General features: G+C 33.2%; 4 protein-coding genes across 6 annotated transcripts in view; 3 read left to right on the forward strand and 1 right to left on the reverse strand.

The window, feature by feature from the left end:
• LOC141290946 (pleckstrin homology domain-containing family G member 5-like) overlaps positions 1–17,375 on the forward strand; it is a 170,865-nt gene extending 153,490 nt beyond the window's left edge. For 2 of the 3 annotated variants that reach the window (XM_073823096.1, XM_073823098.1), the window contains 13 exons: positions 642–845; positions 4,540–4,710; positions 4,853–4,948; positions 5,074–5,274; positions 6,758–6,868; positions 7,006–7,155; positions 7,245–7,382; positions 10,600–10,719; positions 11,084–11,216; positions 11,348–11,463; positions 11,574–11,722; positions 13,446–14,369; positions 16,014–17,375. In XM_073823096.1, the coding sequence (XP_073679197.1) occupies positions 642–845; positions 4,540–4,710; positions 4,853–4,948; positions 5,074–5,274; positions 6,758–6,868; positions 7,006–7,155; positions 7,245–7,382; positions 10,600–10,719; positions 11,084–11,216; positions 11,348–11,463; positions 11,574–11,722; positions 13,446–14,369; positions 16,014–16,023 (2,523 nt within the window). In that variant the 3' untranslated portion in view covers positions 16,024–17,375. Of the gene's footprint in view, positions 1–641; positions 846–4,539; positions 4,711–4,852; positions 4,949–5,073; positions 5,275–6,757; positions 6,869–7,005; positions 7,156–7,244; positions 7,383–10,599; positions 10,720–11,083; positions 11,217–11,347; positions 11,464–11,573; positions 11,723–13,445; positions 14,374–16,013 lie in introns of those variants that run through there. The other variant, XM_073823097.1, reaches the window with a different exon arrangement.
• A 13,736-nt stretch (positions 17,376–31,111) lies between these two features.
• On the forward strand, positions 31,112–71,046 carry LOC141291082 (ankyrin repeat domain-containing protein SOWAHC). The gene is made up of 12 exons (XM_073823252.1): positions 31,112–31,334; positions 40,560–40,621; positions 41,322–41,561; positions 45,307–45,405; positions 50,085–50,141; positions 50,696–50,797; positions 50,972–50,983; positions 52,179–52,181; positions 64,107–64,193; positions 67,326–67,398; positions 67,712–67,801; positions 68,062–71,046. The coding sequence occupies exons 1-12, from the start codon at positions 31,211–31,213 to the stop codon at positions 68,244–68,246; spliced, it is 1,134 nt and encodes a 377-aa protein (XP_073679353.1). The 5' UTR covers positions 31,112–31,210; the 3' UTR covers positions 68,247–71,046.
• Positions 71,047–79,440: 8,394 nt separating this feature from the next.
• On the forward strand, positions 79,441–80,812 carry irx7 (iroquois homeobox 7). The gene is made up of 2 exons (XM_073823825.1): positions 79,441–79,766; positions 79,898–80,812. The coding sequence occupies exons 1-2, from the start codon at positions 79,560–79,562 to the stop codon at positions 80,624–80,626; spliced, it is 936 nt and encodes a 311-aa protein (XP_073679926.1). The 5' UTR covers positions 79,441–79,559; the 3' UTR covers positions 80,627–80,812.
• Positions 80,813–85,834: 5,022 nt separating this feature from the next.
• cd40 (CD40 molecule, TNF receptor superfamily member 5) lies at positions 85,835–93,914 on the reverse strand. Its single transcript, XM_073823694.1, has 9 exons — positions 93,777–93,914; positions 91,452–91,533; positions 91,039–91,161; positions 89,583–89,729; positions 89,305–89,395; positions 87,715–87,773; positions 87,231–87,326; positions 86,917–86,936; positions 85,835–86,806 (listed from the first exon to the last, which is right to left on the reverse strand). Exons 1-9 carry the CDS (start codon positions 93,804–93,806, stop codon positions 86,576–86,578), a joined length of 879 nt encoding a protein of 292 aa, XP_073679795.1. The 5' UTR covers positions 93,807–93,914; the 3' UTR covers positions 85,835–86,575.
• Positions 93,915–144,179: the final 50,265 nt, after the last annotated feature.

The raw sequence follows: 144,179 nt of genomic DNA on the forward strand, positions 1-144,179 counted from the left end.
CTTTAAGTAAAGATCATGTTCATAAAGATATTTTGTACATTTCCTACCATAAATATATCAGAACTTAATTCTAATTAGTAATATGCATTGCTGAGAACTTTATTTGGACAATTTTAAAAGCGATTTTCTCAATGTTTAGATTTTTTTGCACCCTCTGATTCCAGATTTTTAAACAGTTGTATCTTGGCCAAATATTGTCCCATCCTTACAAACTATGCATCAATGGAAAGTCAGCTATTTATAAAAAATGGACCCTTATGACTGGTTTCCAGGGTCACATATTCACTATTCTATTCTAATTAAAAACATTGTGATTGTAAATCTGCGCCAACCCTTATTTCTAGTTTATTTTATTTTGTGCTTGTGGTTTGTTATCTTTAGATGAATGCTGGTACATTTACTTTATTTGCTTTCACCCCACATGTCTCTTTCAATCTGTTCCTAAATCTCGTGTTTACCTCTCTCACACTCCCTCATTCTCTAGTGTAGTGTTACTGATAACGGTCTCTCTCGTATCTCTCGGCCTATTGTCCTTGACATACTTGTTGATACCTTTCTCACAAACCTCTATCTTTCTACATGTGTAAACGTTGTGATTCCCACCTAAGATCTTACAATCCTCCATCTCTTTCTTATCACAGGGTCAGGCCCGTCGGCGGAAGAACATGACGGAGTTTCTGGGTGATGCCAACATCCCATCCCCAGACAGTCTGGCCATGTTAGGCGGGTCTTTACCGAGCGTGGCTCCAGGAGGTTCACTGCCCGGAGTGGCAGCCGGACCAGATAACTGGAAGAACCGTGCCACCAGTCGGATCAGTGTGTTCTTCGGCGCTGGATCTGGAAAGGTAAACCTTATCTCACTCATCTCGAAAACCTCAGGAAGTTCATGAAAGCAGGAAGTGTTGATGGGATTTCCAGTAAAAAGATCTCATGTAAACATGATTTAAAAAAACAAAACTCAAACTGGAGGCTGATGAAATAGCTACAGTGCCTTGCGAAATTATTCATACCCCTTCATTTTTTTCACATTTTGTTATGTTGCTGCCTTATGTTAAACTACTTTAAATTACTTTTTTCCCCACATCAATCTACACTCCCTACTCCATAATGGCAAAGCAAAAATTAGGTTTTTAACATTTGTGCAAATTTATTAAAAACAAAAAACTGAAAAGATCCCATTGCATAAGTACTCATACCCTTTTCTGGGACACTCGAAAATTTAGCTCATGGGCATTCATATTGCTTCTAGATGTTACTACACTTCGAGTGGAGTTAAACTGTGGCAAATTCACTTGAATGAGTATGACTTAGAAAGGCACGCACCTCTCAGAAAAGGTCTAACAGCTGAAAATGCATATCAGAGCAAAAACCAAGTCCTGAGGTCAAGATAACTGCCTGTAGAGCACAGTGACAGACTTGCGTTAAGGCAATGATCTAGGGAAGAGTTAAAAAAAAATCTGCTGCATTGAAGGTTCACAGAAGCATGTAGCCTCCATTATCCATAACATAAGATTGGAACAAACAGGACTCTAGAAAATGTCTGCCAGCCCCCATCCAAGCTGACAGAGCTTGAGAGGTGAAAAGGTGAGGCAAAGAATGGCAGATAATTGCCAAATGCAGATGTGCAAAGCTTGTCACATCATACCCAAAAAGACTTGAGGCTGTAAAAGTGCTTCAACTATGTACTGAGTTAAGGGTATGAATACTTATGCAATGCACTTATTTCAGTGTTTTATTTTTAATAAATTTGTAAAATTTGCAAATCTGGATTTAGCGTTGTCATTATTATGGTGTATGGAGTGTGAATTTTACAAATTTATTAATTTGTAACATTATTCGGAATGATTCGAGAATGAAGTCGGAATGATTCAAGAAAAAAGTGGGAATGTTTCGACAATAAGGTCGTAACGTTTCGAGAATGAAGTCGGAATGATTCGAGAATAAAGTTGGAATGTTTCGAGAATAAAGTTGGAATCTTTTGAGAATAAAGTCGGAATGTTTCGAGAATGAAGTCGGAATGATTCAAGAATGAAGACGGAATGTTTCGAGAATAAAGATACTCTCAAAATATTAGAATTTTAGTCTCGTAATTGCTACAAATAAATTCTCGTAATTTTGACTTTATTTTCTAAATATTTTGACTTTATTCTCAAAACTTTTTGACTTAATTCTCTTAATATTTCAGTTTTATTCCTTTAATATTTGGATTTTATTCTCGAAATATTACGATTTAAATCTCATAATCTTCGATTTTTTTTATTCTGTAACGTGGCACTAAAACGCTGTTGCAATAACCTGTCAAAAGTAGCTCTAAACAAATATTTTGGTGGATTTTGATGTGAGAGGACAACAGAAGATGGGCTTCTTCACTGGAGGAAGCGTTATTATAAATTACGGACTCATATTTTGGCTGGAATTGACTAGCTGGAATGAGGAAGAAGACAAGGAAGAAACAAACACATATACATCTTGGATGACCCAAACAGGATATGTTGGTGCAATATCCAGTAAAAAGATCTCATGTAAATATGATTCACTGAAACTCAAACTGGAGCCTGAAGAAATATCTTTGTTTATAGTAGGTTGCAACATATTTGCAACAATTTTTTTTTTTTTAATAAACCAATAATTGTATATTACAGTTTACAAAAATGTACTCTCCCTCAGGCGATCCAAGATGTATATGAGTTTCTTCATCAAAACACATTTGGAGAAAGTTAGCATTACATCACTTGCTCACCAATGGATCTGAATGGGTGTAGTCAGAATAGCTGAAAAAACATCACAATAATCCATAAGTAATCCACACGACTACAGTCCATCAATTAACATCTTGTAAAGTGTAAAGCTACGTGTTTGTAAGAAACAAATACACCAAGATGTTTTTAACTTCAAATTGTGGCTTCCAGCTGAAATACAAGTCCTCATCTACATCTTATATGGCCTAGGGGTGAGTAAATGTTCATCAAATTTAAATTTTTGGTGAACTATTCCCTTGATAGACAAAACTATATAACAAACTAAATCCAATGATCCTTTAAAAAAAAAAAAAAAAAAAAAAAAAAAAAAACTCCCCCCTCTGAGAAGTTTCGGTCTGCATTTCCACCAGATGCATGGCTAATAAAGACGGTAGCTGTCACTCACCTGTCATTTCACACTTCCATCTCTTTCACAACCAGCCATGAAACCCCCAAAGAAGACAGACAGGGGGTGTTCTTGCGTCCCACTGGGACTCTTTTTTTAAAAAAGAAGGGTTAACCAGGGCCAACCCACCATCTCCAGTGGCCACCACTGGCAGCCTATAGTCCATCTGTGTCTGGCCTCTATTGTTTGGAAGCACTCAATGCTAAATACTCGTTGTCATAAGTACACCGGCCATCCCATTACAGGACAATAGCCCCAGTGGCACACGGGCTGTCAGAGAGGGTCACTGACATGAATGGATGGGCTTTAATTGTGAAGTTAAAGAGATGGTGGTGTTTAGGGAAAGGGGTGTTTGTAAGGTGTCATAAACCCTGTCGGGGGTGCTTTGTTGGAACAGACAGGCAGCGCCTCTGTTGTCTGACAGTTTTTGGTGGTCTGCTGATGTGAATTGTGCTTTGATTGCAAACTTTGTTAATGCTAGGGACTCTTTATAGTTGTTCTGTTGATTTTAAAAGGGTTCTATCATTAACAAAACAAACCATTATAGCATTGTGGGGATATTTAGCATGGCAATACTATGATTTTTGAACATGTACCATTGTAATACCTTGGTGTTCTTTGAAATATGTCACCCTGGACCACTAAACCAGTCTTAAGTAGCACAGGTATATTTGTAGCAATAGCCAAAAATATATTGTATGGGTCAAAATGATTTTTCTTTTATGCCAAAAATCATTAGAATATTAAGTAAAGATCCTGTTCCATGAAGATATTTTGTATATTTCCTACCATAAATATATCAAAACTTAATTTTATTAGTAATATGCTAAAAATAATTTTTTAATCAATATTTAGATTTTTTTTTTTGCACCCTCAGATTTCAGATTTTCAAACAGCTGTAAAACAAACCAATGGAAAGCTTATTTATTTGGCTTTCAGATGATATATTAAATCTCAATTTGACCCTTATGACTGGTTTTGTGGTCCAGGGTACACTACCATTAAATTTTAAGGTTGGTAAGATTTTAAAATGTTTTTGAAAGTCTCTTACACTCACCAAGGTTCAATTGTTTGATCAAAAATATAGAAAATAAACAGTAATATTGTAAAATATTATTTCAATTTACAATAACTGTTTTCTATTTGAATATATTTTGAAATGTAATTTATTCCAGTGATGCAAAGCTGAATTTTCAGCATCATAACTCCAGTCTTCAATGTCACATGATCCTTCAGAAATCATTCTAATATGCTGATTTGATATTTTTTGCGGAAACTGATACATTTTTAGAATTCCTTGATGAATTGAAAGTTTAAAAGACCACCATTTATTTGAAATGGCAAAGTCGATGTGGATACAGGATCTAAATTTTCCGTTTTCTTTGTGTACGTTAGGAGGTGGACCGTGTGGAGCTGCTTCATACGAAGTTGCAGGCATACACACAGTTCGGTCTGCCCAAGGTTCCTCCTCAGCTCGCCTTTTACCAGGATTCCTGGGAGGAGGAAGAGGAGGAGCCGATCCTGACGCTCGAGGACAGCTGGAGAGAACTACTGGATGACCCTGAGGTACTGACACAATGTGACTGATCTTCTGTAATGGGACATAATCCCATGGGATGATGCATAACCATCTATTTCCATCTATTGATCATACAATTACCATCAGTTGTCCCATTAACCAATTGCATTTTTCTCTGCCTGTTTTCAGAGTCTAAGTAGACGTCAGTTTCAGCAGCAAGAGGCGATATGGGAACTGATCCAAACCGAGGCTACATACATAAAGAAACTCAGGGTCATCACTGATGTAAGTTGTGGCAGCCATTTTAATTTCTCTTTGTCAGTGTATTTCTGTCTTTCAGAAGATTTGAAGTTGCCTTTCTAGATAAGTGTCCTCAATGAAACTGGATGCTGATTGTGTTGTTTGTGCAGCTGTTCCTGTGCGGCCTGCTGAATCTACAGGACAACGGTCTCCTGGTTGAGGTGGAGCCCGCGCGACTCTTCAGCGACATCCACGACATCGTACATCTGCACTGTACGCTGTGGGTTCAAGCCATGTTTCCGGTGCTGGAGAAAGCGCGAAGCACACGGAGCTTGATCGACCCAGTGGACTTGCAGGAGGGGTTCAGTACGGTGGGTTACACACCAGTAAATCTTACGCTATGCATCGTATAAATATTTTTTTACTCTGTTTTGTCTCGCCTTCCATTACAAATATTTGATATTTAAATCTACCAATGGGACAAGAAAAATAAACTTACATTAACGGAAAAAAGTTTATTTTTCTTACCCCACTGGCAGATGTTTATTCTCGCATTTTAGCATTAAAGTCACAATTTTGTTACATTTTCAGAAATGTTTTTTTTTTTTTTTTTTGGGTAGCAAAATGTCAAGTAGGGGTGTGCGATATTGACACAACACTGCAAAAAATGCTTTTCTTACTTAGACTTTTTGTCTTGTTTCTGGCCAAAATATCCAAAAAATGATTAATTTAAGGATTTTCTAGACGAGTAAAAATTTACCTTCTTTTCCAGAAAAAACAAGTCAAAATTAAATTAGAACAAGCAAAATAATCTGCCAGTGGGGTAAGCAAAAAAAAACTTATTGCAAACAGAAAACAAGATTTTTTTTCTTACCCCAAGTATCAAAATTGAGTGACTTTATGCTTAAAACAAGAAAAAATCTAACAGTGGAGTAAGACAAGAACGTTTTGGGGTTTTTTTTACCTATTGTCGGACATTTTTATTTTTTGAGCATAAAGTCACTTTTTCAAAAAACAAGACTTAATGTTATTTTTAGTGCTGGTTAACGAATAATCACAATAAATCGTGATTAATCACAATTAATTGCATCCCAAATAAAACTTTTTTTATATAATATATGTGTACACTACAAAAATGCTTTTCTTACTTAGATTTTTGTCTTGTTTCCAACCAAAATGTCTAACAATTCTTAAATCAAAAATTCTTATATTGTCTTGTTTTCAGAAAAAAAAAGTTAAGTGAGTTTTTGCTTGAAATTTGCTAAATAATCTGCCAGTGGGGTAAGAAAAATTATCGGGTTTTCTGCTTGAAATAAGATTATTTTGCTTGTTTTAAGCAAAAAATTAATTTTGACTTCTAGAAAATAGACAATAATTTTTACTCGTCTAGAAATTCTTTTTGAGTAAAAAAAAGCATTTTTTGTGTGTGTGTGTGTGTGTGTGTGTGTGTGTGTGTGTGTGTGTGTGTGTGTGTGTGTGTGTGTGTGTGTGTGTGTGTGTGTATTTATATATACATACTAATTATACATAGTACACAAAAACTTTTATTTAGGATGCGATTAATCGTGATTAATCGTTGCCCAGCTCTAGTTATTTTGCTTCTCAGTTGATGGATATGTTAGATACCTATGAAAACAAGACAGTTTGATGTATTATAGATAGATGGATAGATAGATTCATATATATTACAATGAAAAATGTCACAAACATCTGAGGTTTGGTCAAACATCTGTACATCACCAAATGCTATCACTCACTTTGGATAGACATATAGTTTAGATAAGTAAGGTGGATTAGATACAGGCTGTTTGTCTTCTGGTCGAGTTGTTAAAAGTGTCTTGTTTGTGTGGATAGTTTGCATCCAGGTTCCAGCCGTACATCCGGTACTGTATGGAGGAGGAGAGCTGTATGGAATACATGCGCTCGCTGCTGAGAGACAACGAGCTCTTCAAGATCTACATCACGGTGAGGAGTTTGAGACCAAACGAACAGACAGTATAGTAAACTGATGTAGTACAAATGAGTATAAAATAAAGCAACTGAAATGTAAAAATGCATATAATTGAAATAGTTTATAATCGTTCAATCTTTTATCACAACAGTGGGCAGAAACGAATAAACAGTGTAACCGTCTGAAGCTAGCGGACATGCTAGCCAAACCGCACCAGAGACTCACCAAGTACCCTCTGCTCCTGAAAACCATTCTGAAGAAAACTGATGACCAAACCTCCAAAGATGCTCTCAACAACATGGTTAGACATTCAGTTTTCATCTCACAAACAGAACCCATTGAGCAGTTTTTAGGCTATCAAATAGGCTAAATGTTTGTTCATGTCTTTAGGTGGCGTGTGTGGAGGGCTTTATTAACAGTGTGGACTCTCAGATGCGCCAGAGACAGGAGCAGCAGAAACTGGCCGCCATTTCGGCTCGAGTCGAGTCGTATGAGGCTGTGGAGGGAGCCAGCGAGGAGGTGGAGAGGGTAAGAACTGTGTCCAGTACAAAAAATATTTAATTTTTATTGCAACCTTCAGATTCCAAATTTTCAAATAGTTGTATCTCAGCCAAATATTGTCCTATCCTAACAAAACCATACAGTGCCCTCCACTAATATTGGCACCCTTGATAAATATGAGCAAAGGTGACTGTGAAAATAAATCTGCATTGTTTATTCTTTAGACCTTTCAAAAATATCACAAATTTCTAACCTTTCATTGAAGTAAAACAATGGAAACTGGGGGGGAAGTCTCATTATGAAGTAAATGCTTTTCTCTAGTTCAGGTTGGCCACAATTATTGGCACCCAATTATTTCAATGTTCTTTTCCTAAAATAACAGCTCTGAGTTTTCTCTAACAATGTCTAATGAGTTTGGAGAACACCTGACCAGAGATCAGAGACCATTCCTTCATACAGAATCTCTCTAGGTCCTTCAGATTCCCAGCTTCATGTTGGTGCTTCTTCTCTTTAGTTTCTACAGGGTTCAGGTCATGGTCATGGCACAAGCTTCATTCTTTGCTTAGTGACACATTTTTGTGTTGATTTTGATGTTTGTTTTGGATCATTGTCCTGATGGAAGATCCAACCACTGCCCATATAAGATTTCTAACAGAGGCAGTCGGGTTTAGATTTTTTTATCCATTTGTTTTTGACAGAATCCATAATGCCATGTGTCTGAGCAAGACGTCCAGGACCTCCGACAGAAAAACATTAACCTCTGACCACATTAAAGACCCAGCAGTATTTTTAACCGTGGGCATGGGGTACTTTTTTATCCCTGTTTGCACCAAACCCATCTGGTGGCTTTGTGGCCAAAAAGCTATTTTTTAGTTTCATTTGACCATAGAAGCCAGTCCTGTTTGAAGTCCAAGTCGTGTCTGACAACTGAATGTGCTGGAGTTTGTTTTTGGTTGAGCGAGGAAGATTTTTCTTGAGGACACATGTCCTCTTCCAGGCAGATTTGTGACATCTTTAGTTGATTGGAACTTCTTAATTATTGCTCCAATGGTGGAAATGGGAATTTTACATTTTTTAGCTCTTTTCTTACAGACACTTACAACAAACTTGTTCTGCACATCAGAACTACATTTTTTGGTCTTTGGTGATGGATGATAAAGGGAATTTGGCCTTTGTGTTCCTCATATTTATAATCCTGTGGAACAGAAAGTCATGTCTGGACAATTTTATACTCCTAGCCACCCTGGTGTGCTAAACAATTGTAATATTAATGAGAATATACTTTAGAGATCTTTTACTTAGACAAATTTCTAGGGGTGCCAATAATTGTGGCCAACATGAACTTCAATGAAAGGTTAGAATTTTGTGATTTTTTATTTTATTTTTTTTTAAATGAAAGATCTAAAGGATAAACAATGCAGATTTATTTTCACAGCCACCTTTGCTTTTATTTACCAAGGGTGCCAATATTTGTGGAGGGCACTGTGCATCAATGGAAAACAATGCATTTCTATGTAGTATTGTACTGCACATGATGTGTGACCCTGGACATTTCAAAAATTAGCCCAAAACTGGTTTTGTGGTCCAGGGTCACACATCATGTGCAGTACAATACTACAGTCGTGGCCAAAAGTTTTGAGAATGACACAAATATTAGTTTTCACAAAGTTTGCTGCTAAACTGCTTTTAGATCTTTGTTTCAGTTGTTTCTGTGATGTACTGAAATATAATTACAAGCACTTAATATGTTTCAAAGGCTTTTATCGACAATTACATGACATTTATGCAAAGAGTCAGTATTTGCAGCGTTGGCCCTTCTTTTTCAGGACCTCTGCAATTGGACTGGGCATGCTCTCAATCAACTTCTAGGCCAAATCCTGACTGATAGCAACCCATTCTTTCATAATCACTTCTTGGAGTTTGTCAGAATTAGTGGGTTTTTGTTTGTCCACCCGCCTCTTGAGGATTGACCACAAGTTCTCAATGGGATTAAGATCCATGGACCCAAAATTTCAATGTTTTGGTCCCCGAGCCACTTAGTTATCACTTTTGCCTTATGGCACGGTGCTCCATCGTGCTGGAAAATGCATTGTTCTTCACCAAACTGTTGTTGGATTGTTGGAAGAAGTTGCTGTTGGAGGGTGTTTTGGTACCATTCTCTGTGTTTTTGGGCAAAATTGTGAGTGAGCCCACTCCCTTGGATGAGAAGCAACCCCACACATGAATGGTCTCAGGATGCTTTACTGTTGGCATGACACAGGACTGATGGTAGCGCTCACCTTTTCTTCTCAGGACAAGCCTTTTTCCAGATGCCCCAAACAATCGGAAAGAGGCTTCATCGGAGAATATGACTTTGCCCCAGTCCTCAGCAGTCCATTCGCCATACTTTTTGCAGATCAATCTGTCCCTGATGTTTTTTTTTTGGAGAGAAGTGGCTTCTTTACTGCCCTTCTTGACACCAGGCCATCTTCCAAAAGTCTTGGCCTCACTGTGCATGCAGATGCGCTCACACCTGCCTGCTGCCATTCCTGAGCAAGCTCTGCACTGGTGGCACTCCGATCCCGCAGCTGAATCCTCTTTAGGAGACGATCCTGGGTCTTGCTGGACTTTCTTGGACGCCCTGAAGCCTTCTTAACAAGAATTGAACCTCTTTCCTTGAAGTTCTTGATGATCCTATAAATTGTTGATTTAGGTGCAATCTTCGAAGCCACAATATTCTTGCATGTGAAGCCATTTTTATGCAACGCAATGATGGCTGCACGCGTTTCTTTGGAAGAACGATGATTTCAAGCATCACACTCCTTTTAACATGTCGAGTCTGCCATTCTAACCCAATCAGCCTGACATAATGATCTTCAGCCTTGTGCTTGTCAACATTCTCACCTGAGTTAACAAGACGATTACTGAAATGATCTCAGCAGGTCCTTTAATGACAGCAGTGAAATGCAGTGGAAAGTTTTTTTGGGGGATTAAGTTAATTCTCATGGCAAAGAAGGACTATGCCATTCATCTGATCACTCTTCATAACATTCTGGACTATATGCAAATTGCTATTATAAAAACTTAAGCAGCAACTTTTCCAATTTCCAATATTTATGTAATTCTCAAAACTTTTGGCCACGACTGTACATAGAAATGCATTGTTTAGTTGTAATATCTTAGCAGGCTATGATTTATGTGGCAGACAGTTTATGTATGTTTAGCTCTTATTTTTTCCTCATTTCTTCTTTCTGTATGTCTACAGGCTCTAAAGGAATTCAACCGAATTGACCTGATGGCACCGATGATTGACACTTCACCTGAAGCGACCAGGCAACTACATTTGGAGGGGGCGCTCCGCATGAAAGAGGGCAAAGACAGCAGGGTTAGTTCAGATTAAATCATTTTCATCAATAGCTGTTTAAAATGATTAATTGTAGCTGCTGCCCTTAAAGGGATAGCCACACAAAAATGAATTCCAAACCTGTAAGATGAAGATATTTTGAAGAATGTTAGTAGCTAAACCATCTCTGTTCACATTGACTTCCATTATATAAAGGAAAAATGCATTTAAAGTCAATGGGAGTTATCAACATTCTTCATAATATCTTCTTTTGTGTTCATGAGGTTAAGTAAATAATGACAGGATTGTTATATTTTGGTGAACTATCCCTTTAAGTTTCCTGAACGTTTTTATACAGTTTGTGAGTGAGTGTATGTTTTATATGTTTCTTTCTTATCTTGTGTAGATGGATGTTTACTGCTTCCTTTTTACTGATCTGCTGCTGATCACTAAACCAGCGAAGCGTTTAGAGAAGGTGAAAGTGATCCGACAGCCTCTCCTTCTGCATAACGTTGTGTGCAGAGAACTCAAAGACACAGGTAAGCACTAAACACATTTAGCTACGATATATATTTAATATGAGAAAACAGGCAGCTAAAGATCTGAAGAGATCATACTGTGAAATTTTAGATTTAAAAATAATAGTTCTGATTTTCTTTTCCTGTCTTAGGCTCATTTGTCCTCATCTACCTCAATGAGTTCAAGAGCGCTGTGGCTGCCTACTCTTTTCAGGCCAACAGCGCCACCCAGGGGCGAAGTTGGACTGATGCAATTTGCAATGTACAGGTAAAACTGTACTGGTGCATTACCAATAATGATCTTTGTCTGATTTAGTTTGTTCTCTGATCCTTGCTAGAGATGTTTGCTGATTTATCTAACTTGTACCTGCATTTTAGAATCAACTGCAGCGGTTGCGGTCAGAGGAAGCTCGCCGACAGAAGGCTTGTCTGAAGAAAAGACTACAGGAAGATCAGGCGGAAGATGAGGACAGCTGTAACTCTACAGCTAATTCACCTCAATTTAGACACAAAGATCAGAGCAATAGGTATTGTGTGTTATTTTATACTGATAAATACATGATTTTTATTTTTCAATTATTTTCATGTTTAATTACATTTACTATTAAATTTTAAATAATATATACATTTAATTTTTTTATTTTCTTTAGATGTATTTTTTTAAATATATATTTAATATTATATTATTTATTCATATTTTATTCAGGGTTTCCGCGGGGCATTAAAAAGCATTAAAAGTCATTAAATTGATTTTGCGAAAATTAAGGCCTTAAATGGCATTAAAAAGCATTAAATTGTTTTATACAGGCATTAAAACTTTAGATAGTGTTGAAGAAACAAATATTTCCAATTAATCTTGAATGTAGCCTGTATAGTTAATAACTTTGATTCACTGTCGCGAAGTATGATAAACACAGAAGCAGTTTGGTTATTGCTTCTGGCCGGTCCAAAATTGTGTGACACAGACTTTTTAAGAACGGCCAGTTTTAAGAGTTCAAAGTTTCTGAAATTTTTCTGTTCAGAATTGATATTTGAAATTTTGAACTCTGCAAATAAACGCTGACATTTTAAGCTGTCTCCTGATCCATTTCTAATTATGTTCAGCAGAGTAATGTATGTTCATTGTTGCCTCATTGTAAGACCGCATGAAAAAAATGCATTATAATATTCACGCATTCATACACAGCCGTGTTAAGTTATTGGTTGCGTATGGCATTAAAAATGTTAGAAATGGCATTAAAAAGGGCATTAAAAGGCATTAAATAAGATTTGAAAATCCTGCAGAAACCCTGTTATTCATATTTTATATTTAATTCATTTTATTATTTGAATGTAATCAATAAAATTACTATATAAGATGAATAACTGCTGTATTATGGTCTAATATTTATATAATGCATAAATATATTATATTATTATAAATAATAAATATATTTTGTCCTGTTTTCTGTAAACCGGCTTTGAAACAAAGAATAATAATAATAGAAAAATAATAGAAAACATTTTAATAGAAAACAAATACATTTAATATTTTTAAAAATTGCAAATTATTATATTTTTAAAAATATATTTATTTCTATTTTCTGTAAACCTTAAAATAACATAATACATTTCATATAAAAATATTGAATATTGTTATTATTTTATTATATGATGTTATGAATTATTTTTAATGTATTTGTTTTCTATTGTCTGTAAACCTGATTTGGAACACACTAATAAAATTTTTTTTATAAATAATATTGAAAATTATTATTATATTATATTATGAATTTTAAAAATGTATTTTTTTCTATTCTCTCTAAACCTGCTTTGGAACAAGCTAATAGAAAAACTATAGATTTAACATAAAAATTTTATATTTATTTTAAAAATATTTTTCTATTTCTTCTAAACCTGATTTGGAACAAACTAATAGAAAAATATATTATATTAATAATTATAATTATATTATATGAATTAAAAAAATATTATATATATATATATATATATATATATATATATAGTCCAGTTTTCTGTAACCCTGCTTTGAAACAAACTAATAGAAAAATTATATTAATTATAACAATTTATTTATATTTATATAAAAATATATTATATTTACTTTTTTTCATTCTGTTTACTTTTTCTAATAAATCTCTTTTTTAATTTTAATTTTATTACATTTTAATGTCACACTGGCTATTAGTTGACCTGTTGGACATTTTGTTTTACAATAAATGAACTCACATTATCATTTCCCTGTCTTAGCCAATCAGATGGCTCCACAGAAACCCTGTCGGTGATGGATATGGACGAGTCTGGATCATCTTTGGATCCTTCTACTCTTCATTCTGACTTAGTTGGACATTCAGACCACGATGCCGGTCTGTCCCAACACTTTGACTCTGCCGTCCCACAGCGGGCCACAGACTTCGAGCCCCATCCGGACAGTCAGGAGGGCTCAGACCTGGACCCACAGTGCCGTTCGATGTCCATGGACAGTGCCTACGGGACCCTCTCACCAGAGTCCATGGTGGAAACCCAGAGTCGAGTGTCCCCGGTAGAGGAAGACGACTCCGAGGACGACAAAGAGACGACGGGTGATGAGGAAGAAAACGCAGAAGAGGAAGACAATGAGGAAGAAAGCTCATTCGGATCTCAGAACTCAGTGGCGCAATCTCTAAAGCCCAGGCGCCGGCCGCCCGTCCAATGTCGGCTGCCGTTTTTAGAGAAACTCGCCGTCAAATCCCGTTCTGAGGACAACTTGTTATCCACAGTTCACGATGAAAAGAGTACCCACGGTGTTGCTAGAGCAGCAACAGAGTGCAAAAGAGGTCGGCACACGTGGGAACAGAGGGTTAAATATTTAGAAGGGCCGCTCAGCAGGAGCCTGACGGAGCTCAACCCTGCTGAATCGGACGAGTGTCTCCCGACGGACGCAGAGTTGGACGAAAACCTCACTCACAGCTTGCCCTCTGGCATGCTTTTGGACACACTGAGACGGGCCAAAATTGCACATGAGGCTGGTAGCAACCAGATTCTCTGCAGCGCGTCAGACGGGGAGCTGTCGCCCCCTAGTGGCCTGGAGGGAATGGGCCGCTGTAAGAGAGTCCAGCAGCACAAAAAACTCACACTGGCCCAGCTCTACAGGATACGCACCACACTGGTGCTCAACTCAACGCTCACAGCATCGTAAGTATTTGAATTTGTGAGCACATATGTGTTTGGATATTGTTTTTTCAGTCTTGAGCTTTGAGTGCTTTTACTAAAATTCTAAAGAAATTATAAACCACATAATGCAGAACAGTTTAATTTGTGATTTGGTTATGATATTTCGGTTGATGTTTTATTGTATGGAGTAACTAAGATATGATCAATTTTACAAAATAGATGGATCCAAAGCAATATAATATAATATAATATAATTTTCAATTTTTTTTTATAAATAAACCTTTTTTTTTTAAATAAATTTACCTTATTTTTTTAAGTTTAATTAATTTTCACACTTAAATTTTATTTTAATACTGACATTGTCAACCTCAGTATTCAATTTTACATTTATTTTAAAATTATTTTTATAATACAATATAATATAATATTGTTTATTGTAATAAATAAAAAATTTTAATTGATTTTTTATTTATTTTTCATCTAAATAAAAATTTACATTTTATTAACATTGTAAAATTCTATATAAAAAATATAGAAATGGTAAAAAATGTATATTATGTAAAAATATTACACCATATAAGAATACATTAAATTTACTTTATTTTTATTTAATATTTTATTGTAATATTGACAATCAGTCGACCTAAGTATTAAATTTTACAACATGGATTACCCCAGAAAATAGAAAAAAAAAATTGTAATTTTTTTATTTAATATAATATAATATAATCATTTTGTTTATTGTAATGAAATAATTTTTTTCAATTGAATGAAATTCTTTTTTTAATTTATCTAAATAAAAAAATTACATCTTTATTTTAGAACAATATAAAATTCTATATAATAAAATATAGAAACTGTAACATTTTGTATTATAAAAAAATTACACCATATAAGAAAGTAAAAAACACAAAACAATAAAATAAATGTACTTTATTTTTATTTAATTAAGTTTCACATTTATATTTTATTGTAATATTGATAATCAAGCAACCTCAGTATTTAGTTTTACAATATAGATTGTTCTAGATTTACAGAATATACAAAAAATAAAAATGTAGTTTGTAAAATTATAATATATAATGTTGTTTATTTGAATAAAATATTTAAAAAAAATGGTATTTATTTAAATAAAATCCTACATTTTTATTTTTTGTAATATTGTAAAATTCTATTTATAATAGAATTAAATGTAAATTAAATAATAAATTAAATTCACTTCATTTTAATATTGTAATAAAATATTCATTTTTTGTCAGTATTCAGTTTTACAGTATAGATTGATCCAGGTTTACAGAAAGTAGTAAAAAAAAAAAAAATTTGTAAAAATATAATTGGTTATTGTAATGAATACATTTTTCAAATGAATTAATTTTTTAAATTTATTTAAATAGAATGAAACATTTTATTTTATTGCAAATTTCAGTTTTTATAATAAAATAAAATATATAAATTGCACAATATATGTACTAAATGATTGTACTAAAGATTTATAAATCTTTTTACTATTTTATATTAATAATAGGCTGTAGTGTTTTTTATATTTACCAATTTTATTTTGTTTTAATTTACAAAAAAAGAGAAAATGTTGGTCTTGTATTGACACACAACATTTGTGTTATACAAAAGTACATTTTCTGACTGCCATTTTTTTTCCCTCCTCAGAGAAGTGTAGCATCTTACTGACACGGATGTTTTGGGGGGCGACGTTGTGAGACTGAATTCTGCGGGACACAAATGCACTCTACCCAATGAGCTCTCCGGCTGCCCTCTCGCTCCCTCATCCAGTCGGATGGATTCTTTCCTGTCGTTTTTCTGCGGGAGGGGCCTTCCGCAGACTCATTAACTCCTTGCACTTTGTAAAACACCACTAACTTCTAAAGAGGTCAAAGCTTTCGGTGAAACTGCGCCATTACCAGAACGAGAACTCGAGACAAAATGATCAAAGAAAAACTGCGACCGGAGCCCTTACCGTGGGACGTTTGAGGTTTCAACAGGTCACATGACGAATATGAGAATAAAACGCCACATCTTGGATTCCTTAATCAACCTGTTTGCTTTCTAAGAGTATTTCTGTTTTGAAAAAGAGGATGCAAGTGATTGATGTTAACTGCACTACTGTATGTGACTGTGTGTGTGTTTATGAATGAGATCTGTGTATGACTGAGTGAGTTATAAATCTCCAACTAAACCAAATCACTGTTTGACTTTAGATAACTTGAGTAGCCACTACGGCATGTTACGCATTACTTTAGGACCAGTGTTATGTTCATATGACAGGAGTGTTTCTGTCATGCAACTGCTTCTTTGGGTTGACGTGGCTCATTTAAGTTATACATGAGCACATCGAACCCTTTACTGTATATTGTGTTGCGTGGGTCAAGTTAGATTCATAAATGTATAAATAATATCTGAAATGCTCCAGCAGAGGTGTAATTAAAGGCAAACAGACTGAAAAAAAAAATCTGTATTTTGATTTATAACATTCTAAGGATTCAGGAAGCGTCGCCTGACACTAGATGAGCACTTATTAGAGATCATCCGACACTGAATAGGGTGTTTGGTTTAAGTGGAAGCTCATGTTAGTTTTCAAACATTAACATATGTATTGATGATTTATTGTCTTTTGTAATCTTATGATTTCACCGATACTGCTGTTACCCGAAAGGATGAACTGAAACTGCCTGGTGCTTTACTAAACCAAGTCCTTCTGAACTCCCTTTATGAAAGAAAGAAACAAAAAAACACCCCACCCAAAGTAAAAATGGTGTATTATATGTTTACTTATTAGGCTTTTTGTGTTTGTGTCATATTTATTGAGCGTGCATTGTTTTATATATATAAAATATGGTCTATAATAGTATCATTTCACTTCACGGTTGTACTTTTTGAGTTTTGTCGTCTTCATTTGTTCTTTGTCATTTGTTGAATTAATTCTGAAATCTGCTAAGAACCAAAATAACCTTGTTTTCCCATGTGAGGGAGTGTTCCTTAAATGTCTTTCGAAATAAAAGACATCTTTCAGTATTTCCAGAGTTTGATGTGACTTATTAGAGACCTCTGGGGTGTGTGTGTGTGTATCAGGGCATTTCCTCTGAGGAGGCAAGAAAAGGTTAGCACTTACGTCATGGTTTGGTCAGTTATCCGGATGTGCGGCCATGTTGGAGATACTCGGATGTAAACAACAGCATGGATTGCATGGTAATGCACTACTGAATACATTGTTCTGCCAATTTTATGCTGTCTAAGCTACAAAAGAAATGTGTTGAAGTAGCTAAATCAAATAGAGAAGAACTTAGCAGGAAAGGGCGCAATATTTTGACAAACTACAAGCAGAGTTCAGTTTGGCCAACCACAAATACCTTTTGATCCTCAGTTTTTTGCACTCTTCTCCTTGATTTGTTATAACTGTTGGTAGTCTATAGTACTCCAAATGTTTTCAATGTCCGACTGATTAGTACAGCCCAAAACATGACAATATTTGACCATTTTCAGCAGCAATAATCAGCAAAATATGTGACTTTCGTCCGGTTCAGTGGCTTTGTTTACGTGCAGTTCCATTATGGCCGCTTGATAACTCGTCGTAAAAACCCTCTGTTGGATGAGAAAAAAGTATATGTGACAAAATATAACGTGTATAATTGTGTATAATTAAAACGTGTTTTTCTAAAGAAACATTGTGCAACAGCGACAACAGCAGCAGGTAAAGTTATTACAGTGGGAGTCAGCTTTTCTCTCGCTTCCCCTGAGCCGTTAAAAAACGTACGAGTCATGTGAGAGGAGGCAATGCCTCCATCGCAATATGACTGGATATGACTGATTATGATAGGCTTTGATTGGCTGATGCGATAAATCCCGCCTCTTCTGTTCGTGAGCTTTCCGCATTGGTGATTCAGTCTGAATGAACAAATGGCGTCAATGGAAAGACTAATTTTAAAAAGTAAGTAAACAACCCACACACTTAGATATAACCACTTTGTTATGTCAAAACAAGATTGGAAATAGACGGAAAAATGATCTGTGGGAGTTTTTAGAGAGTAATCAGCTTGGGGAAATTTAAGGTAAATCTTCGTGTCTGTGACCAATATTTATTTACCGAGCTTTGACTGATGACTTGGGAAAATAGTTAAAAGTTAAGTATTAAAAAGAAAAGCTGAACATACACTACTAAGAGTTTTTGACAGTATTTTGATGTTTTTTAAAAGAAGTGTCTTCTGCTCACCAAGCCTGCGTTTATTTGATCCAAAATACAGCAAAGGCAGTAACATTGTGAAATATTTTGTACTATTTAAAGCAACACTAAAGAGTTTTTTTTTTTTTACCTTAAAATAATGTTTCCGAACTCGTGTCAGTGGTTCATCAACTCATAACAGGGTGAAACTGCACTTTCGTATTCGCTTTGCGACCCTCTATTGGCCAGAACAGCACTATGTAAGTTTGGGTCATCGGGTCGTGGTTTTGTAGTTCAAATGAGACTACAAATGCGACTTGCTTTACGGAAAAAAAATCTAACTATGTCATTATTATGTTTTATTTCGTTTTCATACTTTCATAAAGCCATGCAACATACTCTACCTTGTCACTGGACATCGTTATTTCCAAAGCCGGTCCTGGATAGCCTCCAAACAAATAACGTGCATGTATAGGGTTCAATTATTTACGACAGCGGTAATGGACAATTCTGCTTCCAACCTGTAGAGGGAGCGAAGTTCTTTAGTGTTGCTTTAAAATAGGGCTGTCGCGATAAGCGAAATATCGCATAACAGCAGAGGAATGCAACAACCATATTTGTGTGTTTTCTTTTTTCCATAAGGTTTTGCCCTTCTCGCTTTACACTTAATGCATGTGTATTGAATATTAAATTAGCCTACTATATAAGTTAGTAATGATAACATAATGTGTACCATGCTGATTTGTACAGAGGCTTAGTAGATTCGCACTTAACAAGCCTAAACAGACAGCTAATGAGAGAGAGATCGACTGAGCCTGTGCGATTACCTGCGTCTGTCTTTCGGGCCAGTTAGATGTATGTGAAACTAGCTTGTCATGTCCAAGGAAAGCGAAATCTCTGTCTTAGCATCGACGCTCTGCTGGTCAGCTGAGCCTTTAAAAGTGGCGATCAAAGTTAAAATTATTTAAACAGCGGTGTTTCATTACGTCTCTCTGTGAATAAATAAGCGTTTTTGAATGTGTAGTTGAATGAACGGTTTAAAGAATCACTCAAAACAGTCCCTTGCCTCCATCTTGTGGCGTAACTATGAAATTGCACTACCTGACAGCTCACATAGAGCACGCAGCTAAAATATTAACCGAAAAAATCTCTTGTCCAGTCAGATTCGAAGATCCGCGCTAAGAGTAAAGTACGTCTGACATTCTTTAAAATTAGCATTTCTTTCTGGCTATGATGTATAGGTTTCTATGTGAGTACTGTTCACTTCACTTCATGTTGTAACGCGATTTGGTTTCGGTTTCATTGATTTCTGAGTATGACCTTGTAACACAGAGATGCTGTTCTTCTGAACTTTCTATTCATCAAAGAAACATGAGAAAGTACTTTGTACTAAATGTAAATGTACTTTGGATCAAATGAATGCAGGCTTGTTGAGCAGAAGAGATTTATTAAAAAAAAAAAACAATAAAAATCGTACTGTTCAAAACTTTTGACTGGTACACAAATAAAATATATTGTTTAAATTTGGAAAAAATATAAATTATGTTTTTAAGCATTTTACTTTCATCAAATAATTGTGTGTGTGTGTGTAGCCTATATAAGTAAATGCTTCTAAAACGTGTAGATATAGAAAGCCACATATAAACATGTTGTCATGTAATAATGAATAATAGAAACTATATATGTGACCCTGGACCACAAAACCAGTCTTAAGTCGCTGGGGTATATTTGTAGCAATAGCCAAAAATACATAGTATGGGTCAAAATTATTGATTTTTCTTTTATGCCAAAAATCATTAGGAAATTAAGTAAAGATCATGTTCCATGAAGATTTTTTGTAACATTCCTACTATAAATATATCAAAATGTAATTTTTGAATAGTAATATGCATTGTTAAGAACTTAATTTGGAGAACTTTAAAGGTGATTTTCTCAGTATTTAGATTTTTTTGCACCCTCAGATTCCAGATTTTCAAATTTTCAAATAAATTTATCTCAGCCAAATATTGTCTTATCCTAACAAACCATATATCAATAGAAAGCTTATTTATTGAGCTTTCATGATGTATACATCTCAGTTTTGTAAAATTTAACCTTATGACTGGTTTTGTGGTCCAGGGTCACATATGATCTAAAATAAATATTACACATCATAGAAGGAGAAGGGTCCGTGTATCATCTGATCATTCAGTTATTCCACTTAATCTGGCAAACGAAAAATAGGCAAAACAGGTTGATATTTCATTTTTGGGTTTTTCTGAATGAGCCAAAACATGACAGCTGATTTCTTTTTTCCGTTTTTCAGCTCGAAACCAAAAATACAATAAACAGGAAAACCAAAACTAAATAATACGGCTAAATTACGTTTTTCTTTATTTTCAGTTTTTGCTGTGTTTTACCGCTTTGCGCATGCGCAATGAATAGCGGCGTAAAAGCCTGTCATCATTTGTGGTACACTATAATGTAAAGATATGTAGAAGATACACGTCATGCCAGCCGCACTTTTTTGCGCGTCTAATCGTGAAGTTGAATCAAATGATTCGAGATCCGATTGGAGCGCTTCGAAACAGTGGATCACGCAGTGTTTACTGATTCGGAGTTTCCAAAAAGCTCCTTACTTTGCTCACCTTCTCTATAAAATGTATTCGTTGTTTTAAATTAATCATTACTATTAATAGGCCTAACCTAGGATGTTTTTATTAAATTGTGAGGACATAATACAGCTTCCGTCTTATTAAAAACATTTCATGACCTGACACCCATTATTTTTTTCTTACCTAAAAAGACGGGTATATAATGCGCGTTGTCAACTAATTACACTAACCAGTCTCTCCAGGATTTCATGATTTTTTTTTTTTTTTTTTTTTGCGCGTCTAATCGTGCTGGAGCGGTCAAAATGTATGTACAATATAATTTATTCAGAAATCAAATCGCACCCATAAATCGCCCCCATCCCCCCGGCAAATCGCACCTATATATACAATATTTATTTATTGCTATTTTCCATCATGTCAAAAAAAGAGTATGATTTTAATGTTTCTGAATAAATTATATTGTACATACATTTTGACCGCTCCCAGCACGATTAGACGCGCAAAAAAAAAAGTGCGGCTGGCATGACGTGTATTTTCTACATATCTTTACATTCTGTACCACAAATGATGACAGGCTTTTACGCCGCTATTCATTGCGCATGCGCAAAGCGGTAAAACACAGCAAAAACTGAAAATAAAGAAAAACGTAATTTAGCTGTATTATTTAGTTTTGGTTTTCCTGTTTATTGTATTTTTGGTTTCGAGCTGAAAAACGGAAAAAAGAAATCAGCTGTCATGTTTTGGCTCATTCAGAAAAACCCAAAAATGAAATATCAACCTGTTTTGCCTATTTTTCGTTTGCCAGATTAAGTGGAATAACTGAATGATCAGATGATACACGGACCGAGAAGTTCACCCCCTTGTCATCCAAGATATTCATGTCTTTCTTTCTTCAGTCGTAAAGAAATTATGTTTTTTGAGGAAGACATTTTAGGATTTTTCCTCATATAGTGAACTTCAAGGGTGCCCCGATTTTATACTTCCAAAATCCAGTTTAAATGCGGCTTCAAACGATCCCAAATGCGGTTTTAAACGATCCCAGCCAAAGAATAAGAGTCTTCCCTAGCGAAACGATCGGTTGTTTTCATAAAAAAAAAAAAAAATGTACATATTTGTCAAACGCTCGTCTATCTTGCTCTCCCTGAACTGTTTTTTTCGGGTTCAAGATATTTAGGGTATGTCGAAAAACTCCAATCTCACGTTCTCCCTCAACTTCAAAATCGACCTACATCACTATTTTACCTTTTTCGTTAGGGTGATTGATCTTTCTTGCATTTTTACTTTGCAAAGACTGGGTCGGTACCTCTGTAGTGATGTAGAATGATTTTTAAATGATTTTTGAAGTTGAGGGAGAAAATACGTTGAGAGTTTTCGACATACCCTAACTGTCTTAACCCATACACATAGTTCAGGGAGAGCTAGACAAGACGAGCGTTCGAGGTTAAAAAGTATTTAAATAGTTTTTTTTAAATGAAAATAACCGATCGTTTCGCTAGATAAGACCCTTCTTCCTCGGCTAGGATCGCTTGGGATCGTTTGAAGCCGCATTTAAACTGCATTTTGGAAGTTCAATCTCGGGGCACCATGTAAGTCCATTATATGGACAATTTCCTCAAAAATACAATTTCTTTGCGACTGAAGAAAGAAAGACACGAACATCTTGGATGACAAAGGGGTGAGTATATTACGTATATTTTTTTGCTCTGGAAGTGAACATATTTAATTTTTCACTTTATAATTTAAGTCTTTATATGTCTGGCATCTAAAAGATTGAAAACCCGTCCAGGTGCGCCCCCCCAAAAAAGTAATTCCTCACTATGAACACTAGAGGGAACTACTGCGTCAAAGTTATAGCATTACAGTGAAGCTGAGTCATAGAACCGGCTCTGCAATAGAAAGCTAATGTTATTTTAGTTTTTAAGGTATTATTTGTCACTCAATTTAACATTTATTATTTAGGGAGTTATAATATAATAACTTCCTAAACGTACATCGCTCTAAAAAAGGCACCTTCAAGAGTACTGAGTGCTGACTACTAGTAATCTCAGTGTTGCTGGGTATTTCTTTATCAGGTTTTTCCAGCAGCCAGTCAGTTGAACATTACAAAGTTTAATCTAAAAAGTCCTAAAATGAAGCTGTATAATCTAAACAATTGCTTCCACTGATATAAATTCAGTTACAACTACTAAATCTCGAGCAATGGCTATATGTAGACAGTATATGTAATCAAAGACAGGACGGCTTTGATTCATCATACTTTACATACAGCAGACGTCTACCACACTGAGGATGTTTTATAGAAACATAAACACAAGATGAGATGTTCAGCTGTGTATTTACATATGGCAGACATTAAACCGTACATGGCCTTCTCTTGCATTTACTCTCAAACTGTTTCATCAGATGAATTATGTATCTTATCAGTTTTTTCTTTTTTTTGACATTCATGCAATCAGATCTTTCTTTGCGCACGGCAGCGGTTGGCATTGTGGGATGTGTGCAGGCCAAGGTGTATTTACAGGTGATTATATCAGCTAATCGGTGGATTACAGCATGTTGACTCCACACAAGACCCTAATCCTCATGGAAAAGGCAGCGTTCCGGCCCATGGGATTTTCTCCATTAATCCCATCCTAGATTTGCCGGATCCAGCCCCGGCCTCCCCCCCGATTCCCACATCTGGCCTTCTGGGGCTTATCAATGTAATCCTCCATTTTAGAAGTAGTTTATTATGCTTCATCGCTGATACACTGGACTTTAATTATAAAAATGCAGCTTTTCACTGCGACCCAAAAGTAATTACACAACCTGAGTCGATTAGCTGCTCTGTTTGTGTGTGTGTGTGTGTGTGTATCTGTGTCTTCATACACACCTCATGGTACAGTATCCCATGATTCTCTGTGTTTTATATATATAATGTTACGAAAGATTTCAATTTAAATAAATGTTGTTCTTTTAGACTTTCTGTTCATCAAAGAATTGTGGAAAAAAGGTAAATCATGGTTTCCATTGTTAAATAAAAATGAAACAAAAATAAAACCGTGAAAAAAAATGTTTTCATTACTTGAAATAAAAAAAACGTATTTAAAAAAAAAAAATTTAACATTTTAACTAAAATAACAAACAAATTACTAGAACTTTAACCTAAATATATCAATTTTGGTTATATTATAAAAGTGACAGTGAAAGTTTATAAGAATGTTGCAAAATATTTAAATTGAATTCATTTTAAACAAACATTAACTGAAATAAAAATAACGTTTTAAAAAACACTTTTATTTCAGCTATTTATTTTAGCTATTCGCCAAGGCAAAATAAAATCTGTTAAAAGCAATAATAATATTAATAATTATTATACACAATAAAATGAAACAACACAAGAACAATTACTTATATATATTTCTATCAGGTAGTTTCAGAAATTTATTTGAGCTATTTGCCAAGGCAAAATAAAATTTCAATAATAAATAAATAAATCTGTAAATAATAATAAAAAAAATCATATAAGAAAAAAATAAAAATCAATAATGAGAAAACAACAAAAATTAGTCAAACTTTAACCTAAATATATACATTTTCATCATATTATACATTTTGAGAAGTCACTGTAAAGTTTCGTAATAATAATACTAAAGTACAATAAGTATTACCTAAAATAAAATGGTATAAAACTAAAAAAAAAATGTATAATTAAATGGAAAAGTATAAAAACACTTTTTTTTTTAATTTCAGCTATGGTTTTAAGCTATTTTATTTGAGCTATTTGCCATGGCAAAATAAAATAAAATCAAAATAAATAATAAAACTCTCTTAAAAAACAAAATAATATTAATAATTAATAATAAAAAAATAGTACAAAATAAAATCAATAATAAAATAAAACAACACAAGAACAATTACTAAAATTATATATATATATATAAATTTTGGTCATATTATAAATTTTGGTTATATTTTAGCTATTTCCCAGGGCTAAGATTTTATTATTTTTATTATTTTTTTTTAATTCATTTTAAACAAACATTAACTGAAATAAAAATAAAGTATTAAAAAAAACACTTTTTTTTATTTCAGCTATTTATTTTAAAATAAAATCTGTTAAAAACAATAATAATGTTAATAATTATTATATAAAATATATGCAAAATATTAATTTTTTGATCATAAACTATACTTAAAATGACCAAAATATATATATATGCCTTTAAAATGTGTAGTTCTGATGCAGAATGTCACATATTCATGATGGACTCCTTAAAAACGAATGTATTATTTATTTATTTAATGAATTAATTTTTGTCCCATTATTTTGGTCTATTTAATCAACACTGTTCTTTATGTCTGTCACCAAGTCCGACACAGACGATCATGAACTCCTGCTTCTCCTTGTGACAGATGTCATAAAGCATCCTGTAAAAATTGTCTGATTAACACAAAAGGGCACTTTGGCAAATCCAGATTACGAGAGCACTTTCCTTTATTAAACGCCGCCAATCCCAGCACTCTATGCAGCTCTGGGATTAAGATCAGGTAGACGCCATTGTCTGTCCGGACAATCCCTCTGTAAGCCTGCCGGTGTTTCTGCGCTCGTGACGGAGCGACATGGACGTGTGTTAGTGTGAACACCGTTCTCTTTAATCAACATCATCCTCTTTAGAGGCCCAGGTGATTGGATTTGGGTTGTGTTTGTATGAGAGAGAGAAGTGGGAAAGAGAGCTGAGGCTTGTTTATGAGGTTTTCCGCTGGGAGAAAAGGCATCGGCCATATGGAGAGACTCACCGTGAGAACAGCTGCCTCCCATCAGCCCATGTCACACGGCACCGTTACACACTGATTGACCTTTGTATTGTCAGGTTAACATGGAATATTGTGTACAGATTTAAAGAGGAGACAGAAAATCTGGTTTGAGGTTTGATATCTCATACATGAGACAGGTGTCCTGACAGGTTTTAATTACTGTTGTAGTTGTTGGTATTATTATTGCCACAAATACAATATATTCATATAATATATTAATAGATAAAATAGAAATATTAAACAATAATAAAAGCACCATAAATTATTAATTAAACAGTTAACATAATTTTTATGAATTCTTATTCTTACTCATATTCTTATGTATTACTTAATTTTTGTTATTTGTTACCACAAATAATATAATATAATATAATTTTTTAAAATTATTTTTTTGTTTATGAATTACTTCTATATTCCTAGTCTTATTCTTATTATTTTTAATTTGAATTGTTTTTATCAATTAATGGTTACAATCAAACAAATAAACACATCACCTAAAAGTGTATACTATAAAATAATAGTCCAGCCTCTGTTTTTTTTTATTTGTTTGTTTGTTTTCCTTTTGTATTATGATCATGTGAGTAATAATAATAATAATAATAATTATGTATTTATCCTTTCTTATATGTGGTGACAAATAATCACACAAAAAGAAAAATTTAATAAAAATACCCATAATAATATAAATAAAACATACCTATAATAATGAATTAATTATTAATTAACTAACTAATTAAAATACCCATAAAAAGAATATGAATAAAAATAACCATAGTAATAAATACTACTTCCAATAAATAAATAAATAAATAATGCTATTTTGAACAAAATACCCTTAATAAATAAATATATATCAATAATGATTTAAACAAAAATACCTTTAATAAATAAATATACCCTTAATTATTAAATAAATAAAACCATAATAATAATCTAAATAAAATTCCAATAACTAATAATATAAATCATATGAATAAATGTATGCATAATAATAATTTGAATAAAAATACCCATAATAATTCAAATAAAACATAGCTATAATAATTAATTAATTATTAATTAACTAACTAATTAAAATACCCATAAAAAGAATATGAATAAAAATAACCATAGTAATAAATACTACTTCCAATAAATAAATAAATAAATAATGCTATTTTGAACAAAATACCCTTAATAAATAAATATATATCAATAATAATTTAAACAAAAATACCTTTAATAAATAAATATACCCTTAATTATTAAATAAATAATACCATAATAATAATTTAAATAAAATTCCAATAACTAATAATATAAATCATATGAATAAATGTATGCATAATAATAATTTGAATAAAAATACCCATAATAAGAATATGGATAAAAATAACCATAGTAATAACTACAACTACTACTACTACTAATAATAATTATTTATTTATTTATTTGAATTAAAATACCTACAGTAATGTTTTAAATAAAAATACCCATAAATAAATAAATATAAATAATAAATGTTTAAATAAATACCCATAACAAACAAACAAATAACATAAACAAAACATAATAAGAATATGGATAAAAACCATAGTATTAAATACTGCTACTACTAATAATAATAAACAAATAATAATAATTTAAAAAATGCCCATAGCAATAATTTAAATAAAAATAAAATACCCATTATAATAATATAATAAAAATACCCATAAATAAATACATATAAATATTAATAATTTAAACAAAATATCCTTAATAAATAAATAAATACCCATAATAATTTGAACAAAAAATACTCTTAATAAATAAATAAATCCATAGTAATACTTTAAATAAAAAAAAATATATAAAATATACCCATAATAATAATTTAAACAAAAATACCCTTAATAAATATAAATAAATAAATACCCTTAATAGTATTATAAATAATATGAATAAATATACCCATAATAATCATTTTAATACAAATACCCAAAATAATAATAAAAAATACCCATAGTAATAATAATAATATGAATACAAATACCCATAAATAAACAAACAAATATCCATAATAATTTAAACAAAAATAAATAAATACTCATAATAATAATAATATGAATAATATGAGTAAAATACCCATAATTAACAAATAAATAAATTTGAATAAAATACCAATAAAGCAAAAAATGCTAATTTATTATTGTGGGTATTTTTATTAATTGACCACAAATAATAAAGGTAAATATATAATAAATATAATTAATAAAAAGCATCACAAATAATTCATAATAAGGTTCACATAATCCATATGCCATAAGGAACCAACCCTGAGTTTTCTGGTAGTGGTTTTTTTTTTTTTTTTTTTCCTGACTTGTGCTTGGTTTAATATCTAAGCTGTTTTTCTGTTCTGATTCTGTCCCATTAGACATAACATATGTCTGCGAGCTCATAATCATTACTTAGGTGTTTAGAAAAATGAAAGTGACCATACGGCACAGTTTATAAAAACAACTTTACGGAGATTACTGTTATTGTATCAGCCTTAAGGAGCTTATTGTCATTCCACTATTGTATTTTTGAGGGGGTTAATGCACATGAAAATGAAATGACAAGCGTATTACTTAATTAAATGGAAACCCATTTGGAAATGCCAGACGCTGCCAGCGAGAAGGGAGGTAGAGTTGTGATGTAAACGGGCTGCATTTACCATTTTTGCAATGAATCTGGTGTACTGTAGTTCAGATTTACCTTGAGATTACCAGATGCCAAATCCCTGAAGCCAAAGTAAAACATAACATCAAATATTCAATCATTTTGTATTCTAAATGCAAGTAAAGGAAGGACGCAGACATCTGATTTTATGCTTTGAGCAAATTATAAGTCACCAATCTATTTGTGTTTGATTACCAACCCAAATTTATATTTGGTTATTGCATCCATACAAACAGTAGCTAAATAAGACTGTAGTGCTGGTAAAGCATGTGACTTGCCATCATCAGCTGAATGAGTGTCCAGTAGAGAACGCTGACCTCACCAAATGTCCCGTCACTTCCAGTCATTAAACATTAACAGACAAGCTCACCTTGGGAATGCACCAGTTGAATTAACAATATGACCTATAGTTCATTGTACAGCTCTGTATAACAGTCTTCATGTCTTGGTTACAAAAAGCTATTGAACATTTCCAGCTTTATTGCCCATGATAAAAGAAAGGCCTTCTGTGACAACGTGCCCCAATGACAGCTCACAATGTTAAACTGTATGGGGTAAGTTGTCACAATGGAATCGTGCATTGGAAATTAAGTTACTAAAGCTAAAATTAAAAAGTAACAAACCACAATACCATGTATAGTATTTTACATTTATAATTTCATATATATATATATATATATATATATATAATATTTAGTTTGTATATTTTATATTTTTATGTCATATTTTTTCTATATTATGTAAATATTTTGTATTTTTATTTATATATATTTGTGTTTTTATTTTTCGTTTTATACACACACACACACACACACACACACACACACACACACACACACACACACACACACACACACACACACACACACACACACACACACACACACACAGTATTTGCTTTTAGAAATACATGAAAAAATTCATAAATAATTACTTTATTATTTAATTGTCATTATTAGGTACCTATAATATAACATAATATAATAAAAAACACCACAAATAATTATTAATAATATGGGTTGTAATATTCACATGCTAGAAGGAAGTGAATTACAAATTTCTAGTGTTTTTTATTAACTATTTTTACATTCTTATTTGTTTTTCTACTCATTCACACATGCGTAAATAAATACATATAAGCATAAATAAGCACTACAAAAAAGTATACTATATAATAATATTATTATTTATCTATGCTAGTTTTCTAATGTTTTTTATTATTATTGCTATAAATTTTAATTACTATTGGTATTTTATTTTATTTTATTATATTTATATTATATTTAAGTATTTAATAATAATAATAATAATAAATAACAAATCCCTAAATAATAATTAAAAAATACCTATAAATAGATAAATGAATACCCGTAATAATAATATGAAAAAATACCATTAATAAATGAATAAATCAACCCATAAAAATCATTTGAATGAAAATACCCATAATATTTAAATAAATAAATGCCCATAATAATAATATGATTAAAAATACCCATAGTAATAACAACAACAATAATAATTTATTATTGCGGGTATTTTTATTCATTTTATTTAGTTGTGTGATTATTTGTAAGCACAAATACGTACGTAAATAAATAAATAAGCACTACAAAAAAGTATAATATTATAATAATAATATAATATCCTTGTTTTTTATTTTATATTTATTATAAAATTATTATATTATTAAAAATACTTTATTACTTGTTTTTTATTTTATATTTATTATAAAAGTATTATATTATTAAAAATACTTTATTATTGTTATTAATTTTAATTTGTATGGGTGTTTTATTTTTTATTATATTTTAGTATTTTAATAAAAAAAAAAAAATCCCTATATAATAAATTAAATAACAAATAACCATAATAAATAAAATATAAATAATAAAATTAATAATAAATAAATAAATCTCTATAATTATAATAATATTATGATTAAAAATACCAATAGTAATAATAATAATTTATTATTGTGAGTATTTTTATTAATTATAATAATTATTTATTTTTGTGATTATTTGTCAGCACAAATAATAAAGATAAATATACTCATTCATAAATAAATAAGTAATAAATAAATAAATAAGCACTACCAAAAAGTATACTAAATAATAATAATAATAATAATAATAATAGTAATAATATAATATCCTAATCCATATGCTAGAAGGAAACAGTCCCTAGTTTTCTGGTGTGTTTTATTATTATTATTATTATTATTATTATTATTATTATTATTATTATATTTAATTTAATTTAATTTAATTTAATTTAATTTAATTTAATTTAATTTAATTTAATTTAAACATCTATCTTTTTCGTGTTTATGTAGTCTCCAAGATGGCAGATCTCTCATTATATGAAATGAAAACAAAGTTATTTATCCTTTATTAATTCTTTCTTTTATTCTTCAGAGCCCAAAGGGTTAACTGTAGGAGGTTCTGTTTGCAGATTTGGGTGGAGTGAACTTGTCCAGTCAGTGTACACTTTTCTTCTTCAGTAATTAGCTTGGCTTCCAGCGAAGCCATGCTTCAGCATCTTCGAGAAGAACCCATCACGACTGCATCACATCTGTTGTAAAATTACAATTTGTTTTCAGCTCCCAGTCAGAGATGGGCGAGATCAGTGAAGCGTCCTTACTGGATTACATCTGGTCCTCTGGAGGAAAAGTCAAAAATTCAGACCTGTCCAAAACATATAAGCATTTCATAAACCATAGCGATTTGCAACTACGTGGTGAGTAAATGAGAATATGACATTTTTCACATTCGCGTTCGCTTTACACCCTTGTCTGCAAACACGCGACGCAAAGAGTCACGAAGACACACATACACACACATACACACACACACACACACACACACACACACACACACACAAGACGCGTTTTGCGTGTAGAAACAGTAGCTTAACTAAATGAAACAGAAGGTGTGTGCTCTCGAGACTCGTTTCTATAAGTGATTTTAATAAAATCAATCTTTAATTTGAAACGCGAACGCCAGAGACGCAACGCAACTGACGCACGGGTTAAAAACCGCGCTTGAAAAGAGCTTTTCATTTTGTCGAGTTGGTATCAGTGGTAATGAGGTGCTGTAGTGCCACATCCTTAGCAGTTTTTCATTCTGAAATGAGAATTAAAAACTCGCTTCGCTTGAGAAATGGCTAATGATCCATTAGCTTTTGTATAAACCTCAAAAGTAACTGTGGCAAACATCTGTTTTAGATTTAAAAAGCTCTACCAACAGATAGAATTACAAACGGAATTCTGTCATTTCCTTTGCTCCCTCAAGAAGGGCCTCCACATTCCCAAACCATGACAGCTGAGTTATTGTTTACAATTGGGTTTAATATTATAGTATTACTCAAGAAATAGTAATACTGAATTATGTAACACAAAACTGATTACCATAATAACCAGAGTAAGCTGATATTCGATTACTATGCATCTGAATAACGCAGCTGGCATATACAGTTGAAATCAAAAGTTTACATACACCTTGAAGAATGTGCAAAATGTTAATTATTTTAACAAAATAAGATGGACCATACAAAATGCATGTTGTTTATTTAGTACTGATCTGATATTTCACATAAAAGACGTTTGCATAATAGTCGACATGAAAAAAATAGTAGTTTACGTACACTTGATTCAGCAAAATCCTTCAGCTCCCAGAAATTCTTTGGTTTTTCAGCATTTTTGTATCTTTCAGCTCTTTCTAACAATGACTGTATGATTTTGAGATCCATCTTTTCACACTGAGGACAACTGAGGGACTCATATGCAACTATTACAGAAGTTTCAAACACTCACTGATGCTCCAGAAGGAAACACGATGCAGTAGGAGCCGAGGGTGAAAACTTTTGAACAGAATGAGGATGTGCGCATTTTTCGTATTTTGCCTTAATATGATATTTTTTTCATTTAGTACAGCCCTTCAGAAGCTACAGAAGATACTTATATGTTTCCCAGAAGACAAAATTAGTCAAATTTACCCTGATCTTCACATTCAAAAAGTTTTTACCCCGGCTCTTAAAGGAGAAGTTCACTTTCAGGACAAAATTTTACAGATAATTTACTCACCCCCTTGTCATCCAAGATGTTCATGTCTTTCTTTCTTCAGTCGGATTTCTCTCAATATAGTGGACTTCTATGGTTCCAGTGAGTTTGAACTTCCAAAATGCAGTTTAAACGCAGCTTTAAAGGGCTCTAAACGGTACCAGCCGAGGAAGAAGGGTTTTATCTAGTAAAACAATGTTATTTTCTTTAAAAAATGTACAATTTATATATTTTATAACCACAAATGTGCATCTTGTCTAGCTCTGTGTGTGCTCTGTGTATTCTGGTTGTGTACAGTTAGGGTATGTCGAGAAACTCCCATCTCTTTTTGTCCTCTAACTTCAAAATTGTGGAGTACAGTGGAGTACATGCAAAGTTAGTTTTTCTAGATAAGACCCTTCTTCCTTGTTTGGGATCGTTTTGAGTCGTTTAAACTGCATTTTGGAAGTTCAAACTCGCAGGCACCATAGAAGTCCACTATATGCAGAAAAATCCTGAAATGTTTTCCTCAGAAAACTTAATTTCTTTACAACTGAGGAAAAATATGAACATTTTGGATGACAAGGGGGTGAGTAAATTATCTGTAAATTAATGTTCTGGAAGTGAACTTCTCCCTTAATGCATCGTGTTTCCCTCTGAAGCATCAGTGAGCGTTTGAACCTTCTGTAATAGTTGCATACGAGTCCCTCAGTTGTCCTCAGTGTGAAAAGATGGATCTCAAAATCATACAGTCATTGTTGGAAAGGGTTCAAATACACAAAAATGCTGAAAAACCAAAGAATTAGTGGGACTGAAGGATTTTTCTGAATAGCTAGCAGTTTAACTGTTCAGGACAAACAAGGGACTCATGAACAACTATCACTAAACAAAACAACACAGCTGTAGATCATTCAGGTAAAACAATACAGTATTTAGAATCAAGTGTATGTAAACTTTTGAACGGGGTCATTTTTATAAATTCAACTATTATTTTCTCTTGTGGACTATATGTAAACATCTTTTATGTGAAATATCTTATTCAGGTCAGTACTAAATAAAAAAGAACATGCATTTTGTATGATCCTCTTACTTTGGTGAAATAATTAACATTTTGCAGAGTCTGAGGTGTATGTACACTTTTGATTTCAACTGTACCTGTATCTGTGCATATCCAAATAAAGGTAAATCTGGTTGATATTAATGTTGAAAGTTGTGAAAAGTCATACTAATACATATTTGACTTTAATCAGAATATGAACACATTCTGTTTGATATTGGAATATTCCTGGTACATAAACCCATTCAATGCCTTGTTTTAAAAATGCTGAATTGTTTGTCTGTTTTTGCTTTTCTGATGGCTAGAATTGATCAGTTGTTGTTTTACAGTGATAAACTGACATATAAGATGATAAATTGTCCAATATTAGGTCATTTTTAGATTATTTACACCTGATTAACACTCAGTTTTGACAGCCTTGTCAATACATAATGCACAATTTTTTTTTTTTTTTTGTGTTTACAAGTTGCGGATATTGCCTAAATTTCCTTTTTTCAATAGCATCTGCCACTGAAAAACAGTTATTGTTTGAACATTAGTGTTTGGTGTATGAACATTAAATATTATTGTAAAATGGCATAGTGTATCGGCAAAGAAGGCTGCAGCAAAGTGGGCCAAATGAAAAACATGAGCCATGCTCATAAGCCACTTAAATTGTAATTAAATTTAGATGATGTTGCATTTAATCCTACATACATGTGTCAAACATCAATTTATGAAACAATTATCCGTAATGGCTTATAATGCCTCGTCCAGCTGTGCCTGTACAGTTGTGTACAGAGGTTTCGAAATCTGCCTTGATCTGGTACCATCTGACATGGCGAACCAATTATCATAATTATTCTTGATTACCACACCGGTCTGCATGACATGCTCTAATTCTGGAGTTATAATGATTCCAGTCCATTTTAGGATGCTGGTTTTGATGGAATCTCAGGCAGTTGCTATATTCTGCGTGGGAACACAGAGTCCTCATGTAGTTGGCAAGCGCAGGCTAATAAATTTGCTCAGAAATCTAGACTGTGTGCCTCTCGAGCTCCACGACAGGAATTCTGCGGGCTGCAACTGTTAAGTGTTGACTTCCCTTAAGGTTTCCTGTTGTTGTGGATGCTGTGTTGCAATGTCATCCCTGTCTTTTCCCCTGGCAGGAAAACGGAAAGGTTGTGTAGGGTACATTGTCTATTTAAAGATCCTAGTGCTGATATATTTTGGCTGTTGGCACAATCCAGTTTGTCTGGTTTTCATTTTAACCCTTTATGCATCACATTATGTAAATGTGATGTTTTTGAATGTTTATGCCATCCCCAGTCTACTTATAAGTTTGTTTGTTTGTGCTATCTGACTTTTGATAGCACTTTGACTTTTATATATATATATATATATATATATATATATATTTTTTTTTTTTACAAAGTAAAATATTTCATAAAACATTTTTATTTCTTAGGTAAAAGTCTTTTAATATTTTTATTTTTGTATGTTTTTTATTTTTATTTATTTAAATGACATTTTATTAATTCATGTTTATCAGCAATAAACTCATTAGTTCATAAAGTCATGAATTGTTAAAAAAATTCATACTTGTTATACATCAATATAATAACAGATATTAGTATGATTAGAAAAAAATCTCTCTCTCTCGCTATATATATATATATATATATATATATATATATATATATATATATATATATATATATATGTATGTGTATATATATGTGTATATATATATATATGTATATGTATGTGTATATATATATATATAAAATAAAACTAGACTAAATAAAATATATATTGTTAAATAAAATATTAGCTTTAAATTAGAAAGAAAACTGTAAACAAATGTAAAATATATATACATATATATGTAATATGAATAATAAAAAAATAAAATTAGACTAAAAAATATTTAAAATAAAATAATAATAAAATAAAATTAGACTAAAAAAAATATATATATATATAAATCGAATTAATCTATATATATATATATATATATATATATATATATGTATGTGTGTGTGTGTGTGTGTGTAAATAAAAATCGAATTAATCTAAGTAAAAATATATTTTTATATAAAATATTTTATTTAAATGAATAATTTTTTTTTGAAATAAATAATATATTTAGCAATAAAGTACTACTGTGATTAATAAAATATTATATTGGACTAAAATGTAAAAATAAGCAATTAATAAAAAATAAGATTAGACTAAAAAAAAGTTTAAATAAATAAAATAAAATTTGATTTAAATAAATAAACCAGTTCAGTACTACAGTGAGTAGGGTAAATTTAATAATCTAATTTAACAAATACAAAATGTTTTCCAAATATTTTATTTTATATTTATTAGGTAAAAGCTCAAGAATGGGAGGATTTTTTTTTTATTTTATTTAAATGACATATAGATATAGATATTTTTAAAATAAAATATTTGATAAAAAAATTAAACATTAGATTTATGTACATTAAAAAAATTTGATTTAAATAAATAAAGCAGTTCAGTTCTACAGTGAGTAGGGAAAATGTAGTAATATAATGTAACAAAAACAAAATGGCTTCCAAAATATTTTAAACATTTATATAAAAAAAATTATAACAAATATTTTTACAGTGTATATTTTTTCACAAGTCTTATGGTCCCATAGGTGAAAGTTATTCAATTTTGGGGGTCAGTGGTTTCTGAAAGATCAAAAAGCTCAGATTTGGACTATGCTATGCTCTAAATATGCACTGAGCCGTTATGAGATGTTTTTATTTATATATTTTTACCCATTTGAAAGATGAATACTTCAGAATATGCGTTGCTTACCATGTTGACCTTCAACAAAGTAGCTCAAAGTCTGGCATTGAATGTGTCCGTCGCCATGGCAACAAAACTATTTGACAGAAAATATAGCTAGGATCGAGTAAAACAGAAACCTTTATGTGATATAAAAAGTAAACAGGACCAGAACAGGAGTTAAAACTAGAGCAGTGGTTTCCAAACTGTGGGTTACGTATCACCACAGAGGAGAAATAAGTGGTGCGGGCAAAGAGAAAGTATGATGGTACGTTTATGCCATGTCAGAAATATGAACCGTATATGTTCTCAAATTCAGTTCATGGGGTCCATATCTTGTGTTTACATATTTCTAACATAACTCATACAACAGCGTTTCCTGAACTCCTGGTCCTCATGGTCTGCAGTGCATGTAAAAACAAACAATCACCACCTGTGTAGTCTGATTCATGAACAAATGACTCTTTTGAGTTGGTTCTTTTAATGACTCACTGAAGCAACTGGCAGTTACTCGTTTGAATCAGTCTGATGAATCTTTTACTGAATCAACTCTTTCGGAGCGGCTACTGAATCAACATGCGACTTACTTTTCTGAACTGCAAGTGCAAGTTCCATCTCAAAGCTCACTATGTCACTAGATTCTTAATGTTGATCAGTAGTAACATCATTAGTTCATAAGCTCATCAATTATTAAAAAAATGCATATTTGTTATACATCCATATGTTAGCCTGTAGGGTTGGGTATCATTTGAATTTTATCGATTCCGATTCTTTTCGATTCCCAGTTTCGATTCCAGTTTAGTAAAAAAACAACAAAAGTCAAACATTAATATATCAAACATGTTTATTTTCAGTGCTTGCTTGCAACATATTATTTTTTTACAGGGGTTCTCAACCTTTTTTTTATACCAGGAGCCCACTCCTTCTCGGGTAAATTTTGCAAGGCCCCCCTATGCCTGACATTTCCCCAAAAGGTGTTTATTTTTGAACCTTTTTATTAACCAAAACATTTGATTTGCCTTTTTATTTTTCTCCTGCATGTTATAAAAAATATTCAAACAAACTTTAAATCAAAGCTATACTTTTGAATTGAAAAACTTTTTAACATGTGTATACATATACAGACTCCTAAATTATTTATTTTAGACATTCTTTACAACTTCAGAGTACTCTTTCTTAAGTGACTGAATATCTACAGTTTCTATTTATTATAAAATAAACATATAAATGAAAAATACAGCAAATACATTCTAAATCTGTTTATGCTGGTGCTAATATGTGCATAAACACCACTGACCCTTACAAGATCCACCTCTATGGGTAAGCATTCATTATAAAACACTCAAAGGACATTCATTTTGAAAACTATGCAAATATTTAGAAATTTCACGCAAAAATACTATGGATCAGAGCCCCGAAATCATGAATAGTTTGTGAATCAACAGCGGACTTATGCGTGCCTTATGTACGATACAAGAATGAATACGTTAGGCAGGCGCGTGTTTGATATTATTACTCTGATCATCTTTTCCTTTACATTAACGGGAGGGTTTGTTTCATGCAGCCAAGAGATGAAGTAGATACCTGTCTTCCCGCGGGGGTTTAAGTTACTTTTATGTGCCCTTTTGTGGGATGAAATAACATATATTCCTTTTGGAGCGGGCGGGCGCGGGACTAAAACATCCGTCCCTTGCAGATCTCTAAGATGAAGTTTGCGTGCAGCGGTAGCTTTGTCTTCGGTTTTTACAAAGCGTAGCCACACTTTTGAGCACTTCGCGCGATCCATCTTTTAGACTGATGTTTACATTACCACACAAGGTCCTGGCAGATCACTAGATGAAAAATTGCACCCAGGAATCGATAAGAGGAATCGAAATTTTTATTTTATAACAAGTATCCGATTCTTTATCTTAAGTATCCGATTCTAGAATCGGAATCGATTCCCAACCCTATTAGCCCGTGAACAAATGACTCTTTTGAGTCGATTCTTTAATGACTCACTCAAGCGACTGGCAGTACTCGTTTGAATCAGTCTGACGAGTCTTTTACTGAATAAACTCTATCAGAGCAGCGACTGAATCAACACTACACTCACTTTCTGAACTGTAGGTTCCATCTCAAAGCTCGTTGCGTCACTTATATTCATAATGTTGATTAGCAGTTACATTGTTAGTTCATAAGCCCATCAGTCATTAAAAAATGCATATTTGACATGAAAAAATACTAGTTGTTTATACATCAATGAATTAGCACAACCAGTGTAGTCATGAACAAATGACTCTATGAGTCGATTCCTTTAATGATTTGTTCGCCCAAATGGCAGTCAACCCATTTGAGTCAGTCTGATGAATCTTGGTGAACAGTTGACTCTTTTGAGTCGATTCTTTAATGACTCACTCAAGCGACTGGCAGTACTCGTTTGAATCAGTCTGAGTCTTTTACTAAATGAACTCTGTCAGAGCGGCTACTGAATCAACATACGACTCACTTTCTGAACTGCAATGTTTATACATCAATATATTAGCACCACCAGTGTAGTCCGATTCATAAACAAATGACTCTTTTGAGTCAGTTCTTTAATGACTCACTCAAGTGACTGGCAGTACTCGTTTGAATCAATCTGATGATTCTTTTACTAAATGAACTCTGTCAAAGCGGCTACTGAATCAACATACAACTTGCTTTCTGAACTGCAAGTTCCATCTCAAAGCTCATTACGTCACTATATTCATAATGTTGATTAGCAGTTACATCGTTAGTTCATAAGTCCATCAATAATTAAAAAATGCATATTTGACATGAAAAAATACTAGTTGTTTATACATCAGTATATTAGCACCACCTGTGTAGTCCGATTCATGAACAAATGACTCTACAAATGACTCTATGAGTAATAATTTGTGAACTTAAATGGGAGTTTGAATTAGTCTGATGAATCTTTTACTGAATGAACTTTGTCTGAGCAGCTACTAATTCAATGAATTAACGTTTATTATATATCAATATATCAGCATCACCTGTGTAGTCCGAATCTCAAACAAATGACTCATGAGTCGGATCCTTTAATGACTCGTTCAAGCTACTGGCAGTTACTCTTTTGAATCAGTCTGATGAATCTTATTTTGAATGAACTCCATCAGAGGAGCTATGGAATGAAACTGAAGAAGGGAAAATATCTTCTTGGGATCTAAATAAAACTACAAGTCAGCACTGAGGGCATCTGAGTGATGATCCATTGGGAATGGTTGTTGAAAAGGCATCTGAGCACAGCAGTAATGAAGGATTTGCTTGTGCAGCTCTCCTCCCTCTCCGACATTTAATCATTTTCTATTCTTGTATGGTAATTCGAGCCAGTTTCTGGTTTTTCCTTGCTGTAGTCAGTCTGTGCTGAAGTGATGCAGTTGCATAACATCACAAACTCCCACAGGCCAGGAATCAGAGTCCATTGTGTGTGCCAAACATTAAAAGGCTAATCTTTCCACTCAATAACATGAAGACAAATCAATAAATAAACAAGTGTTCAAGGTTTTGTCTCAGTCACAAATCAGAAAATGTTTTTTAAAGAAACAGTTCACACAAAAATGAAAACAGTGATTGGGTACCGTCAGAATGAGAGTCCAAACTGTTGATAAAAACACCACAATAATCCACAAAACTCCTGTTTATAATGCTACATTTTTCCAAATCTGTTCAGATGAAGAAACAAACTCATCTACATCTTGGATGGCCTGAGACTAAATTTTCTGCAAAATTTCATTTTCAGCTGAGCTATTACTTTTAAAGGGATAGTTTATCCAAAAATGGTTAATTCTGTCATCTTTTACACACCCTCATGACCATCCAAACCTGTCTGACTTTAAAAAAGTGTACGCTACTGTTGTGTTCCACAGGGAAAAAAAGTCATACAGATTTTAATGCAAGCCTCTGATATGCTTTTGGTTTTCTTCTGATGTTGAGTAACAAATGAGAGAACAAATGCAAGGTCATATTATACAAGTAACCTTTTTCTTAAGATAAACTTGGAAAACATGCTGGAAAGAAATGTCACTCATGACACTTTAATCTTTTTTTTTTCTCTCTCCAGCCAAATACAGAGAAGAGTTCAAACTCATCATTGATCGAATTGCGGTGGTGAAATCGGAGAATGTGAGTAGATCTGCAATAATGATTTAACAACACAGTTTAAACGAATCACCTCTTTCCTCAGTCTGATTACATAATCAATAGAGCATTTTTGCATTTGTAATATGATCACATTTTATACCCTGCCCCTGAAGAATAGTCACACAGGTGTCTATTCCCACAGTGATTCATTATTTGCTCAGTAACTGGGATAGGCCTTACTTTCTCACATTAATGCAATACACCACACCCTTATGATCTTGGATCATTGTCTCACATGTGTACTCTCCCTCGGATGAGATCACTTTTAGTCTATTCTAAACTGAAAACCATTGTTTTCCAGTCATACACTACCATTCAGAAGTCTGAGGTCTGAAAGACTTGTAATGTTTTGAAAGGTGTTGCTTATACTCACAAAGAGGGCATTTATTTGCTAAAAAATACAGTTAAATATTGTGAAAAAGTATTGCAATTTCAAGTAACTGTTTTGTATTTGCTCATATTTTAAAATGTAATTTATTCCTGTGACGCAAAGCTGAATTTTCAGCATCATTACACTAGTCTTAAGTGTCACATGATTCTTCAGAAATCATTCTAATAGGCTGATTTCCTGCTTAAGAAAGATTTCTTATTATTGTCAATGTTGAAAACCGTTTTTCTGCTTAATAAGATTTTTGGTTTTTAAATAACAGTTTGATTGGTAATGGTTCCTTTGTCGTTTCAGGGAGAGAAATATCTTGTCCTCAAGAAGAAGTATAGACAGCAAATGCAAGAGCGAGAGTCTGGCGCTGGAAAGGGAGGACAACCAATCAAGCAGGTTTTTCCGAACTCACAAAATGAGCTCCAGGTCTCCAATCCAGTGCAGAACTGTAACCCAAAAGCTCCGGAACCAGCAATGGTGGCCTGGTGCTCAGGACCCATGATTACAGTCACAGAGGCAGCAGAACCGACCCAAACAGATAATGTGAGTGATTATTGATTATAATACTTTCGTACTCATAATAGCGTCAATGTTAATGGAATAGTTGACCCAAAAATGACAGGACCATCTGTGATGTAGATGAGTTTTTTTCTTCATCAGAACAGATTTGGAGAAATGTAGCACTGCATCACTTGCTCACCAATGGATCCTCTGCAGTAAATGGGTGCCGTCAGAATGAGAGTCCAAACAGCTGATAAAAACATCACAATAATCCACAAGTAATCCACATGACTACAGTCCACCAAGATATCGTTAAGATGTTTTTAACATCAAACTGTCAAATGTGAGTGAAAAACAAGTGGAAAAACATCTCTTCTGCTCTGAATCAGGAGAGAAATATGCACAGATCATGCATGTTTACAAGTGAAAACAGCTTAAAACAGTTTTTAACAAATCTATTGGTGGATTTTCATGAGAGGACAACAGAGAACGGACTTTTTCATTTAAAGTTCAACTCTTTCTTACAAACACAGCTTTTTTACTTCACAAGATGTTTATTGATGGACTGGAGTCGTGTGCGTTACTTGTGGATTATTGTGATGTTTTTATCAGCTGTTTGGACTCTCATTCTGACGGCACCTATTTAACTCTAGAGGATCCATTGGTGAGCTAGTTGATTTTTCATTTTTGGGTGAACTATTTCTTTAAAATGAGTTTATAAGTAAAACATCGCACTGCTTAGTGAGTGGTTTTGTCACATCCATTTTATCATAAATGACCCATCTTGACATTTTACACTACCAGTCAAAAGTTTTTCAATGTTTTTCAAAATCTCTTCTGCTCACCTGAATTTATTTGATCCAAAGTACAACAAAACCTGTAAAAATCTGAAATATTTTTACTATTTACAATAACTGTTTTCTATTTAAATATCTTTTAAAATGTAATTTATTCCTGTGGTTTCAAACCTGAATTTTTAGCATCATTACTCCAGTCTTCAGTGCGACATGATCCTTCAGAAACCATTCTAATTTGCTGATTTGCTGCTAAAAAACATGTTGAAAACAGTTGAGTACATTTTTTTCAGGTTTCTTTGATGAATAGAAAATTCAGAAGAACAGCATTTATCTGAAATCTAACAGATTTTTTTTACTTTATAAATGTCTTTATAATAACTTTTAATTTAAAGCATCCTTGCTAAGTAAATATAATAATTTCTATAAATTATTTCCCCCCAAAATTATACTGACTCGTAATTATACTCCTAGCTTTTAAATGTTTATTTCAGGTAAATACAAATAAATCTTTGGGTTTTTTTTTTATTCATCAAAGAATCCTAAAAAAAAAAAAAAACTCAACTGTTTTAAATATTGATAATAATAAAAAATAAAAATGTTTCTTGAACAGCAAATCAGCATATTAGGTTTCTGAAGGATCATGTGACACTGAAGACTGGAGTAATTATATATATGATATATATATATATATTTGAAGTTATAAATAGAAAGCAAGTTATTTTAAATGGTAAAAATATTTCACAGTTTTACTGCTTTTGATGTATTTGGATCAAATAAATGCAGACTTGGTGAGCAGAAGAGACTTCTTTAAAAAACACTAAAATCTTACTGTTCAAAAACTTTTGGATGGTAGTGTATGATTTTACTCAAGAAAAAACAAGACAAAGAGGAAACAAGAACTAAAGAGGAATCTGGCTGAGTAATTTGACCACAGTATTTCATCACTGTTCTGCAATGTTATGTTATTCCATTCAACACAATATTTAAAGCTCTTTTTGAATGTAAAATGGTATTATTGTCCAAGAATGTGTCATAGTTTCTGTTAGACTAGCATGTTCCCATCAACTAAAATAGTGTAAAACTCTTGTGAAATTCTGGTCTCTATTAATCATTTTCCTGGATATCAACCAGAGTCTGGTGTTTTTCCTCAGACTGTTTGCTAAAGCTTTTCTGCCTGAATTCAAGAAGCAGCTGGTGATAAGAGAAAGCTTGTCAAAAGCAGATAACATAGTGTTTCAGTTGCCTTATCTTTAGCTGGAGGACTTCAGCTGTTAAAAGCATTATTTTGAACCACATATTGAGACTTCCAGCAAAGGACAATATAGGGGGCATGTAAAATGTAATATTTGGAATGATTACTTGCTTTTTTGCTTGGTTTTAAGTAGTGGTGGGCCGTTATCGGCGTTAACGTGCTGCGTTAACGTGAAACTCTTATCGCGCGATAAAAAAAATATCGCCGTTAATCTATTCTCAAATTTGGGTTGGGAGCTGGGTCTAAACTACGCAAGCTATGATGACTTTCACCTTGATAGTTTAACGCGGATGTATACCGAAGACTGTAGAATATGGTCGCGCGTTTAAGTCTCCTCCGCCAAAACACAGACGGGATCACGTCGTCCTCCATTCATAAAAACCGAATCTACTATAGCGAAATGCCACGTAAATTCGTCGTTTTTTGGATTCATAAATCAAATGTTGGTCAGTCACTTAATTCAAATCGCGATATGGACTAGTGTATGTGAAAACTGAAATGCAAAAAGACCGTTTTAATATGAATCCGATATTTGCCTAGCTGTATGTATGCATTGCGGAGACGAGCTTTTACTACACGCATACTGAAACACACGTGACGCTCCCGGTAATTTTTGGCATTTTCATCTCACATGAACCGATAAACTCAATCTCCCAAACTGCTGTGAGTGTCACTTTTACCGTTTCATTTGAGAAAACTAGCATCATATCATACTGTATACACAGAAACTTCACGGCAACCTGTCAAAATAAAAGTACGGTGTAACATGTAATGGGCTGGGTAGGTGTTGACGTTAAAAAAAACACAATCTAATAGGGAGAAAAAATAATTTCATTGTTAGTTAGTTAGTAAACACAAGTACATCTAATTGAACATAATTTATTTTCATCAACAAATTATCATAGAACAGCTTTATGAGCTTTATGATCCATTCTCAAAGACTTTAAACCATTATTTGGGTAGCACACATATTCTGAATACCTTCATCAGAATTCAAATTAGCCATTTTAATCTAGATTAATCTAGATTAATTCCAAAATTTAATCTAGATTAATCTAGATTAAAAAAATTAATCTATGCCCACCCCTAGTTTTAAGATAATATTCACTTATCTTTGAAGCTTTGAAGCATCTCTGGATCATTTAAGCTTGTGAGGTTTGCTTCTTTGTATGGCAGCCTTGACAAAAACCTCAGTTACAAGATCTGTGCAGAATGTCATTGAATATATAGGTTAAAGTTTGCAACGTCTGTTGTTAATTAAAATTAAGCTGAAATAAAAAATACTGACTGAAATAAGTTTATGTTGAAGTACTAACTTTAATAAATAACCTAAATAATTAATAGAAACTTTGAATGTAAGACTAAAGTAATGCTTGTTGTTTTCACACACGGAGCACATCAGCGAGTTCAACACACAATAGTGTGAATTTCCTGTCAGCACTTATTTCATCCGCTTTGAAATTCTGTCTAGAAAACTGTTAAACAGACATAGCCTGTTTTATAAAAGCATGAAAGTAGCTGCATTTATTTCTGAGCAGTAAAAATTTCATCTTTCTATACTTTGGTTTTTCTGAACTCACTGTAAGAAGAAGTGAATGTCTTCCATATTTGTCTGCTGAGAATGTGTTTGGCCCATTAACCTGGTATTCGTCAGCATCAGCTGATTTGTGAACAGTGAAGTGATCCTTACGAAGTGATCTTAGTCAAGTGTGACTTCTGCTTTTCTTGTGATTCGCAGGCAGACAGCACCCTCTCACTGCCAGCAGCAGAGGAGAAACCAGAGGAGCTTTCAGCCTCGGATAGAGAAGATGAACTCGACAAGGATTCAGGGTCAAAGGTTAGAGTCAAGTAGCTTGAATAACCTTATCTGTTTTTTATTTTATTTTTTTATTTTACAGTTGTGGTCAAAAATGTACATCCACCTTTGAGAAATTTATAAAAATTACCCTGTTCAAAAGTTTACATCCCCTTGATTCTTAATACTGTGTTGTTACCTGAATGATCCACAGCTGTGTTTTTTTTGTTTAGTGATAGTTGTTCATGAGTCACTTGTTTGTTCTGAACAGTTAAACTGCCTGCTGTTCTTCAGAAAAATCCTTCAGAAATTCCCACAAATTCTTTGGTTTTCTAGTATTTTTGTATGAATGAATCCTTATCAACAATGACTGTATGATTCTGAGATCCATCTTTTCACACTGAGGGCAACCGAGGGACTCATATGCAACTATTACAGAAGGTTCAAACTTTTACTGATGCTTCAGAAGGAAAAGCCATGCATTAAGAAGTGTGAAAACTTTTGAAGATCAGGGTAAATTTGACTGATTTTATGTTTTGTAGCCTCTGAAGGGCAGCACTAAATGAAACAATATGATATTTAGGCAAAATAAGAAAAAATGTACACATCTCTATACTGTTCAGAAGTTTTCACCCCTGTCTCTTAGTGCATGATTTTTGCTTCTAACGCATCAGTGAGTGTTTGAATCTTCTGTAATAATTGCATATGAGTCCCTCAGTTGTCCTCAGTGTGAAAAGATGGATCTCAAAATCAAGCAGTCATATATATATATATGCTAAATTATAGTCAGGCTCTGTGTAGTCAACACAAGTCATGTGACAGCACTACCATAAACAGGAAATTACATCACAGGGAGGCCCACTGTCAACCCTCATGACTGTGTCAAGCCTTTTGCAACATTAAGATTTAACTTCAGCTTCTTAAATTGTAAAACCACAAAAACATAATATATTTGATTATTACACCACTTTAAAACTATTGAAAACCGTTATCTTTAGATAACACAGGAAACCATAGATTACATTACAAGATATTTACCAGATGCATTTGAAGCTTTTTTTTTTTTAAGGTTTCTTATTAAAATCATTTTATTATTTGTCATTTGTCATTGCTCTCATTTGTACATCCGTCGTAAGTAGCACAGGTATATTTGTAGCAATAGCCAACAATACATTGTATGGGTCAAAATGATCAATTTTTCTTTTATGCCAAAAATCATTAGGATGTTAAGTAAAAATCATGTTGCATGAAGATATTTTGCAAATTTTGTGCCATAAATATATCAAATGTAATTTTTTAATAGTAATATGCATGGCTAAGAAGTTCATTTGGACTACTTCATAGGCGTTTTTCCTCAATATTTTTTTATTTTTTTGCCCCCTCAGATTCCAGATGTTCAAACAGTTGTGTTTCCAACTAGGCCAAATATTGTCCTATTCTAACAAACCATATCAATGGAAAGCTTATTTATGTATCAATCTCAAGTTCAAAACTGACCCTTATGATTGGTTTTGTTGTCCAGGGTCACATTTATCATTCACCCAAAAGCTGATACAATAGTTCAAGAGCTCTCCAAACAATCTTCTGGTATGATAGCTGTAATACTAGGACTAACCAAAAGGTGGCGCCAGAATAAATAGCTGGATTTGTGAGAGGCCTTATTTCAGCCAAGGGTGACAGCATGAAAGACACATTCATTTACATTTGAATGAAGCTTTCTATTCTTGTGCAAAACAGCAACATGCTCCACCTCATTACAGAGAAAATGATCATCTGTGCCCTCCAAACATTTGTATGCAGATCAATCTGAGATGCGGCTTGTTAAAGGCCAATGGCATAATGTTGGAACATGAGATTTTATTTATTTAATTTTAATTGTATTATTTTATTTAAATTTAAATTTAATTTTATTTAAAAAAATATACATTTTGCTCTTACCGCTTTAAGTTTTTTTGTTAAAGCTTTCTCTTTCAACCACACCACTTGTTTAAGTGGAAGAGATTCACACTTGAAAGCTCTTCACGCTCGACAGCACTTTCCAAGAAGCGAGGCAAAACTGACTAGTCCTTCATAAGAATTATTCATATGATACATTGAACCTGAAATCATCTGCATAAAAGGTGGTCTTTTTAATATATTACAATGCAGCCCATCTCTTTCATTGACGTATTCATTACTGCATTCCGGTTTCACTACCGTTATTATTTGTAACCAGCCGGGCTGATTTTCACATGGGAAAAATAATCATTTTACATCCAATTATTCAGTCACTCACCCTCTCAGTTCCAAAAGGAAATCTGTCTGGCTTAGTTCCTATTTAAGCACAGGTAAACAAATATTCCACGCAGTCCTTAGGAAAAGAGACCTTGTTAGTGTAGCCAATATGAAAGAGTGCAAGTGTTTTCCCACTGTCCACAGTGTCCTGAAAACAATTAACCATCACGTGCACTGCGAAAATGACCCAACCGCTCCGTTTTCCCTCACATTAATCAGCCTGACTGACACTTTGGTACATAAAGAGAAATTGACCATCGCGTTGGCTCACAAAACTAGCGGCTTCTGGTAAAACGGCGTATGATAATAAAAACAAGAGACATAGTTAAAGCAATTTTGTCCTCACTGGAGCTAATTGTTCACCTCTAAAGGGTTTTAAGCTTTTTTAAAGGTTGTGTGACCTGTGAAGAGGGCAAATTGAAGGAATTATCTTTTTAGGGGCCAAGCCTGAAGGGCTGTAGTCCCTATTGCATCTGTATGTGTTCTTTCTTCTTATTCGTATTCTTTCGAAAATGGGGGTCTATGGCAGGCTTTTAAACGGAATAGGAAAATGATAAAAATTTGCACACTTGTAGTGCTGGCCTTGAATAGTGATCTGACCAGTTTTGGGGTCCCTAGGACCAACTATATAGCGCCACCAGCAGTTCAAATTTCATTATTTTTAAATCATTAACTTTTGAACTTAGTACACCTGATTCCTCTCTTCATGCTGATCACATTCAATATCTTAATATTAAGACTCCCATTACAGTGTTGGCCATTTTGAAAAGTACAATGTTAATTTTTTTCGCTACTCCTCCTTCAAAATTGGTCCAATTCTTCTGAAAATTGGCTTAGATTATCTTTGGACCAAGACACAGAAATGACTGAACAGAATTATTTGACCTACTGGTGAAAAAAAAAAAAAAAAAAAAAGTTATGATGTCTTGTAGTTAACGAGTTTGACCACGAAATTGTTTGAGAGGCTCTTTCTTGGCCGAACTTTAATCAATCGACACAAAACTTGGTACAATTAATCAACACCTTGTTCTGAGGGTCCAAATTGGGAACAGTGCCACTTATGGTTCATGAAATAACAATAATGCAAATTTTTGCTTATAACTTTGGAAAGCGTTATTTATATTATGTTGTTTTGATATATTTTAAGGGGAGACACTGCAGGCAAAACACTGTTTTTTTTTTCATGCGCCTATCTAGTTGAGTTTTTTTTTTTTTTTAAGTGTTTTTTAGGCTAGTGGAAAGAAAACATCCAAAAAAACACTGATAAGTGTTTCTTTTATAGCACTTTATCTATTTGTGTCAATAGATTTTAGTTACAATGCATGTTTTTAAAGGCTGTTTTCTCAAAATTAGTTTTTTCTTCTACACTGAGCCATAAATCTCCACTTAAGTAGCACTTACACACACCAAACTTAACATTTTTATTCCTGTCTATATCCTGAAGGTTTTTTAGAGATGGATTTGTTCATATATGATTTGCTTGATTTTATACAACATTTTATTCCCCCCAAAATGGTAAAGAACTTTCTGAATTATGGCATGAGGAAATGAGATACCAAAAATTCCCTCTGTAAAAACCTTAACACTAATCTGGACTGTGTAGCGCATATTTCATTGCATATTTAAACCTAACATTTTAGAAAACTTGTACTACAAAAAATGTTTGCAAAAGCAAGGGGATAACCGTTATTTCACCTGCAGTGTCTTGCCTTATTCCCTAATTTATGCCCATTCTGATGATGTCTCATTTGTCATTTTCTATCAGTGTGTCTGTCGGCCATTTTTAAGTAATTGAAAATCTGTTTTTTTGCTACTCCTCCCACAACTGTTGTCCAATTTTGTCCCAAATATGGTCATATGATCTTTGAAATGAGCCGCACAAAAATAACTCAACAGATTTTTGATATTCACTACCGTTCCTTAGAAATACCTCTCCAAATTAGATTGTGCCGGTGTTTGTTGATTTCTGTTAGGTAGCTTAGCATGCTAATCGTTCTAATGTGGCTCTTCAGCTATCAGGTTACCATAGTCTACTTTATTATTAAGTTAGCTTAGCATGCTGTGTTTCTGAGGTAAACATGCTTAAACGTTTTGTTTCTGGTATTCAGTGCAATTCTGTGTATTGATAAACAGTGGCTTTATAGGTATTTCCTGTATTTGCTGTGTGGGCTGCAGCTTTGCTGAGGTCGGTTTATGTGTATGTGTGTACTGATGACTTTGGTTTGTTGATATTGTTTATTCGCTACCAGAGTTTGTTCATTCGTTTGTTCTTACAACGCTGGGTTTCCCTCCACTCATACCGCAACTACAGAACAGGAAGAGGAACCTGCCAAACCCAAACGCCCACTTTACGTGTGGCTTTATTTACGTTACTAAGCTTCATGTGATACTGCCAGGTGGTTTTGTGAGTGATTTCATGAATCATATCATATCCTGTTCTTTCACAGAGTGAATCCGAGCAGGATGAGGAGTGCGGAGGCAGTTTGGGATCCACCGCTGTTGCTGTGAGTGTAATCACACATAACTCATGAAAACACATATTATAAGAAACATTTGTCATAGTATATTTACAGCAACATACCTTTTGTTACTGTTTCTACAGTAGAAACTGTGTTTTTAATCACAGCTGTCATCAGAAAAGTGATTAAACAACTGAGTCTTAGATTGTGAAGCAGATCTTGACAGATTTGACAGTAAAAACAGTTTTTGTGCCTTAAGACAGTATTAATTAGCACAACTGTTTTCAACATTGGTTTTAGTAAGAAATGTTTCTTGAGCTCAAATCAGCATATTACAATGATTTCTGAAGAATCATGTGACACTGAAGACTGGAGTAATGATGTTGAAAATGTAGCTTTGCGTCAAAAATAAATTGTATTTTAAAAATGCATCACAATAGAAAATTTTTATATTGTAAAATTATTTCTTAATATTACTGTTTTTACTGTAGTTTTCATCAAATAAATGCAGCCTTCGAGAGCAGAACTGACTTTCAAAAACATTACGTTTGATTTAAATGTAATATCACTAATATAAAGGACTTTTCTTTTTCTTATAGCTGGATCCTCTTGAGAAAGAGTGGATCTTCTCGGCAGCAAGTGGCAAACTTTCTCATCTCACTGTTCTCCTGAAACAAGACTCTTCCCTGGCCAATAAAAAGGTAGAAAGAGCTCATATATTATCAGTGTATGTTCACATTAACTGTCCTGTGTCGCATAATGTGCCGCTCTTCGCCTGAATGCATGAATGTGATTAGAATGTGTGCATCTCACATCATAAATTCAGTTTTAATAATTAATATTCTTGATCTTTTCACATGCTCGGAACAAACCAGGACTTCACCTCAGTAAGTCTGCAAAAACACTGAACATTTAGTACTGATTATAAGTTGGACACATGACTGAATTAATATTTCTTATATTAAAAGTATATCAAACTTCTAAAAGTCTTGAATGACAGAATTTCCACTTGCTCTAATTTTGTTATTGTATGTTTAGTGATGGATTTCTCTCTCTTTCTTTTTTGTGCTGAATTTCTCCTGGATTTGACTTTCAAAAGGGGGTGAGTTACATTTTAGTCTTTTTCATTTTCATTTCATTTAAAAAAACTTCCAAGTCAAGATTGCATTTTATTATGTTTGCTTGGCTTTAAAGCTGCATTCTCCCTCAAAACAACAAGAAAAGCTGAAAAACACCTTTTTTAAGCATCAATTTGTTTCAGGTAATTAGTAATGATCACTGAGTCTATTACAGCACGTGTAAATGTTTGCCAGCATGTTGAGAAGCTCGTCAGCGACGTACGCTGCGTTAACTAGAGTTCTGGACCGCCGATTCCCTGTGGCTCCTCGCAAGGTTACCGACTTTCCACCGTTTCCACTCTCGTACCCAGGTGCACCACAGACCAAAGAGCAAAGCTCAACCCCGATCATGCATTTCAAAGGCTGATTTTCAGAAGGATTATGAAAGATAGCTTTTTAGCTCCTTCACCCCCCCAAAACAAGCTCAAATCCTTTTATTTGTCCCCCCTGTGCGCTTAAGAGCTTTGAACCGGTGTTTGTGGTCCCTGCCTGGGCCGGAGTTCTCACACTGTCCTGTGCCGGACCACCTTCTAAGAACCTCTAAGCCCTTCGCCTTCCCCGCGCAGACAAGATACAACGGCGGCCATTGAAGTGCGGGAGAGATTAGGGTTCACCTCAAAGACTTCAACCACTTAAAGATAATCTGAAAGTAATAGAGCAGGCTGGGATTAATTGGAGAACAATCGCCACCGTGTCCCCAGGAAGGTGGTAAGTCTGACCCCCGTGTGGCTTTGATGCCCCCCTTTTCTGAACCGGGACGTCGTGCCAAAAAGCCACCTCTCTTTGGTTTGGTACAGTGCGATGGTGCTTGCGAGATGACGGTTTAAGAGGTCGTCCGATGACTTTCCCAAAACATTAGGATTTTCCTGATCCTTGTTCAATCAGGTTGCATTTATATTTCAAGTTTCTTAGTTTCTATAATTCTAAATTCTTAGTTTTATAGTTCACGATTGAACTTTCTTAGTTTGTCTAACTTGTGTATCAGTTTGTTGAGAAATCCTAAAATATAGGTAATTGTAAGAAATAATGAATTACTTTCATACACTAAAGAAAGATGTGTATATCTGAAGAAAATCACTATAATGGTGACTTCAAAACATAACTTTTACTACAAAATATAATCAAAACACTACATAGAGCTAATACATACATTATTTATAAATAACAAATGTGACCCTGGACCACAAAACCAATCTTAAGCAGCACGGGTATGTTTGTAGCCATAGCCAAAAATACATTGTATGGGTTAAAGATAATGATTTTTCTTTTATAATTATAGAATTGGGATATTAAGCCGAGACACTGCAGGTGAAGAAGGGAATAGGGTAAAAAAGTAACTAATAGTTATCATCTTACTTATTCAGTTTATTGATAACATTTGTTAATTGCAAACATTTTTTGTATTACAAGTTTTCTAAAATGTTTTTTAACATTTTTGCGATTTAATATGCAAATGAGGCTTTGTTTAATTAAATATGCGCTAAATTGCATACATTTCTAGTACAAAAATCTAAACACTGGATGAAGTTCAAAATGTAGAATTTTTTTTCTGACATATTAGACAGTGTTTTTGCAGAAGGAATTTTGGGTGTCTCATTTTGTCGCTCCATAATTTAGAAAACACTTTGAAAAACAGAAAACGATAGATTTTTTGCGGAATAAAATGTTGTATAAAATCAAGCAAATTATATATGAACAAATCCCTCTGTAAAAACCTACAGGATATGGTCAGGAATAAAAATGTAAAGTTTGGTGTGTGTAAGTGCTACTGAAGTGAAGTTTTATGGCCCAGTCTAGGAGAATTTATTTTTTTTAATTGAAATCTTTTGACACAAATAGATAAAGTGCTAAAAAGGAAACACTTAACAGTATCTTCTGGATGTTTTCTTTCCACTAGTGTAAAAAAAACACTTTAGGAAAAACCAAAAAGCCCAAAATCTCAAACTTGACAGTCTCTTCCAAGTAAAGATCATGTACCATGAAGATGTTTAGTAAATTTCCTACCTTAAATATATCAAAACTTAATTTTTGATTAGTAATATGCATTGCTAAGACAACTTTAAAGGCGATTTTCTCAGTATTTAGATTTTTTTTGTACCCTCGGAGATTCCAGATTTTCAAATAGATGCATTTTGGACAAATGTTTTCCTATCCTAACCACACATCAAGCTTATTTAAAGCTTACTCATTCAGCTTTCAGATGATGTATAAATCTTAATTTAAAAAGGGTCACAAATATTTCTGTCCTCATAACTCTCCGTGCTTTGACTAAAAATGCAGATTATTCAAGCGCATCAACGGTGATCATACCGATTCAACATTTTCTTAGTTGGACCCTCGTCACTAAACTTGACATTGCAAGTTCTCAAACTTAATGGACGAAAATTTTGACTTTTGTGTATTGTATGTAATGTCAGCTTTTTCAAGTAGTTTGTCTGACAAAACAAAAGTTGTATTTTTTTTCCAAGGATGCTCATTTTTTGCCATCCTGGATCTTTTCTGCCACTTCTATTGTTTAAGTCTTAAGTTTAAGTAGTTAAGCTTCGCCTTTAGCCTCTCAGTTGCTAAAGTTACACATCACCCCGAGCCCCGTAACCCGACACGACGCGCATTATCTCTGTTTTCCTTTCACACATTGGAAGAAGCTCCTTTGGGGGAAAATTCCAATTGAAGCTCTCACAGAGAAGCCCGTAAATAAACAGTCACGATCTCAGATGCAACGTAAACACTCCTTGCTTTGAGCCACTCGAGCAGGACCGCTCGCTTTCTGGCCGCAAACGAGATAAAGGCCCTGATGTACTTCAAGACAAATCAAAGAATCAAAGGATTAGTTCACTGCTGAATTAAAACTTTCTGATAATTTACTCACCCCTTGTCATTCAAATTGATCATGTCTTTCTTCAATTGAAAAGAAATTAAGGTTTTTGAGAAGAACATTCCAGGATTTTTCTCCATATAGTGGAGTTTAATGGGGATCAGCGGGTTGAAGGTCCGAATTGCAGTTTCGATGCAGCTTCAAATGGCTCTACACGATCCCAGCCCAAGAATAAGGGTCTTATCTAGCAAAACGATCTGTCATTTCTGAAAAAAAAAAAATTTATATACTTAACCACAAATGCTCATCTTGCAATGTGCATGCACGACTTCACGCGTTACATAATCACATTGTGTAGGTGACGCTTGTTTAGTTCTTTGGTAGGGCAAAAAACTTAATCTTATTTTCACCTACAACTTCAAAATTGCCTGACATGATTGTTTTAGGTTTTTGCCAATAGGCGATTGACTTTCTTTGCACATTTCCTTTGTAAACACTGGGTTGGTACTTTGTGCGTGATTAGCATTTCTGGTATAAAAATAAATACATTTTTATTTTTCTTAGAAAATGCAGATTATTTTGCTAGACAAGACCCTTATTCCTCGGATGGGATCATGTAGAGTCCTTTGAAGCTGCATTGAAACTGCAGTTTGGACCCATTGAAGTCCACTATATGGAGAAAAATCCTGTAATATTAGGAATTTGTTCCCTCATTTTATTAATTTGTTTGCTTGTTTTAGTAAGTTGTGGCCATGTTGATCTAATTCATTATCTTGATCTGAATTAATTAAAAATTAAAACTTGGGAATGAATTAGTTTAACATGGCCATTATTTACTAGCAGGGTTTTTGCGGCTCTTAAAAAGTCTTAATTCACCATTTCGCAAATTAAGGCCTAAAAGGTCTTAAATCAGAGCAGAAAACATCAAATTTATAGTCATGGTATGTTGCATGCACTGCAAAAAGTGAATATTTTGCTCAGTATTTTTGTTTTGTTTAATAAAGCAAAATTAAGTCAGTTCATGCTAAAAGCAAGAACAAATACAGTTGAAGTCAAAAGTTTGCAGAATCTGCAAAATGTTTGTTATTTGACCAAAATAAGAGGGATCATACCAAATGCATGTTAATTTTTTATTTAGTACTGACCTGAATAAGATATTTCACATAAAAGACATTTGCATATAATCCGCAAGAGAAAATAATAGTTGAATTAATAAAAATGACCCTGTTCAAATGTTAATACTCTGTTGTTACCTGAATGATCCACAGCTGTTTCTTTTTTTTTTTTTGTGATACTTGTTCATGAGTCCCTTGTTTGTCCTGAACAGTTAAACTGCCTGCTGCTGTCAAAAAAATCCTTCAGGTCCCACAAATTCTTTGGTTTTTCAGCATTTTTGTGTATTTGAACCCTGTCCAACAATGACTGATTTTGACATCCATCTTTTTACACTGAGGTCACCTGAGGAACTCAAATGCAACCATTACAGAAGGTTCAAATGCTCACTGATGCTCCAGAAGGAAACACGATGCATTAAGAGCTGGGGGTGAAAACTTTTGAACAGAATGAAGATGTGTACATTTTTCCTATTTTGCCTAAATATATGTATATTTGTTTCATTTAGTACTGCCCTTCAGAATCTTTAGAAGATACATACATGTTATCCTAAAGACAAAACTAGTCAAATTTACCCTTATTTTCAAATTCAAAAAGTTTTCACCCCCTGGCTCTTAATGCATTGCATTTCTTTCTGGAGCAGCAGTAAGCGTTTGAACCTTCTGTAATAGTTGTCCTCAGTGTGAAAAAAATGATCTCAAAATCATACAGTCATTGCTGGAAAGGGTTCAAATACACAGAAATGCTAAAAAAATAAAATAAAAAAAAGAATTTGTGGGGCCTGAAGGATTTTATTGAAGAACAGGGTCATTTTTATAAATTCAACTATTATTTTCTCTTGTGGACTATATGAAAACGTCTTTTATGTAAAAAATCTTATTCAGGTCAGTATTAAGCAAAAAAAGAACATGCATTTTGTATGATCCCTCTTATTTTGGTAAAATAATGAATATTTTGCAGAAGTGTGTAAACTTTTGACTTCAACTGTGTGTCAATAGGGAATGAAAACTTGTTTTTCTAGCTTCTCATATCATATCTTTCATAATATTAGTAATATGACCGCACCTAAATACTCTTTGATAACATTATTTTCAGGTCTCTTAAACTTCATTTTACCCCTAAGCGAAGAACGAATCAAACTTTGCCATACATCAGTGCCTTAGGTGTAAATGTAAATCCACCTGTTTGCTCATCTCTTTCTCTTTCTCTCCTTCTCCACCATGTCGTCCTCTCCCACTGTATCCCGGACTTCCTCCTTCCTCCGCCCAGTTTGTGAGTACATCATTTATCCATCGCTCTTCTTTAAAAGCCACAGTGAATATGTCTCTATTGTGCCCGATGGTAGTTGTCACAAAGGTGCTATTTGGTTAGTGAGAGTTGAGGGTTCCCCGCCAGGCCTAAACAGGAACCTGAGGAACAAGGGTAGGAGACGTCACATCCTGTTGGCCGTCGTCCGTCACACCGAGCCTCCATGAGACCTGTCGCACTGTCAGTCAAGCATGTGTGCCGGACCAATCCATCTCAAGGGTGCGACAGCCCAAACAATAGAGCGGCTGATAGGGAAACCAGACTCAATCTATCACAATATGTCCTGCGGGCAGGACTGGAAACACCTACAGGAGACAGGACCCTCCCTTAGTACAGGACGCATGCTTAAGAATACACAATAGTGGAGATTTGATGTGTACTGTGTACAGGTGAAATAGCACACAGACTGTAGTACATCGTTTTCACGTGACTTTAGTCAGTGGGTTGGGTCTAGTATTAAAAACTATTAAAAGTGTACTTTTTAATGACATTTTGTATAAAAATGTTTAAGTTTAAGCATCAAATCAGCATATTAAAATGATTTCTGGAGAATCACGTGACAGGGAAAACTAGAGTAATGATGCTGAATCATAGGAATAATATTTTGTGTTTTTAGTGTAGTTTTGTGTAGTGTCTTTAGGCAGTCTGAATTATTATTTGACAAATCGATGTTAAAAATTGAAATAATATGGAACATTTAAAATAATATTTGAAGAATTAATATGAAGTATTCTGCACAATTTCTAGGTAAAATGTTAAAAAGTAAAAAAAGGTAAAAAACTTAATAAAAGAAAGAATGCATGAAGTAAAATAAATAAATAGTAAAATAATATTATAATGTAAAATATTATTGGATGAATGAATATTTAGTTTTCTGCACAATTTCTAGGTAAAATGTAATAAATAAAAGTATTTAAAAATGAAGAAAAGAAAAGATTTAGTAAAATAAATAAATATGCAAATAAAGGTAAATAAATCAATATTAAAATTAAATAATATTCTAATGAACAATATTATTTGAAGTAATATTTAGTATTGTGCACAATGTCTAGATTAAATGAAATAAAATCATTTATAAAAAGAAAAAGGAATAAATAAGCTAAGTAAAATAAATAAATCTTAAAATAATACTTAAAATAATGTTAAATATTACAGTTACATTATATTATTATAAAAAATATTATTATATTCTGCACAATGTCTAGGTTAAATGTTATAAATAAAAGCATTTGAAAAAAAGAAATAAAAGAGAATATATAAAAAAGTTGAATAAAATCATGAAAATACAATTTAAAGAATGAATATTTAGTATTTTGCACAATTTCTAGGTTAAATGTAATAAATGAAGGCATTTTAAAAAAAGAATAAAAGAAAGAATGTATAAAGTAAAATAATTAAATATTAAAGTAAATAAATATTTAAATGAAATAATATTATGGTTAAAAATATTATTTGAAGAATGAACATTCCTAGGCCAAATGTAAAAAAAAATAAAAGCAAGTATCTTTATCTCTCTAGGCAGCCCGAATTAGGTTAAAAATTGAAATAATATCAGCTGGTATAGCTTTGAGAAGTGATTTTTTCTTTTTTTTTTAGATTGACCATGCTGCCCAAAAGTCTCACACTAGAAATCTGTTTTTTGGGGGGTTAGACAAGAAATTATCAGTAGTAGGATTAGTTTTAGAATTGTGAAATTTTCTTTTTTACATTTTTAAAAATGGCTTAAACACATAAAACTAAGATATAACATGAATGCAAGTGTAAAAATTTTATGTTGTGGCCAAAAAATGTTAAAGCAAAACCTCTCAACCATTTTTGTCCTGTGGAATATAAAGTAAGTACTAATGAACTCTAATAACAAAATATTAAAAATAAAATTAAATAAATAAATATTTAAATAAAACATTTGTAATTAAGAAATAATATTTAAATAAGTGCTTACGTTTCTGCACAATTTCTTTTTTGGTTAAATGTAATAAGAGTGAATGAATAAATAAAGTAAAAATAAATATTAAAGTAAAATAAATAAGTATAAAAAAGTACACAAATATTAAAATAAATCATTATAATGAAAAGATGATATTTTAAGAACAAATATTCAGTATTCTGCACAATTTCTAGGTTAAATGTAATAAAAACATTCAAAGATTAATAAATTAAAAAATTGATAAATTAATAAAGTTAAAATAAATAAGAAAATGCTATAATGTAAATTATTATTTAAAGAATTATTATATTTAGTGTTCTCTACAATTTCTAGGTTAAATGTAATAAATAAAAACATTTAAAAATGAGTAAAAGAGAATGCATAAATAAAGTAAAATAAATAAATATTTAAGTCAAATAATTAAGTATAACAAAGCAAACAAATATTAAAATAAAATATTACAATGAAAAAAGAATACTTGAAGAACAAATATTCAGTATTCTCCACAATTTGTAGGTTAAATGTAATAAATAAAAGCATTTGAATGAATATTTAGTATTCCGCACAGTTTTCCAAGGTGTATAAGACTTTCTTCTTGCAGAAGAATACAATTAGAGTTATATTAAACAATGTCCTGGCTCTTCTAAGCTTTATAATGGCAGTGAATGGGTGTTGAGATTTTGAAGTCCATAAAAAAAATCATTTAAACTTTGCTAACTGGCAATTATGGTCTATAAAGTTTTAAATATGGATATTTTTCTCACATAAATGCATCGATTGACTTCAGAAAGCCCCCGGAGCTGTGTGGAGCACTTTTTATGATGGATGGATGCACTTTATTGGACTTCAAAATCTCAACACCCATTCACTACCATTATAAAGCTTAGAAGGGCCAGGACGTTTTTTTTATATAAAATCTGATTGTATTCATCTGAAAGAAGAAAGTCATAAACACCTTGAGGGTGAGTAAATCAAGGGGTGATCTTCATTTTTAGGTGAACTATCCCTTTAAACAGAGTCAATTAAATATGCGTGGAGAGTGCAAAACATTATGCACAGTGCAACCATATGAAGTGGCTGGTGTTGATCCAGTGTCATCATGAAGAATCCACCGCAAATCATCCTCCTGATAAAGGAGGTGTGTCGCTCAGGCTGAGGTCAATAGTTTTCCCATCTCCCCCATTCTTTGTGTTTGAGAGCGCCGGGCGTTTAGAAGCTCCTGCGTCCGTGTGCATGTGTGCGTATCTAAGATTATGTGTGTGGTGCGCGGCCCCTTCTCCTCTTGACAGGCCTTGTCAACAGGCTGAAGCCTGGGTGGGTCCTCCATCAGAGGGTCATACCAACATCATCAATCTTGCACCCTGTGACAGGCCTGTGCTCCCCCCGCAGTGGGCACACTGGTTTGTTGTTTTGTAATTAGACCGCCATTAGATGGCAGGAAACCGTCCCCTCCACACCCTCTGTGCACAGCTGGGGCCCGCTGGCAGCCTATGGGAGCCGCGGACCGCACCACCGCGTGGCGTTAGGGGGGTGGGGATCTACCTAGTGAGAGAGAATGAACATGCGGAGTGTAAATGATGTATTACAAGATGAGTCAGATGGCTTGACGATTGTGTACTAACTCAGACAAGCTGGTCAAACAAGCAATATGAGGATTCGGATCGACCGTGGTGCCTAAAAGTCTCAGACCAGATCAGTTTTATGATCAAAGTTTTAGAATTGTGAAAATTTTAAACAATTAGATTTAAAAAAAAAAAAAATAGATTACATAAATTTTTTATTAAAACTATGAAATAACATGAATGCATGTGTAAGAATTATGTAGTGACCCAAAATGTTAAACCAAACCTCTCGGGGGAAAAAACGATGAATGAATAAAGTCTAATAATAAAATATAAAATTTTATCAATTTATTACATATTACATATTAAATTTAACCTAGAACCTAGAATATTACAAATTAAATAATATTATAATAAACAAAATTATAAGAATTAATATGTACTATTCTGTACAATTTCTAGGTAACATTAAATAAATAGTCAATAAAAATGTTATAATGAAGAAATAATATTTAAAGCAGTTCTTAAGATTCTGCACAAATTATGTATTTATTTTTTTATTTGTATTAATTAATTTATTTTTGTTAAATGTAATAATTGCTAAAAACATTTCAGAGTGAGTGAATGAAGTAAAAATAAATATTGAAGTAAAATAAATAAATATAATAAAGTAAACTAATAAACAAAAATAAAATATTAAAAAAAACAAATGTTTAGTATTCTGCACAATTTCTAGGTTAAATGTAATAAAAACATTCAAGGGTTAATAAATGAAAGAATGGATAAATTAATTAAGTAAAAAACAAATAAATATTAAAATAATATTATGTAAAATATTATTTGAAGAATAAATATTAAGTATATGTAATAAAAGCATTTGAAAAAGAAAAGAATGTATAAATAAGTAAAATAAATATTAAAATTATAAATAATATTATTAAAATTTAAATAATATTATAATGAAAAATATTTGAAGAATAATATTTAGTATTTTGCACAATTTATAGGTTGAATGGTAACACTTTACAATAAGGTTCATTAGTTAAACATTAGATAATGTATTAACTAACATGAACTAACCATGAGCAATACATTTGTTACTGTATTTACTAATCTTTGTTAACATTAGTTAACGGAAATACAGTTGTTCATTGTTTGTTCATGTTAGTTCACACTGCATTAACTAATGTTAACAAAATTTTAATAATGTATTAGTAAATGTTGAAATTAACATTTAACAAAGATTAATAAATGCTGTATAAGTGCAGTTCATTATTAGTTCATGTTAACTAATGTGGTTAACTAATGGTAACTAATGAACCTTATTGTAAAGTGTTACCGGTTAAATATAATAAATAAAAGCATTTTTTCAAAAACAAAAGAAAGAATATATGAAGTAAAATGAATAAATATTAAAATAATAATTATTTTATTAAAAATTAAATAATATTATAATAAACAAAATTATAAGAATGCATATTTAGTATTCTGTACAATTTCTAGGGTAAATGTAATAAATAAAAGCATTTTTAAAAAGAATAAAACAGATTATATGAACATATAATATTCAAATGAATTTATAAATAAATATTAAAATTGACTAATATTATCATTAAAAATATTATTTGAAGAATGAATATTAAAATTAAATAATATTTTAATAAATAAAATTATAAAAATAATGAATATTTAGTATTTTGCACAATTTCTAGATTTAATGTAATAAATTCCTTAAAAATAAAAGAAGGAATATACAAAAAAAAAATAAAAATAAATAAATGTTAAAATAAACTAATATTAAAATTAAATAATATTATAAGGAACCATATTATAGGTCAAATGCAATAAATAAAAGCATTCAAAAAGAGAACTTATAAATAAAGTCAAATAAATAAACATTATAATAAATTTTATGATAAATACTTATTAAAATTAAACTATATTATGATTAAAAATATTATTTAAAGAATGAATATTAAAATTAAACTATAATGAACAAAATCATAAGAATGAATGTTTAGTATTCTGCACAATTTCTAAATGTAAATCTAATAAATAAAACCATTTAAACGAATAAAATAAAGAATGTAAATAAAGTAATAAATATTATGATTAAAATATTATTATGATTAAAATATTATTTGAAGAATGAATATTAAAATTAAACTATATTATAATGAACAAAATCATAAGAAAGAATATTTAGTGTTCTGCACAATTTCTAGATTAAATGTAAAAAAAAAACATTTAAAAACAATAGGGCTGTCCCCTAATAGTCGAAGATTCGATGCATCGATATGCGGAGCCTGATTCGACCACCGATCTCACAGTCGAATCTTCGCGGGTGAAACGAGCATCATACCATTTTGCCAATATGGGGGTGCTCAATGTCTAATTGCACACAGAACTACTGGTTTTGTACGGTTATAATAAGTTATATACAGCCTTTGATTATGATAATGCAGTAAAAACAAAAGTGAAAAGAAAGAAGCGTTCAATAAATATTTTTAACGTGTTTGTGAATAAATCCAACCACCCCTGTGACTAATTTATTTTTCACTTTCCCTGATGCATGACGAGATGAGGACCATCTTGACGGCAGGGATGGCGGCGATCACACCGAACGCGTTTTTGCAGTTGGAGGCGCCTCTTTTGAATGGTTTTCTGTTGGCAGTGAGCGTTCTGCACGCCTCGCGTTTTGCAGGAGCGCTCTGAGCGCCTGAAGTTGAAAAAAAAAATCAACTCTGAGCGGAAAAACGCCCAACGTCATTCGCGTTCTTTTCCATTGTCCAATCGAATGAATGGAGAGGCGGGCCTTCTGTTGTGATGGCGAAAGTTTACCGTTTCTTAAAAAGTCCGGAGACTCCAAGAAATGGAGGAGAAACCTTTGGTGTCTATCGTGGGTAACCCGGAGCTGTATTATTTAGGGTTTCTGCTAATATGACAGTTTACTTAACAGCAAAAAACTAAGATTTTAGAGCGCTCGCGCTATAATCCTTTGAATTGATTGACAGGACAGCTGTTTTGGTCGTTGCTTAGCAACATAAAAAAACTGCAGCACATTGCTCTTTCTAGTCACCAAAAAAGGCAGTGCTGTGCGCCTCGCGTTTTTAGAACTAAAAGACGCGTTCTGTGTTTTTATTTAAACCTAAATAAGTTTGTCTGTCAGTTGGCAGGCAGTTTTGGTCGCTTATAAAATAAAATAAAAATAGTTTTACCCTCCTGCTGACTATAGTGTCGTGCCCCTCCCAACTCATTCACACACGCACATAAGCCTAGATGATTCGACTATCGGTCGACTATAGAAAGATTCGAAAATTCTGATTCGACTATGAAAATTCATAGTCGGGGACAGCCCTAAAAAACAATATAATAAAGAATGTAAATAAAAATAAAATAAATATTACAATTAAATAATATTATGATAAAATATTATTTGAAGAATTAATATTTAGTATTCTGCACAATTTTGGTCAAATGTAAAAAAAAAAGCAAGTAAATAAAATAAATAAATAAATAAATAAAAGAAAAAATGTATAAATAAATATGTAATAAAACCATTTAATAAGAATATAATAAAGACTGTAAAAAAAAGTAAAATAAATAAATATTAAAATTAAATAATATTATGATTTTTATGAAAATTTTTATTTAAAGAATGAATAGTATTCTGCACAATTTTGGTCAAATGTAAAAAAAAAAGCAAGTAAATAAAATAAATAAATAAATAAAAGAAAAAATGTATAAATAAAGTAACAAATATTAAAATAAATTAAAAAATGAAATAAATATGTAATAAAACCATTTAATAAGAATATAATAAAGATTGTAAAAAAGTAAAATAAATAAATATTAAAATTAAATAATATTATGATTAAAAATATTATTTGAAGAATGAATATTTAGTGTTCTGCACAATTTTTGGTCAAATGTAAAAAAATAATAAAGCAATTAAAAATAAAATAAAAATAAAAATAAAATAAATATATTGAAAACGTAATATTCTGGAGGAAATGTCAAAAGCATTTTTGACACTGATCATGTTATAAAGAGTTCATAGGTCATGCTTTGCACAGGAGGATGCAATTTAAATAAAATAATGTTATATTTTATGTTTATTTACATTTGCATATATATAGTATAGCAATGTTTCGATGTCTCTCACAGACAGCGCTCCACTGGGCTGCGAAACACGGTAAAGAAGACATGACCACGATGTTGGCAGAAGCAGGAGCTGACATCAATACAAAAGCAGTACGTACTTCATAAATCATGAAATACAAATGCATATATATATATATATACATATGTCTAAACTCAGATGCATTGATTATTCATTCTATTTGTGTGTCTCCTTTTCTCTCACAGCATGTAAGTACTGCTCACCTTACATTCACCCTTGCTGTGACAGCATGCCTGGGTTAATGTTTCTCACGTGTGTGCCAAAGCTGCCAGAAAGTGTCCGTTCTTAAAATGTCCGCTTCTGACATAACTCCTGCGAAAGGGTATGTGGGTGCCCAGCTGTGCAAATGAAGCCAGGCGCTGTTTGGGAATGTCTGTTCATAAATCAAACTCTGTCATGTTAACAGCTTCCCTTAAACAATGTCTTCATGTATTCCAACAGCAGGCTCAGAGCAAAGCAATTTCACTGAATTACCAGGCAATTATGATTCTGTCATTAGATTTTGTTGCTGTAACCTCAGTTAATTTGTGTCCCGTCTTTCTCTCCCCCTCTTCTCTTCTCTCTGTCACTCTCTGATTCTGTTGTGGTATGTTTTTATGATTGGGACATGGGCACTATAGGGGGTGAGTGTCGAAATTTCCTTCACCCTGGCCTTTTTGCTTTTTATTTGTGCTTTGTGGTGAGATTGATCACTAGAGATATTTAAAACAGAGTGCCTTTTTTGTTTGAGTGAACCTTACAAATAACATTTTCACCTCAAAATCAAAAGAAAATAAATACATTTATATTTAGCAGTGGAGAAATATATTTGTAAAATTATGTAAAATATTTGTGAATGCAAAATTTTGTTTTATTAATTGAATTTAATACAGTATATTTGTATATGTGCATGTGGGGTTCAGCGGAGGACTATTAATAATTGAATATTAAGTATTTAATTATTTCTTTTATTTAATTGAATTAAATATGTTTTGTATTTAATTGAATTAGTTCTATCTATCTATCTATCTATCTATATATATATATATATATATTAGGGGTGGGCATAGATTAATTTTTTTAATCTAGATTAATCTAGATTAAATCTTGGAATTAATATAGATTAATCTAGATTAAAATGGCTAATTAGAATTCTGCTGAAGGCATTCAGAATATGTGTGCTACCCAAATAATGACTTAAAGTCTTTGAGAATGGATCATAAAGCTCATAAAGCTGTTCTATGATAATTTGTTGATGAAAATAAATTATGTTCAATTAGATGTACTTGTGTTTACTAACTAACTAACAATGAAATTATTTTTTCTCCCTATTAGATTGTGTTTTTTTTTAACGTCAACACCTACCCAGCCCATTACACCGTACTTTTATTTTGACAGGTTGCCGTGAAGTTTCTGTGTCATACAGTATGATATGATGCTAGTTTTCTCAAATGAAACGGTATAAGTGACACTCACAGCAGTTTGGGAGATTGAGTTTATCTGTTCATGTGAGATGAAAATGCCAAAAATTACCGGGAGCGTCACGTGTGTTTCAGTATGCGTGTAGTAAAAGCTCGTCTCCGCAATGCATACATACAGCTAGGCAAACGGAACATATCGGATTCATATTAAAACGGTCTTTTTGCATTTCAGTTTTCACATACACTAGTCCATATCGCGATTTGAATTAAGTGACTGACCAACATTTGATTTATGAATCCAAAAAACGACGAATTTACGTGGCATTTCGCGCTATAGTAGATTCTGTTTTTATGAATGGAGGACGACGCGATCCCGTCTGTGTTTTGGCGGAGGAGACGTAAACGCGCGACCATATTCTACAGTCTTCGGTATACATCCGCGTTAAACTATCAAGGTGAAAGTCATCATAGCTTGCGTAATTTAGACCCAGCTCCCAACCCAAATTTGAGAATAGATTAACGGCGATATTTTTTTTATCGCGCGATAAGAGTTTCACGTTAACGCAGCACGTTAACGCCGATAACGGCCCACCACTAATATATATATATATATATATATTAGGGCTGTCAAAAATAATGCTTTACCGGAGTTAATTATTTTGTTGTTGGTAATTACGTCAATTTTTTTAACGCATTTCACGCATGCGCAGTGTGACGAATTATTTGTCAGGAAAGTGGTTGGGGAGCTAGAGGCGAGATGGAGCAAGGTGAGCCTTTGGACGGATTCAAATATAAAAAGAATGATGATGGTACAGTTAACAAGTACAAGCATGGGCGACAGCCCCTCTGCAACTGGAGTAGTTAGCCAAGCTTAGGCCCGGTTGGGTAGACGGTGCTATATACCCTCAAACGAAAGCAAAGCTATTGAAGATCTGGCAAACAATCCAGCGTGTTTTTGCAGCGTTGAGAAGATAGATAGATATAGATTAGATAGATAGATATAATTAATTCAATTAAATACAAAAAATATTTAATATTCAATAAAAAAAAAAAATAATAATAATATATATATATATATATATATATATTATTATTTTTTTTTTTTTTTATTGAATATTAAATATTTTTTGTATTTAATTGAATTAATTCATTCTATCTATCTAATCTATATCTATCTATCTATCTATCTATCTATCTATCTATATATATATATATATATATATATATATATATATATATAAAGATATATAGTCAATTAAATAATGTCACAGTGCTAAAAATTAAAAAATATATTTTCATATACGGTATACATTAGGATAAATGTTACTTTATGTAAATTATTTGTTATTGTAACAAATGTTTTGTATTTAATTGGATTTAAGATTTTTTAGTTTGAGTTTAATACAAAATATTCATGTGTGTGTGTGTATGTATATGTATGTATTATGATAATAGAAATTATTAAATAGGCTTGTCAAGGAAATAAAGTAAAAACACAATCTAAAATCTATTTTCATGTATTGTATATAATATATAATGTATATCATTTATATAATGGCAATTATTGTTTATTAAACTGAAGGAAATAACATCACAGTAAAAGATTTGTATACATAAAAACACATTTTTACTGTGTGTAAAATATTTGTCAGTGTAAAATATATTATAAATGTAATTAAATATTTATTGTGTATTAGGTTTTGTTTATTTATTTGTTTATTTTTATTCTTTTGATTTTGGGATGAAATATGATCCGAACATACTCTTGACACTTTTTATGAAATTCAGACTTTTTTCTCACAGGGATACACACCTTTACACATTGCAGCACTGCACGGCCATCGACATATATTTGACCTGCTGGTCAGGACATACGGTAATATTCATTCATACCTAACAATGACACATTTTATTATTTTATTTTATTTTATTTTATTTTATTTTATTTTATTTTATTTTATTTTATTTATTTTATTTTATTTTATTTTATTTTATTTTATTTTATTTTATTTTATTTTATTTTATTTTATTTTATTTTATTTTATTTTATAAAAGCATGCAACTCAGATTAACAGAGCAAAAATAAATTACATGTCTAGACATATTGTATCCAAAATGCCATTTATGCAAAAGTTCAATAAGACAAATATAAAAGATAGAATTTTGCTGAAATCTGAACATGTTCACAGGAGCGAAAGAGAATCTACGGGACTACAGTGGACGCTTAGCAAATCATTACCTCAATGTACGGGACACAAAATTAGAAGACCATGAACTATGTGAGTCAAACTCAATTCTTGTTGTATTTCGTACATAAATGCAATGCAGCTTGTGGGTTTTTGACGCGTGGCACATGTGGAAAGACCAGTACTGAGTGTGTTTTCCACATTAGCGCCGGCATGTGGTTTCCCTGAATCTCTAGGGTGCCTCGTGGATCAATTTTGGACTGTTTATCTTCACCCTATTTGTCCTTCCAGCATGTTATTCCATGCCCAGTGTGGTCTTCTTCTTAACACTGCTTTGATGTTTGTTCTCCAAGCTGAAGTCAGCGAGTGCCACAGTCTAACCCAGGCCGGGGAGCGCAGGAACAGGAAGATCACGTCATTATTTCACTCCAAGAAGAAGTGGGGTTCAGCGGAGGATCTGGCGCCCGTGCCGGAGGAGAGGACGGTTGCTCATCAGCTCATGCTGCCTGCATTTAGGCCCAGAAAGTTCTCACGGTAGACTGTGTGAAGTCCGAACATTTTCAGGCTTGCTTTAGTGCCACTTGAATAGTTTACAGATGTAAACGCACTTTGCTGCTTCTTTCGCACAAATACTATGATGTAGTTGTAGTTACATTTAAGTAGCTTTTAAGTTTAATGAGCATTTGTAGTGTTATGCCACAGTAGTGTGTGATATTCTGTAAGCGTAATGTCTTATTTTCTCTGCTAAAGGTTTACAATTGTCATTAAAGGAGATGTTCACTTGCAGAACAAAAATATACAGATAGTTTACTACCCCCCTTTGTCATCCAAGATGTTCATTCTTTCTTTCTTCAGTCGTAAAGAAAGTGTACTTTTGTTTTAGAAAATGACCGATCTTTTCGCTAGATAAGACCCTTCTTCCCCAGCTGGGATCATTTAGAGCCCTTTGAAGCTGCATTTAAACATTTTGGAAGTTCGGAATCGCAGGCACCATTGAAGTCCACTATATAGAGAAAAATCCTGAAATGTTTTCCTCAAGAAACATAATTTCTTTACGACTGAAGAAAAAAAGACAGGAACATCTTGGATGACAAGGGGGTGAGTAAATTATCTGTACATTTTTGTTCTGGAAGTGAATTAATCCTTTAAGCAATGAAAAAGTCTATTTTAAAATGCCTGTACATCATATGATCCCAAAGTTTTACAAGTATGAAGAACTCTGTCTGTCTAAAACCGACTTCAGCTTTTGTTTGCCTTGTCTTCACCTTACAAAACTGAAGTCAGAATCACAGTTTATGGTTCTATGAGAATGTATTTCATCCTTAAAGACAACAAAGTCAAAAATGATATGATTTTATAATATTTTTTATACTCTAAAGTGTGATTTTTATTAACTATAGATAGTATATTATATATAATTTTGTGTGTGTGTGTGTGTATATATAAACATAAAAATATTGTAACTCTTTGCAAAGATAGATAGATAGCATATAAATGACTATAAATGTATTATAAAAAAATTCAGCATACATTATTTTTAAGCCCACAAAAATAAGTGCTGTAAAAAATTAAGTTGAGTGTGTGCTGTGTATATTTATATATATTTTTTATTTATATATATATATATAAATATACACATAAATATACTTAAAAAATATATGTAATATATATTTATATATAATAGAAATCATAGAAATATATTTAGTGTGTATACATACACGTGTAAATATTTCTTAATTTTATACGTGTGTATATGTATATGGATAGATGGCATATAAATGAACAATGTCAAAACTATAAATATATTATTAACATTTTTTTCAGCATACATTATTTTAAGCAAAAATAAACAATAGTGCTGTTAAACCAATTAATCGTGATTAATTGCATCCTAAATAATTAATTATTTTTATATATATATATATATATATATATATATATATATATATATATATATATATATGCATGTGTGTGTATATGTATGTGTGTGTGTGTGTGTGTGTGTGTGTGTGTGTGTGTGTGTGTGTGTGTGTATATATATATACATATATGTATATGTATGTATGTATGTATATGTATGTTTGTATGTATATATGTACTATACTATACCAGGGTTGCTAAGTTTTGACAACAAAATGCCCTGCCCAATTGCTACTCAAAACTAGCCCAAATCTTATTTCGAAGGGGTTCCCTGGTAAAAATTGTGTTCCGGGGGTAAAATGTAATGTTATTGGGGTCATGGCCGTGAAAAACAAACCGCGGCAACAGTATGAAAGTAGCCGAATTACGCGGGAAAACCATGGACTTGGCAACACAGAAATATATATATATATATAATGCTGGTCAATGATTCATCGCGATTAATCACATCCAAAATGAAAGTTTTTGTTTATATAATGTATGTATGTGTGTGTGTGTGTGTGTGTGTGTGTGTGTGTGTGTGTGTGTGTGTGTGTGTGTGTGTGTGTGTACTGTATATATTTATTATGTGTATATATAAAGGCACACACATACAGTATATATTTTTTTAATATTTATATTTATGTTTATATTTATATAATGTATATTATATATAAATGTGTTTACTATATAAACATAAAATATTTTTCCTAAATATATAAATGCTTGTGTGTGTATTTCTATATACACAGCGCACACACATATATTATGTACGCAAAACATTTATTTTGGATGTGATTAATGCGTTTAATCATTGCCCAAGACTAATGTGTGTGTGTGTGTGTGTGTGTGTGTGTGTGTGTGTGTGTGTGTGTATATATATATATATATATATATACATACATGAAAATATTTCTTAAATTTTTACATGTGTGTACATTTATAGATAGATAGATAGTACACACATATATTACGGAAACACAAACCTGTATTTTGAATGCGATTAATTCCGACTAATCGATTTCACAGCACTAATAAAGAAATTATAATAAAAAAACTTTTTCTGCCCCAGAAACAACTTTCCTTTTATGATGACAAATGCTCTGTGGGCTGGGAAATATAATATCAGCCGAGACTATCACAACCAAGTACTTTATAAAAAAAAATCAGTCCCATTCTACATCATTTCACTTTGAAATATTCTCATATAATTGTATGGAATTGAAATGCTTTTCATTATTCTTTTCCGCTGCAAATGTCTCTAATTGTATGTTTTTAGTCCATTTTTTTATTAAAATAAATGTCTTTTGCATTCCAAAGGATGATGTCGGGTGAATCTGCTAGTTTGTGCCTTATACTGGAAATCTGAGGGTCTTGTTTATTTTCATAATGAAACTTACGTTCCCATACATGAAAAGAAAAATAAATTGTACTATGTTTAGCGTGTCCTTTTTGTATGTTTCATGTAATTGTTTAGATCATTATTTTGTCATAAAGTGTTCTAATCTCCCAACTTTCCTCGGGGCCCTTGCGCTAATCTAGCATGCGGCTCTTTCATCACTCTCCTGGATCACCCTAACAAGATTACACCCTATCAGATCTTCCACCTCAGTCACTATCCCCTGGCTCGCACCTTCCCAGCGAAGCTCCTCGGTTCTTTTCTCCTCTGCATCTTTGATGGCCATCGGTCGCTGGGCTTTGAGCTCCCCAGATGGAGCAAATATGGGCCCTAGCGGCCCTCCGTAAGGTCCTGAGCCCTTAATTCCAGCTTAGTCGCAAAAGGGCCAGCGCTTGCTTTCGGGTTTTGAGTATCACAGGAGAAGACAGGCAAGTGGTTTTGTGGCTCATTTCTGAAGGGCATGGGGGTGTTTGAAGGATAAGAGGGCCTTGCTGTAATAGATACTTATCTGACTGCCCCGCAGTCCTCAAACACGCTGCTCCTCTGAAGAGATTAGAACCCAGGGAGGGCACATTAGCTCTAATCCCGTGCTTTGAGGGCTCTGCCCCACCCCACGCCCCACTTATTCTTGCCCCTTCTGTTGCAGGGGGATACCTTGTATCTGGCCCATGTGTAAGGGGAGCCTGTGGCTACACAGGAGGGGGGTCGGAGGGTGTGTGCGTGTCTGCGTTTGCGGGGGGAGGCCGCTGAAAAGCACGGAGAGGCCTCTACTGCTGTGTAACTGATTCCCGGCTCTCTGAAGAGATTAGGCGCTACATTGTTGGTTTGGTTGCTCATTTCCATCTGAGGGCCACTCCCCCTGCGGTTACGGGCCGCCATTGTGCCGGGGAGGGGGAACTGAAACCAGCGGCTCAAGGCCTCCAGCTTCCTTGTAGTCTTTGTTTTACAAATGACCCAAAATGTAGATGTCATGTCACAGATGCCTTACAAGCACACCAGGTATTGATTGTGAGGAGAAAACAGCCGCATGAGGAGTGCATTTGTTAAGCGCTTCATGTGAGTCTCGCTTGTGGGCCTCCAGTTTCCTCCCGTTTCTGATCACAAATTATCAATAATGTCTTCTCTATCAATCAGTAATCTCTCTGTGTTTACCTGACTGTATCTCTCCATCGTTAATATATATTTTTCATCTATTATCTTTCTCTCTGCCTGTCTGTCTTTTTTTGTCTAACCACGGTCCAAGGTTTATGCATATCTATCAAATACATATCTATCATCTAGCTAAGGTTTATATGTCTATCTATCTATCTATCTATCTATCTATCTATCTATCTATCTATCTATCTATCTATCTATCTATCTATCTATCTATCTATCTATCTATCTATCTATCTATCTATCTATCTATCTATCTATCTATCTATCTGTCTATCTATCTGTCTATCTATCTGTCTATCTATCTGTCTATCTATCAAATGTCTGTCTGTCTATCTATCTATCTATCTATCTATCTATCTATCTATCTATCTGTCTATCAAATATCTATCTATCTATCTGTCTATCTATCTGTCTATCTATCTGTCTATCAAATATCTATCTATCTATCTATCTGTCTATCTATCTGTCTATCTATCTGTCTATCAAATATCTATCTATCTATCTGTCTATCTATCTGTCTATCTGTCTATCAAATATCTATCTATCTATCTATCTATCTATCTGTCTATCTATCTGTCTATCAAATATCTATCTATCTATCTATCTGTCTATCTATCTGTCTATCTATCTATCTGTCTATCAAATATCTATCTATCTATCTATCTATCTATCAATCTATCTATCTATCTATCTATCTATCTATCTATCTATCGTCTATATGTATTTATCAAATGCATATCTATTTATCTATATGTCTATCAAATGTCTGTCTATCTATCATCTATCTATCAAATGCATATCTATTTATCTAACCACAGTCCAAGGTTTATGCATATCTATCAAATACATATCTATCATCTAGCTTAGGTTTTTATGTCTGTCTGTCTATCTATCTATCTATCTATCTATCTATCTATCTATCTATCTATCTATCTATCTATCTATCTATCTGTCTATCTATCTGTCTATCTATCTGTCTATCTATCAAATGTCTATCTATCAAATGTCTATCTATCTATCTATCTATCTATCTATCTATCTATCTATCTATCTATCTGTCTATCAAATATCTATCTATCTATCTATCTATCTATCTATCTATCTATCTATCTATCTATCTATCTATCTATCTATCTATCTATCTATCTATCTATCTATCTATCTATCTATATCAAACTTCTATCTGTCTGTCTATCAATGATTATCTATCTATCAAAGGTCTATCTGTCTAAGGTCTATGTCTATATATATATATATATATATATATATATATATATATATATATATATATATATATATATATATATATATATCAAATATCTATATGTCTATCAAATGCATCTGTCTATCTATATCAAACTTCTATCTGTCTGTCTATCAATGATTATCTATCTATCAAAGGTCTATCTGTCTAAGGTCTATGTCTATATATATATATATATATATATATATATAAAATATCTATATGTCTATCAAATGCATCTGTCTATCTATATCAAACTTCTATCTGTCTGTCTATCAATGATTATCTATCTATCAAAGGTCTATCTGTCTAAGGTCTATCTATCTATCTATCTATCTATCAAATGTATATCTATCTTCTATCTATCTATCTACCTATCTATCTATCTATCTATCTATCTATCTATCTATCTATCTATCTATCTATCTATCTATCTATCTATCTATCTATCTATCTATCTATCTATCTATCTATCAAATGTATATCTATCTTCTATCTATCTACCTATCTATCTATCTATCTATCTATCTATCTATCTATCTATCTATCTATCTATCTATCTATCTATCTATCTATCTATCTATCTATCTATCTATCAATCATCAAATGTATGTCTACCTATCTATCTGTCTTTCAAATGTCTACGTCTATCTGTCTGTCTATCAAATGCATTTCTATCTATCTGTCTAACTATCTAATGCATCTATCTATCTATATCAAATGTCTATGTCTATATATGTCTATCTATCAAAGATCTATCTATCTGTCTGTCTGTCTATCTATCAATGATTATCTATCTATCTATCTATCAAAGGTCGATCTGTCTAACGTCTATGTCTATCTAGCAAATGCATACCGGTATCTATCTATCTCTCTATCTCTCTAAGTCTCTTTATAGAACTGGTGTTCTCTCTGTACTATCTTGTTTTTCTTTTGCAGCATTCAAGTCTTTCATTCAAGCAGTAGAACACGTAGCAGGAATCTGGATGCCGTATGGATGCACTGCACTGTATTCTCAACCACACATAATGATGCTCATGTAGATGCGCCCCAATCTACAGCACAAACTCCAACCACCATGCCGCCTGTCACAGGCTAACGAACGCCACCTGTCACTCACCCCATGCGGGGGCTGTCAATCAAATCACAGCCCAAAAGAGAAAGAGGAGTGGGCGGGACCGGCCCAGACCCCTAACAAAGGCATCCTCCCATTGGTGAGTACTTGCAATGTCACTTCTCTGTAAAGAGGAGTGATAGAGTGGGGCTGATAACACAAATGACAAAAGATAGATGGATAGTGGAGGGGGTGATTGATAGAGGGGAGGTGGGAAAGACTGATAACATTCACGTTCAGCTAACTTCCCTCTGTTTGGGCCTGTGGACTTGGCATAGCTCATTAGCTCGCAAAATGAGGGTTTTCAACACTAAAAACAACAGCATTGTTTTAGGAGGTCAACACTTTTATGAGGTCATGCCAATTAAAATAAAACCTGTCTAGTAATGAAATAGCACATACAAAAACAAACTTCTTTTTAGACCACAAATGAAAATTAACAACCTAAAAAACATGCTTTGTAACATTCAAATCCCTTAAAGTCTTTTATTTAAGTCAATGATAAAATATATTTAGCATAACTCCTTAAAGTAACAGCTTGCTTTATTGTCTCGTTTGTTTAGACTGAATTTGATTACACTTGTTTAGTAAAAAATAAATGTGATTATTCCTTTTTACCTGGCATTCTTTTAAGTTTAATGCTAATTTGATTCACAGTGTTTAATTCAATTTGACCAGGTCAGATGTATCTCTTCTCACCTCTAAACAGTTTAAAAAGTAACTACTTCCAGAAAGAAAAACTAACATGTCAAAGGTGTGAAACTCTCTCTGTGGATTCCCTTCAGGCTTTTGTTAACAGATCTTATTGACACCTGACTATTGGCCATTCTAATGACATGTTCAGGCCTTTTGTCTGCTCAGCGGTATGTGATGAGCGCTAAATGAAGTCACACCTCTGCCCATTGTCATTATCAACTCATTAGGACACACATACTGCGCTCAATGGATGATCCTCCCATTTGCAAAGAATTGCATTCGGGTAAAACACAGATAGATTCATTTTCAAATTTGGAGTACCTGGACAGACCTGTCTGGTTTTGTCTTGACATGTTCAACATTTATATTTCCTCACTAGCAGAGACTATGATTTATATTTGTGGTGTTTTAATTTAAAATTTGAGAAGCTAATTACAGGTTTCTTCTTTTACATGACCAAAATCACATTGTTTGTCTAAATATCCCTGAAATACATAACATGTATTGATATATAATTATCATATATTGATGTAATTATTTACCATGCATTTTTATGGTTATTTTATTTATTTAGCAGCCACTTTGGTGTCTTATAGTAAAACCAAGTTTTATGCATTTACATTTTTAACTAAATAATTAGTTTTATTTATTTATGAGTATATATAATTTTCCATGCATACAGTTGTTTTATTATTATTATTTTAACTGCTATTTTAGGGTATGACTTAAAGCCAAATGTGCTTATTTAGGTGTATTATTTATTTACCATATATGTATATTTTTAACAGCCATTTTGAATATGTCATAGTAAAACCAAGTTTATTTATAATTTCATTTTTTATTTATCATGCATTTGTATGGTTATTTTATTTCGTTTTAGCAGCCACTTTAGAGTATGTCTTATAGTAAAACCAAGTTTTATGTATTTATATTTATTCATTTATTCATTTTTAATTATTTTTTTTTTATTTAAATTGATAAATGTATTTATGAATATATGTAATTTTCTATGCATTTGTACAGTTGTTTTATTTAGTTTTTAACTGCTATTAAAGCCAAATTTTGTGCTTATGTTTTTTATTTATTTACTTTTTTATTTACCATATATGTGTATTTTTACCAGCCATTTTTGAGTATGTCATAGTAAAACCAAGTTTTGCGCATATTTATTTATTTATGAGTTTATTTATAATTGTATTTTTTATTTATTATGCATTTGTATGGTTATTTAATTTAATTTTAGCAACCCCTTTAGAGTGTTTTATAGTAAAACCAAGTTTTATGCATTTACATTTATCATTTATTTGTTCATTTTTAATTAAATAATTAGTTTTATTTATTTATTATTATTACTATTATTTTAACAGCTATTTCAGGGTATGTCTTAAAGCCATGTTTTGTGCTTATTTATGTTTTTTTTAACCATATATGTGTATTTTTAACGCCCATATGTCATAGAAAATCTGAGTTTTGTGCATGTTTATTTATTTATAATTTCATTTTTTATATACCATGCATTTGTATGATTATTTAATTAAATTTTAGCAGCCACTTTAAAGTATGTCTTATAGTAAAACCAAGTTTTATGCATTTATTTATTTGTGATTTTTTTAATTAAATAATTTGTATTATTTATTTTTGAGTATATATAATTTTCCATGCACTTGTTTGCAGTTACATACAGTTGTTATATATATATATATATTTATTTATTTATTATTATTAGTATTATTATTTATTTATTTTTTTTTTTCAAACAGCTATTTTAGGGTATGTCTTAAAGCCAAATTTTGTGCTTATTTATGTATTTTTATTCATTTATTTATTTACTATTTTAAAGTATGTCAGTAAAACCAAGTTTTGTGCATATTTATTTATAATTTCATTTTTATATACCATGCATTTGTATGGTTGCTTTATTTTATTTAAGCCATTTCTTTTTTTTTTTTTTTATTTACTATGCATTTGTATGGTTGCTTAATGTAATGCATTTTTTAAATGTATTTTTATTTTTTATTTAATTTCTATTAAGCCATTTTAGAATAGCATATATCTTATAGTAAAACCAAGTTTTGTGCATATTTTCGTGCATATTTATTTCTGTATATAAACTGAATGTACATGATATAAATGCATTTATATATTGTCCATATGATTAATTGTGACCTATGAAAATATCTTTTCAGCACACCTACATATTTTCTGATGTTATTGAGGATTTCAGCTGACCTTGATGTCTAGAAGTAACACTAAGCTGGTAAGTGGGACCTTTTTTTTTTTCTCTCTGATCCTGCAGTTGTTGATTTGTATTGATTAATCTGGTTGATCTGTTTGGTTAACCACAAACACAAACCATGAGGATTTTGACACGAGGAGTTCCAGTAGAGTGAAACAAAATTGAATTCACCTCTCAGGAGAAATCTCGGCTCAGGCCGATCTTGATTTCTCTGCTTTCTCTATGGTGAAGGACTGGAAAAGCTCACCTCTTATCTGAAGTATGTCGGCCTACTATCTCACACTGTTCTCCTCTCGGCAAATGACTGACATCCCATGAGCAAACAGTCTTAACTGGACCTGTCAGAACATGAGTACACCTGTATTGAGAAGAGAGGAAAGAGAGGAGAAAGCCTAGTGTGTGAGGAACACAATAATCACAGCCCTGAGCTGCTTATCTCCAGAGATGCAGCATAAGCTTTGCTCTTTGCTCTCCGTTTTGACCATTGTGCTAGTTGAGTAAATTTGCTCTTGGCCCAAGGGGATCTGAACCCCACCCTGCTTCCAAACTTATCTGTCCGTCTGTCAGCCCTTCAAATGTCTAACACCTTCACACAACCTCACCATACAAAATCTTAATAAACATTTCCAAAGGTGATGAACCTTTGGAAAAGATCAAGGTAACACGTCTTTTCATCAGGTACCCTACTGAAATAATCCATAAAGTGCAGCTAAACTTTATTCCGAGACTCTATCAAAGTTTTAGGAAACAATGCATGCCAGCATTGTTTACTAGATAACAGATTAAAGAGCGAGTTTCAACAAAAAACTTGTATTTCCAATGTCAGAGAGCCTGCACCCCCTGCTATCGGGTTGTTTGCTGTGCTTTTCTTTCCAGGGCATTGGTATGTATGTTTAGGAATTCTAATCTTATCTGAGTATCTCCCTACATTAACATCTGTTATGCTGCAATTACCATATACATTAGTCGACACCTGTTTCGCTTAAACCTATTTAATTACGCCAATTGTACTGGTTTGTTGTGGGCAAAAACAAAGTCATCCCCTTTTAAGAGAGGTTTGATGTTCGCTCACAATAAAGCCAAATAATTCATAGTTCAGGGTCGTTTGGAACCGAAAGAAATGAAATCATTTGCAACCGCGCGGAAACGATTTACATAGGCCTGAATACAATTTGAAAAATAAAAGACTCGTTTATTTGATTACATAAATCCGCGTTTAAACTAAGGAGTTTAAATCTAAAATTTGATTCAAATTCTCACTGACTAAACAACTGAACTTTAACCATGCTTTATTAAAACATGTTTTTACACCAATTAATCAAACGTCCAACCCATGTAGGCTATGTTAAATACATCTGAGGTAATCTTAAATCAAAGAAACTAAAGTTTCCAAATCGGTGTTAATTAGTTAAAACGCGACACGGTATTTTCTTACTTTTTCAAACGCCTCAGACACACATTGCACCGTGTTGCTAATCAAATTCTGATAATGGCTTGTCTTGTCGTGTCTTGTATCGGGTTTGCTCAAACAAAAAGATGAAACGGTCTCAGCAAGATGGAGAAAAGTTTATTCCGAGCCGTTAATGTGCGACATTTTAAGGTGTTCCGAACGCTTTCAATCGTTTCTCTCGGCTTAGCTTCATTCTGTTCGATTTAAAGTGTTACTTGCAATCAGGATGAAATAAAGCATGTAAAACAAAAAACAAAATATATTAAATATAAAATGTTTTAAACAAAATGTTTGATTATTTGGCTTTAAGTCATTAAGACTTAAAAAAGTTTAAACATGTCTAATATTTATCATATAAATCAAAACACATTTTCTACATGAAGGCTATTTTTGGAAATATCGAATGGAGCCCTACTATTTTCCACTCTTCAGTACGGATAAGTGTGAGATAAGCATCATGAGTTTAAAGACTTTTAGAGGCCGTTAAAAGGAACAACCGAAATTCTCCTTTGAAGGGATTTAGCCTCAGTGAAAGCCTTTGGATCACTGCTGTCAATCATGCACCGTGGCACAGCCCACCGGTGCTGCTCCGCCTATAAAGAGAGCCCGTGAACTCGAGGGAGTGTCATTCAAACACCAGAGCTCAGGGAGTAAGGATGCCTGCTTCACCAACGGGGTTTGGAAACTTCTTCATGGACAGAAACATCAACATGCCCGCTGGATATCAATTATTGGGCTGCCCACCTGGAATGCAACAGCCACCACCACATCTTGTGGGCATGGCTGGGGTTCCTTTACCTTTCTCAGGAATACCAGGGTACAGTTTCATCCCTTATCCTCATCCGGGACACATGGCACACATTGTAAGTATTCTGAATTATTTTTTGTTACATATATCTATCCTAAATACGATTTTTAGATTTTATTTTGTAAATTGTGTAATGAAAATTGCATATCGTTCATATTCTAAAACTACTCTCTTGCTTATTTTCAGAGCAATTCCTATGACCTCAAGGCTGCGTCACCATATCACCAAGCTCTCCTCGGACGTGGAGGACCCTATTACACTCCTTACCGTCCCATGCCAGCTGATGACCCGAGTAGGGTCACCAAAGTGGCCACCAGAGAGAGCACCAGCGCTTTGAAGGCCTGGCTCGGCGAGCATCTCAAAAATCCATATCCAACTAAAGGCGAGAAGATCATGTTGGCCATCGTTACCAAGATGAGTCTCACGCAGGTTTCGACCTGGTTCGCCAACGCTCGGCGCCGCCTGAAGAAGGAGAACCGGGTCAGTTGGGCCTCCAAAGGAAAGTCCGACGAGGAGGATGAGGAAGAAGAGGGTGAGAGCGAAGAGGATGAGTCTTTGAGAAAAGTCACGGAGGACGAAGATGAAATCGATCCTCAAACGGTTGATGAGGAGGAGGATGATGTCGCGGTGTCAAAGTCAGTCGAGGACCGTTTAACAGTAGGACTTGAGCAGCAAAAAGAAAGTGACCAGTCTGACACGAGCGAAAAAGAAGTGTGTAAACAAAACGTCGATGTCCAGAAACCTAAAATCTGGTCTCTCGCGGAAACTGCGACCTCAGATATTGTAAAGAAACCCAGCGAACTGAAACATCTTCACAGTCCAGATTTTGGCAAGTGGTGGGCTGGATGGCCTTCAAGAGACTCATACTCACCTGTAAACCTCTCCACACATGACCTTCTCAAACAAAGTCAATGAAACTGTTGATCCAAGACACCACAGACTGAATTTTGCACTTTGAAAACCATTGGGAACGTTTTGTTGTGGACAAGATTTAATCCAATGCCTGGTTTAAAAACCAAAGGACGCCTATTGTGTAAATATTGTACAGTTATTTTGTTTAAATTATAAATGCATTTACCTGCTGACTTATTTTTGCTAAAATAAAACGTTGAAAAATCTAAAAGTTTTGGTTCTGGTCAATGGTAATGGTTTGAGGTTTTATTGAAATGATTTAAATGCGCGTTGCATTGTTTTGCTTTCGATTGTTTTAGTTACAAGTAGGCCTTCTTTCGGTTTTCAGATGTAATGCTGTAGTTTCTTAAAGTCCTAAAGACTCGTTAATTTAAGAAATAGTCATGAAAAGCTTTTCATGTTAGTGAAATTAACTCGCGAAAGTGTTCGTAGCCGCAATAGGAAACTTTAAAGTAGGCACAGCCATTTTTTTTAACAAATAGGAACCTTATTAATTTTAACAGCTAATCGAAATATTAATAATAATGTAGGCTTAGATCGATCGTTAAACTTTTTAAGCAAAGCATCAACATGATAGAAACTGTAGGCCTGTTGGCTTCGAATGAGGTTCAACCAATCAAAACTGGAACAAAACTTAATTTTTAAAAGTTATAAAATACATAGCCTAGGGTTTAATATTTGACAATTATTGGATTAAGCAAATTTTACGCCATGTATATTATCGTAGCTGTTCGCTGGTTGTCAAACAACTTGGCATTTTGGCTATTTGTGACCCTGGCCCACAAAACCAATCATAAGGGTAAATTTTGAAATGGACATAAACCGAAAGCTGAATGAATAAGCTGTACATGGATGTATGGTTTGTTAGGATAGGACAATTTTTGGCCGAGATATTTGAAAATCTGGAATCTGAGGGTGCAGAAAAATCTAAATATTGAGAAAATCGCCTTTAAAGTTGTCCAGATGAAGTTCGTAGCAATGCATTTTACTAATCAAAAATAACGTTATTAGGCTATATATTTACAGTAGGGAATTTACAAAATGTCTTCATGGAACATGATCTTTACTTAATATCCTAATGATAAAAGAAAAAGAAAAAATCGATCATTTTGACCCATACAATGTATTTTTGGCTATTGCTACAAATATACCCGTGCTACTTAAGGTTTTGTGGTCCAGCAGGGTCACATTTAATAATGCATTCTAACGCGTCTTATTCAATCAGAGAACTATCGATTTTATAGTCACACATTTATCCTTGATCACTTTCTAAAACCTTAAAAAGTACGCGTCCACAATCCAACTTTATATATCATAATTGACGTGGTTCAAGTGGAATTCTCCGATTTTGGAGGCAGATCAAGACTCGTTCAAAGCGTTTCACTTCAAGGCTGGATTTAGGCTTCATGTTATCAGTGAGGACACTACTATTAAGGGATTTGCATATCTGGCTCTGATCTGTTAAAACAATTCAAAGCAGCGCGGATTAAGGACATGAATTGTTCCGTCTTAAAGGGTGATAATTAAGATTATTCTCCTGTTTTGTCACGACTTGACAGACGAAAAGTGCCAGAGGCTTCTACCTTTACCCCATTTAGGACGTAAATATAGGTGCAGTGGGATCAAGCTTGAACAAAGTGATTTACGGGAAAACGAATAGTATGCTGACACAAAAAGTCAAGTGCAAATAGTTAAAACCGAAAGTAATAACAGCCTGAAGTGGAATGATTTAACACTTCTTTTAAAATAATACTGTAATACTGTATAGAATAAAAATAAATAAAAAACTAAAACTTTCCTGTGCATATTTCACCAACAATAAAACTTTAAATTGTTACTGGAAGGACTGGGATTAGAAACATCTAAAAAATCAAATGTCAAATAAACTGATCCATCAAGGAATGGGGCATTGAAAATCGTGCATCCTTTGCTTTCTTTTATAAATCTCTCTGACACAAACACACCAATGGGATTAGGCCTTGGGACAATATTCTGTTTTTGCGGCCTCCCCTCTGCAGAGGGAATGATAAAAGGAAAACTCTTCCTTGCCAATCACCATGGCCTCCATGTAAATTCAAAGGCCTGTGGCCTGTTAATCCAAGGATAATGAGAAAACCCCTGGGTACAAAAAAGGAGCACCTCCCACCCGCCCCCCAAGCACATATTCACAGCTAACACACACTGGGCACAACAATCTCCTCCATGCCCCCCTTTCAATGGCCCAAATGATGTGTAATCCCAGTCTAAACATGACAGGCAAAAGGCTGTGATATTGAGATAAGAATTGAGGCGTTGAACAATGGCGTGAGATACAATGCCTAAATCGGCCATCAATGAGCTTCCCGATCTGAGCATATGGTCATATGCTTTGGATACTACAGCCTTATTTATAGTTCAACAAGCTACTTTTGGATTTGTTTAGATATGTACAATACCAGCTTTAGGAGTCAAAAATCTACACATCAATACAACAAAACTTTTCTCATCTATAAAAAATAAAGGGAGTTGGATTAAGAAATTATACCACGTTGTGATTTCAACTGTAAATCAAGTGAGATTGAATTAACTCTTTTATGCCCAAAATACCTCAAGTATGGAAATAGCAACCTCTTGTGGACAGTCAGAGTACAGTATCCCACAATGCATGAGTGATTTGTGTAGAAATTTATGTAGTTTCACACCATTTCTCAATAGTTTTCCAGTGGATACTTATACCGCATAAGCAGTGAGTGAATATCTTAAAGTGACAGATGGGTAATTACTTTTGAGGTCACAAGATTGTTTTAATATGTACAGAAAAATCGTGACATTTTTTAACATGTAGAGTTTTCCACATAAACTTAAAATACAATGCAAAACAATCCCAAATATAGCTGCAAGCAGCGAATACCGGGGTTCGAACGCTTAAGGTATTTAAGCATATAAGGAAAAAGACATTACATATTATTTTGCAAAGCTGTACCCACCTAGATCAATGATTTAAAAAAAAGCATTTTAGCTAATCCAGATAATTTACCATAAAAATATAATGTTTAACATTTATGACTGTTATAGCGCCAGCTGTGGTCCGATCTCCTTAAACTTTGCATGCTTGTAGAATCACCTGTCACATGTGCTTAGCAGGCTTTGTGAAGTTTTTCTTTAGGCTTTATAGGATTTTAATGGATACATTTGGATAGGCCCCTTTTTTAACGACTTCATTATAGCTTCCCAAAGGGTGAGTTTTTTTTTTTTTTTACATCTTCTCAATAATTTAACAAACAATATGATTGACAGCAGTGATTCTAGAGGCAAAGTTGTCCGGAATGAGGAGTTCTATCGTATTATACGAATATTGTGCGTATGTGTGAAATACAGTGTGTCGTGCAAACTTTACACCCTTGAGAAATGCGATATCACCCCCTCCCCCCCATTTCTCTTAGACCTTTGGGGCTGTGAGTCAAATAGGTCCACAGTTTTTCGTTTCCGTTTGGCTTCCGATAACCTTGTCTAATAATTGCTCAAAAATCGCCGACCAATGGCGGCCATGTTTTTTGAGATACCCAAATGTCATTGTTAACACTTGTGGCACTTCGGACCAAGACCATGCACACTGATTTTCATGATGATAGGACAAATGGTTGCATAGTTATAGCCATTTTTATGTTTTTTCTTCTCTTATAACACCACCAAGTGGCCAAGCTCCACAATTTTTTTTCCTGTGACCTTAGATCGAGCTCTTAGGTCAGTGGTTCTCAATCCTTGTCCTGGGGGACCCCTGCTCTGCACATTTTGCATGTCTCCCTTATTTAACAAACCTGATTGAAATCCTCGGTTCGTTAGTTCAGTTTATGTATCTCTCTCATAACGAGCTGATGATCTCAACAGGTGTGTTAAATAAGGGAGACATGCAAAATGTGCAGAGCAGGGGTCCCCCAGGACCAGGATTGAGAACCATTGTCTTAGATAAGTGTTCTGAGTTTGGCGAGGATATCTCATTCCATTCAGGTGTTATAGGCATTTTACTAAGAGTGGCCATGCCCCTTTCTAACGTTTTGACGACCCTTTGCAACAGTGAGTCCAAAGTTCAACTTTTTTTTTATAAGTATTGATATTCACTCTCCAGAGAATCTCTCTGCACTGGTTTGGTTCCGAGCGGGTAAAAAACCTAGGACTAGTTCGTAAAATTTTAATCTTTTCTTCTCAATCATTTAACAAACGATTTGATTGACAACAGTGATTCTAGAGGCAAAGTTATCTGGAATGAGGAGTTCTATCAAATTATATGAATATTGTGTATGTGCTAAATACTGTGTCGTACAATCGTTTACACCCTTGAAAAATGAGATATCCGGCAAATTCTCTTTGAGACCTTTGGGGCAGTGAGTTGAACAGGCGAACAGGTTATAGCCATTTTACTAAGAGTGGCCATGCCCTTTCTAACGTTTTGGCGGCCCTTTGCGACAGTGAATCCAAAGTTCAACTTTTTAAAATAATTATTGATATTCACTCTACAGAAAATCTCTCTGCACGGGTTTGGTTCAGATTAGGTGAAAAACCTAAGACTAGTTAGCAGTAAATGTGACATACCTGAAAATTTTGATTGATTCCTTGAGCCTGCGACTGACGGTTTAGGAGTTACACTCTTAAAAATAAAGGTGCTTCACAATGCCATAGAAGAACCTTTTTGTCTAAATGGTTCCATAAAAAACCTTTAACATCTGAAGAACCTTTCTGTTTCACAAAAGGTTCTTTGTGCAAATAAGGTTCTCCAGATTATAAAAGGTAAGCAAGAAATTGTTCTTTAAAAAACCTTTGACTGGATGGTTCTTTGTGGAACCAAAAATGGTTCTTCTATGGCATTGCTTGAAGAACCCTTTGAAGCACCTTTATCTTTAAGAGTGTGTGAGCGATTTCATACTTTTTTATCGCTGTAGGGTCCTCGTCAGGCCAACTGTGGTGAGCCTTTGTCACATTGTCGGTGGTGTGAGTACTACCATCCCTCCAAGTTTCAAGTTTCTACGACTTACGTTTTGGTCTGCTCTATCAGTTTTACATGGCCATACGTAAAATTCATCGTAAAATTCAAACAGGCCATCGCTGATCCGTGACCATTCTAACAATTACAATAGGGTTTCAGAGCTACGCGCTTCTAATAAACAAAATAAAAAATTAATGTACAATAGAACTATTTACACTACAAAATACAATGCAACACAAATATCACAACATTTAAGTTTAGTTGTTGTTCTAACAGCAAATACAGCAAATGTTGACAAAGACAAAACATTAAAAAACATTACACGTGATTTTGTGAACATAATCATGTAATGATTCTATTTACATTTATACATCACCTTCCGTCCAAGTGAAACATTTAATGTTGTAAGAATGCGTTCCTGACATTCCAATTAAATAAAATCATCATTTCCGAACATTCCGTGAATGTTCAAACTTGTTCAAATTTTTAAGCTACACAATCATTCTGGAAAACATAACCTGTGAAACCCACAAAGTCTCCTAAATATAAAGTACCATTCTTTAAAATTGGGATGGGATGCATGTGCGTTTGTTTAGTGCAGCTTTTCTACATCACATTGGCATTGGTGTTGGTGAGACTACAGCTGATGCAGGGAAAATCTTCTTAGGAGCTTTCCAAGTGCTTTACTTCTCTTCTTCCTCGCTCTTTTAGAATAAGACAGCATTAGTGTCAGTATAATGAGTTCATAGAGGGCATTCCAGCTATTATAGCCATTCTTGCTAAATAGTTTTAGCAGCCTTTTGTAACAATGACAGCATGCAACTGTATATGTTTAAAAACACAAAGCTCATGCTGTGGAGCTGATGTTTCAGTCATTATACAGAACACATTTATGATTGTCTACGACATATGCAGGTTTGAGGACATTTAGAGTAAAGCTTTGCTTTATCATGTAATGCTCTATGCGGACAGTTGTAGCATCTGTGCATAGTCTACGAAAATGGATTTGATTCAGGAAGTGAGCTGACAGACTCTTTGCCATGCTCTTGTTGTACAGGATTTCCATTTTCAGTAATGTTACTTGTCGTAGGGCTCACAGGTATGCTATCATCATCGTCCTCCTCAGGCTGTTGATTCAATGGTTGGACTGCTCTCTCAACATCTGTATCTTCATGCAATCTTCTTATATGTATGCCTGTTATCTTTTCTGCTTGTTTGGGGAGCTAAAACAAAAGAATGATTATTATTAATGACTATATCACAGTAATACATCTTAGAAAGACAGTGTCTTTGCATTATGTTGCATGTGATTGAATTGAAAATAGAAATTTACCTCTGTGCACCATTTCTGTCCTAGAGAAAAATAAGAGAGAGAGAAATTATTGATAAACTCTTTTAATTGATCAAAGCTATGTGAAATGAGCACTTGAACACTTAAACGGACAGTTCACTCAAAAATGAAAATTCAGTCTCAAGTTGTTCCAAACCTGTGTTTCCTTCTTCTATGGAATACAGAATACTTCAAACTTTTTGTTTTGTATTCAATAGAAGTAAGAAATTCATACAGGTTTTATGAAGTTTTATTTTTGTGTGGGCTGTTCCTTGTAGTATAAATGTAGTAAATCATTTGTAGGCTGCAGTAATTACTTATTGCGATGTAAAGTCCTACTGCTCCAAGTATGATGGTGAACACAACAGCAACTATCACCACAATGACATATCTTTGAGAAGGTGTGCCATCCACTAAAAGAAAACAAAGACAACACATAACAAACTCAGATGTCAATCTTCTATGTGTCTAACAGTACTGGTAATCAAAACATTACTACTCACAGCATTATAAAACACTTTACTGTGAACTGCAGCCATGCAAACACGTCAGTCTTGTTTTTAATAAGCATGATTTTTTGATTCTGGTGAAGTGATCGCACCAGTTTTAGCCATAGAGGAACTGGACTCCACCTACACAGCTCTCAAGTTTCACTACTGTACTTTCAACACCCACGTGAACTCTTTTAGGAACTAACAAATTAACAGCAGTGTCAGTTCTACTGACAGTTAAACCGTCGTATCGATTTTGGACAAAGGCTGGTGTCAATAAAAGCAAGATCACGTTTTACAGTGTACTCACAGCAGATCCGGTCCGAGGTCAAACTGCCAGGAGTGTTTTTATCATATCCGTATTCACATCTAGACACAGGAGAAAAACGTACATTTAAACATAGTAAATAAAACAACTATGTATTACTTATTTTGACATAAATTCTGACATAAACCCATAAATCTGTTTAAAAGTTCACAGTAAAATTGTGAAATATTATTGCAATTTAAAATAAATGAGTTCTATTTTAAAATGTCATTTATTTCTGTGTTGTAAAGCTGAATTTTCAGCATCATTACTCCAGTCTTCAGTGTGGAAATACGTTTTTGCTGCTTAATATTTATGTGGAAACCGTAATACATTTTTCCAGGATTTTTTAAAGGGATAGCTCACCCAAAAATGAAAATTGCACCATGATTTACTCACCCTCAAACCATCCTAGGTGTATATGACTTTCTTCTTTTAGACAAAATATAATCTTGGTTATTTAAAAAAATGTTCTTGCTCTTCCAAGCTTCGCAATGGCAGTGAATGGGTGTTGAGATTTTGAAGCTCAAAAAGTTCAAAAAACCATCATAAAAAGTACTCCACATGACTCTGATGGGCCTTCTGAAGTGTTTTCCTAAGTGTACATATTTATAATTTTACAAGTTTTAAATATGAATATTTTTCTTACACAAACACATCGTTTCACTTCAGAAAGTCTTTACTAACCCCCCACAGCCATTTAGAGCACTTTTTATGATGGATGGACGCAGTTTTTTGGGATTTAAAGTCTCAACAGCCATTTACTGCCATTATAAAGCTTGGAAGAGCAGGACATTTTTAATATAACTCTGATTTTCTTTATCTTAAAGAAGTCATATACAGTCATATACACCTAGGATGGTCTAAGGGTGAATAAACCATGTGAAAATGCTCATTTTTGGGTGAACTATCCCTTTCATGAATAGAAAGTTAAAAAAAAATAGTAACATAATACATGTCTTGCCACCTTTGATCAATTGAATGCATCCTTAATTTCTTTTAAAAAAATCATACTCACTCTAATCTTTTATTAAACTGTATTGTTTGTTTGTTAAAGTTATGTCAAAAAATTTCAGTTATTTTATTTAAAATGACTCAACAAGTAATTTTAAAGGGTTAGATAAGGTAGAAATAAACATTTAAGGCAACACTGTTTAGATTAAAGTTGATAGTTCACCCAAAAATGAAACGTTTATGTTGATCTGCTTACCCCCAGGGCATCCAAGATGTAGGTCACTTTGTTTCTTCAGTAGAACACAAACAAAGATTTTTAACTTAAACTGTTGCAGTCTGTCAGTCATATAATGGCAGTCAATGGTTACCACATCTTTATGTATGTTTTCTTTACTCTTAAAGATTTGGTAACCATTGACTACCATTATATGGCTGACAGACTGCAATGGTTTGAGTTAAAAATCTTTGTTTGTGTCCTACTGAAGAAACTAAGTCACCTACATCTTGGATGTCCGGGGGGTAAGCAGATAAACATCAAATTGTCATTTTTGGGTGAACTATCCCTTTAAACTCAAAATTACACTAGCATAAGTCCCTTTTCCCTTTTTTTAGCATATGACAACAAAAGATTTTTCATACATTGTCCATGGCTGGCAAGTGTCAGCTGATTCATCGTTGGAGAATGTTTCATTTTTACATGCCTCGCACACAGTATCACTTTTCGATGAACCTGCGAAGATATAGAGAAATGAGGATTGAACCTTTCATTTAAAAAATAAGCTATATTTTACAACAATGATTATAAAATCTCTAAATCACATCTGAAATGATTGTCTAGAATCTAAAGGATTTGACATTACTTCTCCAGAGGTACAGTTCAGGACAGAATCAAAATAAAAGAGGTTTTCAGCACAAACCTTTTTTGACGACTCTCTGTCCTGGCTTGCAAACTGTGTGTTTTCTACAAGTGTTGCAGTCATCATCTTCCGTACAGAAGTATCCATCTTCACACTGACATTTGATTAATTCGGTCTTGCTAGGATTGAGTTGCTTAAAATGTAAATCTGAATTAAACAGAAAAGCAAGAGAAAACAGTTTACATTTTAAATAACTGAATCAACTGAGAGTCCTTAAAACAACTGTCCAAAATCATAGATACATTTACTTAAACTCATTTGTAATTATTGAGACTAAATGTTATGTTTATTGGACCAAACAGCTTTTTTTTCTAATATTTCAGCAGTATTGCTTTGAAGGAATAGTTCACTTCCAGAACAAAATTTTAACATAATTGTCATCCAAGATGTTCATGCCTTTCTTTCTACAGTCGTAAAGAAATTATGTTTTTTGAGGAAAACATTTCAGGAATCATTGTTTTAACTTTATTTTGTAAACGGCGTTTAACCTTCTTTGCATGTTCGCTTTGTAAACACTGGGTCAGTACTTCTGCAGCAATGTACACTCTTAAAAATAAAGGCGCTTGAAAAGGTTCTTCAAGCGATACCATAGAAGAACCATTTTTGGTTCCACAAAGAACCATTCAGTCAAAGGTTCTTTACAGAACCGTCTCTTTCTCACCATTTTATAATCTGAAGAACCTTCTTTCGCCACAAAGAACCTTTTGTGAAACAGAAAGGTTCTTTAGATGTTAAAGGTTCTTCATGGAACCATTTAGACAAAAAAGGTTCTTCTATGGCATCGTGAAGCACCTTTATTTTTAAGAGGTAGGATGATTTTAAAGTTGGATGAGAAAATGAGATGGTAGTTTTTCAACATACCCTAACTGTATTGCAGACCTAGACAAGATGAGCATTTGAGGTTAAAAAGTATGTACTTTTTTTTTTTTTTTTTTTTTTTTTTTTTAGAAAATTATGTATTGTTTTGCTAGATAAGACCCTTATTCCTTGGCTGGGATTGTTTAGAGCCCTTTGAAGCTGCATTTAAACTGCATTTTGGACGCGGGCACCATATACTATACACTATACACTATAAAGGTGCTTCACAATGCCATAGAAGAACCTTTTTTTGTCTAAATGGTTCCATAAAGAACTTTTAACATCTGAAGAACCTTTCTGTTTCACAAAAGGTTTTTTCTGGCGAACTAAGGTTCTTCAGAATTTTAAAAAGGTAAGACAGAGATGGTTCTTTAAAGAACCTTTATCTGAATGGTTCTTTGTGGAACCAAAAATGCTTCTTCTATGGCATCGCTGTGAAGAACTGTTTAAAGCACCTTTATTTTTAAGAGTGTAGAGATAGAGATAATTCCTGAAATGTTTTTCTCAAAAAACAACTGAAGAAAGAAAGGCATGAACATCTTGGATGACAACGGGGTGTTCTGGAAGTGAACTACTCCTTTAACATGTGGAAACTCACTTGGGTCACAGCTGGGCTGGGGTTCGCATTTGGTTTGACTTGTGTAGCCACTCTGATATTCTCCATCTTGGCAGTCCTGACAGCGCGGGTCCTCGCAGTTGTCGTCCACCAACATCCTCTTACCTGTGACACACTCACAGTCACTACCCACTCTGATTAGACTTGTATATTAAAAGAGAGTTGTATATTAAAAGAGGTTTAAGATTAAGGAACACGTGATAGTTTTGATGTGTTGATTTCAAGTTAACATATGAAACAGTATCAACTAGATGAAGCCTGGGAAATTAAAAAAAGATAGCACTGTAGCTGAGCTGACAACTTTTGCATAAAGGAAGTAGACTATGTGCTGATACTTCCTCTAAACACTGCCAATTTTCTATTGCGCCCCATTGAATGACAGTTCGTCTACATACCTGGTCCACACATCTTGCAGCATTTACCATCCTTCCCGTAATAGTTTTGCTCACAGCACGACACAGGGTTTAACAACGTAACCTGTCAAAGGTAAATGCATAAGGAACATTATGAAGAATAATAGCCCTTTTGTTGTGCTGAAAATTGCTTGTAAATCTTTCATTATGCTATATTATCACCAAATCGTGGATTTAATATTTTTGTCAACTTGTTTTCTTTCAATCAGCACAGGTTTTGTATTACATTTTCAGTCAGGCTTAATGATTCTGAGCTTATGCACCTCTGCTTTTGAGTAAAAAAGAGCATTATTTGTGGATAACTTTGGCAATGTTCATTCAGAAACTGAGGAGCACAGATCAGTGAGACCAACAATACCAGTCAAAAGTTTTTTTTTTTTTTTAAATGTAAGATTTTTAATATTTTTTAAAGAAGTCTTTTCTGCTCACCAAGCCTGTATGTATTTGATCAAAAGTAGAGCACAAATAAATATTTTTACTATTTATTCATGTGATTTCAAAACTGAATTTTTATCACCATTAGATCCATAAGAAATCATTCTAAAATTAATCTAATAAACATTTATTATCATTATTATGTTGAAAACAGCTGAGTAGATTTTTTTTTTCAGATTTCTCTGATGAATAGAAAGTTCAGAAGAAAAGCATTTATCTTAAATAAAAATCTTTTGTGAAATTATAAATGTCTTTAACATCACTTTGAATCAATTTAAAGCATCCTTGCTAAATAAAAGTATTAATTTCCACACTGTAAAAAGTTTTCACCAGCTTCAACTTAAAAACCTAAGTTTAGCAGCTGCCTTAAAATGTTAAGTTAAATCGACTTAAGTCATTTCAACTCACAAGTTAAATCAACTCATTTTTATTGTAATAAGTTAAAATGTAGTTTTAAGCTGATTTAACTTACAATTTTAAGGCAGCTGCTGAACTTTTTACAGTGTATAAATTAATATTTAAAAGAAAAATTATATATTTATACTCCAAGCTTTTAAATTGTATAGTGTATAATGTTACATAAGCTTTTTATTTTAGATAAATGCTGATCTTTGTATCTTTCTATTCATCAAATAATCCTGAAAAAATGTACTGTTTTAAATATGAATATTAATAATAATAAATATTTCTTGAATGGCAAATCAGCATATTAGAATGATTTCTGAAGAATCATGTGACACTAAAGACTAGAGTAATGATGCTGAAAATGTAGCTTTGATCACAGGAATAAATTACATTTTTAAATATATTCAAATAGAAAGCAGTTGTTTTAAATAGTAAAAATATTTCACAATATTACAGCTTATGCTGTATTTCGGATCAATTAAATACAGGCTCGCTCGGTGAACAGAAAAGACTTCTTTAAAAATCTTACTGTCCAAAAACTTTTGACCGGTAGTGTATGATTAATACAAAACCTGTGCTAACTGAAAGTAAACAAGTTGACAAAATGATTAAATCCAAATCCAAATTTGGTCATATTATAGCATAATGACACTTTCAAGCAGTTTTTTTCTGGCCTGGACATTTTTGACTGGGATCAAGTGTAACAAAGTGGTACAAAAAAGTACAATAGTTATCCATTCTGGTTTGTTATAGACTAGGTCCAATAGACTCATATTAGTCCAATGCGACAACATTTTCGGAGAAAATCCTCAATGGGTCGAAATGATCTGAACACAACAGGAGGGTACTGCGTTTTTTACTATACTAATATGTTTAGAGCCTATTTTCAAATGTCTAAACGTCTTTATTAGCGTTCAAATCAATCATCAAAATTATGGTTATCATAAATGTAGCTATAATGATCAACGCTATATTGAAATGAGGTATTTAAGTGCACATAAGGTTAGTTAGACCCCCAAACATATTATAGGGGAACATAGGGGAATCTTGAATCCGGAACGACGTTATACACAGGCAAAACGGAAAGTCCCTGAGCTCCCCACCCAAAGTGATGTTTTTTTGTTTTGTTTTTTTAACACAGAACACTACAACCTTACACTAATGCATTATATATCTATTTAACAACAGGCAATGCAAATGTTTTTATATGTCACTTAGACACAGACACTTTAAATGCTTCACCAAAACATACGCAATCAAATCGAAAGTGAAAGTAACGACTCACTCTTTCAATAACGACAATATAAACGTACATATCCTACATACTTAACATGATACGTGTTTTAAATAAATCGATTCATTGTTACAATGAATATTGGTTTAAATAACAACCATTGTGAATATTTATGCGTAGTTAACATGCATGCAAAAACGTTAACGTACTCAAGCGTGAAGTACATCACTTACCAGTGAACAAAGAATGATAACTGTCCTCATGTTGACAATATTTGTAGAAACGGATCCTTGTAACTAGTTGTTAACGCTTCACAAACAAATAAGACACTAACCAGTCTGCTGCAGATCTTAAACTGACGCTTGATGGGCGAGACTGACTGGGGGATTTCTTCCCGCAGACACGCCCATATGTGACATGTGACCATTTCCCATTTCCCCATGCAATTCCAAGAAGTGAGAGTAGAAATTCTACAGACGTAGTGAGGCTATTGTCAAGCTAATTCATGTTAAAACTGGGAAAGTTATTATAAACGTAAATGATCATTTCGCGTTTTAGAGGGATGTTTTGAGACATTAGGAGAGTTGAGTAGAAAATATGAGTAGTTAATATTAAAACCCATAGACACTCGTTGGAACTGCTGTTTTATTTTGCACCGGTATAAATCATGTTATTCATTTTAAAAAAAGGCCCAGGTTATAACATGATATTGGTTTATCTGTCTGTCCAACTCCATGGAAATGTCACTCGACCAGGCAGAACTTCCCAGCTTGACTTTCACTTCCTCCAGACCATAAACACTATTATTATTGAGTCATGTCACAAGTGGCAAAACGTTTGCTTCTTACATGGGACTGACATTTATTAATTTACTTACTTACCCAGTTTAATGCCAACTTAGCATTGTCACAAGCAAAACAGAAAATCCTACAGTTGAGCTCAAAAGTTTACACACATCTTGCAGAATCTGCAAAAAGGAATCATACAAAATGCATGTTATTTTTACTTAGTACTGACTTCCTGAATAAGATATTTCTCATACAAAACGTTTAGATATAGTCCACAAGAGAGAAAAATGTTGAATAATATATGACCTGAATGATTCACAGCTGCATTTTTTAGTTTAGTGATAGATGTTCATGAGTCTATTGTTTGCCCTACCCACTGTTTTTCATTAAAATCCTTTAGGCCCCATAATTTTTTTAGTTTTTCAGCATTTTTGTGTATTTAAACCCTTTCCAACAATGACTGTATTTTGAGATTTGTCTTTTCATACTGAGGACAACTGAGAGACTCATGCAGCTATTACAGAAGGTTCAAACACTCACTGATGCTTCAGAAGGAAACACAATGCATTAAAGGAGTAGTTCACTTTCAGAACAAAAATTTACAGATAATGTACTCACCCCCTTGTCATCCAAGATGTTCATGTCTTTCTTTCTTCAGTTGTAAAGAAATTGTGTTTTTTGAGGAAAACATTTCAGGATTTCTCTCCATATAATGGACTTCTATGGTGCCCCCGAGTTTGAACTTCCAAAATGCAACTTCACAGGGCTCTAAACCATCACAGCCAAGGAAAGAAGGGTCTTATCTAGCAAAACGATTGGTTATTTCCCCCCAAAAATTACAATTTATATACTTTTTAACCTCAAATGCTTGTCTTGTCTAGCTCTGTGTGTACTCTGTGTAGACATTAAAAAGTATATAAATTGTAAATGTTTTTAGAAAATAACCGATCGTTTCGCTAGATGAGACCCTTCTTCCTCGGCTGGGATCATTTAGAGCCCTTTGAAGCTGCATTTAATCTGCATTTTTGAAGTTCAAACTTGGGGCACCATAGAAGTCCTTATATATAGAGAGAAATCCTGAACTGTTTTCCTCTAAAAAAAAAATTCTTTACGACTGTAGAAAGAAAGACATAAACATCTTGGATGACAAGGGGCTGAGTACATTACCTGTAAATTTTTGTTCTGAAAGTGAACTACTCTTTTAAGAGCCGGGGGTGAAAACTTTTGAACAGAACTATGTGTACAATTTTCTTATTTTGCCTAAATTTTCATTTACTACCCTTCAGAAGCCACAGAAGATACTTACATGTTTCCCAGAAGACAAAATAAGCTAAACTTTTCCTGATCTTCAAAAGTTTTCACCCCTGGCTATTAATGCATTGTGTTTCCTTCTGAAGCATCAAGGAGCGTTTGAACCTTCTGTAATAGTTGCATATGAGTCCATCAGTTGTACTCAGTGTGAAAAGATGGGTCTCAAAATCATACAGTCATTGTTGGAAAAGGTTTACATACACAGAAACTCATGAACAACTATCACTAAACAAAAAAGCACACAGCTGTGGATCATTCAGGTAACAACACGGCGTCATTATTATAAATTTAACTATTGTTTTCTCTTGTGGACTTTATGTAAAGGTCTTTTATGTGTAATATCTTATTTATTTAGGTCAGTACTGAATAAAAAATAATGTGTTTTCTATGATCCGTTCTATTTTGGTAAATAGAAATGAACATTTAGCAGATTTTGCAAGGTGTATGTAAACTTTTGACCTCAACTGTAGTTTACCCGTGATTTATTGAATAGACTGTGTGACTAAAACTGAAAAATGCTGCACACTAAGGCCTGCCATTGCATGTAATCATTTAGTGTGGGTCTCAGTGCACTGACACTAATACTAAATGAACAATAGCCAATGCGAAAGTCAAGAAAGTGATATCAAAACACAGCTCATGAAACAAAATGTTGATACAATGGTAATGGGAGCTTGATCTGACACATTTCACCACTGTGAGAAAAGAGGAGCAAAAGAATATGTAGCATGAGAGTTTTTTAGCCACAGGTGAATCCCGCCCCTGCTAAAGGGCTCTCCCCTATAAAAAGAAAAAAAGCCCATGTCTGGATTCAGCAGACAGCAGGAGGAAATCCCCATGTTACAAGGAAGTTGTTTTGGAATATACATACATGCCTGAGTAATTTTAGGGACATACCGTGGAAAAGAAGAAATACTCTGAGATCAATGATCTAATCAGCCAGATCCCAGCACAATGACGTCTAAACTCAGGAACCTCAGACCGACTTAGAAGTTTTTCATAACATACTGTAAGGATGATTGTCTCACTTCCTCACAAAGTAGACAATCTGAGAATTATGTGAGGCGTGGCATACTGTAATTAAACGCTCTACTGAAAAAACCCTTCAGTCCCATGAGGAACAGTTCAGAGAATACGGATGTCACATTTTCTACGTCAGTTTTCAAAAAATGGCTTTTCTCTTTCAAGACACTGCAGTCTGGTGGTCTTGTTGTATAGAGTTTGCACTTACGCCACAGTTTGGTCAGTTACGAAAATTAACCATGGTTTTACTATCGTAAAACTGTGGTTTACCATGACCATAGTAACCGTGGTTTTTTGGTTTAAAAAAAAAACATGGTTCTGATACCATGGTTTTACTACGGTTATATTGCAGTAATACTATAGCAACCCTTGTCAAAAAATCCTATAGGATTCCAATAGGAATTCTCTACAGGATTCCAGTTAGAATTTCTATCATATTTTGGAGCCGTTCCTAAAGGATTCCATTAGGAATTGTCTTATAGGATTTTCTTATACAAGACATAATAATCATGTAGCATAATTTCTACAGGATTTTAATGGGTTTTATTTTAAAGCATCTTTCAAGAATTTTGAAGAATCCTAACCTTACACTTTTTTTTATTTTTTATAACACTAACTAATAGTTTAGTGTCTTGCAGTTTACTTTAACTCACCTCGATGTACATTCCAATAGGAATCCTCTACAGGATTCCAGTTAGAATTTCTATCATATTTTGGAACCGTTCCTATAGGATTTTGATAGGAATAGTGTTAGGAGGATTCTTTTTTTTTAGATGCTTTAAAATAAAACAGGATCCCATTAAAATCCTGTAGAAATTATCCTACAGAATATTTATGTCTTTTCCCATAAGAAAATCCTATAAGACAATTCCTATTCCAATAACAATCCAGTACAAGTTTCTTATCAGAATCCTTTAGGATTCTTTGATAAGCAACATACAATGAACAACGTCTACATCAGGGTGATGTCAACAGTAAACTGAAAGTACTTTTTGTTAGCAAAACAAGAACAGTGGAAAAGTGCACCTTCAGATAAAAGTTTCCATAAAGACATGAACAAGCATCCAATTAGATCCCATAAAAAATCCTTTAGGACTGATCCTACAGAATATTTATGTCTTATAATAATATTCCTATAGAAATGGTTCCAAAATATGATAGAAATTCCAATAAGAATCCTGTACAAAATTCTTATTGGAATTCTTTAGGATTTTTTGACAAGACATACATATTCTGTCGGATGGTTTCTATGGGATTTTTATGGGATCAAATTGGATGCCTGTTCATGTCCTTTTTTTTCCCCTTTTGTAATCTAAAGTGCACTTTTCCACTGTTTTTATTGTACTAACAGATAGTACTTGCAGTTTGTCGTTTACATCACCTTGATGCAGCACACAGCTTTAGCGCAAACACACACAGAGAATGTAACACTTGTCCTTCAATGCAAATACTACACTGGAGCAGTTCTAGACTTGAGTAAGGGAGGTAGATAAAACTTAGAGGACACCAGAAGTTGGAAAGAAAAATAACTCTTTACTGTGACAATAAATAAATGACATAACCAAAAAAAAGTACACATTGTAATCACAAATTGGTGGATCACAAATTTGTTAATCACAAATTGGAGTTAGTGTAAATAGCCTCTGCCAACAACGTTTGCACTTAAAGTATAATGATGCTACAGAGCCGTAAAGCACAACATTAATTAAAACAGCTACAAATGGTGGCAGAATAGTCACTACTCCAATGTTTTATACAATGAAAATTAGTAGCATAAACATATAACGTTATGACTATCATTAATAATATCAGTTATACAGATTTATAGCTTTTGACACATAGCTGCTGTGCTAATCAGCAGATACAATCAAACGCGAGTTCAACAACTCACCAAGATCACCCAAAATTGTTGGTTTAGACAGACCAGATAAATGTTACTATTTCGCCATTTTGACGTCTTTGAAATCAAATTTGAACAAGTTAAACACCGTTAATCACTCGCTGCTTTTCCTCTTCGACCGTTATTTTCAAATGATGCGCGCTACAGTTGCAGGCGGCAGGCGCGCTACATTCGGATTTCTTAAAGGGGCCGCGTCAGGACAATACCGTATATAGATGTTTGTATTTCTGTGAATTCTTTATTAGTCACATGTAATACATTTGAACTCATTCGAACATTATAAAATATCATATTTATTATCTTTGCCTTACTTTAATATTATGAATTTCAATAAATACATATTATTTGTTTACATTTGTGTGTATTAATATAGGCTGCTATTTTGTGGGTTACCATGGTTAATTTTGTAGTTACTAGGTTTTACAACAAAAAAACATAGTTTAAATATGGTTATTGTAGTAAAACCATGGTTTATATTGTAGTTACTATGGTTTTCAACAAAAAAACAGTTTAACTATGGTTAGTAAAACCATGGTTTATTTTGTAGTTACTATGGTTTTACTACAAAAAAACATAGTTTAACTATGGTTACTATAGTAAAACCATGGTTTATTTTGTAGTTACTATGGTTTTACTATAAAAAACTATAGTTAAACCATGGTTCATTTGTAGTTAGTTACTATGGTTTTACTTCAAAAACCATAGTTAAACCATGGTTACTACAAAAAAAACATGGTTAATTTTCGTAAGGGCAGCCATATTGGCGATAATCAGATGTAAACAACAGCATGGATTGCACGGTTAATGTACAACTGAATACATTGTAATGCTAATTTATGCTGTCTAAACCATGGAAAAAGGTGTGGAAGCTGCTAAATCATATAGAGAAGGCCTTAGTATGCACGAAAGTGTGCAAAAATTTGACAAAAGGTAATAGGTGGTAAAGATGCATATAAGCTGTATTAATTAAGACATTAGCCTAATATGTCACCTACCTGAATGGAAATGATAAAAACAAACATGAATGTTGTCAAGATTCTTTCCTCAGACAGTCTATTGCACTCTTCTCCTTGATTTGCTATAACTTTTTGGCTTTTCTATAGTACTTCAAATGTTTTCCCCGGTCTGGCCGATTAAAACAGCCCAGAACATAACAACAATTGATGATTTTTAGCAAAAATAAAAAGCTAAATTTGCCAGTTCCTTTCAGTTCAGTGACATGTTTACGTTCTGTGCGGCCAATATGGCCGATTAATGACGTATTGTGAAAACACTCTATACTTGCCTAAAAGTAGAATATAGCCTACAGTCTGTATGCATTCAACGGCAATGATTGACAAGTATGCAAAAGATACATGACAGATTCAGCAAAAGCACCAGTAAAAATATATCTACTGTACATCTGTGTAGAGTGAACTTCAATAGTTTACACTAATCACAAAACTAGTGGCAAATGAAATAGGATGTAAACACTTCCTGTTCTCAGTCTGTCACTTTTTTGACACATAGGCTATTTTAAGGTGTTAACTGACTGTGGCGTATAAATATGTTTGGGAGTTTTTAGAGTTTGGGGGTTGCTAATAACACAACTCTTACTGTTATACTCTTACTCTTATGTGTTTATTAAATGCTTGAAAGTGCATTCAAAGAGTTCTTAAGGAAATAAATTAGTGAATTTAAAATGCTAATTTGCCCTCAAAATGATGTGTCAGTTTCATAGTTTGCCAAAATACAAAAGCTTGGCCTAATAGTTCATAACTAAAACTTCTAATTTGATTTTTGCATTTTCACAAACGTTCACAATAGAGTGGTTGTATGGGCATTCAGTGTTATGGGCTGTTGCTTTTGCTCAGCGGCCATCTTGGCAATGCTTCCTAGGCAGATATTTCCAAGTACAGTAAATACAAATCATATCTATTTGAACAGGGAAATACAGAAATCTTAGAAGCTAGACAGAGTATATGTCGAATGTCAACCAAACCTGGAAAACAGGTCTCATCGCTTCCTTGTACATACAGCTTGTCTGTAAACGTGTTAATAGCCATATTAAAAAATGGCGATATCTATGGTAATCAGTTAAGCTACTTGGCTGTTTTTATTGTTTACGTTTTATTTGATTTAAATATCTAAATGTTATTGAAAAGAAGAAAAATAAAAACTTTCATATATAAATCCACATATGTGACGTACATTGGTTAATGTACCGGGTGAACCGGAAGCCACGACACCTGTCCAAAAATAAAAATATTATCAAAAATATATCATAAATAGTATCACAAACGTGTGTGTGTGTTATTTTTAAATTTGTATTTTTTTTTAAAAAAGTTCACATCATTTAAAAAAACTACTTATATTTCCGGCTGGTCTTTCTAATGCGCATGTGCATTTCCAGCGGCAACAAGCAGGTGATCTGAAATGGCGATCTGCTCTTTTAACTCTAATTTTAAAAATGAGTTACTAAAGTAAGTTATCTTCCATTATTATGATTATTACTGTGATTATCTCAAGTACCTGTCGTAAGTATGATAATTGCTTGCTGTGGTCGTCAGGGCTTCCTTACAATACAAACATTAGGTCTACACTAAATTTAAACTTAAGTGCGTAAGTTTGATGCTGCTTTAAATAAATAAGCTTTCTATTGATTATAGTTTGTTAGGATAGGACAATATTTGGACAATACGGCTTTTTGAAAATCTGGAGGGTGCAAAAAAAAAAAAAAAATCAAAACATTGAGAAAATCGCCTGTAAAGTTGTCTAAATGAAGTTCTAAGCAATGTATATTACTAATAAAAAATTAAGTTTTGATATATTTATGGTAGGAAATTTACAAAGTATCTTCATGGAACATGATCTTTACTTAATATCCTAATGATTTTTGCCATAAAAGGAAAATTGATCATTTTGGCCCATACAATGTATTTTTGGCTATTGCTACAAATGTTGCTATATAAGACTTTGTTTTTTGTTCCAGAGTGATATGTGTTACAGGCACCCTCTTGTGCTCCTTTCCAGTATTGCATATGATAAGAATTTAATGCAACAATAACTATCCAATGCCTAAACATTGCAAAAGTAATGCAATATTCTTGATATCACATCTGATGTGCATCTTATTAATCCTGCACTAATTTATTGCTCGAATATTCAATTATAGACCAGAAATGACAATTAGCACATATTGGAGCATCTAAAGTACATTTGTATTCCTGTTTTTGCACCAATTCCTTGCTTGAAAATTTACATTATGGACCAGAAATGACTATTAGCGCACACTGGAGCACCAAAAGTAAATTTTTGATAAAAACGGTTGATTGTTGACCAATTAAAGTGCAGAAAGTGCAGATTTCAGAAATTATGTTTTTCTTAAAGAAAATAAAATTTTGTTCCTGGGACCATTATTTATTTGATATACAAAATTATATTTTTATACAAAAGAGAATATTTTTCTTTTTTCCTTTAGAGTTCTGGGTGAAATGTAATTAGTTTATAAGAGATTTACATTTTTGGAAAAATGTAATGTAATAGCATTTTTTACAAAGTCATTGTTATTGTTTCCCAGACAGAGCATTTATTGAAGATGACTGCAGCGCTGTAGCATTTGCAGAGATTTAAGAAAAAGGTTAAGCGGTGTGTAGTTCCTTCAGCTGCCGCAGAGCTGATGCGAGGTGAACTTTGCCATCTCGCTGAGTGTTACGCGTGACCTCGCTGACTTTTTGTGGACTCAGATTCAGATCAAAGATGAGGCTGTAGTTCTGTATCAGGCGTTTGGCTTGGTCTCTGTCCACATAACCTGAAGAGCAGAGTTGAAAATATCATTTTATTGTACAAATACAAATCATTTTCTAGGAGTCACAGTGTTTTAAATCGCTTTATAATGTGCTACAAACAGACTGTGTTTGTATGATGAGTTTTATACCTGTGTTTTTGGTGTCACACATTTGTAGGGCCATCTCCATCTTCTGGAACCTCTGAAGCCATGTTTCTCTTTGTTCTGCATTGACATCGCTCCTGTCACTCACTGATTCCAGGTCAGTACTTGACACTGACGCATTCCAGATCTCTGCCTGAGAGGATCAATGTTCAAAAACATCCATCAAAATGTGTTTTTCTATTTCAAAAAGCTGAAATAGCTCCTGACAGAAAAAGCTCCTGACAGTTTTAAAAAAATAATATTCTGGGTAGGTTTGTCAGGCTTACTGACATACCTCAACACTTGGCTGTTTCTGTTCTTGTACAGCTTTTTGTAGGAACTGCAGCAAGTCTTGATAGTGCACCTGCAAAACAATAAGTAAAATGCACTGAACATGATCAAACATAAAAATCCCTTTACATAAAAAAATGACAAACTTTAATGAAGATAACTTCTATAAAACAAACCATATATGCGTAAAAATGCTTTTACTATTAGTATTTACATATAATTTATGAAGTCAGAAAATGTATGAAAACGTGACGTTTGTATAAAAGTAGCAAAATTAAAAAAAATTTTTTTTAAATTCTTTTATTATATATATATATATATATATATATATATATATATATATATATATATATATATAATATAATAAATATATAATAAAAGATAATAATAATAATAATAATAATTAAAAAAATATATGAAATAAATAAAATAATAATAATTTAAAAAAAAATTATATATATATATATATATATATATATATATATATATAAAATAAAAGATAATTTTAAATTTTATATATATATATATATATATATATATATATATATACTTTTTTATTATTATTTTATATATATATATATATATATATATATATAAACAAATTATATATGGATAATGGAAAATCAGGTAATTCTCATTAAAAACGTATTCAAGTCATGTTTGAATTTTTACGTAAATATTGTTGCGCTGAATGACAATGTAGCATTAATTCATAAAATCACTTTTGTAAATTTTGTATATATTATATGTATATAATATACCACTATGCCTAATTGTCGTAAAAAAAAATGTCGCAATGATAAATAATAAATTATAATAGTTTAAAAAAAATGGAAAACAAGGCAAGTCTTATAAAAATGAAAATTTTACTTCACATAAAAATAATGTCACAATATTAAATTAAATTAACAAATAAAAATAACAAACAAAATAGTTTTTGGAAATTTGTACATGTTTTATCTCAAAATCTCAAGACAAGAGCAGAAATTATATTTTGCAGAAAGAAATAAAAACAGTCAGTGGTGTATATTGTCATAAAACTGAGAACAGTTACTTCATTTAGCAAGTTAAGACTTATGGTTTAATCACTGGGTTTCATTTTTGCTAAACGCATATGCCACTGAAATTTTGTAATGACTTAAATAATAATAATTGCTGTAATTCCCATAGGTTCTGCTTGATAAGTGATCTCCAGTACCTGCTGCGGGTCGGTGGTGTTACTGAACGATTTGAACATACAGGCCAGTGTGGTCAGCTTCAGAGGGAGCTGCAGTCTGAGGAAGAGACATGTGAGTTCTGTCTGATGGATGATTCCTGATTGGGACGGATCGAGTGATGTCACTTCCTCCTCAATGATCTGGAATCTTTGTGGTTCCAGATCCTGCAGTTCCTCTGAGACAGATGAGAGGAGACAGAACTCTGGACTGGATTTATTCGGCTCCTCTGTCTGGACATGTTAAGTAAGAATTGGTTTTAGGGATTTATTTTTATTTTTTTAATTTTGTATACACTATCATTCGAAAGTTTGGGGTCAGTAAGATCAGTATATTAGTATGATTTCTGAAGTATCATGTGACACTGAAGACTCGAGTAATGATGCTGAAAATGCAGCTTTGCATCACAGGAATAAATTACAGTTTAAAACGCATTCTAATAGAAAACAGTTAAATAAAAACGGCATGCACATTATAATCTTACCTGTTCCTCCATAATATGAAGATTTTGGGTGATTTGTTTTGCGTAACCCATGTTGGTTGTGGACTTCAGATGTATGTAGGACCGTGATCGATCTCCACATGGTGCCGTCACACACCGTCTGTCTGGAACCTGGATCATTACCAAACCATTAGCATCCAGCAATCTTCTGCACAAGCTTCAGACAACATAGCACTTTAACTCTTCAATGGGAAGTGGATTTCAGAACCCTGAACAGCACTATTATTTTGATAGGTAAGAACCAGGTTTCAGTACCATGGACTTAAATTGGATATTACATTTAACTGTAGTTTATGTTGTAGTTGATGTTTTTAGTACCTGTCTGAGGGCATCTAATAGGTTTTCTCTGCGTTTGTCTGGTCTTAGATGCTCCAGGTCATAAGAAGGTGATTTTCTGCTTAAATCTCTCTCCATGACTCTGTTAGGTGGACTGCGTCTGTCCTCTGTGCAGTTTGTTGCTTCAACATGATCTGTAGGACTATATATAATGGCAATGGTAATCATTTACAAATATATATTTAAATAAATATTTGGGTATTTTATTTATTTATTTTATCCTGCACCTTTTATGTTGTGGGCAATAAATAATAATAATAAAACATAAATAAATAAATAAAGATAAAAATATTTTTAATAATATTTATATTTTGCCTAAATAGTAAATGTTTACAAACTCTTTAAGAATTATAGAAAATAATTATAAATTAAAAATAAATTGTACATAATTTACAAATATATTTTTATATTTAAATATATATTTGGGTAATTTAATTTAATTGTATTTATTTTATCCTGCACCATTTGTGCTGTGAGCAATAATATTAATACTAATAATAATTAAAAAACAAAAGAAATAAAAATTTTAATAAATATTTATATTTTGCTTAAGCTGTAGATTTAAAATAATAAATGTTTACAAACTTGTTAAATTATAGAAAATAATTCTAAATTACAAATAAATAAATTATACATTTACAAATATATTTTTATATATTTAAATATATATTTGGATGTTATTTTATCATGCACCATTTGTGCTTAGACAATTAATAATAATAAGACTTAAAATAGTAATAAAACAAACAAAGAAAGAAATAAAAATTTTAATATTTTTAATAATATTTATATTTTGCCTAAACTGTAATTTTAAAATAGTAAATGTTTACAAACTCTTTAAGAATTATAGAAAATAACTCTAAATTAAAAAAAATAATTGTACATATTTTACAAATATATTTAAATAAATATTTGGATAATTTAATTTAATTGTATTATTGTTTTTTTTTTTATTCTGAACCATTTTTGGTGTGGACAATAATACTAACTACTACTAATAAAAAAAAAAACTAAAGAAATAAAAATGTAAATATTTTTAATATTTATGTTTTGTTTAAGCTGTAGATTTAAAATAATAAATATTTACAAACTCGAAGAATTATAGAAAATAATTATAAATAAAAAAAATTAATTATATATTTACAAAAATATTTTTAATATTAAATATATATTTAGATATTTTTATTTTATGTTATTTTATACTGCATCATTTGTGCTGAGGACAATAAATAATAATAATACTAAAAATAATAAAAAAAAACTAAAAGAATAAATGTTTACAAAATCTTTAAAAAATTATACAAAAGAATTATAAGTTAATAATAAATAAATTTGACAATTTACAAATATTTACATATATATTTGAATATTTTTATTTTATCCTGCACCATTTGTGCTGTGGACTATAAATAATAGTAATACTACTACTAATAAAAAAACTAAAGAAATAAAAAAATGAAATATTTTTAATAATATTTATATTTAGCTTAAGCTGTGGATTTAAAATAATGTTTACAAACTCATTAAGAATTATAGAAAATAATTATAAATTAAAAAAAAATTATGCATCATTTACAAATATATTTTTACACATTTAAATATATATTTAGATATTTCTATTAATTTAACCTGTTTGTCATTTTATTTTTATGAATTTAACCTGTTTATTGTTTTACATTTCAAATTGTGATTTTTAACAATAAAGCTAAAAAATTACCTTTTTGTCCCATTTGTAAAATACTTAATTTGTTTCCCACCAACAATCTTCACCACCAGCTGTGGCCTGATGGTCTTCCCTGTGGTTTTCCATCCATCCATGATGTGAGATGCTCCTACAGAGAAGATAATGAGACACAAATGAGTGATTGTCCAAATACACACATGGATATATTGGGCATGAAAAGCAATTGCACACTTAATGTCTTAATGTGACTGCATTAGATGACAAGCTATCAAACCTCAGATGTGACTGATTTTAAAATGTATAAATCTGTCAAATACTTTGTCTCATTGTTGTTTTAATGCTAAAAGGAAGCTAAAGAAAAATATTTACTTACCCGCTATCACTGAATCTCTGCTTTTTGTGTCTTTCAGGTCTATAAAACAGCTCTCTTCAACAGACCAGCACCCTTGTCCTGAGCTGATATGTGTCTGAGATACAAGTATGGGTGAGGTTAGGAGCAGCAATATCCACAAATAAGAGCACAGCCTGTTCTCTCTAAGGTTCTCTGGACTCCAGGGGTATAATCTCAACTGTGCCATGGTTACCCGAACGGCCCAACCCCTATGCCACAACCATTTCCAGTACATACACAAGATAAGAGTGATTTATTACAGTCCGCATTTGAAAGAAAGTCGTTCTGCCTGACCATACAATGATAAGGTAAGTAAATGGGTTTTAAAAGCCTAAAAAGGTTATCTAGCTTACTGGATGCCATTGGTAAATGGCATTTTATATTATAATAGTGTTTTTTTTCTTATTGTTTTATTAACTTATTGTTAACTTATTTTTTTGTCCTGCAAAGATATTATTGTTATTATTATTATTATTATTTTAATTTAGTTTGATAATATTTATTATTTTTCTTTATTTTATTTTTAACCTGACTGTACAATGATAAGATTAGGTTACCTTACTGGACTACCTTACTGGATGCCACTGATAAATAATGGTTTATATTATAATGTTTTTTTTTTTTTGTTATTTTGTTTATTTTATCCTGCAAAGATATTATTATTGTTATTATTATTATTATTTAGTTTTTATAATATTTATTATTTAATGTAAGCTTATTTTTATTTTTATTTTATTTTATTTTATTTTATTTTATTTTGTTTTATTTTTAGCCTGACTATACATTGATTAGCTAAATGGGTTTTGAAAGCCAAAAATGGTTACCCAGCTTACTGGATGCCAATGGTAAATGGCATTTTTTAGTATAATTATTATTATTTATTTTTTTTATTGTTGTTTTATTTTATATTTTACTATTTTTATTTTATTTTATCTTGCATATTATTTTAATTTAGTTTTTATAGTTTTTGTTATTTAGCAATAGGCTAATTTTTATTTTATTTTATTTTAAGCCTGAATACACAATGATAAGGTAAGCAAATGGGTTTAAAAGGATGACAGTCATTTCAAAACTGGATGCCAATGGTAAATGGCATTTTTTTTTTATCATTTTATTATTTTTCCATATTGCTATTTTGTTTATTTTATATTTTACTTTTTTTATTTTATTTTGTCCTGCAAAAATATTATTAATATTATTAATTTAATTTAATTTTTTAATATTTATTTTGCATAAGCTCATTTTGCCCTGCAAATTTGTTATTATTATTAATTTTATTAATATTATTATTAATTTAATTTTTAATATTTATTATTTTGCATAAGCTTGTTTATTTTATTATTTTATTTTTGTTAGCCTGACTATACAGTGGTAACGTAAGTAAATGGGTTTAAATGCCTAAAACTGATCTTCTAGCTAATTAATTAATTGTATTGATTGATTTTCCTGCAATAGTAATAATAATAATAATTATTATTAATTTATATTTTGCATAAGCTTATTTTATATTTTATTTTATTGTTTGCCTGACTATACAATGATAACATAAGTAAATGGGTTTTAAAAGCCTAAAATGTTTTTTTTAAGCTAACTAAATGGCAGTGGTTAATAGCATTTATTTATTGTCCTACAATAATAATAATAATCATAACAATAATGAGTTTATATGTTGCATAAGCTTATTTTATATTTTATGACTTTTTTAATTTATTATTATTATTTATTTATTTATTTTTGCCTGACTATGCAGTGATAAGTAAATGGGTTTTAAAAGCTTATAACTGGTCTTGCAGCTAACTAAATGAGAATAGTTAATGGCTTATTTATTTATTTAATGTTTTTTCATTTAATTTAATTTTGTCCTGCACCATTTGTGATGTGGACAAACAAACAAACGAACAACAAATAAATAAATACATTTTAATAATATTTACATTTTGCATAAACTGTACATTTAAAAATAACAAATGTTTACTAGTTTATCATTATTAAATAATCTGACAATATTCAAACCAAAAATGTACAAGTAAAAAACAAAAAACAATTTAGTCTTTATAATTCAGTTATTTGAGTGACCTCTAGGAGGCAACCTAACACAGAAAGTAGATTCCTAATCTTTCAAGTGAACACTGAGAGTACTTTTAGGTCAATATGACATTAGCATCAACAACACATATAATATTTATTTGTTTTTCTTTTCTATGGCTGATGAAATCTTCCAGCCCGTGTTCCCATCACACTGATCCTATCAGATCCATTCTCTCAGGGTGTAATTATTTGATCTATAATGATAAATTACAATTCTGTAGTTTATTTGATGGCAGTAAAGCTGCTAATAGAATCTGTTTTAATTTCAGCACAATTTTTGATAAGATACAAGGAGATACAGACAGGTAAAATTGGGTTAATTACCCATGGAGGACCTCAAACCAGTTAATCCGCAGTCTTTGATTAAAACGTGAGCGCAGAATGTGCTTCTGATTAGACTTTCAGTGGTCAAATGAAAGGCCAGCACGTGGTGGATGAAGAACACAAGTCCAATAAGCACCGCGGTTCCCTATTTTGTTTGATTTGTGCAAATTAAGGCGTGAAAGTGGCTCTTACTGGATGCGGAAATAGCCGGTTGTGGGAAGCATCAGTAGTCGCGGCACATCCCAGTGTTTCTGCCTTTCTAAACGGCTTAACACGGTTGAAGTGTGAAAGTCAGACGGCTAATTCTGATCTTAATGATCAAAATGCGATCCAGCCTGCGGAGGCTCGGACTCCCTCCACGAGGCAGATTGCACAGCCCCGAAACCTCAAAGGAGCATAAAATCATAGCTCTAACACATGGACTTCAGTCCAACATCAGAGGCAAGCAAAGATGGTGAAAAAAAAAAGATGAAAGAGTTGGTTAGAAATCTGGGATGGCAACTGAAAGGCTATAGGTTCAAGCCTCACTAGGGGTGATTCAAGAACTCTAATCTAGGGTTAAGATCCTAAATGAACGTGTACAGATTCCCATTGGAAGTCTGTCAAAATTTGGAATCAGTCCTGATGGGATCAGATAATAAATCCTCTCAGAATTAAATAAACTTCAAGTGGATTATCTGGAATTACTACAGTGAATGAGCTTCATCAGAGCCTTGCTTGTTGTGTTTGAACAATGTACTTTTGTTATATTTAAATGCTCTTAGAAAATTCACAGTCCTTCTGGATTGCTTCCAAATTTTTATTAAAAATAGAAAAATAATTTCCGACTAAATATAGTGCGATTGGTGTCAGGATTGCTATCGCTCATCATGCACAACATCCTAGCATTGTTGCAGTGAGATTTGCACAGGTCAGTTTGTCAGAGTACTTTTAGCAGATATTGTCATTTTTATAAATAGCTTGCTCGAGTTGCAAAAAAAAAGGACTTTTTTGCTACTCTTTTTAATTTAATATAATGTGTTATAATAATTCCACTGATCCAGCATTTTTTCTTGGATATCCATAAAATTAATCAATTTTAAAAATGTTATTTAATATTTATTTATTGTTCTCCAGTAGGATTTATAAAAACCTGCAACGTACAGAAAACGCTATTATAAATGCATATAAAAAATAAAGTATATTATTTTGATGACTAAATAACTAAATTTTTTAAAATAAAAAGCCTATTTAATGCAAGCTTAAGTTGCAAAAAAAAAGGACAAGAAGGAATATTTTCTATGAATTTCATGACGCTGTTTAGAATAAACAAAGTCTCTCACACAACTTTTATTTATTTATTTATTATAATGTGTTTGTTCATGAATTCCACTGATCCAGCATTTTTCAGGACATCCATAAAATTAATCCATAAATTATTTAATATTTATTTATTGTTCTGCAACATGATTTATAAAAATAACCCAGAACATACTGAAAACTATATTATAAATAAATATGAATAAAATAAGTAATTATTTTGTTTAAAATCTTTGATTCAATAAGTACTTTTCTGAGCAGTTGCAAAAAAGGACTCATAGGACTAATATTTTCTTTGAATTTCATGGCTCTTTTTAGATCAAAGGGAGTCTCACACAAATTGCTACTTTTTCAAATTTAATACAGTGTGTTTATTCATGAATTTCATTGATCTAGTATTTTTTTTTTTCCTTGGATATCCATAAAATGAATCAATTTTTAAAATGTTATTTAATATTTATTTATTCTGCAGCAGGATTTATAAAACTAACTTGCAACAAAAAACGTTATTATAAATGCATATTAAAAAATAAAGTTTATTTTGTTTAAAATTGTAATGATTTTGATTTATAATACTTTTCTGAGCAGATATTGGATTTTTTTAATAAATAGCCTGTTTAATGCATGCGTAAGTTGCAAAAAAAGGACTCAGAAGGACAAGAAGGAATGTTTTCTTTGAATTTCAAGACGCTGTTTAGTTAAAACAGTCTCTCACACAATTTGCTACTTTTTTTATTTATTATTATGTGTTTGTTCATGAATTCCACTGATCCAGGATTTTTCAGGACATCCATGAAATTAATCTATGAATTATTTTATATTTATTTACTGTTCTGCAACAAGATTTATAAAAATAACCTGCAACATACAGAATACGATATTATAAATAAATATGAATAAAATAAGTATATAATTTTGTTTAAAATCTAATTGATTTAATTTTCTAGAAGTACTTTTCTGAGCAGTTGCAAGCAAAAAAAAAAAAAAAAAAAAAAAAAATAGGACTCAGTACAAAGAATATTTTCTTTGAATTTCATGGCCTGTTTAGATCAAAGGGAGTCTCTCACACAATTTGCTACTTTTTTTTATTGTATTTAATATAATGTGTTTGTTCATAAATTCTACTAATCCTGCATTTTTTTTTCTTGGATGTTTAATTTGAATGATTTAGTTTTATAAGTACTTTTCTAAGCAGATATTGTATTTTTTTTTTAAATAGCTTGCTCAATGCATGCTTAAGTTGCAAAAAAAAAAAAAAAACCTCCAAAGGACAAGGAGGAATATTTTCTCAATTTCATGACGCTGTTTAGATAAAAGGAAGTCTCTCACACAATTTACTACTTTTTTTAAATGTGTTTGTTCATGAATTTCACTGATCCAGTGTTTTTTCTAGAATATAAAATTATCCATAAAATTAATCCAAATGATTTCATATTTATCTATTTATTGTTCTGCAACATGATTAATAAAACTAACCTGCAACAGACCGAAAGACCGAAGATCTTGTGCAGTTCCTTTTCTTATACATTTTTTTTTTTTTTATCTGTAAAAATGTTTGCTCAAGTTTTACACCACTTAAGTAGTTTTTTTCTTCTAGGATATCCATAGAATTAATTCTTTATAGTATATAATTAGATCATTAAAAATGTATTTATTTTTCTGCAGCAGGATTTATAAAAAAAAAACTGTACTATAAATAAATATTAATAAAGTAAATATATTATGTCTCATAATATAATATGTAAGGGATAATCAACGGTTTGCCGTGCGTTAAAGGATTTTAAATGCACGACGTGGAGGCTAATAACCGCCCGACGCGAAGCGGAGGGTGGTTGCCTCCGCGAAGAGAGAGGGTGAAGGCAAGAGAGATGTCAGTTGTGTGTAGGGGCGGAGCGGGGGGGTGGCTAATTGGGCTTAAGCCCCGAATGTTTTGTCAAAAGCCCCGAATCTTTTAGGTTTTTAGCGCAATTTTCCACCGGACAAAATTGCGATTGTTAACTCATGATTTCTGTTCTGTCTGTGCGCACCAATCTTGCACTTCTATCTACTCCTCAACCAGACCACCTAGAGACTTCGGGTTTTCGGCATTATGTTAAGGAAGGTCTAATCTCGGGAACGCACAAAAAAAATCCAGGAAAACATTTACTATCTCTTAGTGTTGTGATCCCATGACGTGAGAAAATTGTGCTAAAACACTCACTGAGTTTTTATTACTTGTTTAAAATAACTTCAACTTTGTTTCATTTTCCTCTTGTAGGCTCTACTGGGTGAATTTTTTTTTATTTTTTTTGAGTACCCTAACTATCATCATTTTCCCAGATAGTGTATAGATTTTTAGGCATTCTATTATCTCAAACAGCCTGAAAAACAGTGCATTTAGCTGACGTAATTGGGAAAAAATCTACACGGGGGAGCATGCCCCCGGACCCCCCTAGGTTTGGGCTAAGCCCCGAATGTTTACATCGTCTGGCTCCGCCCTGTAACGTTACCTGCCTGCATGCTGTGCGTCTCTCTCTACAAACAACAATTCATTCAAAAACAGCAGTTTTACCACCCCGTTGCTGAGGAATATAATGTAGCGATCTAGTATCTAGGCTATTTTAATAAGGATCGCAGGCAAACGCGCGATCTCTCTCTCTCTCTCTCTCTCTCTCTCTCTCTCTCTCTCTCTCTCAATTCAATTCAATTCAATATGTGCTTTATTGGCATGACAATTATTACAGTGTATTGCCAAAGCAGAGTGTTTACATTGAATGTAAAACAGGTATGTATGCAACAGAAACATGCATGTATATACATTTTTAAAAAGCAGGACAAATAATGAACACATTAGAATTCTATGAACAATTTAAAATTCAATGTGATGTGTGTGTGTGTGTGTGTGTGTGTGTGTGTGTGTGTGTGTGTGTGTGTGTGTGTGTGTGTGTGTGTGTGTGTGTGTTTGGGTGTGCATGTGTGTATGTGGCGGGCGCATCACTGATTTGTTGACTCCTCCCTCTTTTTGTGACAGGCATCAATGTATCTTGCTGCTAGTAAGATACAATCTTGTTTTTCACCTAATAAATATTGAAGTTGTGTTTTCTTGTTTAACATTTTAAAGCCAGGGCAAAGTGTTTCAAATTTTGGATAAAATTTTGTTCTAATTTCTTGGTAGTTAGGACAGCTGGTGAGGAAGTGTTGCTCTGTCTCCACTTCCCCATGATTACAGTATGGGCAGATGCGGCTCTCTTTGGGCAGCCAGTGCTGTCGATATCTGCCCGTCTCTATAGTCAGAGAATGATTGCTCAGTCTGTACCTCGTCATTTGTCTTCTTAATTTACAGTTTTTCACTGTACTCAGATAATCTGCAGTTGCGTAATCTCTATGTAGGGCCAAATAACATTCAAGTTTACTTTGTTTTTCTGTCGTTTCATTCCAATAGGATAGATAATTTTCTTTGTGTGCTTTTATAATTTGGTTGGGATGAATTTTGTGAATGGATATTTCATTTTCCTGATTCTGGATGTTGTTAGTTATGTTAGTGTGTTTTTGCAGCTTCAGGAGCATCTGAATCAGGGGACTTTTTTCAGGGTTCACTTCATGGTTTTTAAGGGCTTTAAAATGGTAAGAGTTGGGGTCACTCGTTTTTAGGTGTTTCCAAAATTTAATGGCTCGTTTCTCAATGCGCATTAGTAGAGGGTATTGGCCTAATTCTGCCCTGCATGCGTTGTTCGGTGTGTTCCTCTGTACTCTGAGAATACTCTTACAGAACTCAGTATGCAGAACTTCAATCGGATTTTTGTCCCATTTTTCAAATTCGTGATTTAGGAGAGGACCCCATACTTCACTGCCATATAATGCAATAGGTTCTATGACTGATTGGAATATTTTGAGCCAGATTCTAACTGGTATTTCAATTTGGATAGATTTTTTGATGGCATAAAAGGCCCTTCTTGCTTTCTCCTTCATTTCATTCACAGCCAAATTCAGCTTACCAGTTGCACTTATTTTCACCCCAAGGTATGTGTAGTGTGGCGAGGCGTCTGCCCGCCCCCCTAATTTTCATCACCACCCCGTCCCGTATTCGCCGCCCTTCTCCAGGCTCCCGACGGGAGTGGGTGTGTAGGGGAGAGGAGGGGCGTGTAATCGGCTCGGGCTGGCGGCGTGTGATGGGGACACCTGATGTAAATGAAGCCTCATCACCGCCGCTGTTTAAATCCCGAGCGCGCCTCTCCTCGGGAGACCGGTCTCTTTCCCCCGTGCATGCACGCTGGTGTCCTCGCGGGTCCAGGAAGGGGTGAAGAGGGAATCCCGCGCCGACCAGGAGGACGAGCCGCCGGACCCGCGGTTCCGGCTAAGCCGCCAGAAGTCGCCACCCCAGCGCCGGACAGCACGAGAGGGATGAGCCTGCCGGAGATGCCGCCGCCCTTTGCACCCCGGCGCCAGTATGGGAAGCGCCCGCGGCCGCCGGACTCCGCCCCTCTCCTGGACCCTTCCCCTCTGAACACTACCGTTCCGTCACGCTGCCCCAGCACCCGAGGACACCAGACTCCCCTTTTATTTTGGACACTGTTTTACTTTATGAACTCACTTTCCCTTATTTTCTGTTTAATAAAAGCCTCTCCGAGGCCTGACGCCACACCCACTGTGTCTGTCGTTTGCCCCTCCCGCCACAGTGGTGGAGAATGCGGGCAAGGCGGGGCTTAGACAGCGCAGTGGGCAACACCTGATGACGTCATCCCCTCTCGCTCGCAAAAGTTCGTGAAAACCCGGACAGGGACGGAGGAACGACGGAGACGGCCTCCCAGCCGCAAGAAGGGTAAGTGATGTTTCAGTTAGTCACTTATCCTGCGGTTGGTTGAGGCTGTCGACTAATACCGGTTTCTCTGTCCCTGTTCCGGTGCGCGGCGAGAGGGAGCGTTGCCTTGGAGAGGAATCCCCGCCCACTCCGACCGCTGGAGCCTGGATGAGGAAGGTAGCACTCCTGCGTGGGCGGCGATCTTAGGACGGGGATGTCGCTTGGGGGGGGGAATGTGGCGAGGCGTCTGCCCGCCCCCCTAATTTTCATCACCACCCCGTCCCGTATTCGCCGCCCTTCTCCAGGCTCCCGACGGGAGTGGGTGTGTAGGGGAGAGGAGGGGCGTGTAATCGGCTCGGGCTGGCGGCGTGTGATGGGGACACCTGATGTAAATGAAGCCTCATCACCGCCGCTGTTTAAATCCCGAGCGCGCCTCTCCTCGGGAGACCGGTCTCTTTCCCCCGTGCATGCACGCTGGTGTCCTCGCGGGTCCAGGAAGGGGTGAAGAGGGAATCCCGCGCCGACCAGGAGGACGAGCCGCCGGACCCGCGGTTCCGGCTAAGCCGCCAGAAGTCGCCACCCCAGCGCCGGACAGCACGAGAGGGATGAGCCTGCCGGAGATGCCGCCGCCCTTTGCACCCCGGCGCCAGTATGGGAAGCGCCCGCGGCCGCCGGACTCCGCCCCTCTCCTGGACCCTTCCCCTCTGAACACTACCGTTCCGTCACGCTGCCCCAGCACCCGAGGACACCAGACTCCCCTTTTATTTTGGACACTGTTTTACTTTATGAACTCACTTTCCCTTATTTTCTGTTTAATAAAAGCCTCTCCGAGGCCTGACGCCACACCCACTGTGTCTGTCGTTTGCCCCTCCCGCCACAGTAGTTTGGGGCATATTCAATTTTGGTCATACCAAGGGTGAAATTGTATCTCTTTCCCTGACATGTGGGTCTTTTCTGGAATGTTAGTACTTTAGTTTTGTTAGGATTAATAGTCAGGGCCCAGGTCTGACAAAACTTGTTCAGAATGTCTAGGTTCTGCTGTAGACCCTCTTCTGTTGGAGACAGCAGAACCAGATCATCTGCAAACAACAAGAACTTTATGTTGCAGTCATGTAGTGTGAGGCCAGGTGCTGTTGATTGTTCTAGGAGTTTCGCCAATTCATTGATGTAAATATTGAAGAGGGTCGGTGATAGTGGGCAGCCCTGCCTCACACCTCGTTTTTGAGTGAAGAATTCTGTTTGTTTATTTCCAATTTTAATTGAACACTGATTGTTAGAATACATTGTTTTAATAATATTGTATGTTTTACCCCCAATACCTGATTCTAGAAGTTTTGACAGCAGACCTTTATGCCAGATTGAATCAAAGGCCTTTTGGAAATCTACAAAGCAAGCAAATATTTTGGTTTTGTTTTGGTTAATGTATTTGTCAATTAGGGTGTGAAGGGTGAAGATGTGGTCTGTTGTTCTATAATTTGGTAAGAATCCAATTTGACTTTTGCTGAGGACATTGTGCTCTGTAAGGAAGTGTACAAGTCTTGTGTTGATGATGTTGCAGAACAGCTTCCCCAGATTACTGCTTACACAGATGCCTCTGTAATTGTTGGGGTCTGATTTGTCTCCACTCTTGAATATGGGCGTTATGAGTCCTTGATTCCAGGTTTGAGGGAAATGACCAACACTCAGAATAAAGTTGAACAGTTTTAGAAGGGCCAATCTTAATTTGTGCTCTGTGTTCTTGAGCATTTCGTTGAGAATGCCATCTGGTCCACTTGCTTTTTTGTTTTTTAGGGCCTGGATTTTATCAATCAGTTCTTTTTCTGTAATAGGGTAGTCTAATGGGTTTTGATATTTACCAAATGTGTGTTCCATATGAATCATTTTTTCATATTCCTGGGTTTGTTCTGGGTTCATTTTAATTTCACTATAAAGTTGTTCAAAGTGATTTTTCCAGGTGTCTCCATTTTGTATGGCTGCTTGTTCATGATGTTTTTTATGCAAGTAATTCCAGTTGTCCCAGAAATTGTTAGAATTTACAGATTCTTCAATAGTTTTTAGTTGATTTTGAATGTACTGTTCTCTCTTTTTTCTGAGTGTACTTTTATACTGTTTAAGTTCTTCACAATATTGATGGCGTAAATCTGCATTGTTTGGTTGTCTATGTTTTTGATTTGATAATTGCCTTAATTTTTTCCTCATGGTTTTACAGCCTAAATCAAACCATTTTTCATTTTCTTGTGTGGTTTTATGGATTTTCTTAGAGGATGTGAGGTTAGATAAATTGGCCAAATATTCAAATATATAATTTATGTTCTCTACAGCTAGATTGACACCATCTCGATTGTGAGGATACATTCTGCCTAGAAAGTTGTCTATAAGTAAGCATATGTTTGGATGGCCAATTGCTGTCACATATTTTTCTGTGCTGTTTTGTGCCCATCTGTAATTCTGTCTAATGTTGTATAGCTTACTGGGCTGTGAGTGTAAGTTTGTATTTGTTGTCCTTTTTAGGTAAACCGTAATTTGACTGTGGTCTGATAGGGGTGTTAGTGGTTTGACTGTGAATGCTCCGAAAAAGAATGGATCTAGATCTGTGATCATGTAATCAACTGTTGAGCAACCATGAAATGAACCGTAGGTGTACCTTCCAAGAGAGTCCCCTCTCACCCTGCCATTAATGAGGTACAGACCGAGGCTTCGACAGAGCTCGATCAGAAGCTTTCCACTTTTATTCACTTGGTCATCATCTCTCTCTCTCTCTCTCTCTCTCTGTGTGTGCTTTTGCGTGCATCAATTAAAGCAGCGCATTAATATAGAACGGGGATTAAACTGACTTGGAGTTCGAACTACCTGTGCATTAAACGGTTTTACTGCACACCTGCCAGCCAATCAGAATCCAGTATCCAGACATTCCATGGAATAAAATATAATATACTATAATATAATATTGTACATTAAAACTGCATTAAGTATAAATAAAATAAATTGCTTTATAAAAAACGTTTTATTTGTCTGCAGCAGGATTTATAAAAACTTTTATAAAAGTTAATAATGAATATAAATATATTATGTCTCATAAAATTGATTTCATTTTTTTTTTTTTTTTTTATCTGTCTTGCAACAGCATTTACTTGCGGCATGTACTGCCAGTCAAAAGTTTTTGGACAGTAAGATTTTTAATGTTTTTTTTTTTTTTTTTTTTAGAAGTCTCTTCTGCTCACCAAGCCTGCATTTATTTGATCCAAAATACAGCAAAAGCAGTACTATTGTGAAATATTTTTTACTATTTAAGAATATAAACGTTAAAAATAACTGCTTTCTATTTGAATATATTTTAAAATGTAATTTATTTCTGTGATCAAAGCTAAATTTTCAGCATCATTACTCTAGTCTTCAGTGTCACATGATGCTTCAGAAATCATTCTAATATGCTGATTTTCTGTTCAAGAAACATTTTTTATTATTTTATTTTTATTAGCAATATTTTTAAAACAGTTCAGTACACTTTTTTTCAGGAGTCTTTAAAAAGAAAGATTTAAATTTCAGCATTTGTCTGAAATAAAAAGCTTTGTAATATCACACACTATTTCATTCAAAAGCTTGGCGTCAATATGTGTATATATATATATATATATATATATATATATATATATATATATATATATATTGTTTTTTTTTTTTTTTTTATTTAGCAATGGTGCTTGAAACCTAAAAAAAATTACATAACATAATATACATAATATAATAACAGGTTATAATAATACAAATGTTTTTTTTTTTAGCAGTAAATCAGAATATTAGAATGATTTCTGAAGGATCATGTGACTGGAGTAATGATGCTAAAGATTCAGCTTTGAAATCATAGGAATAAATTACATTTTAAAATATATTCAAATAGAAATCAGTTATTTAATAAAAATATTTCAGAATTGTACTTTTGCTGTATTTTGGGTCAAATAAATGCAGGCTTGGTGAGCAGAAGAGACTTGTTAAAAAACATTAAATTCTTACTGTCCAAAAACGTTTCACTGGCAGTGTATATAAAACTGCATTAATAAATATTAGTTAAATAAATATATTACTTTATAAAGATTTTATTTATTATTTATTTGTCCTACAACTTGACTTAGTCTTCTTAGCCTCGAACTGAAATGATTTGAGCATTAACTTAGACTTTGAATCAGAGACCTGTGAAAATGCTGTGGAGATCTCGAATTTGTTGTTTTTATAGTTGCTTTGAATGAAAACATTTGCAAAATGCTCTTTTATTATTACTGTAAATCACTGTAGGTACAAGTGTCAAAGAATTGGCTAATTAATGAGGGTGAGCCTGTTTGAACATGTGCATCTGAGTGTAAGAATACATTGATGGAGGTCGTGACAGAAGTGGCGTAAGAGGACTGAAGTGTGTGTATGTGTGTGTGATAGAAAGAGAGTGATGTTTAAGAGGAAGGTGCTGTGGAGACTGACAAGGTGATGAATCACCACTTTCATCCTTTTTATTTCATCTGACGACATCCCATTATCATCCAAACCCTTGCACGCTTACACTTACACCATATCAGGATTGCGTTTTTGTAGAGAGCAGCCATTTAAACATTTGTGTGTGTTAAGGTTTTGTGTGTCTTTGTGCTGTAAAATGGGACATAAAATGTCTGAAACATGGAGAAAGAGGAAAGCTCTTATGCATTTTCCTGACATTTTGCAAAAGTATGATGGGATTCAGCATGTTTTCATGTGAGTGAAAGGCGTCTGTTCATGACATTAATCATGTGAGTGTTTTTGCTATTTTGCAGACAGACTGATGGGGCTGAAATGAAGATGAATGAAAACCAAAAGGCTCATGGCTGTCGCATTTAAACTCAGGATGGTTTATTTAAATAGTCATTTTTCATTTCATTTCTACTCTCTGACTCTTATCAAAAGTGTTTCTGTTTCTTGCTTGTAGGCCTTACAAATGCAAAGACGTCCTGGTTTCAGTCGTGTTGAGTGATGAATCTTTGGAGATTCTGTTTAATGTGTTTCTATCAGGCTGAAATCATAATGATATGTTTAACGGTGTCCTGATAAGGTTGGTTGAGCATTAGCGAGGACGGGATTTCTCTGTGGTTTGACACTTTCCTGGGCTGTAATCTCATATCAAGATTTCATGGCTTCTCATTTCAAAAGCAGACTCAAGCTGCTCTGTCTTAAGACTGTAGTGTTTATAAATCCGTGAGGACAACTGGTGTTCATTATTTAAAACATTTATGATTACATACTCATGACAAGATCTCACAAAAATGAACTCCACAAATGAGTAAGATTATACCTGTTTGATGGTCAAACAAATAAACCTTTAACTATCTAAAATCAAGTTTATATCTTGCAATTTTGACATGTAATTGTAACTTTATAACCAATAATTTTGACTAAGTTTTGATTAAGTTTATATCTCACAATTCTGAGGGGAAAAAAGTATTACGAGGTTATGTCATGCAATTGCAAGAAACAAAGTTGCAAAAAGTTTATATCTTGTAATTCTGACTTTATAACACGTAATTGCGAGTTTAAATCTCACAGTTCAGACATTTTTTTTTCTCCGAATTGCAAGTTTATCTCGCAAGTCTGATTTTATAACGTAATTGTGAGTTTATATTTCACAATTTGGATTTTTTTTTCTCTGAATTGCATGTTTATCTCGCAATTCTGACTTAATAACACGTAAATGCGATATTATATCTCACAATTTGGACTTTTTTTCTCAAAATTGCATGCTTATCTCACAATTGTGACTTGTTTCTCACAATTATACGTTTATAGCTCACAATTTGCAATTCTGACTTCATAAAACTCAATTGCGAGGTATAAAGTCTGAATTGCAAGATATAAACTTGCATTTCTTTTTGTCTTCAGAATTGTGAGATAATTCTGCAGAAGTCAGAATTTGTGAGATAAACTCACAATTCCATTTTTTTTTCCGAATTGCAAGTTTATCCAGCAATTGTGACTTTTTTTTTCTCAGAATTGCGAGTTTATATCTCACACTTTTGATTTTATAACATGCAATTGTTTGTTATATCTAGAAAAATATAGAATTATGAGGTAATATCATGCAACTGTAAGAAAAAAAGACTTTTGAGATAAAGTCGCAATTACCTTATTTAATTTTTGTACGGACATGTATGGAAGACAGTTTTTGCCATTAATTAAAAAATAAAGGTAATTTCGACTTTTTCTCACAATTCTGACAATTCTTTGTTTCTTGCAATTGCAAGTTTACATCTCGCATTTCTGACTTTTAACACGTAAATGCGAGATTATATCTCACAATTTGCACTTTTTTTCTCAAAATTGCATGTTTATCTCACAATTGTGACTTGTTTCTCACAATTATACGTTTATAGCTCACAATTTGCAATTCTGACTTCATTACACGTAGTTGCGAGGTATAAAGTCTGAATTGCAAGATATAAACTTGCATTCCTTTTTTTCTTCAGAATTGTGAGACAAACTCACAATTCTGAAAGATGAAGTCAGAATTGTGAGATATAAACTCACAATTCCGACTTTTTTCTCAGAATTACAAGTTTATCCCCCAGTTGTGACTTTTTTTTCTCAGAATTGCAAGATTATAGCTCACAATTCTGACTTTATAACATGCAATTGTTTATATCTCACAATTCTGAGAAATAAAATAGAATTACAAGGTTATATCATGCAACTGCAAGAAAAAAAAAAGTCAGACTTTTGAGATAAAAAGTCACGATTACCTTTACATACTTTTTTTGAATACAGTGGCAGAAATGTATGGAAACCCTTTCCTGCCACTGATTAAAAATAAAGGTTATTGTAACTTTTTATCTCACAATTCAGACAAATCTTTGTTTCTTGCAATTGCGAGTTTACATCTCGCATTTCTGACTTTTTCCTCAATTGCATGATGCAAATTCTTAATTCTGACTCTCTTTCTCAGAATTGTGAGATATAAACTCGCCGTTCTGAGATATGAAGTCATCATTCTATGATATAAACTCACAATTGATATAAAAAGATATAAATTCCCAATTCTGAATTTTTTTTCTCAGAATTGCAAGTTTATCCTGCAATTGTGACTTTTTTTTCTCAGAATTGAGTTTATATCTTACAATTTTGACTTTATAACATGCAATTGCAAGTTTATATACTGTAATTCTGACTTTATTACTAGCAATTGTTTGTTATATCTTACAATTCCGAGAAAAATATGGAATTATGAGGTTATGTCATGCAACTGTAAGAAAAAAAGACTTTTGAGATAAAGTCGCAATTACCTTATTTCATTTTTTTTAATTCGGTGGAGGAAATCTATGGAAGCCAGTTTTTGCCACTGATTAAAAAAATAAAGGTAATTGCGACTTTTTATCTCACAATTTTGACAATTCTTTGTTTCTTGCAATTGCAAGTTTACATCTCACATTTCTGACTTTTTTTTCTCAGATTTGCATGATATAAACACAATTCTAAAAAAATCTAAATTCTGAGAGATAAAGTCTCAAAATTCTGAGAGAAAAAAAATTCAGAATTGCAAGTTTGTATCACGCAATTCTGAGAAATAAATCACAAATCCGAGAGCTTTCTGACCCTGCATAGACTGCAATGCAACTGTTGAATAAAGTTGTTAATTTGTTTTCTTTTTGCACAAAAAGTATTCTCATAGCTGCATAAAATTACGGTTGAACCACTGATTCCACATCGACTATTTTAATGATGTCCTTACTGCTTTTCTGGGCCTTGAACATGTCAGTTGCGTTGCTGTCAACGCAGGCTCAGAAAGCTCTCGTATTTCATCAAAAAATATCTTAATTTGTGCTCCGAAGGTAAATGAAGCTCTTACAGGTTTGGAACGAGAGAGGTTGAGTAATGACAGAATTTTTCTTTTTGGGTGAACTATCCCTTTAAGCTTTCAGTTGTTATTACGCATAAGATGTCATCACTTGTTGCTGCAACAAAAGTATTTTGTTAGTTCATAATGCCTAATACATTGATCTTAGGAAATCAAATTACAGTAAAGTGTTATCAAATTTGATTAAAAAGTAAAAAACTAGTACCATTTTCACCTATAATTACACATGGGTAATGAATGATTCTGAACGGATATGTTTCCTGTGTGTCTCTATCAGTGTGATGTATTCAGCGCAGCAGTTTTTCCTGCCATAATTTGCTTGTTTTTGTCACTCTTGTTGAAGAGTTCTGTCGTGGTGATCTGCGAGTCAGTCTCTAATTGATCAGCTTGACAATTAAACACAGAACAAGGCCTGTCCCTCTGTTTATCTCTCTCTCTCTCTGTCTGTCTGTCTGTCTGTCTGTCTTTGTATGTCTGGCAGCAGCCGCTCTGAATCAGGTTATCCTCTGACAGATAATGGATGTAGCCGGTATCTAAGCATGCTCCCCAAAGCCAGCTCAATCCCTCCAACAAGATAAAGCCGACAAATTACACGGCCCTGAAAAAACCTGCAGGAGAAGAGCCAGACGAAGAGGATGTAAAGAAAGAAAGGACACAGGTGAGAGAACAAATGTGCTTAGAGATTAATTGATAATTTGGTGTGCGATTCTCTCGTCGTTAACCTTTAGCGCAGCGCAAATGACGCGTCACTCCATTTAAACAATGGGGTTGTCCGGCGCGGCCGATTGTGTATCTGCTGTCAGGAGGAGCATTGATCAAGAGCTCCACATCAGTCTAAATGTGCAGGAGTCTCTCAGCGCTTCGTTCATTCATCACACGGGCCTCCTCCTGCTCGCGTCCATCCTTATTAATGTCCTCTATGAATGTCAGCAACTTCCTTGTAAGTACGGCCAAGGGAGAGCGTCGCACATCCTTCATACTTCTTCAAGGTCTTCGCGAGTTTTAGGGAAATTGCCAATCTGCCGCTGAAAGTTTTCCAAGGGGCAATTAAAGGGGACAGTTCACCCATAAATTAAAGTGTTGTCATCATTTAAGGCGTGTTCACACCAAAGACTATTAACTATAAAATTTAAAGGATAGTTCACCTAAAAATGAAAATTCTGTCATTAATTACTCACCATGTCATTCCAGAAAGGTAGAAAAAACATTGATAAATTGTTTCAAATCTCATTCTTTCCCTCATTTCTATCATTCTCTATATTTAAACCGGTGGACTGCATTTGTTTATGACACGGGTAAGAAATTGAATGAATACATGAACATGAGTTAGACTTAAGAACTTCAGTGGGACAAAGATGATCAATAACTGGGTTTCTATCCATATATTTGTATGCAAATGTTGGATATCGCAAGAAAAAATATTGCATGGAAATAAAATTTCCAAAATTGCTTTTGGTACATAAATTTTTGATTAATTTAGAAGGCATGAGCATAAACTAATAAAAAATACAGTGATTGTTCCATTTCTGGTTTGTATAATTTTTCCTGAAAGTAACGATTTTGCTTTCCTGAGGACATTAAACACACCGTACTATTTGCAAAATGTTTTATATTTTATTTATATTATTTTATTTAACAATGATTTCATTTAATTTTACATTTAATGCTATTTTATTTCCAAAAAATATTTTTTCAAATAAATTAATGCTACAACTACAATAGAAACATTTTAAAGGCATAAGCATAAACTAAGAAAAAATACAGTGATGTTCCATTTCTATTTTGCACAATTTTCCTGGAAGTATTAATTTTGTTTTCCTGAGGACATTAAATACACAATACTACTATTTGCAAATTGTTTTATATTTTAATTTTCTGTATTTAATGTCATTTTTAACTTTTATTTTACATTTTTGTTTTTATTTATTCTATTTCTATTTTATTTTATTTTTTTCATAAATTAATTTTACAACTACAATAGAAGCATTTCTATTGTTGCGTCAGTTTTGCGCATATTTCCTGGAAGTAAAGATTTTGTTTTCCTGAGGACATTGAACACGCAATACTACAATTTGCAAGTTGTTATATTTTAATTGTTTTATTTTATTTATTTTTTACATTCATTTCATTTATTTTACATTTCATGTTATTTTATTTTACATTTTGTTTTGCTTATTCTATTTCTATTTTCTTATTTTTAAGACTAGAATAGAAACATTTCAAAGGCTTTGTTTTGCACACATTTTCTGGAAGTAATGCTTTTGTTTTTTTTAAAGGCATTGGACACACAATACTACTATTTGCAAATAGTTTTATATTTTAATTTTCTGTTTTTGTTTTATTTAATTGATTTAATTTAATCAATTTAATTATTTTTTTACATTGATTTCATATAATTTTACATTTAATGCTATTTTACTTTACATTTGTTTTGCTTACTATTTGCAGATTGTTTTATATTTAAATTTTCTGTTTATTACATTTTTTTTACATTGATTTCATTTATTTTACATTTAATGTTATTTAATTTAACACTTTGTTTTGTTTACTCTATTTTATTTTATTATTTTTACACAAGTTAATTTTAGAATAGAAACATAGCTGATGAAAAATGTCTCAAAGGCTGGTTTCATAAGATTTAATATAGCATCATATGGATCCTTTAATTATGTTTTTCATCATTTATGGAGCTTGACATCTGTGGTCATTATATAGAAAACAGATGAACATGCTTCTCATTTTCTCCTCTTGTTTTCCACAGAAAACAGAAAGTCATACGGGGTGGAATAACATAAGGGTGAGTAAATGATGAAAGAATTTTCATTTTAGAGTAAATTATCCCTTTAATGTCACCTTGGAAGATTTTCTCCACTTTTAGTTTGAGATTTCAGCCCCCCCAGTACTGACCTGATTCGAAAATTACCTGAAATCGTCTCAACATCAGTTGTTTTTTTGTCATGCAACAGAGGATTGTTGCTTGAAATATCTGGAGCAGGTCCACTGTGACATAATTATTCAAGGAGCATTTTGTCTAACCTTCACAAACGGCGCCGTTCATCCATTCAGAGCCTCGCGTTTGGGTGGGAAATGTAGCAGGACCAGGGTTCAGTGTGGGACCTCAGGAGGCAATGAAGCAATACGTTTCCATCTTTTTGAAGGTCACCTGACCTACATGTGCTGCGGGAAGTTGGAAACATTTTTTTACTGCCTGTTTGTGCAGATTCATCAGTGTCACTCACTAAAATGTGAGTAAATGCACATATTTTGTTCGTTTTATAACATTTGTCAATGCTGTTTTGTAAGGTGTGAAATCAGCAGACTCAAAATATGCACAAATACACCTTGAACATGTTTTAATCTTAACAAAAACATGAGTTATTGTAGTTCTGAATGGCTTTTTGCCAATGATTTTGGCTGGAATCGATGTACATCCGGCGCCAGTGATGTTTCATGTTCTGAACATTTTACGCCATAGCTGAGATATTTTAGTTGTTCTAGAAATGGTGATAAATAATATAGGAGAGCACTCACATATCAGTCCTGGAGGCTGACCTAGAAAGACAGTAAAAACACAGGAGGAAAATAGACAAAGGGTCACTCAGTCAGTTCAGCCGCTTTATCTTCAGCCCGGCACCGTGTGCTTAAAAACCCTGTGGTGTTAAAAGTCACCTAAGACCAGTTGGAAACATTTCCTGTAGTTGAACCAGTACATAAATATTCACTGTTACAATACACAAGCTCTTCCAAGAGTCTACCATCCACTTAAAACTGACTGATTGACAGATAAAGTGACTAATGCTGCATTCAAGTCCTCTGGAAATCATAATTACGACATGATGTGCGTTCAAATGATTTTTGCTAAAGTGAAATGTTTTTGCTCGATAATGCACTTCAAAAAGCATTTTAGCACTAATGCACTATAATGAAGAGCAAAGGATGTGCATTTGGTGAGCAATCAATGTTTTATCTAAGTTTTTTGTCATTCTTGTTGTCACAGAGAATGATGGGAAATGCAGTTTGATTACACACATCTGTCTCCTCATGAATCGATTAAAAAAAACTAGTGTCTTCTGGCAAGCTGTATAGCAGTTGTTAATAAAGAAGGATGCATTAAATTGATCAAAAGTGACATTTAAAGGTATTTATAATATTAAAAAATATAATATAATACAAAAAATATATATTTTTTTTCTTGATAAGCACAAGCATATTTTCTATGGAAGCCCGTTTCCACCATTGAATAATTGTTTTTTAAAAAAAAGGTTATTGACTTTTTTTCTCAGAATTTTGAGATCTAAACTCGCAATTCTGACAAATAAAGTCACAATTGCATGATATGAACAATTATAAAAGTTATAAAGTCAGAATTGCAAGATAGGGCTGGACAATATATCGAACGATAATGTGAGACGCGTTTAGTCAATTGCTGCGTCCCAATTCGCCTACTTATACTACGCCCTAAAAGTATGTACTCTTTTTGTGAAGAAAAAGTACATACTTTTGAGTATGTAGCAGCATAGACCTTTTTCACAGAAACCGGAAATACGCAATCGCAGGGTATGCAGACTTCCTGTGTAATGTCAACACAGCAGAAAGCCGGGTAATTTAAAATTAAAATGGAGAGCGTCTACACAACTTCCCTCGCTGGTTTGCCAAAGATAACTTTTGCCGACCTCATAAGAGTCGTGTAGGAAAACTCCGTCACAAAGAGGAACAAATTGGATAAAGGATATACATTTTTCCACTAAGAGTTTATCCGCGTTTATACACGCTTAACGTGGCTTAACGTACGTAAAAAACGACCAGGAAACCCCAAATTTCTGTCATACCTTACTTGGAACAAACACTAACTACTATCAAAAGAACGAGCCCTTATTCCACAGATAAAGTGCATAATATCACGTTAAGCGTTTTCTCCCCCATAGAAGCCCATTATAAGGAAACAGCTTGGTTTAACTTACCTTAACAGCGACCAGGGAAGACCAAACTTCTGTTAAATTTCACTTATAATAAACACTTTCTGTTCTCAAAAGAACGAGCTCTCATTCAGCATATAAAGTGATCGCCCCCCATAGAAGTCCATTATGCAAAAAAAAAAAGCTTAACGTAGCTTAAAATTTTACTTATAATAAACACTTTCTGCTGTCAAAAGAATGAGCTCTTATTGAGCATATAAAGTGAATAATATCACGCTTTTCTCCCTATAGAACTCCATTAAGGAAAAAGCTTAACATGGTTTGTTATAATGGACTTCTATGGGGGGCGATCACTTTATATGCTGAATGAGAGCTCGTTCTTTTGACAGCAGCAAGTATTTATTATAAGGGAAATTTAACATAAGTTTGGTTTTCCCTGGTCGCTGTTGAGGTACGTAAACCACGTTACGCTGTTTCCTTATAATGGGCTTCTATGGGGGAGAAAACGCTTAACGTGATATTATTCACTTTATCGGTGGAATAAGGGCTCGTTCGTTTGATAGTAGTTAATGTTTGTTCCACGTAAGGTTTGACAGAAACTTGGGGTTTCCTGGTCGTTTTTTACATACATTAAGCCACGTTAAGCGTTTTTCACGTTGTTTAACTGGTTACCGGCATACCGGGGCGGAAATAGGTTTACACAGCAATTACGTATTTCCGGAGCAAAATACGGAAGTTGTGAGAAAGGTCTATAGTAGGCGAACTTTGGGACATACTACTTCGTCATAACTGCTTTTTTAACGGACGCTCTGTTGCTTAGTTACCTGAATCCTGTCACTGTTTAAACTGCCCTGTCAATCATCACAGTTAACATTATCTACATTTCGTTTAATTTAATTTCCTATCGTAACAGAGAGAAATGAAGAGGCACGTTCTTTCAGGAGTCTTTCATGCCAAGAACTCTGCTCATGTTTGCATAATTATGCATTTAAACGTTAATGACCAAACCTATCTTTATAAAAGTTCATAATGTTGCTGCACATGAAATATAACGAGGATAACATTTAAAAAATATATTTTTTATCAGGTTACACACTGATTATTTATCACTCAAACCCCTTTCTCTACCTGTCCGTTGGTCGCGCATATCCTCCATGTTTGTAGTTTTTTAACACTTTTTATGCGTGTTTGTAGTTCTAATCGAATCCTCGTTCACCGCGCAATGTGTTGTGGGCAATATTAGCCGTTAGAGTGTGCGTTGATCCGCACTTCGAATTCTGAAGTCAAGTAGTAGACCATCCGGGAATCTTTGGAATACTTTTTTGAACATACTACGATTTGGGACATACTAATTCTATTTTCGAATACTATTTAGGACGGATAGTATGCGAATTGGGACGCAGCAAATGAAGCCGGTACTTTGATTAGTAGTAAATCTCCATCACGTGCGTTCCGCTCAGGTTCCGCTGGCGTATGGCGTAGCTTTGTCAGAGATATACGTCTCTGTGTATTAATTGCCGCTCAAGCGGAACCTGAGCGGAACGCACGTGATAGAGATTTACTAAATATAGCTGACGCTATATTTTACATAATTCAAAGGTAGAAATTAAGTTTGATATTGAGCTGAATGAGACTTGAATGGAACCTCTTTTTTTCCCATGAAATTTTGAAGAGTAAATGTTCGGTTTTCAAAGAGCTGCGGCTCACGGATGATTGCCTTCCCACCTCTATGTCATTTCATGACAGTGTGTGAATCCGCCGCTGATAAGGGAGCTTTACTGACAGAGAGACTGACGGTCTGTCATGGGCTCATTGCACATTGGAAAAAGCCTGTCGCTTGATCGGGTTTAACTCGCTACTAAAAGGGGTCAGCGCTAGATTTACCCCAGGTGCTCATGCGTTTCTTTAAATGCTAACCAATGCAAATAGCCTCGCTGTTATCTCTCAATTATGCCAAATTATTTTAATCCAACAATACTTTAGATCCGGGAGCGACAGATGCCAGCTGTTCTTCAAACTCGGACAATGCCTGTTTGAGTTGAAGCATTGATGGCTTCTCTTTGCAATAGTGCTCCAGCTCACCCAGGGGACGAGGACGGATAATGGAAGTTCAGAGCCAAAAAGCTTGAGGGTTTGCTGGGAACGCCACGTGCCTTTTCCCTCTGGATCTACCTTAGGAGAACCTGACGGATCTATTCAAATGGCACAGAAAGGCATAAAATGAAATTGAAAATGTTAGCTTAAAATGCAAAGTTTTGGCATGATTAAAATGTGTCACTTGGCTTAAAGAGAGAGTTCTTCCAAAAATCTAAATTCTGTCATGAACTAATCACCCTCATGTTGTTCCCAACCCAGAAGACCTTCGTTCATCTTCAGAACACAAATTGAAATATTTTTGATAATCCGAGAGCTTTCTGACCCTGTGTAGACAGCAACACAACTCACATGTTCAAGACCCAGAAAGGTATTAAGGATATCATTAAAATAGTCCATATGTGACAATCAGTGGTTTAACCAAAATGTTATGAAGATATGAGAATACTTTTTGTGTCCAAAGAAAACAAAAATAACAATCTTATACAAAAATTTATTGATTAAAAATTAGTATTTTTTTTTAACCCTAAAAAACATTGACATTCTTGTTCTTTGCATGTTTTATTTCCATACCTAAACTACAAATATTGGAGTCATTATGCAGATTGATCATGAACATGGCTAAAAAGCTTCCTACCACAGTGGCCATCTTTCACAAAACTTCTATCTACCACAATTTTATCATAGGTAGAATGCAAAATGCTTCAATACACTCCTATAAATAAAGGTGCTTTCAAAGGTTCTTCAAGCGATGCCATAGAAGAACCATGTTTGGTTCCGCAAAGAACCATTCAGTCAAAGGTTCTTTAAAGAACCATCTCTTTCTTACCTTTTTATAATCTGAAGAACCTTCTTTCGCCACAAAGAACCTTTTGTCAAACAGAAAGGTTCTTCAGATGTTTAAGGTTCTTTATGGAACCATTTAGACAAAGTTCTTCTATGGCATCGTGAAGCAACTTTATTTTTAAGAGTGTAGAACAGGGGTGGCGAACGTCTGTCCTGGAGAGCCGCAGCCCTGCAGAGTTTTGCTTTTACCCTAATCAAACACACCTGAACAACCTAATCAAGGTATGAAGGGTTACTAGAAAGATACTAGCAGGTGAGTTTTAATTAAGGTTGGAGCTGAACTCTGCAGGGCTGCGGCTCTCCAGGACCGAAGTTCGCCACCCCTGGTGTAGAAGCATTTCAGTCAGATATAATTAATGCAATATTTCAAACCTTCATCTCATGGGAGAAAATCAACTTGCTGCAACAGTTTAAAACCAGCCCAATTCTGTGGAAAAAGTGCAGATTTGGCAACCCTCCATCCAACCCAAGCTGCATCCAAAGTGATATAAATACTCAGCATATTGACAACGACTCCCTGATGCGCAGAAATTATATTCAATATTAGAATGTTTGCGGGAGCGGGATTAAGAAAACAGTCCCACGCAAAGCTTTATTACGAAAACGCACACAATGAATGGCGATTATAGAAATCAAAAGCCGAATCCCAGACATTTTGTGCAATTTAGAAATCCCGGCCGGACGTTTTTTTTTTTTTTTTTAGGTCCTGTAGTTTTTTTTTGGTCTGATTCCAACAAGTCATATATTATTTTGAAGGAAAAGTGAAATAAAGGAACAGTGAAAACAAGGACTAATTTTTGCCATTTCCGACTCATTTTGCCAGCACATATATGTGGCATTTATTCTGCTTTTATGGTGTTCTTTTTAAAAAAAAATCATATGCATCATATCCATTATTTTTCAGATGCTTTTTAACCCTCTCCCTTTGTGTTCCACAGAAGAAAGAAAATCCTATGGGTTTGGAATGAGTTTACGTCTACCTCAACCTGACGATGAGTAAATGATAACAGAATTCTCATTTTTGGGTGAAGTAAACTAACTATTTATTAATAATAGATAAATGTCCATTAATACCAGGAATGATCACTATGAAGATAACTAAAACGTTAACTGTATGTGACCCTGGACCAAAAAACAGTCTTAAGTAGCATGGGTATATGTGACCCTGGACCACAAAACCAGTCTTAAGTCGCTGGGGTATGTTTGTAGCAATAGCCAAAAATACACTGCATGGGTCAAAATTATTGATTTTTCTTTTATGTCAAAAATCATTAGGAATTTAAGTAAAGATCATGTTCCATGAAGATTTTTTGTAAAATTCCTACTGTAAATGTATCAAAATGTAATTTTTGATTAGTAATATGCATTGTTAAGATCCTAATTTGGACAACTTTAAAGGTGATTTTCTCAGGATTTTGATTTTTTTGCACCCTCAGATTCCTGATTTTCAAATAGATGTATCTCGGCCAAATATTGTCCTATCCTAACAAACAATACATCAATAGAAATCTTATTTACTGAGCTTTCATATTATATTATATACATCTCAGTTTTGTAAAATTTAACCTTATGACTGGTTTTGTGGTCCAGGGTCACATATTTGCAGCAATAGCCAAAAATAAATTATATGGGTCAAAATGATCAATTTTCCTTTTATGCCAAAAAATTTTCATTTTTATGAAGACATTTTGTAAATTTACTACCGTAAATATATCAAAACTTTATTTATTTATTTATTTTTTTTGCTAAGAACTTCATTTGGACAACTTTAAAAAGTGATTTTCTCAATATTATTTTTTTTTGGCCACCCTCAGATTCCAGATTTTCTAATGGTTGTATCTAGTCCAAATATTGTCCTATCATAACTATACATCAAGCTTATTTAAAGCTTATTTTATTCAGCTTTCATTTTTTTAAAATGCTCAAGCTCTTCAAAAGCAGGTGGATTCTGATTGACAGACAAAGTAAATTCAATAATAGTGTTGCTCTTTGTCATTATCATTATAGCTGTGGTGTGGACTTTCCTGTTCTCATAAATCTTTGATCAAATCTCTACACCTTTAGTAAACTCTGGCACATATTTTTAATGAAATATTTCTTAATTACTGTTTCTTGTTCAGGACAGGTGTGTTTTTACTTCAGTAAGCGATGGCAGATGCAAAACAGGTGCAGAAATCCCATAAACTTAGAATGGAGGAAGGACCTGAGTTATATTTAGTCAAGCCTAATTGTCTAGCAAAACAAACAAAAATGTACTTAGTTCACCTTTAATGACTTGAAAGGGACAAATGTGTACATATGCATATGTATTTTATGGAAAATAGAGGAGCATGCAAATAAAAAGCCACCCAAATCATTCATTAGTCTCATATCTAGGTCGACTCTCTAGGCACGAAGCGAAGAAACTTGCTGGACGTTTATGACAAAACTCAGACACAATGTATGATTTTTAAGGGACACATTGATGCTGTTATCTTTTCATAACTCAAGAAATTTGCATAGGGGAGCCCCTAACCCTAATGCATGAATAATTTAACATTATTTGTATGTAAATCTCACTTATGAGTGACTGATTTGGAACGTTCCACTGGCAGAAACTCTGTTAATGTCCGTCAGTTTGCTCACTTAACCAAACAAATCGAAAACACTATATGCAAACATGATTCCAGTAGTTTTTTCGTTAGAATATGCATGAAATGTACTGCAGATGTATTCAGTTAAAATTTAACCCGTTTCTGTTTATGCTTTTTCCATAGAGATTGCTATAATGCATTTTTGGATTGTCGTCTTCAAATTTCGACCAAAAAAAATAAGGTAGGAAAAAATAGTTTGCTTGTGATTCCATAAATGCAATCTAGGTAGGGTTTTGAATTCAGTTATACAGTATGGTGTTGGTTTCAGAAGTAAAATTCCTATTTATTTTCCAATACTGATTTTAAAAGAGTCATCAGTAAAGCATCATAAGCCATGAACCAACCAACCAGCTACAAGGTGAATCACAACAACATTACAAACTGACAATATAAAGATACAAGTCTGAAGCATTGCGAAACAATAAAAAAATAGAGAAATATAAAACTATTAATTGTTTTCGGTTTATTTATTTGATAGTTGTTGGTTTTATCTATAGAAACAGTATATTTTATAAAAATGACCTGTTCAAAAGTTTACATACACTTGATTCTTAATACTGTGTTGTTGAATGATGAATGATCCGCAGCTGTGTTTTTTTTAATTTAGTGATAGTTGTTCATGAGTTCCTTGTTTGTCCTGAACAGTTAAACTGCCTGCTGTTCTCTAGAAAAATCCTTCAGGTCCCACAAATTCTTTAGTTTTTTTAACATTTTTGTGCCCTTTGAACCCTTTCCAACAATGACTCTGTGATTTTGAGATCCATCTTTTCACACTAAAGACAACTGAGGGACTCATATGCAACTATTACAGAACGTTCAAACGCTTGCCGATGCACCAGAAAGAAAAAACATGCATTAAGAGCCAGGGGTGAAAACTTTTGAACAGAATGAAGTTGTGTACATTTTTCTTTTTTTGCCTAAATATATATATTTTTTTCATTTAGTACTCCCCTTTAGAAGCTACAGAAGATACTTGCACGTTTCCCAGAAGACAAAATAAGTTAAATTTACCCTGATCTTCAAATTCAAAAAGTTTTCACCCCCTTAGTGCATTTTTTTTTCTTCTGAAGCATCAGTGAGCATTTGAACCTTCTGTAATAGTTGTATATGAGCCCCTCAGTTGTCCTCAGTGAGAAAAAATGGATCTTAAAATCATACAGTTATTGTTAGAAACGATTCCAGTACACAAAAGTGCTGAAAAACATGAAGGATGGGACCTGAAGGATTTTTCTGAAGAACACCAGTCTGTCTTAAGTAGATTAGTCACATTAAGCATGTTGTCCCATTGTTTTAGTGACTGAAATAATGCGGTGGGTACTGGATATTGGCTTGTTCTGCACTTCTATAGATGTTTTGCCTTCAAGGTCTCATCATGTAACTGAAAACTTGAGCTAAGTAAATTTTATGCACAAAAAATAACACATGCTGCACAGTATACTTTCTGTATGCCTAATAAGTAGCTAGTCAAAGTAGTTTGGTAGTATGCTACTCTGAAGTTGTATGCACTCATTCTAATTGGCTTTAAAGTACATACAGTACGTGTTTGAGTGGATGAACACATATGTACATGTCTGTGTGTATGTGGATGTGTCTGGGTGTGTGTCCGCTGTAATAAAGGTTAATAAGGATGTCTTTTCGCTGCCACACAGACAGAGCTGTCAGTCCGGCGCAGAACGCGACTCCAACAGGTCTCCGCCACATGCCGCGGTAGAATATTTTAGAATATTAATTGCATACTTGGTATGCTGTTGTCATATGGCTTTTATTAGTATTCTATCAAGCCAATGAGGCGTGAGACCACCAGATGTAGCTCAAATGTCTCTCACTGGGGGAGTTCCGCTATGTGTCGAGTTTGTAGTGTCAGATCAGCGCTCCACGTCTTCTGTTCATACTGTAAGTGGGGATGATGAACACGGATGGTTTATAAATGCTTTAGGCAAACACTATGAGTCTGTGACTCAGCTTAATAACTCAAGGTCACAGATTTGAGAAATCTGAGATGCTGGTTAAAAACTCCGCTTGACGCTTTACATGTTCAGCTATGTGAAATAAGTCAACACGAAACACTATTTGGAACCAAAATGACTTATTTATACCTATATCTATACTACCAGTCAAAAGTTTTAATGTTTTTTAAAGAAGTCTCTTCTACTCATCAAGCCTACATTTATTTGATCCAAAATATAGCAAAAGCAGTACTATTGTAAAATATTTTACTATTTAAAATAACTACTTTCTATTTGAATATATATATATATATATATATATATATATATATATTATATATATATATATATATATATATATATATATGTTAGTGGTGGGCATAGATTATTTTTTTTAATCTAGATTAAAATGGCTAATTTGAATTCTGCCGAAGGCATTCAGAATATGTGTGCTACCCAAATAATGACTAAAAGTAAGTCTTTGAGAACGGGTTTCTCAAGCCAGGTGGCGCATTAGACCAGGGGCTCATCTCCTGTTTCCAAAATGCATCATAAACTGCTTGACAATTGCATTTACAACACAATTAACTATACAAACTTGTGTAACCAAATATTCCTACATTGCATGTACTTCTGCGTAAAAGGCTGCGTGACGTGCGCTTTGCAGTTACGTACACAGACAACGCACGGGCATGGATATCTGCGTGCATAGTCTTCGGTTAAACTGCGTTGCTTTTAGAAGCGTCAATTCAGTTGTTGCATATAGTTAAATGTCTTTATTTCAGGATTATCAAAGTAAATTATAACTCACGTACTTGCCCCAGTAAAAAGGGTCTAGCAACGCCCCTGCCCTGAAGCAAACCTGGCGGCTTCATTGCTGCAGCCATGTTAGCACGTCTCGTTTGATGTGGTAATTTCACAGTAGGCATACACACAGTTCGAAGACTCGTTCTCGCCCCCTACAGTGCAATTTGGTTAGGTATACATCCGCGCTAAAATATCAAGGTGAAAGTCATCATAGCTTGCGTAGTATAGACCCAGCTCCCAACCCAAGTTTGAGAATAGATTAACGGCGATATTTTTTTTTATAAGAGTCTCACGTTAACGCAGCACGTTAACGCCGATAACGGCCCACCACTAATATATATATATATATATATATATATATATATATATATATTCCTTTGATCAAAGATGTTCTGATATGCTGATTTGCTGTTCAAGAAACATTTTTTATTATTATTATTATTATTATCAATATTTAAAACTGTTAATTTTTGCAGATTCTGTGATGAATAGAAAGATCCAAAGATCAGCATTTATCTGAAATAAATGATAAGAAGGGGGAAGAAATTATAGAAATTAATTCTTTTATTTAACAAGGATTCTTTAAATTGATCAAAAGTAATGGTAAAGACATTTATAATGTTACAATAGATTTCTAGTCAGAAAAATGTTATTCTTCTGAACTTTCTATTCATCAAAGAAACCTGAAAAATTGTACTCAACTGTTTTCAACATAATAATAAATGTGTTTTTTAAGCTAAAGGATCATGTGACTAGAGTAATGATGCTAAAAATTCAGCTTTGAAAGCGCAGGAATAATTTACTTTTAAAAATATATTCAAATAGATAACCATTATTTTAAATGGTTAAAATATTAAATTTTTTTCTGTTTTTGCTGCAGTTTGGATCAAATAAATGCAGGCTTGGTGAGCAGAAGAGACTTTAAACAAACATTAGCAATCTTACTGTTCAAAAACTTTTGACTGGTAATCTATCTATCTATGTGAAATGTTTTTATATATCTTCAATATCTTTCCGGTTCCTATTTTTGTTTAAATTGATGCAATTATTTTTAAGACCAAATATTCATATGCAAGCCGTGGTAGTGATGAACGAGACAGAAAGAGAAACATCTTAGAGGGGCTACAGTGACTCATGACACTGAACACGCTCAAAAATCAAGACGACAGAGAACGTGTGTGTGTTTGTGTTTGTGAGAAACAGAAGCCGTGTAAGAGATTTTGTGTGTGTGTGTGTGTGTGTGTGTGTGTGTGTGTGTGTGTGTGTGTGTGTGTGTGTGTGTGTGTGTGTGTTTGCTCTCCTCTCGTCTTAGGCAGCTGAGGTCCGTGCTCTTGACCTGCTTAAATGCCAGTGTCACTGAGCGCTTTATCTGCACCACGCAAATGATCAGCCCCTCATCTGTATTCAGCAGCCGATCATACACACACACTCTGTTTACCACATAACCACTCAAGCACAACAATAGCATTATCTCACGCTATCACTCGCAGTCTTTTGCACGGGGAAAACTTGATATGCAGGTCCAACAAATATGAAGTAGGTGTGTGACCTGTTTGTCCTGTTGATGTAAATGCTAAAGATGACTTAACTAGTTCTTAAGATAAGAAAATGGTCTCTTGTTGAAATATGTTGTAGAAAACCCATGAAACATTTAATGTTATTTTTAAAAAAATCCACATTGTTTAATACATATATTTGGGATTATGGTGGGGTGCTATTATTTTGATAATGTAAAATGATTTTACTCTGTGGGCTACTGGTACTACCTGTTGCTATTTTTACCACAATACAACTTTGAATACACAAATAAAATAAAACACTGATATGATAACCACAGCTACTGAAAAAGCTTACAGATGAATATAAGCATAGGCCATACCATAGATACCCCGGGATATTGAGTGAAATCCACACTGAGAAACTCCTTCAGTGGCTGCGGCATCATGACAAGCACCAGCATGTTTACATCCTGCCAGCATCGCATCTAGCTTTTCTTGACTCTTTCAGTAGCTGTGGTCTACTAAAAGCCTCAAAGTAATCAGGGCTAAAGTGGAGAGAACAAAGATGCGGGTCTTTAGGAAGGCGTCTTCCCATTCTTTTCTCCTCTTCTTATCACTAGGTAAGCAGTGAAGACTTAAAATTGCTTCTCTTGTTGCCCTTCAACTGAAAATTATCAGTATTTTGTTAGTTCTTGAGCACCGCTGGTGAAAATTGACGTCTGATATATGTCAATCCTGGTACGAAATACTAATCCCAACATGAATTCAATTTATTTTTAACTGTAAAGTTTTTGCCATTTTTAGGTGTCGTATTTCAACAAACTTCTCTAAAAGATTTTTTTCAAATCAACACCAGTTTTGATCAGTGTAATCTAAATCCTTTTGTGATTTTAAATTGTGACGATCTTGAGTTTTCATTGAAGGGCGTGTCTATGGTGGCCTGACAAATTTCGATGTTTCGCCATGAAACAGGAAGTTGTTATAACTCAGACATACAATGTCCAATCTGCCCCAATTCCTGACTCCTGACCTGAAGACATCTACATTCCCATATTCAGTTATAATCATAGCGCTACCTGCTGGCAGAAAGAAGTAACATGTTTTATGCTGTAACGAACTCCTCCTAGAGATTTAATGACATCAACATTATATTTGGTCAGTCTAATATAAAGGCCTTAACGATGACAAATTGTAAAGATCTTGAGTTTTCGTTAAAGGGCGTGTCTTTGGCGGCCTGGGTAATTTCGATGTTTCGGCATAGAAAAAGAAGTAGTATCTCAGCCATGCAATGTCCGAACTGACCCAAACTTCACGTTTAATAAGAGTCCTTTTCTAAACACATGCCCATGCCCATATTCAGTTATAGTTATAGCGCCACTTGCTGACAACAGGAAATTACTTGTTTTTTAACTTAAACATGCAATGTCTAATCTGCACCAGACTTTACGTTTAGTGAGAGTCCATATGAATGCCAACATTCAGTTATAGTTATAGTGCTGGCAGCAGGAAGTTTGGAACATATAAATGACTTTGACATATTCTTCCTATATTTACCATATTAAAAGCATATTGCCCACCATTCGCTGTTTTCCTAAAGCCACCTGGTGGCGGTGAGCCCATGTGTGAGGGCCCTTTCATTGTTGCTTGCAACTTTAATTTTCTTTTCTTTTTTTTGTGTTGCGGTAAAAATAGCAACAGATAGCACAAGTTGCTCACCAAGTGCAAACATTTTATGTCATCAAAATAATGGCATACAACAGTAACAGCCAATCAGAATGTCTAATGTTTAATGTGCAGTTTTTTGAAGTGTAAATTTGTACCAGAGAGATTTCACTGTTGGCGGGGCTGGCCTGTTTCTCATTATAATCCATTTCTGGTTAAAATAACTGCTTGGTATTATGCATTGATGGTTCTTTCTCTGAACTTATTATTTATTGCTGTAAACGATTTTGTTGCCATACAAAAACATGTCCATGTTGACTTCTGTAAATTGGACTCAGTCAGATGGCCCTTATTGTTATAATTACGTGCAATAATTGGGTTATTTTTAAGCTGGATATTTGTTTTCAAATGCATCAAATTGTAAGTGTTTTTAAAAGATCAGGGACATAGGATAGGATAATATTTGGCCCATATGCAACTGTTTGAAAATCTGAAATCTGAGGGTGCAAAAAATCAAAATATTGAGAAAATCTTCTCTAAAGTTGTCCAAACGAAGTCCTTAGCAATGCATATTACTAATCAGAAATTAAGTTTTAATATATTTATGGTAGGAAATTTACAAAATATCTTCATGGAACATGATTTTTACTTAATATCCCAATGTTTGGGGTAAAAAAAAAAGTGGCATAAAAGTAAAATCAATCATTTTGACCGATTCAATGTATTTTTGGCTATTGGTACAAATATACCCATGCTACTTAAGACTGGTTTTGTGGTCCAGGGTCACATATTACATTTTTTATATTAAAATTACATCTACTATTATATTTATATTTATATATTTCTGTGGAAAAATAAAAACAAAACTTTTAAAGGAACATTGCACACTTAAATGGGAATTCTGTTATCATTCACTCTTTTTGACTTTATTTCTTCCTTCCAGATAAAATTGTAAATTTTCCCCTCTGATGTAACTTCAAATACCTCTTCAAGAACTCTCTTCTTCTCTTCCACAGAAACAGCATGTGGAGTTTGGATGACATAAGGGTGAGTAAATGATGATAGAGTTGTCATTTTACCTAAATTACCTATTTAGGTATCTGTGTGCAGGATTATTATCTGGATGCGCTCCCAAACCAGCTGGTTTGATAACATTAACGTCTCTTTACATTCAGCAGGAGGAGTGTTATATGTGTGTGTAAAATTGCATGTGATTTAAATGCATTGACTGGAATCCCTGCGCATGTGTTTGTGTAATATGATCGAGCAGCTGTGATTGAGGAGGGAAAGCCATTTCATTCAGCCGTGTTTGTGTTTGTGTAATCATTACTTCCTTTTGGAAGCGCACACCTGATGGACTGATAACGAGGGTCATTATAACTCAGCCGTCAAATTACACAACCACCAATCAAAACGCAGAAAGAGGGCCATGGAATTTAGCGCGTTCTCACTATCACTGTCGCTCTCTCAATTTGTCCGTCTTCGCTCCTGATCTCTCCAGAGAGATGCGTGTTTCTGAGTGTGCGTTTGTGTTTCCTCATTTCAGAAAGAAGCCCGGCATTACTGTGAGGTTTTTGACCCTGATGTCGTGAATATTCATGAGCGTATACAATCTGTCAGCCGGTGGCCCGTCATTGTGTCATCTTTATCAGCGTGTGTGTCATTTCCCTGGCACTGGTTTGGAGAGGCCTGATTTGTAATTATGTTGTTGGATGCCATGCGGCTTCAGCTATGAGGCGCATGAGAATGGATCCCAGGCATAAGGAAATAGTAAGACGTAGTTGGAGACATTTTGGCACATTATATGAAACCTGGGTTTTGATCTTTAGAAAGAAAGAGTTTTTTGAGACTTTTTGGCGTGATATACATTATATATTATACACTATTCACTAATGTAAGTTAACCTCAGGAACAAAAATATTGTGGACCATTTTGTTGAATATATATATATATATATTTCTGTGTCTGTGTGTGTGTGTGTGTGTGTGTGTGTGTGTGTGTGTGTGTGTATATATATGTGTATATATTAATAAAAAATTGTATATTTAAATAAATAATTAAATCTATTATTTAAACATATTTATGTGATATACTACACTATATATATATATATATATATATATATATATATAAATAATATTATTTAAGTATAATTTTGTATGATATAGTGCATTTAATTATGGAAATATAAAATTGTAGAATATTATTAATATTGTTATTTATTATATTAATTAAATGTTATATTTTAGTTTAAAATGTTTAAAATATATATGTATATTACTATTCAAATGCATTTATTTAAATATATGTATAATGTAGTGCATTTAATAATTTAAATATAATAATAGTAATAATAACAAATATTATTTATTATTATTGTTAATAATAAAATAATAATAATTATTATTATTCTATTTGCTAAATTATATTTACACATTCATAAATATTCTTTTTTTATTCATATTAATATTAAATCTATTTAAATATATTTATATATGATATAGTGGATTTAATTATTTAAATATAATAATAATAATAATAATAATATCAATAAATATTATTGTTAATAATAAAATAATTAAATTATTATTAAATTATTATTTTGTTATTAACAATATTTATTGATATTATTATTGTTATTATTATATTTAAATAATGTATTTATATATTATTATTATTATTCCATTTGCTATATTATATTTTTATATATATATGCAATATAGTATATTATTTAAATAGTAATATAAGAATGTAAAATGTAATATAGTACATTTATATAAATGTATAGCCTGTAAATGTATTTTTTATAATTAATTATATATTTTATATTAATAGTTAAATGTACTATTATATTTAAATATTTAAATTTAGTAAAGTACATTTAATTAATAAAATAATACATTTTATTACAATTACTATTCCTAGATATTATTTCATTCAAATATATTTAAATTGAAATAAAATCTATTTAAATCTAATATAATGATAATAATAATAATAATGTAATAATTAAAATATGTACTTACATTATATTATTATAATTCCATTTGCTATATTATATTTACATATATTTATATGCGATATAGTATATTATTTAAATTGTGATATAACTATGTAATATAGTACATTTAGTTTTATATATGTGTATATTCATTTATTTTAAGTAATTAATTATTTAATTTATATTTCTATAATTATATCTACTGTTATATTTAAGTATATTTACATTTAGTAAAGTACATTTTAATTAATTACATATACAATTTTATTACGTTATTATTTTTTTGTTTTTAGATATTATTATTATTATTATTATTATTATTATTATTATTATTATTATTATTATTATTATTATTTTCACATAACATATATGTAGAGTTAAATTAAATATAATTAATTGATAGCCCCTAGAAAAAAAAAAACAGGGAGAGACTAGGAAAAGTAGAAGATTTTTCAAATATTTTACTCCCTGTGCATTCTATCTTTTTTCTTGCTGACCATACAACATGCTACACACATACACAAGCACTGTCTGTCCATATTTTCAGACGTAGATAAATTGCTGCTGTACCTGAAACAAATTGGCCCGGGTTAAGAGAATGCGTTCACAAGAGCGTATAGAGAGGTCGTTCTACTCCGGGTCCCTGCAGTATTGCTGACAGTCACTTTACTTCAGCCAGCACATATTTCACATCTCTTCAGCAACTCAGCAAGGATTCCTCATTCAGAGCTCATTACCTCGCCTGACAATTAATTAATAATAGTGGTCTGTGACTGGGCTTCATCCGTGGGGATCACACTCACGCAGGGCCGCTCATGTGTGCTCTATGTGGGACCGGGGCCTCGGGTTGTGCAAAGGGGTTTAGGTCATTGATTTGTTCATAGTTTGAAGGCCAGATTTGCTATGAATCCTAAAATTGGGGTACAGCACTGTAATAATACTGACAGCTAACTGAAATGAATTCACACTTGATTCATTTGATCTGAGAGGAGTTTGCACAAACTTGTCTAAATTAATTCAGACTCTTCCACAGGATTGATTTTATTTATATGACTTAATTTAAATGTAATTTAATTAAATTTAATATTTCAATTTAAATAGTTTAGTTTAATTTTCATTTTAATGAAATTTAATATTTTATTTAAGATTTGTAAAATATTTTTCATTTAGTTTAGTTTCGTTTTAATTTATCTTTAATGTAATTTAGATTCATTTAACTTAGATTTATGTCTTAGATTGCATTTATATTTTTAATTTATAATGTGGTTAACTTGTTATATGCATTTTGAATTCCATGTAATTCTGATTTTTGCAAAGATACCATGCAAGGATAATTACAAAATGAATTTTATAATTAATAAAACATTCACATAATTTAAACTATTCAATTACTATTACTAATACTCTTTTTGAGGACCTATAGTGCTAGGGTGTTCTGGGTGGTTGCTAGGGTGTTGCTATGTGGTTGCGAAAGTGTTCTACCAGTTGCTAGGGCGTTTCTGTGTGATTCCTAGGCTAGGGTGTTCTGAG

Source organism: Garra rufa, chromosome 18 (genome assembly GCF_049309525.1).
Source record: "Garra rufa chromosome 18, GarRuf1.0, whole genome shotgun sequence".
Taxonomy (NCBI): domain Eukaryota; kingdom Metazoa; phylum Chordata; class Actinopteri; order Cypriniformes; family Cyprinidae; genus Garra; species Garra rufa.

Bases quoted from the DNA above. Each gene is read 5' to 3' on its own strand.
- LOC141291082 (XM_073823252.1), top strand. From the start codon at position 31,211: ATGGGCGAGATCAGTGAAGCGTCCTTACTGGATTACATCTGGTCCTCT. The intron at 45,406-50,084 runs GTTAGAGTCAAG...GTTCTTTCACAG, and splicing joins ACAAGGATTCAGGGTCAAAG to AGTGAATCCGAGCAGGATGA. The intron at 64,194-67,325 runs GTACGTACTTCA...TTTTTCTCACAG, and splicing joins CTGACATCAATACAAAAGCA to GGATACACACCTTTACACAT.
- irx7 (XM_073823825.1), top strand. From the start codon at position 79,560: ATGCCTGCTTCACCAACGGGGTTTGGAAACTTCTTCATGGACAGAAAC. The intron at 79,767-79,897 runs GTAAGTATTCTG...GCTTATTTTCAG, and splicing joins CGGGACACATGGCACACATT to AGCAATTCCTATGACCTCAA.
- cd40 (XM_073823694.1), bottom strand. From the start codon at position 93,806: ATGAGGACAGTTATCATTCTTTGTTCACTG. The intron at 91,162-91,451 runs GTATGTAGACGA...AGTGTGTCACAG, and splicing joins CTGCAAGATGTGTGGACCAG to GTAAGAGGATGTTGGTGGAC. The intron at 87,327-87,714 runs GTGAGTACACTG...GTTTTCTTTTAG, and splicing joins GACCTCGGACCGGATCTGCT to TGGATGGCACACCTTCTCAA.